General features: G+C 36.7%; 2 protein-coding genes across 5 annotated transcripts; one reads left to right on the forward strand and one right to left on the reverse strand.

Moving 5' to 3' along the window:
• Positions 1-25,717: 25,717 nt before the first annotated feature.
• On the forward strand, positions 25,718-70,685 carry PFKP (phosphofructokinase, platelet). Of its 4 annotated transcripts, none has more exons than XM_035316449.1 (23): positions 25,719-26,114; positions 33,956-34,029; positions 40,288-40,365; positions 41,431-41,620; positions 44,113-44,278; positions 45,013-45,057; positions 45,154-45,262; positions 45,552-45,647; positions 46,217-46,309; positions 46,686-46,811; positions 47,375-47,439; positions 48,964-49,033; positions 52,003-52,149; positions 53,010-53,080; positions 53,529-53,616; positions 60,165-60,317; positions 64,867-65,031; positions 66,186-66,247; positions 67,245-67,356; positions 68,761-68,860; positions 69,180-69,185; positions 69,487-69,592; positions 70,148-70,685. In XM_035316449.1, the coding sequence occupies exons 1-23, from the start codon at positions 26,030-26,032 to the stop codon at positions 70,299-70,301; spliced, it is 2,361 nt and encodes a 786-aa protein (XP_035172340.1). In that variant the 5' UTR covers positions 25,719-26,029; the 3' UTR covers positions 70,302-70,685. The 4 variants fall into 4 exon arrangements, with proteins under 4 accessions (XP_035172343.1, XP_035172340.1, XP_035172339.1 ...); XM_035316448.1 differs by lacking the exon at positions 60,165-60,317 and adding an exon at positions 54,468-54,620 and having other exon boundaries at positions 25,720-26,114; XM_035316452.1 differs by lacking the exon at positions 69,180-69,185 and having other exon boundaries at positions 25,718-26,114.
• A 553-nt stretch (positions 70,686-71,238) lies between these two features.
• Positions 71,239-100,069, reverse strand: PITRM1 (pitrilysin metallopeptidase 1). Its single transcript, XM_035316447.1, has 27 exons — positions 99,910-100,069; positions 99,624-99,726; positions 98,676-98,782; positions 95,095-95,246; positions 94,550-94,664; positions 94,335-94,431; positions 93,786-93,946; positions 92,350-92,476; positions 91,561-91,649; positions 90,836-90,964; positions 88,987-89,100; positions 88,444-88,540; positions 86,475-86,609; positions 84,528-84,666; positions 83,281-83,397; positions 81,635-81,767; positions 80,775-80,895; positions 79,923-79,999; positions 79,326-79,491; positions 79,105-79,205; positions 78,090-78,210; positions 77,240-77,311; positions 76,118-76,230; positions 75,461-75,586; positions 74,021-74,166; positions 72,270-72,372; positions 71,239-71,674 (listed from the first exon to the last, which is right to left on the reverse strand). The coding sequence occupies exons 1-27, from the start codon at positions 99,954-99,956 to the stop codon at positions 71,581-71,583; spliced, it is 3,102 nt and encodes a 1,033-aa protein (XP_035172338.1). The 5' UTR covers positions 99,957-100,069; the 3' UTR covers positions 71,239-71,580.
• Between the last annotated feature and the right edge of the window lie 44,110 nt (positions 100,070-144,179).

Raw genomic sequence — 144,179 nt, forward strand, 5'->3', positions numbered from 1 at the left:
CTTATACATTTTATAATATAGCTTTCAAATGGTATGCCATAGAAATTTAACTCATTAGACTTATCACAGAACAGCCGTAATCAGTGCTATCTTCCCATTGACTTCTGCCCTAGGAAACATTATGGTTGCCCTGGAGTGCTGGGCCAAATTCCTATTAGCTTAGAGTGGATACAATTGCACTGATTAAAGCTAAGTCCATGTACAGGTATAGTTATGGCCTTCATCTTTATTAGAAATATTACAGTGTAAAAGTGAACATGCAGGGGTAAATGAAATCAACTGTGCTTGTATGACTTTACAGAATTCTAAAACCATCTTAATTCTGTTAGCTTCCTGTCCACTTCATTGTTCCAGAACTAGACAATGTATTGCCCTGGGAGCTTCTTGATCCTCTTAACTGTCTGCCTTATTGCTACGTCCTTTGGTAATCACCAAAGTAACAGCCACCAATGCTTTGAAAGTGTGCAGTGGAGTGAGCTTTTAAAGGAGATTGAGAAACTGGTAAGTAAAGGTTTAAAATATCACCATAAACTATAGATGTTTTTTGCAATTTTTCCTTTCTTCTGTGTAGGTATAAGGAATTGTTAAATGCATAATAATTGCCCAATTTACTTTTTTTGTTTTTTTTTTTTAACATTTTCAAAATATGTTATGAAAGATATGCCCTTTTTCTACAAAGCCACAAATCTTATTTTTTATTTTTTCATTCAAACTTATCTGTCTGAATATATGACATTTGTGTGTCTCATGAAGAGCTCCACACCCTCCACAGAGGATTGACAGAAGTCATGTGTTTTAGAGTACCCAGTCACCAGGGATTTCTCCAAATTAGCATCAGCTGAAACCATAACACCATAATTTACCAGGATGTAATCCCACCCAAACAAAAGTGCTTCCACAGTTATGACATAATTGGCACAAATACTCCATGAAGGTGGGTTTTTTTTGGAAATCATCTGTATGGAAAGCATGTTTCCTTTCCCAATTTAGATTTTTTTTTTTTTTTCTCCTTGTGGCCTGCCTTTTCCTCACTAACATACAGATGAAGATACTTGGAACATTTGAGAAAATGTAATAGGCAAAGAGTCCTACTATAAAAGCATAGAAGTATCTATTTCTTCCATAGCTTGGAAGCTTCCCAGGCTTGGGAACATATAACCCAAATGAATGTTTTTCACACAACCTCATGAGATATGTAACATCCTCTGTGGATGTTACAAATGTTCATACATTTCATAGTTAAGAGACCAAATGATTATTTAGTGAACTATTCTATAAATTGTTTCTATAATAATCCTAGTTTTGTACATATTTAAAATAACTACACTGATATTTTCTTTAAGAACAAAAGAGGCTTTTCTTTGGAATGTGAAGAAGTGAGCAGCAAAGATTTGTGTTTCCCTGAGAAGATGCTAAAAGCAGTAAGTAGGAAAAGATATGATACTTGATACTATAAATACTATAAATACTTGATAGTATTTCGCTGTAACAGCTCTACTTCACACAGTTTATGCACCTTGTTATGAGACTTTCACATTGGAATTATGACATAATACTTTGCAGGTTTAAATGACAAATCTCACTTTTGGCTTTTCACTCCAAACTCTTTTCCCTGAAAGCTTACTGCAAGTAAAAACATACCTAGTCATATACACTGGAATCCATGGTAACCACAGCTACCTGCTAGCTGGCATCAGCCAAACCCATAAAACCAAAACTACAATTTACTTTGCAAGAACACAATCCTGCTGAAGGGAAAGTACTTCCACAGTCACAAAGAAGTTTTGTTTTGTTTTGTTTTGTTTTGTTTTGTTGTTGTTTTTTGGCACAAATAATCTCAGAACATATTTTTGGAAGTCAGCTACATGAAGAGCACATTTCCTTGTCCAATTTTTCTCCTTTTGTGGTTTGCCCTTTGCTCAAGTCTGAAGAGATCATATAGATAAGATAAGTAATAACTTAGCCAGTAACTGGTCAAATTCATCCTTACCATCCTTTTGAATATCAAACTCTGCAGTCCTATCACTATTGTTACAATGACTTCTTAACTGTTTTGATAAATCATTCCTGAAAATGTAAGGGGTATTGGGAAGTAAGAGGTGAACAAGAAGGAAGAGCAGGAAGTTCTTGGTGGTTTTGCTTTTGTTTGTATGTTTGTATGTTTGTTTTTCCTATTATTTATGTTGCTACATTTACCAAAAAAGGGTTAGATACTTTTTTGTTAGTCTTGCCTGCTGTTTAAACTAGAAAGTTAGTTGGAAATAGCCTGGTGTTCTGAAATCTACCAGAATGGCATGCCAGCTTTGGCTTCAGTCAGAAGGAGATCCTATAAAAGAAGTGCAGAAGTAATTTTACGTATTACTTAGCACATGCTTGTACTTTATATGCACAGTCCACATTCAGTCCACAAAATAAGAAGGTGCTTGGCTGAGGGTATGCCACTGCATGAAAGGAATTTATCCAGCCCATTTCCAACTCATCCTTAATGGAGTTTCTAAAACAACCAGGGAACAAAAAGGACAGAAGGCATTATCAGCCACTTTTGTATTTCCATCTTTTCCGAGAGAGAGCTCCCCTTAATCAGGTATGTCCTTGTGACGAAAGAGCTGCACATTAGCAGTGTATTGTCTTGGGTCTGAATCCAAGAGATCTATTTTTGACTCTTGCTCTCTCATTGACTACTGCTCATACATTGTATACATTCAAATATATCAATACAGTCAAAAAATGCAATATATGTATTTACATTCAAAAATATATCTTTCATTCAAAAATATATATTTCATTCAAAAATATATACTTCATTACAAAATGAAGCAAAATTTGCAACTAGAAATTGCACATACAATTCCTGTTTTCCAAGTAAACACTATATTTGCAATACATATTACTTTTTTTTTTTTTTTTTTTTGCACTTAAAATTTTAAAAGAGCACAAGAAAGTGATAAGAACTGTGCAAGAACTTATGATAAGTCGACTTAGACAGTTGGAGTAACTGAAACTTAACTTCTGAAACCAAGGTATTCTACATTTCTTTTTTTCTTTTTTCTTTTCTTTGTCCTTGCAGGTTAAATATGATAATGCTGCCATTGTTCATATAGTGCATGAAACTGCTGAATTTTTCAAGAGAGCAGACACGCCTTTTCAAAATAAGAACAGTTTTCTAAGAGGAATATATGAAGCTCATGCTCAGCTCAAGACTTGTGTAAGTATATTATATATATATATATATTTTCCCCCACAGCATGCTATCGAAGTCAGATTTGCTAAGAAACTTGCAGGAGAACAAACCCAGGCATACAAACATGCAGCTAACATACATGTCTTTTCCCAAAGAGGGAACCCCCAGTGCACTTTTCTGCATGAGAGGGTTCCATGACTGAGCAGTAGCATATAAACACTGAACTCCAAAATCACATTGCTGCTTCTGATCAGGTCAGATTCTTGGACAACTTCTGTATAACAACAGGTAATAATCAGTCCTTAATTAAGCACATTATGTATTTCATTATTTTTTTTTTATTTACTGAATAAACATAAAAAGCTATATCCATGACATAGTATGTCAAATGACCACCAGTTATTCTGAAGCTAATTTTCTTTAAAATATACATATAAACACAGTACTGTCACAAAAGAAGGAAAATCTGTAGGTCCTTACCTTGTTTTGAGCACTGATTAATTCATTTTCTGATCTCTTCATAGACTTAGGAAATGTGTGCAACATGCTGCCTTTAGCATTAACCCCTTCAGTAGGCTTGCATATGACAGAAGCACTAAAGTGCTTTCAGCCATGACAATTTCTATCAGTTTTACTGAGTCATGTTGAACTTCTATTTCCTTCTCACCATTCAGATTAATAGGTTCTTTTCTTTTCCATTAAAAATAACAGCTGAAGTCTGGAATTAACATTATCCATGAATCCATAGTGAAGGACTGCTTCAAAAAAATGGATAAGTTGGTGTCCAAGGTAAGCAGGTTGTTTCTCAACTTATATATAATTTTCTGTAATAATGGATGTTACCTTTTACAAAACAATTAATAAGCTTTTTAATATTTTCTCCACAGAAAAATGATCACTGTACTTGGCAAGAGATCCATGCACAATCCAGAGAGTTACTTCAAAGAATTGAAAATTATTCTTTCAAGAGAAGAACAACACAATAAGAATGTCAGTTTCAATCAAATAATTTGAGGACCACATCAAGATAAATTATCCTATTTTTCTAAAAATTAAAGGAAGTAGTATATACATAGTTCCTATTTAAGGTTTTAAATCACTTAACTTATTTTTGTCAATATATTTTTGTCAAAGTATTTTTCTAAACTACTTATAACAACATTAGCCTTAATAAAAAAGATGCAAAAGAACGTGTAAATATGTCAATATATATTTCTATTTTCCGTAAAATAGATGTCATAGATATGGCCCTCCAAACCTTGTGTTCAGGCTAAACAGTGAGCATATCAGTTACACTGCTTGATTTGATAGTTCATCTATTAAATGATGGAAATATGAACTTATGTCATCCTAATGTTTTTCCAATATTACAAATCTACACTGTTGCACTTTTACCACTGAAATTACAAGGCCACCTTCACACGTGAAAAAATATGCATGCTTCCACAGTGTCTTGCCTCCAGGTTTCCAGAACTGTTCATGGAGAATTCTTACATTTCAGTTTGATCATCCACATGTAAATTTTATATCTAAAAACAAACAAACAAAAAACAACAACAACAACAACAAAAACACATTCCATTATGTAGACAAGGTTCTAAATAGCAAAACACCTTTAAATGTATCATATCAGTATCTGATATGTGTTGGCAGCACTGTATATACATTTGTTCAAATAGCTCACTGATTATGTGAAAGCTCGTGGAAGTGAATGAACAATGAATGAACAGTTCAGACAATGTTCTTACCATCTTTTGGCAGTGAGGTAAGCCTTGGTAAACCAGTGAGGTAAGATTTCTGAGTACTGGATTAGCATTTACGTCTTTAGAGAAATATAGATGGTAAAACAGATCAGAAGAACACTTTGCAAAACTTTGTAATATTTATACCTAGTCTAGATTGCAGAAAGGACAAAAAGACTGAAAATATTTGTAATACCACATCTATCCCATTTCCTTATGACTCCTTAATTTTTTTATTTATTATTTTTTTAAATCTGGTTCAAGTCCTCTTGGGCAGCCTAGTACCTCACTTAAAAAATACTTTTCTAAATTACAGAGATCCCATCAATTCTTGTTTTCAAAAATAGTTTGGAAAAGCAACAACAGCAATAACTTATCTTTTACAAAGAAAAATGAGAGATCTCACATGATAAACATTTTCAAGATTATCTAAGTATCTACTATTTTGTCATCAGGTTCATCCTTTGGTCACCTTTTATAGTATATTCATATGCCACTTAATCTGGAAATTATTCCCTCAGATGAGACCTCTGTCACAGATCAGTGTGCAAAGAGAGTTCACGGTATTCCAGCAGAAAATTAATACCTTGAAATCACACAGTTACCAATATAAGAATCCAACTTTTTAAATGAATTAATTAAATTGAGAAAAATAATAAATTACAATAATAAGAAATAGAAAAAAATATCACACATTTTTGAACTCAGGAAGTGCTTTTGTCTCTAGCAACATTCTAAGAAAAATATGTTACAGTAGTTTGAATATGGATCCAAACTTTCTATGATGGAATGTGCATTGCCAGTGTAACCACATTATATATACTGATGGCATTAAATAGTTAAAAAATAAGTAAAATAATAAAAGTATTTTCATTACCTTCTCAATGAGTTTCTTGAAAAAAATATATAAATATATATAGTTTTATTATTTAAGCTTATCAATTTGTAAACTGAGGTCAGGTAGGATTATTATGCTAATACATCTGTCTGAGTATTTATTTTAATAACAGCCACAATCCATTTTAATCAGATTAGAAAGGACAACATTTACTTAAAACATGCAATTCAGAAAATGTAAGTACAGAAAAACAACTTCGAAAAAATAAAGGAGTTAATAGATGCACTGTACTTTATAGCCTTGGCTAACGAATCATTTGATGAATGCAACATTTTACAATATGTACCCAAATATCCTAGCACAGAGGAAGATTTACTATGATTAGGAAATCTTTAGGAATCCAGCAGCTCTAGTGTGAGTTCCAAGCAGCAGCCAAAGACACTTTAATTCCCGACAGAAAAAAATGGCAATTCTAGCCTTCTTAACTGTGAGAATGAATAGAACAACTTGTATTCTTTCCCCAGGAACATAATTTTCTTTGTATTCACAGATATGCTAGCAAATTAAAGCAACATATGAAATGAAGACATCTACTATTTACATTTCTATTCTTTACTGAGGCAGTGAAGAGCTGCTCAACAACAATCCCAATTTTATACAGTACAAATACAACACAAGTCAAAAAAAATATATATCAATGTATAATTCACTATTTTTTATTTTTTATTTTCCCCCAGAAAACAACATTAGAAATGTTAAAGCCTTTTATGTCTTGGCAAAAGAGAAAAATTACTCAGCATCTTCTAACACATTGTGTATTAACAGAAAAATAGGGAGAGGTAGGAGAAAGGTTTTTTAAAGGAAGATATACAAAAGTTTGAAAGAATGACTATGTTAAACGTTCTACAATTTTTATCAGGAAGTTACAGGATTAAATTTATGCTGTTTTATTTAGTGTATTTTTTCAAGATATTTAAATATTAATGCATTTCATGATGTAAATATAGAAAGCAGAATGTATACACTATGAAAAAAAATAAATAAAAAAAAAATCAGATAGCCAGACATTAAAGTGGTCCTCTCTTTATAGCCTGAACTAATTAATTTAATGAAGCACTTTATATCACTGGGTTTGTCAGTCAGATTCAGTGTATATACTACAGTATATCCAATATGCTAACAGCTTGTAGTTGTCCTTGACCCAGCTATTACACAAGAGAAAGGAACCTGGTGGTATATGGTAACGGCAAGATTAGCAGGCAAAAGTGACAATCGAGGCACTTATGTCATCATCAACATATAACAAACAAAATATACACTAGTTATTTAAAGTTTGAAGTTTTCAAACATTTGCTTTGCTCAGAGACATTTTAAGAGTGGCATGGAAGAACAGCATGAGACAAAGTCATGTAGGGGGTAATTTTTCCCTGCTGGTGACTTTATCAAGCTACAGCAATCGTTGTTCAGGCAACAATAGGAAAACAGTAGTGTACCAGTTTTGTATCATGAACTTACAGCTGAAAACACGGAGAAGTGAGCACTATACACCAGTTTCTATAATTTAATGAGAATGCACAGATTTTAAAGACCTGAGCGCTGTGAGCATTCTGAGCTAATCACAGCATAAGGAAGGAAGAAGGCTTGCACTGTCATTTTAATATTCACTCTAAGACATGCTCACAAGAGAAAAAAAAATGGTATAGTAAGGACTACCACATATGAAGGTGGTAGTCCTTACTACTACCTACTATCTGTAGTTAGTAGGGAAAAAAAAAAAAAAAAATAGCCTAATGGAGCTTAGGAGCTTAAGCATGAACCAGATTCCATATTATATATTAAAACTCTAATATTGTATCGTGCTTTGATGAGGGGCTAATTTTGTATTGTTTTATTGGAATTTAACTATATACACAAGTGACAACATTGTTACCATGACCATCCTAAATCAAAGTGTTTAGTTTAGAAAATTGTAAGACAAAGATCTTAAGGATTTTATGACAAATACATTGTTCTTGCCAATTTTGTTCTACTACTTAATTCACAACAATACTGCAACTTTTCTACATTTCTACTTCTTGAGAAAACACACAAGTTACAGTTAATAGCCCTGCTGTCACTGGTTTGGAATATTTTCATATTATTCATTATTTCATATTATTTTTCATTCTAATGGAAACTGTTTGTAGGTAATGATGTTTCTGACAAACTGAAAAGTAATCCTGCAACATTAAGGCTGCACTTCATGGTAAGCTCTTTCCTGTCTGGTTATGTCTGCCAACAACAACCAAACTGAGAGGTGGAGTAGACACACTGGAGGGAAGGGATGCCATCCAGAGGGATGGGCTTGAGAAATGGGCCTATGTGAACTTCAGGAGGTTCAATAAGGTCAAGTGCAAGGTTGTGTATCTGGGCCAGAGCAATCCCAAGATCCCTTGGGATCCCTTGGGATCCAAGAATCCCAAACCTGAAGATGAACCTACCTTGGAGTGATTCCAGAGGGTCAAGAACATGGATAGTGGTCCAGGTCATTGACACCAAAGTTAGGAAAAAGCAGTGGCCAATTGTACTAGAAATACTGCTTAAAATGTTTAAGTAGCCTTCAATGAAAGGAATATAGACTGAATACAGCAGAATCTTTTAGATGAACATAGTGTATTTTATAGATATAGATAAAAGAGGAAATAAAACAGTTACCAATAACATAGGGCCTAAATGTATGTATTTAGGTCACTGACAAAAACAGCCTTTCGCCTTTCTTACAAAAATAAAAAAATAAAAAAGGAGGGAAAAAAAAGGTATCCTTAACTTATCACTAGTAATAAATCTGTTACTATTCACACACAAAAAGAACAAAGTCAAATGAAAACAGAAGAGACAGGGTTTTTAGAAAAAAAAAAAAAAGAAAAAAAAAAAAACACATTTTCAATCAGATGCAATACTCACCATAATTACTTTAATGCTACTTGGTAGTGTTAAACTCTTCTGATGATTAACATGTTTTCCTCTGATGATTAATATGTTTTCAAGCTGAAACCAACTTCATACAATTCTTACCATTTTCTGGTCCATAACTAAGGCAGTTCACTTGTACCTATCAGAGGAACTTTACAAACTATTTAATTCTATGACAGTTCCATATAAATAGAGGTATATAAAGGCTATACATATGAAAGTTACACAGATTAATATATTTCATAGACATTTAACCCTTCTTCATCCTCTAGAATACAAATTTAATCTTTTCAGTAATCAGGAAGACAACCAATAGTTCCTTACTCGGGTAAAGCTCATTCTGATTTCATGCAAGTGCTATCTTATAGCTGGACTTCATCTAAGAACAAGAGAGCCCACACTCAATTGAAGGGCAATGAAGCTGGTGAAGTGTCTAGAGAACAAGTCTTAGGAGCAGTTGAGGGACATGGGGTTGTTGAGCTTGTAGAAAAGAAGACTCAGGGGAGACCTTATTGTACTTTACAATCACCTTAAAAGAGGTTGTAGCGAAGTGGGGGTCAGGCTCTTCTCCCAAGCATCAAGTGATAAGATGAAGGGAAATGGCCTCATGTTGTTCCAGGGAAGGGTTTTAGGTTGGATATTAAGAGAAATTTCTTAACTGATGCAGTGATTTTACTCAGCTGGGCAGCAGAGCACCACCATAACTGCTCTCACACACCCCCTCCTCAAAAGGAAAGGGGAAGAAAATGCAATGGAAAGTGCTCAAGGACTGAGATAAGGACAGGGAGATTGCTCAACAGTTATCATCATGGGCAAAAGACTCAACACAGGCAGATTAATAAAATTTATTACCTATTACTAACAAGCTAAAGCAGTGAGAAACAAAGAAAAACTAAAAACACCTTCCTCCCATCCATCTTCTTCCACCTCCTCTGGGGGCTTCTGTCAGTCCCTGATACTTCGTCTCCACTGCTCCTTCACGGTCCCTCTTTGCCCCTGCTCCATGTGGGGTCCCTCCCACGGGATGCCATCCTTCCCCAACTGAGCCTGCAGGGGCTGCCCACAGGCAACAGCTTTTCAAGAGCTGCTTCCACACGGCTAGGTACCACGGGGTCCATCCCCCAGGAGCAAACTGCTCCAGCATGGGTCCCCCACGGGCAGCAGCTCCCCCAGACCGCTGCTCCTGCGTGGGCTCCTCTCCATGGGCTGCAGCTCCGGCCCGGGGCCTGCTCCTGCGGGGGCTCTCCATGGGCCGCAGCCTCCTCCAGGCCACATCCACCTGCTCCACCAGGGGCTCTTCCAAAAGGTGCAGCGTGGAGATCTGCTCCATGTGGGACCATGGGTGCAGGGGGACAGCCTGCTCCACCAGCGGCCTCTCCACAGGCTGCAGGGGAACTGCTGCTGTGTGCCTGGAGCACCTCCTGCCCTCCTGCTGCACTGACCTTGGGGGCTGCAGGGCTGGCTCTCACACCTCTCTCCCAGCTGCTGTTGTGCAGCAGGTATTATTTTTTGTTTGTTTGTTTGTTTGTTTGTTTTCCCTTCTTAAATCTGCTGTCACAGAGGCACAAACACTACTTATTGGCTTGGCTCTGGCCAGCAGCAGGTACCTTTGGAGCTGGCTAGAGCTGCTGCTTATCTAACATGGGGCAGCTGCTGGATTCTTGTCATAGAGGCCACTCCTGCAGCCACCTGCTACCAAAACCTTGCCACATAAACCCAATTCAACTGAAAGTGTTGTGTGGCATTGGAATAGGAAAGTGGTTGAGTCACCGTCCCTGGAGGTCTTCAAGAAACATGTAAACTTAGAACTTAGCATGGTTTAGTGGTTGATGTAGATTTAGAATTTAGTAGCATGGTTTAGTGGTAGACTTTAGTATTGGGTACAAGGTTGGACTAGATGATCTTAGAGGTCTTTTACAACCTGAAAGATTATATGATTCAAATATAAAGAAGGAGAAATAAGACCATAGCAGCTATTAGATCTGATCAAGATGTATTCATAATTTACATATTGCTGTTCATAATACAGCAATAGAAAGAAAAAGTGTCATCCAAGACAATATCCCAGATAAGTGCATCACAGTGCCCTCATTCTATCTCAATACATTAGCACTTTGCAATGCTACCCATTTCTCCCAAGCATTAGGGTATTTTTCAAGTGATGTGTAAGGATTTCCCATCCTTATGAAAGCTGGCTGGTAGATGCTCTTTGAATATAAAAGTCTCTGTGCTTCCAATAATACATAACACCTGCTTTGTGATATATAGCTTGTTTGGTATTGGCTAAAAAAACAGTCCTAAATGTATGTCTGAAGTGCATCTTGATTTATTCTGGTGAATTATTCAGGTGTAACTGAAGGGAAAAAAAACTTATCTGATAAATTCAAGTTTAATTTAATTGGTAACTTGGAAATAAATAGATAAAGAATTAAGATGTTCTACATATTTCTGTATTTACAAATAAGATAGCAAAATGATTGTGGTGGTTTTACTGTGCTAGGCAGCTGAACACCACAACTGCTCTCTCACTCCCCCTCCTCAGATGAGGAGGGGAAGAAGTAAAGGAAAGAACAACTCACGGGTTGTGATAAGGATAATTTAATTAAAGAGAAAAAATATTATGAAGGAAATATTAATTAAACGATTCAACTAAAGGGAAAAAAGGGAAAGGGGAAGAGGGAGGGGGAAAGGAAATAACAAAGCAAAACAAGTAAAGGCTATGTGGAAGTGCAGAGGAAAGAGATTACTTTCTACTTCCCACAAATGAGCGATGCTTGACCATGTCCTTGAAGCAGGGCCTCAATGCACGTAGCCAGTGTTCAGGAGGAGGACAGACGTTTTCGCAACAAGAGCCCACCCCTCTCCTCTTCTTCCTTTTTCCACCTTTTATTGCTGAGTGTGACATCATATGGTATGGAATATCCCTTTGGCTGGTTCAGGTCAGCTGCCCTGGTGATGTTTCTTTCTCACTTTTTTGCCCACCCCCTAGGAGGGTCAGAGAGAGTCCTGATGCTGTGCCAGCACTGCTCAGCAGCAGACACAACACCGGTGTGATACCACTGCTGTTCTAGCTACAAGTGCAGAGCACAGCACTGTATGGGCTGCTGCAGGGAAAGTTAACATCCCAGCCAGACCCAGTACAATGATGCATATAGTGTATATGATAGAGAAGTTATCAGCTTTATACGCTAAAGTATTTTACACTAATTTGAAAAGCTCTTTCAAATTGCCTTTCCTATCCTTGCATTTCATTAAATCACAATTAATACCTTTTTCATGCCTATGTACTCTTAGATTTCGTTTTCAGCCATAAGTCCAGAAGCTTTTTATTTCACAATTTATGAATATTTCATATAAAATGCCTTAAAAGGCAAAATATAAGAATATTTGTTTCTCTTATTCACTGGCTTCGTTACATATCTGACCATACACTACCTTATTCTTTATGCTTGAGAGATATTTTTTTCAGTAGCTGTTAATGCTGTTACAAATATGGTGAACCAAATCACTGCATTTTTTGAACTCTGAGGGTCTAGCAAAATCACCTACCATTCAATGCAAAAAAGATACGAAGCACAGCAGCACTAACCAATAAACAGTATTTTGGTTGAATAACAATTCAAAGTAATAGTAAACATGGGGATGAATGATATCAGTCAGTTTTAATGGTTGTGCTTGCTAATGAAATAGCAAGTTACTAGAAGTTTGAAAAATAATTTGGTGTTGTGATATCAGATAGGTGGCTTATCCAACTATTTCTGCCTCCAACTACTATGATTGTATTGAATTGCACTTGTATTGCAGATGCCAAAGGAAAAAAGGAACAGTAAAAAATATTTTATAGCTTTCAGGTAAGTGCCTGTTATCATATGCAAATGACATTTCACTTGAAGTCCTAACCCGCATCAGAGCACTGCCTATACTGCAGACATTACAACGCTATCTCATTACAAGGGTGGAATGGTTGTAAAAGTGAATTGGCTCCATCGTAAATTAACAGAGGACAAATCTCTCCCATATGCTCTCTTACTGCTATCCTTGTGCTGAACACGTGCTTAGCTGTCTCTGACTCCAACAGATAATGTCCTTCCTGTTACGCTTTGTCCATATATTTGCTGACTCACTGGTGCCGTGCAATGCATCACTCCTCCAGACTTGGCTGCAGCACTGTCAGACCTACCCTTCAAGTTATCCTCAGTTTCATTTTCACTGCTGCCCTGACTGTAGCAAGATGATATCGCTTGTTCATCCACAGCAGCACAGATAGTGGCCTCTTGCATGGAAAGGGATAGTGTCAACTACAGGATGAGAGCCTCTGAAGGAGTTTACACACAAGCCCCACAGAAAGGGATCTGGGATTCTGTGGACCCTGGCAGCCAAGAGAGCTAACCAAACCCTGGCACCACATGGCCAAGGGAAGCAATGGTCCTGCTCTGCTCTGCACTGGTGCTGCCTGGAGTGCTGAATGTAGCTGTACCATTCCACTTATGAAAGTGATGTGAGATCTGTGCCATCAGGTATTCCTCATCCAAATGAATGAATAAAGAAACAGAGATTCACTACCCCTAATTTGTGATGTTGGTAGAGGTACAACCTCCTTCTGTTTGTTCTAGAGAAGGTTTCTCCATACTTCAAGAATGGTGGCACAGGATATTACTCTTAAGGAAAGCTACTAGAACTAGGTTTCCAAGCTCTGCAGACAAAGCAGTACTTAATTATCTTGTGCATAGGACTGGGGGCTGTATTTTTTTTCGGTGACAATTTTCTGTTTAAATTTTGCTGTGAAATCACTGGTGTCAGTGACTGAAGTGAAATGAAATAATAGAAAAAAATCTATTCTCAGAAGGAAATTACAAATCACAAGAAGTATAAAGAACAAGATTCTGAGCAATTATTTTTTAGTTGTCATGGGAATGATTTTCTGCACCACTGGTTTTTATTTGTTTGGTTTTTTTTTCCAGAACTATTTCTTCAGATACAATGAATTTTGGAAACAAGAAGAAAATACTTTCTTAATGCTTTTAGTAACTAAAGCTCATATCTTTTCCAAAACAGAACTGCTCATTTGCTTATTTGTAAATGCACTTAAAGATAAAGGAATTTTTACCTTGTTATCCAGACATTACATAGACTGATCCTCTCAGTACTTTAGAAAATTGAGTAAAATTTGGAATTATAGACTCATAGAATAATTTGGGTTGGAAGAGCCCTCACAAGATCTAAATTAAACCTCTTGCTCAAAGCAGAGTTAACTCTGAATTCCAGACTTTGTACAAACAGGTCTTGAAAACATCCAACGTATAAGTCAATGTTCCTCATAGCAGCTCTCATTCTAACGTGATTCTTGATTAATTATTTTTATTGGTGTCAATATGATAGACAAGAAGACATTAAAACATTTTTGCTAACAGATAGTATCTTTACTCTCTCCCTTCCTGTCTTATTTACCCTTATGTAATTAATTTTGTCCTCTGTTCTGCTTATTTAACTTTCAGTAACCCATCCTAGTCTGGCCTTAGGTACTATAAGGCATCAGGGCTTCATAAGGCAGACACCTGCTTGATTTTTTTAGTAAATTTGTGATCCACAAGCACTTGTGGATCCCAAGGACAATGGCATTACAGCAGAAGTGTTTCAGGGGTAGAATGGAAGTTTTTATCCCTCTCGGTCACCTAGCAAAATGGAATCACTTTTCCAGAAGTGTCTCATTAATGCTTGGTGAACATCACCATGTGCTACTGAAATGGAATGAAGCTTCAGAGGAGCAAATTCTGAACTCATGGAGAAATTACACTGGCTACAGGCACTCTTTCTGAGAAATACCTAAAATACTACTACTAAGTTTGTAGGGCACATCCTTCCCTGGGAGTCAGTTGATTCCCTTCTAGCCTGCCACTCATTAATTCTCAAAATCCCACTGATCTCTCTTGCTCCTGTTTACTCCTTTAGAAGCTATTCCAGTGTGTCACAAAACTGAGTTTTTTTGTTCTTCATGATTTGATAGTGAAATTTAATTTGATTAAGTTCTAAATTCATGAAAGCAGTAATGAAAACCAAATACCACAAAATATATCTTATATGGTGTTGATTAATAAGAGTTAATTTTGCATCTGTGTAGGAAATTCATTTTTCTGCTTGATAAGAAGGATATTCATTTGAAAAGAAAAATCTCTCCACCAGGCTGTTGTTATGGAACCTGTTTTTCAACAGTATACTTTAAAAAAAAAAAAAAAAAAAAGAAAAAAAAAAAGCTATTTGCTACACACCATTCATATTTTAAAGACAAGAGATTGTGGGAAGCATTCAATCTCAGCAGCAAATGCTGGCATTTGAAATCAAAGGAAATAGTGCTTTTCTGGAAGAGAAAATATGATCCTAGGATAATTTACTGTAAACATTAAATATGTGCCACGTCTCATCACAACAGTCACCATTTAATTTATTAACGATATATCAATTATTTTGATGTAATGTTCCTAATGGTATTACTCAAACATATCATAAAAGGACTTTGGTCACTTGCATTAACAGTCAAAGAGCACTTTACCACATTGGCATGACATTCCAAAGAATTATAACCAACTACAGGGGAAAAAAAAATATGTAAAAAGCCAGATATTAAAATGTACTTAGCATGAGCACATCTAACACATCGTTTTAAGTACTACATATCATGTAAGTTTACAACATTATAATAAAAGCAAATAGTTTTTTTTTTTTTAAAAAAAAAAAAACTTTCCCTCCACCCCCAAATCTTCTCCACAACTTAAACATGTTACTTAATTTCTCAAAGATGCCAAAATATTTCTATCTGTAGGTTCTGGCATATGACACTATATTTTTGGAATTGGTTTGTTTGTTTGTTTTGTTCTGTGCTGCAGAATGTGGGATAAAACTCCTGGTATTGCTTTGAGCAAAGGATGCACATAAATGCATTTTTACGAGGGATTCATATTAAATACATGTCATCTAACTATTTAAATTGTGCAGAAAAGGAGAAAAGAGATGTTACTAATCCTTTTTGTAAGAAGATAAAAGACCACATTGCACAATGCATCCAGATTGGCATCTGATAAATGAAATTACTCTGCTAGTCATTAAAGGCTATTTCTTTCTTCCACAAATGGAAATATTACATAGTTTTCATCATCAGTTATGATCTCAAATCAGTATCATAAACAATATTTAACATATGCTAATATTAGAAATATGCTATTTGTACCAGTTAACCTCTACATTAATACTATCCAGAGATTGAAAAAGCTGATTTTCTTCCCATCTGTAGTGTAAGGCTGAAAAGAAATAAAGAGGGTAACAAGAAAGGTGAAAAAGAAAAACAGATGGTAGGGAAGAAAAAAAAAAAGAAAAAAAAAAAAAAAAAAAAAAAAAAAAAAAAAAAAAAAAGAAAAAGTAAGCCGGAGCAAGGAGGAAAAGGAGTAAGAAAAAAGTGCACAGCTGAGAACAAGAAATATTGACTGATCAAGAAACAAAGAAATAGCATAAGTAAGAACTATGATGCTCTCTCGAAGAAAAAATCCTTGCTGTTATATATTATTCATTACACCATAAAAAAAAAAAAAATAAAAAAAAAAGACTGCTTCCTTCTTGAAGTGTAAATTTGGAGCAAATAGCTAACTTTATTGATTTCTTTAAGTACTTCCAATTTCTCTCTCAGAAACTGCTGGCTGCTAACACAAAGTGTAATGCAGATCCCCACTATCTGTTTTACTGCCAAAATTCCTTTTCTAGTCTCCTCAGTCCTGCAGAAAGACAACTTTGTAGTGCTCTACTCCACAGAGTGTTTGTGGAGGAGACAAAGATGGCCAGTAAACTCTGCAACACATCCTGTTGTGACCATTTATGCTCTCCCCCCGCCTCCCAAACCCCAGAATTAATGTTTCCATTAAGTTCAGACATTTTGAGTGTAGAATTCTCTTTCAATCTGGCAGTAAGAAACCACAACGAATAAGAAGAGCCTTTGAAGGATGAAGGTCACTGCAGCTACAATAAAAAGTGCAGTCATATCACTTTGTTTGAACAATCTATCACTAATGGCTGTCTGAAGTCAAGGCAAGGATGTCAAAACCTTACTTTGTCTGCTCAAGGAAGTCTTGGGCCAACAAAACCTGGTCCTCATGGGTGACTTCAAATGGACACTTGTTGGGAAAAAAACAAGGTACTGCACAAATTGTCCATCAGTTTTCTGGATTGCACTGAGGACTACTTCCTGCTACAGACACTGAACCTGCTGAATAGCAACAGCATATTGCCAGATTTACTGCTCACAAACTAAGACTTACTTGACAGCATGACTACCAACAGTAGCCTTGGAAACAGCAATCATATCATTGTGAAGTTTATAGTTCTGCTGAGCACACCAAAGGCCAGTACTTAGATGAGTCAGCTTCAATATGTTCAGAGTCCAGCAGTGAGGTATTCTGTGGGGAGCATCCACGGAGGGCAAAGGAGCTTACATGTGCTGGGAGTTATGGAAGAACAGCCTCCTGGAAGCAGGGGAGGGAAAGGAAGATAGCAGAACTAGAGACCATACTGGTTTAACAATGACTTTTTGGGTGTGCTTAACAGCAATATATATATTTATGTATATGAATGCTAAGGTTCATAGAATCAACCCTGCTCGGGTTGGCAGGGACCTTAAAGATCATCTAACTCCAACCCCCCTGCCATAGACAGGGATGCCACCCTCTAGATCAGGTTGGCCCGGCCTCCATCCAGCCAGGCCTTGAACACCTCCAAGGATGGGGCATCCACAACTTCTCTGGGCCTGTGCCTCACTATGCTTTCAATGAAGAATTTCCTCCTAATGTCTAATCTAAATCTATCCTTTTTTAGTTTAAGACCATGCCCCCTTGTCCTATTATTCTCTACCTGAGTGAAGAGTTCTTCTCCATCTTTTTTATAAGACCCCTTTAAGTACTGAAAGGCCACAATGAGGTGTCCTGGGACCTGTCTCCCCAACTCCCTCAGCTTTTCTTCATAGGAGGGGTGCTGTAGCCCTCTGATCAGCTTCATCTAGAACAATTGGCTAAAGATGTCAAAAACAACAAAAAAGGTTTTTCAAATATGTGAGCAGTAAGCAGAAGCAAGGGAAGAAATATGCCTACTGCTAAACAGGGCAGGGAAATTAGTTACAGTTGGTGCTGTCAAGGCCGAGGTTCTCAATACCTTCTTTACCTCTCTCATTACTGGCATAGCTGGACCCCAGGCAGCAGATAAAATAGCTATGGAAACTCATGTGCCAACCAACCAGTAGTGGAGAAAGGGCTGGTCTGCTGCCTTTTATAAGGGCTCAACCCATATAAATCTGTGGGCCCAAATGGAATCCACCCAAGGATGTTAAGAGAATTAGCTGGCATTATTGCAAAGCCACTGTCTAGAATCTCTGAAAAGTTGTGGAGATCAGGCAATATTCCTGATGACTTTAAGAGGCCAAATATCACATTCATCTACAATAAGTCACAAAAGTGGACCCAGGAAACTACAGGTACATTTGTCTTACTCCAGTCCCTGGGACAGTAATGGAGCGAGTCCTCCTAGAATTTATTCCCAACCAAATAAAGCAGGTGACTGGTAAATTGTTCAGGCTTTTCTCCAAGGCAAACCATGCATGACTAACTGGACCACCTGCTTAACAAAGTAACACTTCTTGTGGACTTTCTTGGGGAAAACTGTGGATACTATTTATCTGGACTTCAGCAGAGCATTTGACACAGCCGCCTTCTAGACAAACTAGCAAGACACAGACTGAATGGGTGGTCTGCAAGATGGGTAGGAAACTGGCCTGCAGGCTTTTCTCAGAGCGTGGTGATCAATGTTTTTTTACTCAGCCTGGCAGCTTGTTATAACCAGAATTCCCCAAGGATCAATACTGGGCCCTGCGCTGTTCAACATCTTCATAAATGACCCAGATGATAGGATTGAAAGAACCCTCACCAGGTTTGCTGATGACACTAAACTGTGCGGTGAGGTGGGCACGTCGGAAGGGAGAGCCACCTTTCAGAGAGACCTGGACCAGCTCAAAGAATGGGCAAGCAAGAACCAGATGAAGTTTAACAAAGACAAGTACAAGGTCCTGCACCAAAGACAAGTACAAGGTCCTGCACCTGGGATGATATAAACAAAGAGCTACAGGCTAGGTAGGATCTGTGGATCTGGGGAGTAGCCTTGCTGAAATGGACCTGGGATCCTTGTGGACATCAAGCTGAACATGAGTCAGCAGTGTGCTGCTGCAGCAACAAAAACAAATCAGCCCCTGGGCTGCATTTGCAAAGGCATTACCAGCAAAGGCAGAGAAATTATCATCCCACTCTATTCATCACTTGTCAGTCCACACGTGGAGTACTCTGTCCACTTCTGGTCCCCACAATCTAAAAAAGACATGGACAGAGTGGAGAGGGTCCAAAAGAGGGCCACTAAGATGACTGGAGGGCTGAAAAACCTACCTTATGAGGAAAGACTGAAGAAATTAGGTCTTTTCACCACAGAGAAAACAAAGCTCAGGGGGGACCTCAACACTGTTTTCAAGTACTTAAAGGGTGGCTATGAAGACGGAGGCTCTCTCATCACAAGGAGCCACATGGAAAGAACAAGGGGCAACAAGTAAAAGTGTTGCACCAATAAAGGTTTCATCTTGATAGAAGAAATAAATGTTTTACAGTGAGAACAATCAATCACTGCAACCATCTCCCAAGGGATATGGTGAAGTCCCCAGCACTGGAAGTTTTCAAGATTAAACTGGACAGAGCACTAGATAATCTCATCTAGGTATCCTTTTCCACAAAAGGTTGGACCAGATGATCTTGTCAAGGTACCTTCTAACCTGCATTATTCCATAAATCACAGTTTCAATTAGTTTAATTTCAGATAAACTGAAATTATCTAGTAACACGGAAACTGCTGCATGTAGTCTACAAATATTTGAGAGAAGTGCATTTTTTTAATTCATCTGATTAGTAATTGTATAATCAAACTTATGTTACACTAATTATATTGTCTTGTTAATTTAGAAGAATAAAATATAAAATTCAAGTCTTTGTGGAAGGTAACAACAATTTTGATGTTTGTAGGACATTAGATATTATATTAAGGAAGAAACGAAGTTACACGTACCAAATGAATTGAATTAAATCAGATCATTACTTATTGTAGTCCATTTCTTTAAGTATAAAAAATGGTACATAATTTTAAAGGAGCATAACATTGCTGGTTTTGTTTTTAATGATCCCCAATGTCATAAAATGGGGAAGTGGTTACTCTTTCCTTAAGCAACCCTTATTTATACCTAGTTTTCCAGATTTTTTTCCCCTTGCAGTTATTTCCATGAAGTCTGCTGAGGGAAAAAATCAGAAACAGCTTCAGGCTAAATTACCCATTTGGCTCCAATCCACATAAGCAGTTAGCTGATGTCTCCTGTATTAATGCCTTTTCAGAAACAAAAGCCAAAGCATTATTCCAGCCAAACTCGTCTGAGGAATATGATAGAACAAATTTTCATAGAACTCTTTAATATCATCTACTCTGAAGTGACCTCCACATAAAATTCCACAGTGCTCACCTCTCATATAACATAGCCTAACAATTACAGCACATGACCAGAAACTGAAACTCCTAAGATCAACTCCATCATTTGCCCAAGTACATTGAAGCCTTTCTCCACAATCTGAACTGCCAGTCAGGAGGACTCTTTTTTTTTTTTTTTTTTTTTTTGGATGAGGACACTAACTCTCCTGAAGCTGTTGCAAAGATTCCCTAATCCAGAAATACTGAGAAATACTGCAAAAAGGATAATACCATCTAATAATCAAGTAATTAGGACACTCATTTATAAGAAGTCCTGTGTACCAGACAATATTCTAAGGATTGTTTATATTTTGATATTGAGCAATAAAATACATAAGCATGTCATTCACATCACATAAACAGTAAGATTTCTCCTCAATATCTTGAGATAATCCATGCTGCTTGAAAGAAAACTGTAGACGCACCATATTCTGAGAATAGCATAATTAGTCTATATACTTTTCACGTGAACCATGAACATGTATACATGGCCCTAGTCATTTCCCAACCAGACACGTACCTTTTGTGGCTCATAGCTTACAAATTATCCTGTGGCACCAAATGATGTCTCAATGTGGAAGTTCTCTAGGTAAGAAAGACAAACTTACGTATTCTTCTTCCCCAAAAGACGAGAAATAATTTAGTCAATTGTATGATTCATCAGCCATTTAATTAGCACAGTGTTTTCTTTTAAAGAAGCTACTTAGGCAGTTTTTTCTGTTTCTGAGTTGTTGTTTTTTTTTTTTTTTAAACTGAGCAATTATGATACATGTATGACTAGCATGGCTCAATCATTCCAAGCCTTGTATATCTGACACAACACATCTTTCATAACACAAATCCTCTTTGATCTGCAATATTTTGGGTGGTGCTTAGCATAGTCTTGAATTTTCCTCCCCAGTAAAACAATAAAAACATATTTTTAGTTTAAGAAGTCGACTCCAGAGTTACATGGATCATGTTAAAATGCTGAAAAATATATTTCTAGGGTCTTAAAACATGCCTTTCAAGAATCAAAGTTTGAAGGTTAGATAACCTAGAAATATATATCACGTTAATAGTATTTGTTTGATGGTGGCACTGAACAGTAAATTTAGCAGCTGAAGCAGAAGGGAAAAAAAATACAAAAGAGTACCACATAATGAACCAACTGAGCATGGATTACAAACTCTAGCATGTGTAATTTAAGAAAACGTGATTTTACAACGGAAGAAATAACTCTCTGGTGTAAAGACCAAACTGACACATTTTCCACTTGAAAGCTAATAAGAGTTGAACAATACCTCTTGGTTTTGAAGTGATATAGCAACATTCCTATTAAAGATATTTCTTCTTGGAATTAACTTCCTATTGCTTTATTAGATTATTAGATTCTTGAAATAAGCTATTTTTTAATTAAGAACATTTATATTTAAGCAAATTTAGGGATTAGATTTGTATTTTCCTTTATACAGGGATTGATTCAAGTACCATCAAAATGCCTTGCTGCTTGATTTTACTAGGACTTTCATTAATGCTTTAGATTAGTACCAGAACTCTCAAGTGAACAGTCAGGTACAAGAAATTCAAAGCAACAGCCATTTGACATTAAAAGAAAAAAGAAAAAATAAAAGATGTAGCTGACATTCAGTAAGTGATTTTCCTTCATGATGAATACAGTGACTTTATATTATTATCACTCACTGAAAATAAGATAACATCCTTTTGTAGTTGACACTTGTTCCCACTCCCACTTCCTCAGCTGACTTGGTCAGTTTAAATAAATTACATTTAGTATGTTATAAGGGTTTTATTTGTCACTGTGTAAAAATGGCATATTTACAGACCAGAGATACCACTCTTTATCTCTGTTAAAAGCTGATATTACCGTGACTCAGGACATTATGTATCTTCAGAATGAAAATTATGTTGCTGCATTTTCCTGGGAAGTAACAGATTAATATTTTGATTACCTTTTCCATAACGTCTGTATACGTCAGAATTTTAAGTACATTCTTCTCCATGGCTCTGTCAATTGCTGCTCTCCACCTAGCAAAATTACTATCAGCTAGAGATGGAAAACACAAAAAATACATTAAAAAATCTTATGAATATTTACTAGAAGACTTAACTATTCTGGATACAATCACATCCTCTTCTCAAATCTGTGTTAGTTTCCATTGCCCTCATCTCCCTTTCATCCTCAGCTATTCCTAACAGCAAGATCCTTCTTCAGATTTCTTGAAGATTTTCTTATACCTCTTGCCCCATGCTAGTTCCAGATTTATTTTCATTTACACCTTTTATTTCTAGCATAAAGGAAGACTTATGGACATCAGCATCACTAGTACTGTCATTTTGAAAGAGAAAAATGAAAAACAAACAAAAAAATACCGGAATCCAGCTGCTGTGCTACATTTACATTGTTAGAATGATGCAATTGAAGGGTGAAAACAAATAGGAAAAAGACAAACTAAGAAGCACAATGTTTCGTATGCAAGATGTAGGTACAGGGAATACCACAATATTAAAGAAATAAAGTAATCTGTTCTATAACAGAAATCCCTGTCTCCTTCTTCCCAGAAATGACAAACCAATGATTTCTTTCTTTCTTTCTTTCTTTTTTTTTTTTTTTCACACCGATCTGTGCATTCTGTGACTATCCTGATTCATTTTTAAGTGCCATAACTTCTATAAATCTTTCCATTCCATCCTCCTTTTCCTGCCCGTTTTAAATAATATTATATGTTTTATAAACAATATTTTAATAATAATCAGTAATTGATTTTATGATCCATAAGTCTCATGGTAGCTGAGTAGAAGAGACAGCTTCTATAATATCAGTATTAAAAACTTGAAGTGTGGGCTAAAATACTACTAGATGGCAGAGAATCCCCCTATGAAAGAAAGATCTAGCAGTAGAAAATGATTTCAATTGGACCTTCAGTTTTCATGTACTAAAAGCTGGAAAATTATTAAAAATTAATTATAATCTGCTATGCTACTTATGCAATAATCTTTTTGGACATGCTTTTTCTTCTTAATTTAATTTCCATGGAAGTTAAATGAAGTACTGGATGCATCTATGATACTACATCCACAATATGAACGGCTTTGTAAATCAAAGGCACAATATTGTTTAACAATATTTGCACAGTAAGTTAAGGCAGGTAGCAACTGTAAGTATTTTCAAAGGATCTGTTTGGATTTCTTAGGTAGTGACGGGATTTAAAGAAGCCTTGATCTAGATGGCCTGGAGAACATATAGTCTAACCGCATTCTTCTCCACTTGCCTACCTGCAACAGTCAGTATCAGGGAATAGTCAAAACCCACCTGTGCTGTCCCTCTCCTGTGTAAACTGATTGTATTAAGTGTTACAGTAAGAGGACAATTAGAGCACCTAATGTAGTGTGTAGCTTAAGTGCTGAGATTTTACTCAGATATGCAGTTTCTTCACTATCAGTTTGCATATCTCACAAAAGCCTTTGCTCTCCATGTCAGTAAGATTTATGTGCCTGTACCTAACTGCATTGCAACTATACCCCACAAGGTTAAACGAGATTGTTTTCCCTAACAATCTTCAATATTCAAGCCAAGAATTCAGTCCTTTTAAGATTATTGGCAACTGTAGTACAGGAATATATTTAAGTACATCAAGACAGCCTCGAGAACAAACAGTTCCGCATCGTTTCCTCTCCTCCCACCTCTGTTATTAGACTTTACACAGACAACATACAACTCTCTCCTGAGAGATCTCCTAAAGAACAATGAGTAGCTATAATAAATGATGAAGTGAAATCACAGGCCCCTCCACAAGGGAGGGGAAAATTACACCACTACATCACTTAGAAAGACTGAATTCTTTATGTACCATAAGGCAGTTGGAGAAAAAAACGTTTTCAGAAAATCGTAACTCCACAGCATCAAGGGTATATCTGGAAGGGTATATCTTTCAAGACAAAGTGCAAATGCTTTAATTACAAAGAATAAAGAAAAATAAACCAATTCCAAAGATAGGCTAAGTATCTGCACGAAAGCAAACAGAATCAATGCAAAACTTCCTCAGCCTATCACTCAGATGACAAATTATCACTGGTCCATTATCCTGAAGTTGTTGCAATACTTCATATTAGCCTAAAACTTTCCTATTGATTTTACAGGTTTTGTATCAAGCCCTGAATTTTAAAGTGTTAACTTCGCTTTTGCAGAGCTACTCTTCAAGAAACTGATACAACTCCAGTTCAAAACAGAAATGATCACAGCAGGACTTTATAGGGCTTACATATTTCTATAATAAAAGTTTATCTTTGTTACAATGTATGACTCAGAACTCTCCTCAGATATAATAGAGTAAATTCACTATTGAAAAGATGTTCGTGGTATGCAAACTACTTGGAAATGTGTCTTTTCCATTGTCAAATTATGCACTCATTTTAGTCTCTGAGAAGATTTGCAAATACGTGTTGCCCATATAGTACGTGCAGATATCTCTTTGCAGGTACAATTTCTTGAAACATTTACCTATGAGTAATATTGACTGAAGTACTCAAATGACTGTGCTTCTGCCTCTAAGTGTGTGAAAGTTGACAGGATGAGAACGTGTATTTTTAGAATGAGCATTAAGTCTAAGATGTGATGTAGATGTTGAATAAAAACACTAATTATTACAGCTATTAAGGTATAAAACTTGAGTCAGCATTTTGCTTCTGCTCCTGACTCTCTCCCTGACTTGCTTTATAATTTTGGGCAAGGAACTTGATCCCTGATTCTGCAAATAGTTTAACTCATGTTAAGTTCCAGACAGAACTGTTTATGGGGTAACACATTAATATCTACTTAAATTAACAAAATCAGAGGCTTAAGCTGTTTCTGCTACAATCACGGGCATGTTACAGCAATGAACATAATCATACTGGTTTGGTCCAATGAGATATTCTAATAAAGGGAGTTTAAGAGAGCACTTCTTTATCAGTGCGGAACAGAAGACAGGGCAGAAAGACATGGGCTTCCTATTTAACTTCTGCCATCTGCTTGGCCTTCGCTGCTCCCTCAGCCTCAACACTTGTCTGCGATCTGTGCACGCGCACAGGCAACAACTCCACTTCCCTATGTGTGCCGGAGCGCCGGCAGTGCAGCAATAAATACCTGAGGGGGGGTGGGGAGGGCAAAAAAAAAGGACAAAGACCTGACAAAGCAGACACCGAGCAGGCCCTGGGACACAAGCCCTGCCACAGGTGCTCGGGAAGGGAAAGGAAGGGGCCTCCCGCCCCCACCTGCAACCCCTCCCCCGCCTCAGCCTCCACCCCAGCCCCCTCACGCCCCCGCTCTTCCCGGCCCCGCCCCGCCGCCGTAACGGCCTCCGCTCGCTGCCGCACCTCGGCCTCCCATTGGCTCCCCGGCCCGCCCGTCACCCGCCCCTGGCGGCGGGGCGTTGGGGGCGTTGCCGAGCCGCGCTGTCAGCCGGGGCCGGGGGAGGCAGCGCGGGGAGGCTGCGGTGTGCGCTGCGCCTCCTCTGGTCTCGCTCGCGCTCTCTTTGCCTATTTCTCTCTCCCCGCCCTCTGGCACGCAACTACCCCTTATTTTTTATACACCCATCTTTAAAGCCACACTAGCACCGCTTTATATTTTTATCCTGTTTTATTTTAAATCTGTTTTCCGCGGAGGCCGGGCGCTCGGCGGAGTCGAGGCGCCGGGCAGAGCCCCGAAGCCAAGGGGCTCCCTCAGCGACCTCGCCCGGTCCCCCCCTGGCCGGCGCCATGGATCACCAGCCCAAGTTCTTCGAGAACCTCTCGGGCACCGGGAAAGCCATCGGCGTGCTCACCAGCGGCGGCGATGCCCAGGGTGAGCCCGGAGGGAGGATGAGGAGGGTGGGAGGAAGGCTGCGGGGGCGAGGAGGGGGGAATTCCCCCCCCCCCCCCAACGGCGGGCGGATGGAGGGACGGTGTGGCTGGGGGAGGCTGCTCCGGCTGGGGCACGGCGGGGGAGAGGCTCTGCGACCGGCCTCGAGGGAGCCTGGAGGAGTTGTGGGGGTCCTGCGCCTCCTGTTGCTATGTCTTACTGAGATAATTTAAAAGATAAACCTTTTTTTTTTGTTGTTGTGGTTGTTTTTTGCTGTTGCTTTTCGCGGCCTGGCCGCAAACGGCCTCTCATCCTCCTTGCCTCCCTTTTCTCACCCTGGGTTCCTAACGCGTGGCCTCCCCTCAGCCTGCCCCGGGCGGGGAAGAGGAGAGAGAAACGCTGCGGCGTTAACAACTCCTGCCACCGAGACGGCTTCGCCCCCGGGGAAACGGAGGGGGGAAGGAGGTCGTGCTGCCTCACGGCGGGGGGAGGCTGCCCCGGCGACACGTTCGTGTGCCCGGCCGTGATGTAGGAAGCTCAGGCGGTGGTTTGCTCTCGGGAGGAGCGTGCTGGCAGCGTGTTCCACCTCCCCGAATGCCTTCAGTGCAGAGGGAGCCCGAGCCGCACGAGTAGGGGGAACAAAAGACCCACAGACATCAGGGGGAAAGAGAAAGGCTCGATCCCAACGTACTTAGTCGTGAAGTAGATTTTTTTTTCCCCCGCACTTTCGTTTCCCCCTCACACATGCTAACAGTTTGAAGTTTCAGTTAATTAAGATTTCAGACCTCCAGCTTTTCATGCTGCTTCACAGGACTCTCCATGCTTGCCGGGAGAGTTCCGTGATGAATGCTTTTAGTTCCTTTGCTTAATTTACTTTTTTTTTTCCTTCCCCGGAGAGTGCCTCGGAAATACTTTTAACTTCGAGAAGAAACGTTACTCGCGTTTGTGAATTGAAGAGAGAGGAGGAAGAAAAAAGCCTCCCTCTCTTTCCTTTATACTTGGCAGCTCAGTGACCACTGCTCGCAGCTTTGCACGTGGAAACGTGCAGGGACCGGTCTGCATCCATGGTGGAGCCTCTCCTGGCTCTCCCAATGTGCAAATGGGCAGAGCAGTGCCCGCCGCTCGCCCTCCCGGCAGCCCTCGCCCTCCTGGCAGCCCATCGCGTGGACCAGCGTCTGCCCGCTCCCCCCCTCCGGTGTGTACGTGATCCGCTGCGAGTCGCTGCAGATTCCGCCTCCCTGCGTCATCTGGGCTGGGAGAAGCATCCTCCCGCCCTCCCTCCGCAGGAATAACGGGGAGTCCCTAGTCTTACCTGGGATTCTCGGGAATCTTTCTGATTGCAGTTGATCTAGTGCCAGCTGGGGAGGAAAAGAGTTCCAGAGAAAAAGCAAGCTGATGACCTTAAATGGCTTCTCTTTTCCTCCCCAGTCAGGTTACATTTGTTCAAGTTTTTATCCACTGTTTGCTCTCATTACTTCCACTGACAAGTGATTCTTGAAGGGACTGTGAATCGAGGCTTTTCTGCTGTAGCGGTCAGGTCACCAAATCGCCATTTTAACTTCTAAGTGTGACAGGGCATTGCCTTGAGCAGCAGTAGCGTGTTCAGCAAGAGGCTGAACCCTGCTGCTCGCTTCTGCGTGTCTGGAGATTATATAATGCAGTGGCAGATGCATCTCCTTTTATAAAGTATTAATCTCCACTTGCCACTATGTGAATTAAGGCATTCTGCAAATCACAGAATGCGTGCATAGCATCTAGATGATATTATCTGGCAGATTGCTACTGCAGCGTATTTCCATGGAAAGGTGAAGATGAACAGCCAGTGAAAGTTGCTGTCTGAGGAGAGAGGTTGTCACAAAGACTAAACAAAGCAAGCTGGATGTCTTCCAAGACATTTTGTAGGCAGCTTTGTTGACCTAACTTAGAACAAGAAAAAAGCAATTTTAGGACCTGATCATTTGGACTAAATGACACGAGGCAGTTGAGGTTCATAAGCCTTATTATCTTGAATGACAGAGATGTGTAAGATATACAACCTGTAGTCTGTTTGCATGCTGGGTTAGGCGTAGAACAAGGGACAGAATGAGTCATGCCCTGTCAAGGTCATTTGCTCTGTGTAGGGCAAATGTTCTAGAGAAACTGTTAAGGATACGCAGAAGGAAATATGCTGCTATTGCTGCAGGACTTGTTGCAAATAAATGTTAAAGCAAAATGGTAGGGCAGGTAAAACTACAAACTCTGACGCAGACAAAAAAGTGGAAATATAAAAAAGTTCCAGTCTGTGGTTTTCTTTAAAATGTCTTAAGTAGACATAAGAAAATGTCAGATTATCTGTAATGCAAACCAGCCTCAGCAGGAAATGCAGTGGAAAAAGCACCCGTTAGTGTTGCAATAAACACATACCTTCATCCCAATAGGTGCCTTGATTTAGACAGGTGGGCTGTAAATCTTATCCTAGAACAAAATATGCTTGATACTGTTTTAGAATACAAGTTACTGCCTTTGCTACTGTTGTACTTGTGAATAATTTAGAAGTAGCATTATGTAAAACAAACAAGCCTTTCTATTTATAGGATGTGTTAAGGTGTAAATTACTTTCCCACTTTTGTGGTACTTCCTTGCAAAGTTTTTTGTTTGTCTTTTTTACCAACTGTGGAATATTAAGAACTATATAATGTGTACATGCCATACTGTGATAATTAGGATTTAGTCACCACACTTTAAACACAGAAGTATTGTTTTTGGTGGGGTTAAAGAATGTATCACTGGTTTATTTTACGTCAAAAAGGTGTAGTTTGTACGCTAATGTGTGTAAGCATTAAACTTGGCAGTCCATCACTTTAGCTAGCCAGCTAAATAGTAAACTACAGTAAGTACTTTCTACCTTAATCACAATTACCTTGAGAGACAAAATTTCTGACAAATTTTCTCAAAATGTAGGGGTTAGTTCAGTTCCTGGACTAATTACAAATGGTAGTGGCTGCAGCTCAGAAAAGTGGACTAAAAATGGGTTTTATTCATGCTTCCATCGTCACTCAGTGGGACTCACCATGATCTGCTTCAGGTATGTGGTTGTATTTTATGGTGGTTGGCAAAGGCTACCACAGAGGATTTGGGCAGCTGTAGGTCACTTTCACGTTTGTATAACCTCCAGTCAGGCTGCTTATTCTACTACCACAATAGGTGTGTCTCAGCAGCGGGAACAATATCATCTGAAAGCATTTGACAGAAGGCAATTGCGTGCTGTCGGAAAAGGATGAGCTTGTGGTTCCTTTGAGCTGTTCCATTTACTTGCTTAGGATTATTGTCCTTAAAGGTGATCATGTTTTTTCTGAGATTAACTCAAAGATTTAGTGTTGTGAAAGATAGCAAGTGAGGGAGATAGAAATATGGATTGCCTGGTAGTATTCTAGAATATTCTAGACCAAGGCTGCTGAAGTAAAGATTTACATTTCTCCATTTGAAGCATTACAGGCTTGCCAATGACATTTCAAGGCAAATTTAATATAGCAGTGTAGATGTACTCTTCTTGTCCTGGTCACTTCTTTTGGAAAAATGAATTTTGGCCACTGAACAAATAATAAAATATGCACTCTTTTATGACATCCAAAATGTAGAGTTTATTTATTAACGCTTACGTTATTTGAAGATAATCACATGGAATAAAGGCATCTTTTCCAGCAAATATGATTGTGTGTGTAGAGACATAGATGTGCAAAATACATGTCCACTTTTTAATATATATTAAAAAATAAGGCATGTAGTTACTAATGGGTGAGTGTAACTGTTTCAAGACATTTAATATTTTGGAGGAAGCTTATCTATAATTAGCAGAATCTCTGATTGAAAGTAGTCTGTTCAGATGTCTTTTAAATTGTGAAGAAGGAGATATGTTTGTAGTCTAGATGTTATGTAAATATTTGTGTAGTACAGGGCTCTGATCTGATACAGTTTTTCTAAGCACTTATGCTGTATAGTATTTCTCTTCAGGTAATTAGAATCATTAATGTGCAATAAAATGTTACATAATTAACAAAAACAATTTGATTTTTTCTCCATTTACCTTTAATGATTTGTTCAGTGTTTCTTATTTGACTACTGCTTCTTATATTTCCATCTGATGATTATAGCCTCCTACTTTATTACAGGTATACCCATTTACGTCCTTGAATAAATTCTTTCTGTTTGACAGTGTTAAGACATTTCCATAGTTCGTGTATTAAGGCATTAAGCATGCATTTAAGCCAATACCTGTAATGAAAATAGTTGGTACTTAAGGGTTTCTTGATATGTGAGCAAGATGCATAGTTTTGTGTTTTCTTTTACGAGGTTAGTATTATAGTTACTTATTTAAAGGCCTGTTTGAGCTTACTAAAGTGAAAAAAATGTCTAAGCACAAAACATTGTTTTAATTTTACTCAAACTCCATTGTTGTAATTGTGCATATGCACTTGAAACAGGATGTAGGCACAGGAGAGGAAATAATTTAAAGAGTTCTGCAGTACTGTTTGTAACTCTGCTATAAAAAATCAGTCTCTTCAAAGACAACTGTATAGAGAATACCAAGAAGAAGGACAGTAAAATCATCCACTCTGGAATTAATTTTAGACATTACGTAAAGCCATCTAAGTAGTTGCAGGTAGCTTATTCTGTGCTGGGTCCAAAAGAATAAAATAAATCTTTTTCTCCTTTAAAGGCTTCTGTGCAAAAGCGTTTGCATTAAACAAACAAACAAAAAAATAATGGTTTTATCTGTGGCTTACTTTTAAAGCTGCTATTCTAATCCTACATTTATCGGTGCTGTATTTATTATTCAGGACTAAATCCATGGCTAACCGTATAAATCTGTTTTTCAGTAATAAGTGTGTAATTACATTTCATAGATATTATGGTAAATCACAAATGCTATTGTAAGTCTCCACAGATAATGAAATAGAGCAGTACTTTGTTAGACAAGTTATGCAGAGACTTTGTGAAATCCTCTGTATTTACATACTTGAATCACTGCAAGCAATGCAGTCTATTCAGATTTAGAAAGCCAACATAAAATCTAAAGCTTCAGTGTTTTACCTGTATTTTGCAGATACCGAATTATAATACGCTTCAGCCCTTCTGAAATGCCAGCCACTTCTTTAGGAGTTTGCCAATAGAAGCCCAAATCCTCTTCCTGTATAAAGAAATAAAGTATACGTCGCCAAGCAATAATAATGCCTGTTACGTGAACTTACAGAGTTTTAGTGGTGGTACAGAGAAAATGCTTTTTGTCTGTAGTTTCTGCATTTTTCTTGAACTTTTACCGTCTTTTTGGACAGGTAAATTATGAGTCTCACCAGTTTTTCATGTCATACAGGGAAACTGGGAAGTATTCACTAAAAAAGTATGCAACTGTATTATGAATATATTCATGGCGAAAGAGTTAATGGATTTGCCATTTTTAGAAATTAATGCATGCTTAAATTCTCTGTTTTAGAAGTGGGAAAGGTAAGCCTAATCAACATTTGTAGGCTAATTTTTAAGTTTTTTAAAAAAACTTCTGGCAGATCTGGAGAATTTGGAATAGGAACAGAGTAACTGCTCTTCTTTAAAGTACACTGATTAAGAGATTTGTGCTAAAGATATAAAGATATGGTACAGGACCAATAAAGCAGAAACATAAGAAAAAGATAAAAGACAAGTTCATATCTTTAGTAGATGTGGATGTTTATATTTAACATCTTATTTTATTAAATACTCTTTTTTTTTGCTGACAAAACAATTCTGCCTCAGCTGGCTGGAATCACAGACACCTTTTTTAAAATTTTACTTTACTTAGATACATGGAGTACAGAGACAGCTAATGGGTGAGACACCAGAGTCTTTGAAGCTGAACATTTGTTAGATACCAAAGAGGTCTTACTGTGTTCCCTCAGGTGCCAGACAGGAGAGGTGACAGAGTTGAACCTCAAGAACCGAAGAATCTTAGAAGGGCAGTTCTGAGTAGTCTGCTCTGAGTGATGATGAACGTCTTCCCTTCAGAAAATGAGATTAGCAGCTCTCTTCTAGAACTGTGCGGTGATAGGGATAGTACAAAAAGTTGTCCTCATCTCTTAAACAAACAAACTGTTGTGCACAGAATGAGCTGAAGTATGCGATGGACTTTGATGAAAGGAGCAGCTTGTGCCTGTGTCTTCTTGTTTGCAGAAAATGGCAGTGCTGTGAAGAATAGTTGATTTTATGCAGTTAATGGGCTTTGTCTCTGCTTTCCAGAGGACTTTGGAAGGGGGGATGTTACTCTTTTATTTGTATTTTCTTTTTGAACTGTTTAATTGAGGAGATACCTTCACTCTGTGTAATAGATTAGTTTTAATCTGAAATTTAGCATGCTTTCTTTTCAGTACAGTGTGTCAAAAGAAATTCTCAGTTTTTCCTTGGCATTAGCCAGCTTTTGTTCCAGAGCTGCGCTCTCTTGGCATCTGAGAACATTTCCATGCTCTGCCACAAGACAGAGGCTCAATGAGAGAATTCTTGCTTTTATTTCCTAATACAGATTTTGGGGAAAAGCATGGGTTACTTAAGATTTTAGTCTCAAGGTGAAATTACATTATGCAAATAATACTATTATTTGTTAATTATACGTCAACAAAGCCATCTGCAAGATTTTGGCAGACTTTTTTTTTTTTGACTTTTTTTTTTAACATTAGCTGACTTCAGGAACCATCTGGTATGTTCCTCATTAGTCAATCTTTGAGAACACCTCAGCCTCATCCCCAATACTGGTAGGCATTGTAGGGATAGGTCTTTATGGCTTACTGTGTTGTGAGTTTACATATTCTAGCTATCATGTTCTCAAATCTCCAGATTGGTGAGCACGTAACACCTACGTTAACAGCAGAGCTGACCTACTGCTTTGCTATTTTGATATTGAATGCAGTAGATTTGGAGAATTTGTCATGTTTCTGGCATCCCTTTTCAGCTGATGTGCAGAGGCTAATCTTTCAGTGTAGCCTAACTGCTGCTTCTGTCCTCAGGCTTTGGATAATCTCATGTGCATTCTTCAGTGCTATAGAAGCAATTAGCATATTACATTTGTGAACTTCTTGATTAATGAGAAAGGTAACATGATGTCTGAAGGGTTATGATAGAAATTCATTTAACAAATGTAGGGGGGACCAGTGGAACTTCCACTGTTGCTGAGGAGATCAAGCGTTTTATCATTACACTTGCATGTAATGCTTAATATTACTATAGTTTGTCAGATGTGTGAGCAGAGAATTCCAGTGTGAATTGGCATTTCAGGAAAGAAAAGTGGTATATAGGCATTTTTCTTTTATGTGAAATGGGTCTAAAAACATTTCTTGTGTTAATTTCCTGCTATTTCTTTCTTTACTTTTAAGTGGCACCTGTCAATATCAGGAGCTTTGGCTGTGCTCCTGACAGAATACTCTCTATATACTCATGTTGTTTGGAGAGCTCAGGAAAAAGAGCCGTTGTAGCATAATTTCCCCTTTGAAGAACATAAATTGGTTGAATGTTCATCATGAAATGAATTTCCTTTCTCTTTCTGGTTTAGTAGCTGTTACTTTTACAATGCTGTTTTACAATAGGCAGCAATTTAATCATGGACCGATGTGCATACTAGCATATCATTATTATATTAAAGTAAATACTACTGCACCCTTCATGTTCATGGACTGATTGCACTATCATTAAGCAAATTCCTGGTTTGATAGATGCTGATCATTGTCTGTCTTCAGGAATGAACTAATCGTTGTCATTATTTTAATTTTTAAAGATGCTGAAAGTTTATAGTATACACACACAAAAAAGGTAACCTATAACAATGTGATTTTGCTTTTTCTTGCCAGGTATGAATGCTGCTGTGCGTGCAGTGGTACGCATGGGAATCTATGTAAAAGCCAAAGTTTATTTTGTTTATGAGGTTAGTGGTTTTTTATTCATTCTCTATTTATCTTTTGATTGTATTTGAGAGATTTTCTGACTGTTTGTGGAAACTTCATAGAGAGTGAGTAATATAAAATTAAAAAAAAATGCTGTACATATCGTTCCCTTTTAATCATATCAACTTTTTGTGGAAAGTGTTTTTGACATGATATATGATAAAGCTATTTCATTTAAATATATGGAATTTTAAATATATGGAGTTCTTTATATAACACCAGAAGCCTGAAAGCATTAAGAATACGGAGGTGGTTGACACTCAACAGTAAGATAGGTATTTGTGTACTTGTCAGATGTTTGTCCCCAATTATTAATATTGGATTTGGTCCCAATTACTGTAATGTATAAATAAGCCTAGCTAAACTACTAATTCTTATTTCCCCCAGGTATGATAAGAATGTGCCATTGTCACAAATAACACATTTTTATTATTATTATTATTTTTTATCAAGAGTTCTGTTAGGTTGGTTCCATCTTTCCTGGTTTAAAGATTGGATTTTATTTTATTTTATTTTTTTAAAAGTAACATATCCAGACATCAGAATTTTGTGGTTGAAGATTACGACTGCATGTGCATGAAGACTATTGTTAACTTACATAACAATCCTTTGACATGAAAAATGCAGAAGACAAGTTTAATGTAAATGACAAAAGAATACTACTATCTGAGCATGTCTTATCGGAAGACTTAAATTCAGGTTAGACTTCAGCTTGAAAGACACCTTCAGTTATAAAATGTGCAGATTGCACAATACAGTAAATGCTTTTTCAGCAAAAAGTCATTCTGTTTACACTTGAATTCCTTTACAACTACTTAGAAGTATGGGATGATTACAAATCGTAAAAAACTTTTGCTGTGGGGCAAAACTCAGTAGTCAGTACTCCTATCAAAATTGTTTTTTGTTTTTTAATGTTATTTACCAAAAGGAGTACTCGAATTTATAGAGGTGTTATGATAGTACTTTATTCTCTGTTTTGTGCATGCAAAATATACAATTTAGTTTTAAAAGGCAGCTATTTATCCATCTTCTTTCTTGGTCTGCTTATTCCTACAGCTCATTTACTAAAGAGAGGTGAAGTGCATTGAAATGCAAATAAGTGGAGCACTGTGCTCCAGATTTCTTTTGTGCTACACTGCTACAGCAAGGAGCCCTGAATAGTGCGTGTGTGCTAATTACATGACCTATCTCTAGAATTCTTTCAATGTTCAGTGGTTCTGTGGGATTGCTGAAATAGGTCAAATATTTTTGAGAAAGTAAGGAGTTTTTCTGGCTGTTCTTAAAGACCAGAACTTTTTAATGAGAATTATCATCCTTGTAATTTGTCTTAGAGTATGTTTACTTTTGTTGTTTTTTAAAAGCTGTTTTGTATCACGAAGTGTATCCAATGGTGAATTTCCAGATGTGCTTTTCTTTTTTTTTGAATTTACCAAGATCCTATTAAAAGCTATCATGCTTCTCTGTAAAATTGCTAAAGTTTGATAAGGTGTAAGGTGAAGTCACAGAATTCTTTGAATGAAAGTCAATTGTAGAAATCAAGTTACTGTTGGAGTTTCGCTTCTTGAACACCTACAGGCTTGGGGCTGTAACCACTTGTTCCAGTGCCTGACCACTCTCTCAGTGCAGGACTTTCTCCAGATACTCAGTCTGAACTTTCCCTGACACAACTTTAAGCCATTCCTTTTTGTCCTGTTACCAGAGAGAAGTGATCAACATCCCCCTTCCTCTTCCCCCCCTGAGGAAGCTGTAGAGAGAGCAGCAAAGTCACCACTCGGACTCCTCTAAGTTGAACAGACCAAGTATCCTCAACTGTTCCTCATAAGTCATGCCGTCTAGTCTTTTCAACATCTTTGTTGCCCTACTTTGGCAATGTTTTCTTATTTGGAGCCAAAAATGGAGTTAAATGTCTCAGCCTTCTGAAGCCTACTTTGTTGCAGTTGTACACTCTTTTTTTTCCTGTAACTATTTCCTTCCCTCATAAGAACTTTTGCACTGTAAAATCACTGTCTTCTACAACTGTGTCCAAAGCTAGGTCAATGTTCTACATAAAACAACAGCTCAATTTTTCTGTCCTTCTTTTAGAGGTAAGAGAGACTAACAAATAAGAAAAAAACAGCAGTGAAATAGGACTTATCTAATTTGGGCCCCTCACTGCAAGAAGGACATGGAGGTGCTTGAGCGAGTCCAGAGAAGGGCTACGAAGCTGGTGAGGGGCCTGGAGAACAAGTCTTACGAGGAGCGGCTGAGGGAGCTGGGCTTGTTCAGCCTGGAGAAAAGGAGGCTCAGGGGTGACCTTATCGCTCTCTACAGGTACCTCAAGGGAGGCTGTAGCGAGGTGGGGGTTGGTCTGTTCTCCCACGTGCCTGGTGACAGGACGAGGGGGAATGGGCTGAAGTTGCGCCAGGGGAGTTTTAGGTTGGATGTTAGGAAGAACTAACTTCTTTACCGAAAGGGTTGTTAGACATTGGAACGGGCTGCCCAGGGAAGTGGTGGAGTCACCATCCCTGGAGGTCTTTAAAAGACGTTTAGATGTAGAGCTTAGGGATATGGTTTAGTGGGGACTGTTAGTGTTAGGTCAGAGGTTGGACTTGATGATCTTGAGGTCTCTTCCAACCTAGAAATTCTGTGATTCTGTGATTTTATAGAGTTTAAGATGATCTTATCAAAGTCCAAAGAAAGAAAACATTAGATACTGGAATTCTTATGATATTTGGACATATTTTAATTCCCAAAAGGAGGAGGAAAACTGACAGGCAGACATGAAAATTAAAATTATTTATGAAATAAAAATGTAAAAAAAGAACAAACCCTAACACATGTATCTCATTTCATTGAAATAAGCACAATGAGAATTCCTCTGTTCTTTTGTGGAAATAATGCTTACTCTACACAGTTGCCCTGGTTCCACATTTTATTCATGTTAGCATCTTTTAGCACTTAATATTAGGATTTAAACAGTTTGTAGCTACTGTCATAAAAAAACATCATATGATTTCCCAAATCTACCCCAATCTGAATTAAAATTTTAATACCCATGGACCTACTTCAGTCATGCTGTGAAAATGTAGTAAGTATAGGAAGTATGTGTAAAAGTACCAGGCTGTTCTAGGAAGCTACTATATTTTTATTTATTTTTACTAATCAGAAGTGATTTTTTTCATATAGAAGTGTTATCTGTCATATATGCCTATCAATTTTAGAAACTGAGAAGGTAAATATTTATATAAATGACTTTCCTTTTTTCCTTAATTGAAGCAGGCCACGTGGTTCCCAGTGGCTGCGTGCTTTTACCACTAAGCTGTGGAACCATTTGGTTCTTCACCTTGCTTAAGAGACCTTGTCTCAAGAGGCCGGCATTGGAAATGCAGTGGTACAGCAGTCATGGATTTCTGTGAGGAAATCTTGATGTATTTTATGTGGTGGCTTGTACACGCGGTGATATTTGTATTTTATGTTATTGAGCAATAACCAGAAAAACTCAGTAATTAAACTTAAATAACTGTTGAAGCCTAGAATGTCTAACATGAATCATATCAGAAGATAGCTTGTTCTTTCCCCAAAGCTTTTGTTTGTAGACTTAAGATCAGAAGCAAGGTTTGCTGTCCCTGCCAATGTCTCCCAGAGTTATGTTATATGCACATGTGCACTGTGAACATGTGACCCACAAACTTCCTCTAGTTTGCTTTGAATTTTCAGTTGTTAGAAGAAGGAAGCATGAAAAGGGGTTGAGCTTTGAGTATGTATTTTTGTATTTTTGATGGTTTGCTTTTTTCCAGGCTTGCCTTATAATTCTAGTATGTTAGTACCAAAGCTGCTATTTTAGAAACGGTGTAAAAAAATTTTTTTGGGGGGGTAAATTGGCAAGTTCCTCTTTTTATTAAGGTCTATATACATGCCAGACAGAAATTTTCAGTAATAAGACAATTATGACAGTGTTAGATTTAACAGGTTTAGTTTGCAATATTTGATGAAATATTTAATGTTGAATTCCACTTTTAAAATGAATTGCCCAGTCCCCAAGGTTAACACCAGCATTGAAATAGGTAAAATGATAAATGGAAATCATTTTTATTATTAATATTTGAATTCTACTTGATCCTTTTTTTCCTCTGTAGCTTTTCTAGAAAGGCTTTTTTTTTTTTTTTTTAAGTCTTATGTTTTTTGTACCTGTTAATGGCAGGGAAGAACAGAGTTGAAATTATAGTTACGTTGTTCCGAGCCAGCTTACATGCATGACTTGGCAAGCAGAACTGAGTTAGTAAAAGCTAATGCAAACAAAGCTAATATGGACCTAGCCTGTTCCGAAAGCACCTTTCAGTGCGAGGAATTATTAATTGTTATTGCTTGTCAACACAGAGAAGCTCACAGTCCCACAGAATTGCAGAATGGTTGGTTGAGGCTGGACCTGGCTCTATGTGGCCCTGCTTGAGCAGGAGGTTGGACCAAATGACCTCCAGAGGCCCTGTCCAAACTCAATCATCCTGTGAGTCAGTCAGAGCTCATTTTAGCCTTGTTGTAAAGTGTTTCAATTCACAGAGCCAACTTCAAGTAGTAGTTTATTCCTTTGCTCTTTCTATGCTTTAGATCTGTTAATTAAAATATGAATTAGCAATTTTCATCCATGAGTCTCTCGATAAGCCTTTACTCTAATACTTAAAATACTTTCTTAGATCCAGATTGTTTATTTTTCTTTTCAAGTAAAAATGGGAGGTGAATGATTGGAGCAAATATGTGGACTGTGCGTTTTTGTCAGCTTGTAGCGCAGCTTGCTATAGTCTATGTTACAAGCGGAGTCTGGGTACAGCATCATGCTATTCGTTCAGCATTTATTGGCTATGTATTTTGGTGTTGTTGTAGCCAATAGGAATGTGGATAGGAGAAGCTGTCTATCCATTATTTATTGATATGAGGAACACTCTGGTTTCTTTTTCTGTTTTTCTTCTAATAATTCTCTGATAATTGAACTTAGTAATTTGTTCATCAAGCTCAGTTGGATATAGTGGTCTGCACTTTCTCAGAAAGAAAGATGTAGATCAATTAAGTAGATTAATGATTTTTTGTTTCCCAGCTTGATCTTTAATTTTGAAAGAATTAGGCAAATAATATCTGAGCCTTAAGATGTCTTACTTTGTGTGTGTGTATGTTGCATATTAAAGGTATCTAGAGAGTATACAAAATAATGTAAAGATCTGTTTAAGGACAGAAATTAGAAACAGGTTATCTTATACCTAACTGTTTCTTTACGATTACTTGATTATCTTACATGTAAGTCATACTTTTGTTGAGTCCAGGTTTTCTTTATATTCACATTCTATCATGTTAGTGAGTGACTCAAGTTTTATAGAATATTGCTATCATATCCTATTATGTAGTATTCCAATGTTACCTTTTTAAGCCAGTATGAACTTGTAACATTGAAATGAACTTTCTTACTGGCTAAAACCTTTGCTTCCTCTGGATCATCCCAAAGTGTTTCCAGTTTTGCTGTTTTATAAGCTTTCTGTTGCAGCTTCCAATTGGCTTATTACAGAGAACCCTAAAAATAAATATGTACTGCTTTGCAGTAACTGGATATGGAAGAATGGTTAATTAGTTCCTCATATACACTTTCTTTTAAATTTGGTGTATTGTTTCCCTTTGGATTTAGAGAAACGTCAAAAAATTGAATAGTAACTCCAGTTTCATTCTTCTCTATGTCTATATTAATTAGGTTTTTCCAGGTTAGAAATTTGCTGTATTTTCTTTTTCTCACCAGTGTTCACAGCATCACCTAATAGAAAACAGTCTATAATTATCATCTTTCTGGTAATATTTATGCAGGGAATTAATAAAACCAAGCATAACAATTTTTCTGTAGCTGCTAACTACGTAATTTTCTTTCTTTCAGCTCAGTGTAGTTCTTTCTGTATTAGAGTATGCACTGGTTTTTGAAGACAATTTGAGTTAAGGCATTAAAATTGAATAACCTGATTTCTTCTTCCTTTATGAAATCTTTTTGCTTGTTGCTGTTCATTTTGTTTTGCTTATCCATACCTTGGGGGAAAAGTATACAAAGTGTTACAGAGGTAACAGAGGTAATTTTTCTGCTTGAACATTATTTCATTTCAGTTAAGTATCTTTGAATTAAATGTTTTCCATTACTTAGAGTTGCATTTAATGTATACATGGTGAATATTACTACGGTGGAAATGCTACAGCTTTTCAAATCAGCCTTCTTGAAATACTTTTCTTTTTTTTAGGGTTACCAAGGAATGGTTGATGGAGGTGATAATATTGTTGAAGTTTCTTGGGAAAGCGTTTCAAGTATCCTGCAAGTAGTAAGTGTTAGGGGGTAGGGGTGGGACCCAAAGCATCTCTCTTTGAACAACAAACCAAAATCTTGGCTTCGAAATCAAACCAAAATCAGATCCAGGCTAACAACTGCAATTATGAAATCTTATTTCTATGATTACTGGAGTGATCACATACCACTTCTAGCAGAGCCTAATTTCTGTGATACAGTTGCTTGACGTTTTCTAAAGATGATCTCTGTGGGACCTCATTTTTGGTGCACAAAAATAATATTGAAAACTTGTGTTCTAGATTTTCAATATCACATGTCATTAGCTTCCTGAAGATATATTGGCAAAGACATTATAGGGCCTAAATATGGAATAACTGTATTTCGTAAGGCAAGTGCTTTCTTACAACACCCTGTTGGCTTCCTGTCGAAGTGAATTTAGAATTACAGTAATGGGTGTAATTACAGTACAGTTCTCCAGAGCTCAGATAATACCAGTGATTTTGTGCATTTGTATTAAAATGTCCTGCAAGGTGGCCATTTGGATCTCCTTATGCTTTTCCTTGGCATGGTAATACTGTTACTTCTTCCAGAACAGATGCTATGTTTGGCAAAGAGGCCTTGCTGCTTGCTAGGCTTTCTGAAAACTCCCTCCAGGTGAACCGAGTGTTTCTTTGGAATTATCTGTAATGCAAATATAATAAACATAAATCAGCATAGAAAAACAGTTGTTTTTTTGACAAAACAACAACAAAAACCTGATATGAGATACCTTATCCATGTATGTACATTTATTTTATCCACTTGTCTTTGTTTTATCCATTGTCTATCTTGTAGCATCTATAACCAAGAGAAAATTGAGGTGTTATGGCTGAGGACAGAGAAGTCAAATTTTTGAGTGTAACGCTTTTTTCTGTTGTATGTATTGACTCCTGAGAACATAATTTTCCACAAGTTTGATAATTGTTTTCATTACTTTTTACTCACTGTAGAATTAAAGGTGGAGGTTATACTACAAAATAACCATTCATCATTAATCCATCTTAAAAATACAGTAATATACTAGATTATAAATTAAAACCATTATATTTCCCTTTTCTAGGGAGGTACAGTTATTGGTAGTGCACGGTGCAAATCCTTTCGTACTCGGGAGGGCCGCCTGCAGGCAGCCTACAACTTGGTTCAGAGAGGAATCACTAATCTGTGTGTGATCGGTGGAGATGGTAGTTTAACTGGTGCCAATCTGTTCCGTGAAGAATGGAGTGGACTTCTAGAAGAACTAGCACAGAAAGGTAAGTTTGGGTTTAGACCCTCTAGACTTTTATTCCAATCTTCAGAGTGATTGTATACCTTAACTATACATTTACAAACTATATTCGGAGAATATTAATTTTAAAAATCAAACACATTCTGGGAAATTATGCATCTCTTCATAAAGTATTAGTTCTTGATTTCTGTACATCCTTTCTTATATACCATAGATGTTCAAAAAGACCCCAGAAAACTTAGTGGGCAACTGTCTGTGTGGCTTTTTTCTCATTATGGACAGTTAGTTGTCAGTGTCTGAACTTTGAGCCTTCTGCTTGAAAAGCCTCTTTCACTCAAATGCAAGCTGAGATGGCAATTCCCTTCCTACAATAAGCTAAAAACTTGGTTGTTAATAATTTATTATTTTCCTACCTGCTTGTTTAAGATCAGAACATTATAAAAATGCATCAGTTGATAGCATCTAAGAGAATGTTTAAGAAAGAGTAAAAGAACAGAGCAAGCCTACACAATGCTATGTAGATGCTCTATGTTATTCAGAATATATAAGTACTCACATAGGTTTCATCCATTTCTGTCTTCAAGACGTCCTGAATCAGATGCTGTTAGCAGTCCTTAATGAATTTCTCCTGTATGAATGTATACAGTTTCCTTGAACACATACAAATTTTTGCTGAAAACATTGTAGCAAGCAGTTCTACAACTTCAATGAATTATGAAGATTGTGAAGAATCTTTTCCTCCTGATTATTTTGATCCTATTAATTTCTAGTTTCACTTGTTGTCCTCTGATTTTTTTTTTTTTGTTAGAACAAACAGTGAATGATTGATTGATTGATTTCTGTGTGCCACTTATGATTTTACAGCTGCTGTATTTTTTTCCTTCATCATCTCTTTTCTAGATGGAGGAGTCCTAGTTTGCTTAGTAGTTCCTTATATGTATAAGTTCTGTACCTATGATCATCTTTGTTGCCCTTCTCTGAACCTTTTCCAGTTCTACCATATCCTTTTTGAGGTGGGGAGGACCCGAACTGCACGCAGTATTCAAGATGAGGGCAAACCATGGATCTGCACAGTAGTATAATGATCTTTGTTTTGTTCTCTGATATTTTCCTAATATTTTCTAATATTTTTATTTTATTTTTGACTGCTGCTGGGCACTGAAGCTGATTCATTAATGAAAACAGCATTATTATATAATTATGTAGAAAATAGTATTTTATTTTTGATGTTAGGATATGTTTTCATGTGGATTAGGTTATATTTCTCTACAGTGAATTCAATTTGATACTTTACTGGTGCTCATTGTGTCTTGCTAGTCTTCTTTTTCTTCACAGATGTTCCATACATTTAGAACCCAAGTAAATCAGTATGAACAATAAAACTTTGGCACCTTACTGCTTATTTCCTGTTCTAGGTTATCGCTGAATATGTTGAACAGTGCAGATCCCTTTAAAACCACTTTGGTTATCTTTCTGAGATATAAAAATCTGCATTTACTACAGCCCTGTTCTGTATTTTTCATTCTCTGTTTCCTATCACTTATTCCATGCAAAGGCCTTCTCTCTTATGCTGTGGATGCTTAGTTTCCTCAAAATCCTTTGGGGACTGACAATCTTTGTCAATTTTTTGAAATCTAAGTAGAATATATCAACCAGATATCCCTTATTTGCATGATTATTATGTCACTTTAGGAACACTAGAAACGGTTTGTAAAGCATTATGTATATGTATATTCATAGAAAACACTTTGACTCTTCTTCAGAATGCTGTAATTATCTGTACAAACATTAGTTATATTTTTCATTATGGTTTATAATATTTTCTTTAATATAGCCATTAAACAAACAGATACATAGTTTCTTGAATCTTGCATGAAAAAATTGTTATATTTGCTACAGTCCTCTCCACAGCTACTAAAGTAGTTTTAAGCACTTAAGCAGCTGACATATTTCATCCTTGAGATCCTTTAGAACTGCTGGGTGACTCAGCATTTTCACAGATGTCTTTGGAGACATATACGAAAACTAGAGTAGGAGCTTTTCTATTCTATTTACTTATTAATCATGAAATCAGAGCCTTTCAGTGATGCAGAAGAGAAGTCTTCAGAAGTTTAAATGTGGGGTTTGATTGCTTGCATATACCCCCTCACATCCAGTTTGCATCCTTTTGCTTCTACATTGTGTGTCATACACTGAGCCTACAATTTGGATGCTATTATGTCCCAGCCATCAATTTTAAGGTTGGTTACAAACATGATAATCTGTTGACACTTTGAAATGGACTGAAAAGCTCTTGTTTCCTTCCTTAGTGTAAGGAGTTCTATGCAGGATTCTTTTGTTTGGTTGTTTGATTGGCCTTTCTTTGTACTTCTGACTAACCCTGTTATCTAAAATACCTAAACATTATTTAACGTTTGAATATGTTTAATTTACAAAAGTAGAGCATGTAAGCAATATTTCTAAATGCATTTTTTAAAGTTTAAACTTACAGGTCTTTCTCTGGATATTTCTTTACAGGAAAGATTGATGAGGAGGCTGTTAAGAAATATGCTTATCTTAACATAGTGGGAATGGTTGGATCCATAGACAATGACTTCTGTGGCACTGATATGACCATAGGTACTGACTCAGCCTTGCACAGAATCATTGAAGTCGTGGATGCCATCATGACCACTGCTCAAAGGTAATTGTGCATGTTATAGACGACTGTAACAAATGTATAGTTTTTTCACATCTTATTTCCTATTGTCATGCAGTAATGGAGAATATACATTCATCTTAAATAGAAGTTAGGTAAATGACACATAGTATTACTTGAGTGTGAATATAAGCTATTTTTAACCACATCATTCATGTGTCTTGGCTTCTTTTTTTTCTTTGCAACAGATTTTCTTTCATTCCTGTCATGGCATCATTTCAAACATCTGACTGTAGAGATTTAGGGGCAGAGCTTTTATCAGCTTTAGGGGCAGGCTTCATTTCCTTAATACGTTCCTAGTCTTTCCTAGACGTGCTGTTCTAGAGAAGATGCATTGAATAGTACAAAATAACATCTGTATGTAAGCTTTCCCCAGGTAAAGTTGTAGTAATTAAATTATAGTTTTATGCACTTCAGCAATAACTACAAAACCTACAGCTGTATCATTACAATTCTTAACTATGAGTCTGCATCATTTACATTGCTAGTGAGTGTTCATCTCTTCTCTTGTAAGTGCTTTTATAAATCTAAAATTTATCAATAGTAGGGAAAATGAATTAAATTTTGGAAGATACGTAGTTTAATATGGCCTTTTATTTTGCTAACTAATGCTGTGTTTGGTAACGTGACCACAGGCTATTTCCTGATATCAGCTGCTGATTTCAAGAATTTGGATGGGATTTTTGAGCTGCAGTTAATTTGTTTTCTCATTTTTACAGCCATCAGAGGACATTTGTTCTGGAGGTTATGGGGAGACACTGTGGGTATGTATTGACTTCAGTAGTTTGTGTTTCATACAAATATAATTATGAAATATCAAGAAATCTGAACCATAAATAACTATTTGTTATATTTATTAGGTATTTGGCTCTTGTCAGTGCCTTAGCTTGTGGTGCGGATTGGGTATTTATTCCTGAATACCCACCAGAAGAAGGATGGGAGGATTCAATGTGTGTTAAGCTTTCAGAGGTAATAAATTACTCTGTTTTGGATTTCCTGACCTTTTGCAGATGCTTGTTTGAAAACAGTGATTTAGCAATAAAATCAGACTTTTTAGCACCTTTCCTCATTAATTTGATAAGATGTTTTGGTTCATCAATGAAAAGACCTGTATGAAAATAAAATGTCTGAGAACTCTGAAGTGATCGAGTATAAACAGCAAAGAGAGGGAATATTTATTTAATGCATAACAATTGCTTTTGAAATTGTGTGGTGATTTTCTATATAACTATATGAATATACTGTTATTTTACTATAGAATCGTGCACGAAAGAAAAGGCTGAATATTATTATTGTAGCTGAAGGAGCTATTGATTGCCACAACAAACCTATAACATCAGAGAAGGTTAAGGATGTAAGTGTCGATACCCTTACGATGCAGTTTCTATTTTGTCTGTACCAGAGATCTTTCTACTAACATTTCTGTTAAGTAAATCTGTTCAAAAGTAGATTCTAACACACTTTGCTGGTTGTATTTTATATTTGTGCTTTATTTATCCAGAGTGCACTTAAAGAGAAGTCATTTAAATAGCTGTTAATTTGGACCTTTTCTATTCACAAAATAAGACAACAGTCTGAAACTCTTACTTCATTGGTACCTTCGTTGATACAAAGTCTGAAATTTGCTTAAATCAGTAATTACAGGCATATTATACTTTGTTTCTTGTAAAACTTAAATCCTGATCTGTCCCACTTAAAGTGAAATAATGTTTACTTTGGATAAAGACTTGTCTTTTTTTTAAATGTATCTTTATCAAAAATTTTCATTGTTGTCTAAGATTAAAAAAAAAAAACTTTGAGCTGAAATTGCTCTGATTATTTGTAAAGTGTCCCTTGGAAAAGAATTTCAAAAATACTCATTGGCAGAGATATATATAAACTAGTGATGCTAATAAAACCACTACATTTTGAAATTGTTTGCAGCTTGTAGTTCAGCGGCTTGGGTTTGACACTCGGGTGACTATCTTGGGTCACGTGCAAAGAGGTGGAACCCCTTCGGCTTTTGATAGAATTCTGGTGAGTTACTTAGAATAACTTTGTATGGCATTGCTTGGTACAAATGCACAGTTTGCTTTTACTTCCTTCACAGTTTATCATTTGTGGTGGTTTCACACTGATAACAAGCTGAATTACACCTTGCATAGAGATTTCTGATTATTTACTGGAGAGAGCGAGATCTCAACTGTCAAATTCAGAATAGTGAAGCATTTTATGTAAAATAATCTGTAGTAGGGTTAAAAAGCAAAGCTGCAAGAACAATTTGTTACAATTTCACCTGAAAAATAAGAATTCATTTCAGCTTGATTTTCAGAGAAATCTTGACCGTTTCTATGATTTCAGGCTTTCAGATTTTAAATGCTTGCTTGAACACTTGAATGTTTCATATTTTCAGGCAAGCCGTATGGGTGTAGAAGCTGTGCTTGCCCTTTTAGAAGGCACTCCAGATACTCCTGCCTGTGTTGTGTCGCTGTCTGGAAACCAGGCTGTCCGTCTGCCTTTGATGGAGTGTGTGCAGATGGTGAGTTTCTGGCAAAAAGCCAGTTCATCGTTATTCATTAACTACAACGGACCACTGTGTACTATAATCAGTGGTCTGTCGTTAAAATGCTGATGGGAATGTGTACAACACTTACCCGCATCTGGGAAAAAAGAGCTTCGTGTGTGTTCTCTGATACTAAGTAGTATCTCCGAACCACCAATAAATAATATATAAATAAATATATTCATCCATGCAATGGAAGCATCTGAAGAATGCTTGCATCCATTTGCACATTGTATACAACACTCTGGTTTTTCCACCAAAACTGATCAGTGCTACTTGATCTTAAAATAAAAAGGGAAAATGCAAAATAGATATGCTGATTTTCCAGGGAGAATTGAGGTGTCAGTTTCTACTTTGTTCTTCTCCTGTCTACTATAAATTATGCTATGATAAAATGTAGGTCATAAAATGAAAAATTGATATTTCATTTTTCACGTTGGAAAGCTATTTCATAGTGCCTGTTTACAGAAATACATTGATAATCAACTCCCTGGGTTGTTTTTTTAAAACTTACTGAATAATCAACTTGTTCTTTCAAGACTCAAGAAGTACAGAAAGCCATGGATGAAGGAAGATTTGTTGAGGCTGTGAGGCTTCGTGGAAGGTATGGCAAATAACACTTTAACTTATTTGCTCTAGAAGAAGGGATGAATTGCTTTGCTTTTCTGCTGGCACTTTACATTTAATTCAGTTTATGTATGTTTTTGTGTATTTAGAAAATAGTAGAGAAGATGGAAGAAGAATTGCTTAAAAATAATAATTGAAACATTTATCTGTGTAAAACAAACAAACAAAAAACACCACACAAAACAAAGAAAACTAGTTTGGTACCATGTCAGACTCTAGGGACTGATGTTAGCATAACTAGCCACAGAGAAAAGAGCTGCTGTCACATATGAACTGGCTGCTAGCAACCACATGTTCGTTTATTCAAGATTTTGAAACCAATCCTGTGTAAGATTAATTTATTTGTAAGCAGCCATTAGTTTTCCAATGTTAATGTTGGGGAAAGACATTCTTCACTCTTGTGTCAAAATGGCATGCTCTGTTTCAAGTCACTTACTAGTAAAATGCTTTATCACCCATCTAATAAAACTCTCTTGCCCAATATATGGTTATTTTATGTTTTCTTGTTATCTTACAGGACTGAGTGTTATTTCTGTGTTCCTTCATTTTCAGATATTATCTTAATTCAGTTGTTATTATAACTTTAGTCCTAATATTGGATAGCTGTTTTTAAAAGTTATTTTGATTTGCTAGAGTGAGGATTGGTTGTTCATACTTATAATTAAAGCAATATTTTTCAATTCTGTATTTAGAAATTACAGAATGCGTTCATTCTTAAAAAAAAACAAAAACGTTTTACTCAGTAAGATTGTATTACTTACACAACGTAACATGATTGCTACTAGCTGCACAAAAACACTTTTTGAATCTAGTACTGTAGCTGAAGTTGTCGCGTTTGCTATTGCTTACTGTCAAATTCAGTGCCTTGTATTTAAGGGCATGTTTCCTCTAAAATCTTCTATTTTTTTTCATTATATGCAGTTATTTCAAATAAGTACCATGTCTTGAGATTAGCAGTAGAGTTTGAAATCCTTATCCTGATAAGGATCCTGATGTGTGCTTTATTTTTTTTTGTTTGTTTGTTTGAGATAGGCAAACCTTGCATATTCATATTATGAACTGGCAAGTATGCCCTTGAAAATGGGGTCATATTTTATTCTTTTTCTGCTGTAGTGTTGCTTTGCATTCAACCAAGGTCAAGGCTAAACAAAATGTGGAAGAAAAAAAGGAAACCTTCTTACAAAAGCTTTTTTTTTTTTTTTATATTAGAAGACCTATGATCCTTCCAATACACTTTGTCATAACAGAGTTTAATGGAAACAATGTTGTCTCACTTTCTAAAGTCTTTTTGTGAAGCCATTACACTGTATTTAAAGCTTTCTTACTAGCGAGTTGATTTAGTTTTAACATTTGTAAGATTTCACATATGAACTTTAAAAACATGTTCTGTAAACTTCTCATGCTTTCTATCAGCTTATGAAGAAGTTCACTCTTTTTAAAGTAACTGTGTTCAAAAAATTAGTGCTTCATTGTGTTTTTGTTTATTTTATTTATTCTTTAGGAGCTTTGAAAACAACCTTAACACCTACAAATTATTGTCACACAAAAAACCAGATGCTGAGCTTCCAAAGGTGAGAGTTCTCTTACGAGTGTGCAATGTGTGTCTGTCCCTAGGGTATATTTTTTCTTTTTTTAACTTTTTTTTCCTCATACCCTTAAATATTGTCTTCAATTCTATATCGTATGTTATTTTATAAAATTAGTCAAATATTATAATGTCAGAAAGATGACTGTAACACACAATCTGATTATAATAATAGCTAATATTTTTTAAAATGATACAAGTCTAACTAAAAATTTTTCTCCTAGACAATTTCTTTCTTTTATGAATACGTATTGGATATATCTCTTTTCCCAATTGCTACAGTATCTGGTCCTAATGGTTACTGTCATCCCTTCTGTTAGGTGACATGGAGAGAAGGAAAGGTGATGTAATTGCAATTAAGAGACTAAAAATCTTGGTAGAAAGAAGGGTGCAGTATGAAAGAATTCTAGCCCTTCCTTTCAAAGGGGAAAACTACTAAAGAATGGAGGCAAGTCCTGGAATTCATGGAACAGAATAGATAAAACACATGTAATTCTTATCTGATCTAGTAAGTCACTGTGCACAAGGCAATAGTGGCTATTTACCTCTTATTTCCCTCTTTACACAACTTAAAAACTGAGAAAAGCTGAATTTATTAGGTTGTTGTCAATAAATGGTGTCTGAAATGTTTCTTTTTTATTATTTTTTCCCTATGAATGATTTATTGAGTAATTCTGTTTTTCACCAGTTTGCAACTGTCACCTCACTGGTTAATTCCTTGTTAATGGTGGTTTGTGACTATTTGTTACCTTATTTACATGATTATATTACTATTATGTTTTGGGGATTTTTTTCCAATGAAATATTTAAGTAATGATTAATACTACCTTCTCCATATTACTAAGCAGCAATTTGCATTGAAAATAGGAAAAGCTCATTTGAATAGCTGACATCTGTTCAGAAATTCTGTGGATAGGTAATAGCAGCATCACAATAGCCATTTTGGTTGACAAAAATTAATGTGTAATCTATCAGGAAAAACTTTGCACAATAAAGAAAACTTGATTACAAAGTAAAAGTTATAGTAGAAGCTTCTAGAGAGGATAAAATAATTCTAGCTTAAATTAAATTATATTTTTACTTTTAGTTAAGTTATATTTTTACTCTAAATACAAGTAAAAGTAAGTATATAGATTGAAGTTATTTCAAATATACCTGCCAAAACAGTAGTTTAATTTAAAAATGTGTGCGTATGTATTGTGTATGTACGTGTATACGCACACACATGCACACAGACCTAAATTAGTGATTTTCAAGAGACCAAAGAGTTCAGGATTATTTTTGGTGGATATTCAGCATTTGCTTTGCTGGATCAGGCTATTTGTTTACATTGCAGTACAATTTTAGAATTGTTAGCATTGGTCTTCCCTATTTTGTTTTACGGTAGTTCTACTATATCTTTTTGTGATGGATGACAAAAGGAGTTGTAGGTCACTTCCAAAAAAATAACACAAGTACTTGGTTAAGACCATGCTAGCCAAGTCTGTACTTCAATAAAAGGGGCTACAGGGGAATTAAAAAGCAGATAAAATGAGCCTGTCACAAGAATTGAGGAAGAGGCTAAGCTGATCAGATCACTAGAGCCTACTCAGTGCTCTGCCTCAGAAGCGCTGCTGCATGCAGATATTTTGCTCTCTTACGTTTCCTTTGTCTTTTTTTACAACTCCTTGATTGTGCTGAAGTTTAAAAATAAATAAATGAAAAAAAACTTCTGTATTTTTTTTTAGTTTGAAAAGATTAGATGATTGTTGCTTAACAACTGCTCTGTATTTTTTTGTTGTTTTGGTTTTCTTTTTGTTTGTTTTGTATTCCCATTTTCCAGGGTAAAGCAATTTTCTCCAGTACTAAATTGTTACAATTTTGTCATGTTAATGATTGTAAACAATTTAAGATCATTCAGCTGACCTAAAGTGTGACAAATTTTAGTGTATAAGCTCAGGCTGTTAAATTTTGTTGCATTTTTCTTACATAGTTTGCTATTGCTTAAAGCCTGTTCTGCTAAATGCATACATGTATGATTTGCATTTTATGCTTTGCAGTTAAATTGGAAGATGCTGGCTAGCATTTACTCATAGCAGTACTGTTGCTTTGTTTACCCATACACGTTTTTTGTTTGTTTAATTCAAGTACAGCTTTAACTCAGAAAAGGAATCTCTGGTCTGAAAGGTTTTGGATTTATCAGTGTGAAGATGTAGTTTCATTGAGGATAGTGTTTTTAATTTGAAAATTATTTTGTCTTGTGTTTTAGTTTACAAATATATATCTCAGACTTTTCCATTTGAATAGATGAGATGTTCACCTGGAGCGCATATTAAACTTACAGGAGGAGGTAGCATTATATATAAACAGTTACTCTGAGTCACTAAAATGCCATAATCTGCCATAATCTGAAAACCTATGGTAATGTGAAAGACGCTAAATGATCCTGTTTACTGCTGCCAGCTGCTCTAAAAGTCTGGCAGATACATTTAAATTAATGTTGTAATCTGTTCCACTTTGTGTGTCTACTGATGACACTAACTGCTACAGTGATGGAATGAAATACATCAACTCATTCTTTTCTAGGATATTCTGAGTATATTTTGCAAAATCCAGCTTTTGGGATAATATGAAAATGGTTGAATAACTTAGTCTGTTTTGTTTGTTTTCTTTTTTTTTCTTGAACGTAACTGAGCTAGATTATAAAAAACTGCATAACAAATTGCAAAGCAAATTGAAAGTCTTTTTAAAAAACTTGTAAAAAACAGATTGTTTTTTATGTCTCTGTGTGGCATTCAGAAAATGGGAAAAATAGATGAAAATAGATTTATGTATGTTCTAGTTAGTTTTGAATGGTTTTTGAATGGCTTTGTGAGTTCCCTTCCTACATTTACAATATTTATCATCTGTGCACGATGGAAAAATTAAGCGTGATATAGAAAGTGCTTATTAAAGATTGTTATTTTTCTCTTGCAGACTAATTTTAATGTGGCAGTCTTAAATGTTGGTGCTCCTGCAGCTGGAATGAATGCTGCAGTGAGGGCTGCAGTGAGAGTTGGCATAACTGAAGGCCATAAAATGTTTGCTGTCATTGATGGATTTGAAGGTTTTTCTAGAGGGAAGGTCAGTATTTTGTGTGGATAGTATAGTAGTAGGTACCTCATCCCACTCTACTGACTGTTATACTCTTAGAAGACGTGTTCTGTGATACTATCATGGAAAGTAATTCAGTAAGTTATTTCATGAAGACATATAAAACCCAAATTGTAACTATTTCTCAACTATACAAACCTATAGATTAATTTATGCTTAAATATTATTGATCTAACTACATGTAGCTAGATGTAGCTACAGAGCTACAGAATTAGTTCAGGTGAATCCTTTCACATTTTGGTCAATGTTTAGCATATGGTAGATTTTCCACATAATAACAGAAGAATTGCTGTTGCATTTTTGTACTTTTGCAATAAGAAACTTTGCAGGGATGCTTTTTAAGGAAGCATTTTTTTTCCAGTTGAGTTAGATTCTTCTGTTCCTCTGTTCTAAATGTTATGCCTCAGTTAATGGCCTAAGGAGAAAATGGATATAAGATTATTAATTTCTACCTATTAGCTGGAGCCATAGGTCCCAAAACTAGCCTCAGAGGCCTAGTTTTGGACTTTTATGTTTATTATTCAGTAAGAGAGGATATGAAAACAGGACCATGATATGAATCAAGGAGGCAAAGTTTATTATGATATGGAGAAAGAAAGGACAAATAGAACGGGAAGGGACTGGTAAGAATTAAAGAGAACTTAAGTTAGTTAACCTCTTAGTACTGGTATTTTTGCCAATTTCATTTTTGCTGCTGTTAAAATGCCCAAGAACTTTGTTAAAAGTAGTACCTGGTGTTTACTTTGTTAAAAGTAGTACCTGGTGTTTGTTCTATGTCAAGACAAGTAATTGGATAATTATGTAACAAAATCTCCTTCTTTAATTCAAAGATAAAGGAAATCAGCTGGGGAGATGTTGGAGGCTGGACTGGTCAAGGAGGATCGATTCTTGGTACCAAACGGTAACATCAATATTTTTCCAATTGCTATGGTGAATTCCAGTATGTAATTCTAGTATGTTATACAACCTGTGTATAATTCAGTTCTCTTTTCCTTTCATCGAATGTTTTAAATCTTTAATTTTATTTTTTTTTTAAATGTTATGTTCCAACCTGGGTATCTTGATGGTGCTGTACCAGCTCTGAGGAGAGAATAAGAATGGGAGCTGGGACTTCAGCTGAAAAATATCCTAGGGTACTTAACACTTAAAAGTATTGCTAGCCTGTACTTTTCTCATAGTTGATGTGATTCCTTAGTGGCAGCCAGAAATAAATATTTTTATTAATAGATATTTAAAATGAAAAATATTTTATTGCCTGCTGGGTTTACTGTTATAGCTTAGTAATTAGTTCTTATTGCTGCAGAATCTGTAAATTGTTTTTATTTTTCTTTTGGTTTAATAACTTTCAGTACTCTTCCTGCTAAGTATTTGGAGAAGATCGCTGACCAGATGCGCACTAACAACATTAACGCTCTTATGGTTATTGGTGGATTTGAGGTACAATGAAGTTTCAACTTATGTCTAAGTAGAATAGAATTCCTAACAAAAGAAATATACCATTTTAATTTTCACCCAATCTTCATGTAAAGTGCATTTGATCTGCTGTATTTTATACGCAATATGAATAGCATTTAGGATCAGTTCTTACTAATTACTGATTTCTGTGGAAAGTTGGCATTCGAGGCAATGACTAATAACTGAAAAACAAGGTAAGCTAAATGGATATATAAGATGAGGTGGTGCGATCCTGTTTTTGTATTAAAAAAAAAAAAATAACTTAAGCAATACAAAGTAAGTTCCAGTCTATATACCATATCAATACTCAGAACACACATCAAAATTTCTTAAGCTTTAGTCATAATTGTACGGTGGTCCCTTATTTAAGCCACTCTTCTCACATAATGCATTTCAAAATCTGTAATAAATGAAGATAAGTGTTCTTTTCTGTTTTCTATCCATATTTAAAATTCATTTTATTTTAGCAAAGTGATTTTTTTAAGGGTGTCTTGATTCAGGAATACTATGATTTGAAACAACAGGTAATATAGTACCTGAAGATTGGGGAATTATTTTGTAGTATATTTGTGTTGTACAAAGCAACTTCATGTCTAAATTACACATTTCCTTGAAATGAATGAGAGTTCTATTTATGGTTTCTTTTCAAATGCGTACATGTTTTTAATCCTTTGTTTTTTGTGTATCTGTCATTTTAGTGCATTCTTAATGCTTTGACTTGCTGAAGTGTCGTGGTAGAAATGGCTCCCCCTGTGGCCCGTTCCATTTTATCATTCCAACCTTGTCTTCATTTTATTTGTCCTAATTTTTCACCCAATGCCTGTGCCCAACAGGCGTACCTCGGACTTTTGGAATTGTCAGCTGCCCGAGAGAAATATGATGAATTCTGTGTTCCAATGGTTATGGTTCCTGCAACAGTATCCAACAATGTACCGGGTTCAGATTTCAGCATTGGTGCAGATACTGCTCTGAACACTATAACTGATGTAAGTCTATTCTGGTGTGTGCGCTTACTAATACAGCAGTTCTGGTTAAAACTGACTGAATTGGCTAGAACTGGATATTTTTATAGACCAGAACTTTGGAAATATAATCTGGAAAACAATATAATTACTCAATGTAGACACATTTGTGATACTTCTTTAAAAGAGAGAAGTTTTGTGATCTCAAAAGTAGATCCAAAACTACAAGGACCTTTTGAATTTGTAAACTGCAAAATAGGATGGCATGTATTTATTGTATAGGAAAGAAAGAAACCTAAAGCTAGGACGTGATGATTATTTGCACTGTCGAAGAAGAAGGAAAAAAAATCTGTTATATGTAAAGTGTCAGTATACCCAGCTGTGACAAATCCCAAGTGAATATTGTTCTGTTCAGAAATGAATCCTTATTTACGTAACCATTTCTGTATTTAGAGGAATAGAGGAATTGTATACACTACTAATAAAAGAAACAGATTTAACATAAAGAGCCGAGACATGATATATTAAAAAAAAACAAAAAAAAAAACAAACAAACAACAGTAACTTAATGTAAATTAAGAATGGATCAATTAAAAGTAAATTCAGTTGGATAGAATGAGAATTATCAGGTGCCACACAAACAACACATCAAGCATGTGTGTTTACAATTCACCTAAATCACTTAGGAAGCATTAATAATACACCTACTAAGAAAAGCAATACTGTTTCTATATATTTTGAGATAATTTTATCCAAGCAACAACAATGGGAACATTACACTTCCTTCAGTTTTTATTTTCACTATAATGTGTGGGTGCACATCCAGTAGTGTTGGAGCCAATATGTTTTCACTTATTATACATATTGAGTGATGTTTAAAAACAAAAAAAATAAAAACAATAACCATGATGCTTGTGTAAAGTTGGAAAAGAATCTCAGGTTGCTTTTGAAATGTAACGTCAATTCTTCTGTCATATAGATTTGTTTGAAGATTTTAATCATGATACTATTTTGAAAAATTTCAAGGATTCCTCAAAAGCTATCAACCTCAAGAGCATTAATGTAATTTTCACCTATTTGTTTCTGTTTACCATACCAACGTCAAGTTTTATTTTTCTCAAGATAATTCTCATTTGAGTTAAGAAATTTCAGTTTTCCAAACTATTGCCTAGAACAAGACTGTAGGTTTATAAAGGTTGACTTTTTCCCAGTTCTGGTAAATAAAAATATCTCTCCAAAATGATTGATCACAAATTGAGGTGAGTAAAATGACTGTGCATGACACCTACTTTTCTTTTCTCCTTTTTTTCATAACCTGTGTTATGTTTACCTAACTACCTTCTTTTTATAGGTTATTTCATGTAGAGTAGGGTCTCCCTCTCTCTCCCTTTCCCTATACTGTTGTTGTGTTTTGCTTTATACTTAAGTTTCTAGATACTGTTAGACTTCGTTAGGTAACAAATTGTCAGTGTCTCCATATTTTCAATGCAGTAGTTGGAAACTTTTTTTTTTGTATTTGACTGATAGTCTTTGTTTTGTTCTTGGATTTTATTTTCTCTAGATTTTTCTCTGAAATATATATGAAATGTAATGATGTTGCAGGGTTTAGTTTCAAGCCAATAGAAGGTTAAGGTTTGTTCTTTTTTTTTTTTTTTTTTTTCCTTGGAAAGGAGCAGACTTTTGTGTTGAGGAAAGATTTCTGCTTAATATTTTTTTCAATTTTCTGCTCTGATTGTTTGAATATGATCCACCAAGACTGATAATGAAAAATGTTTCCTTTCATTCCTGTGTCACATGTTCAGATCAGGTTCGATAGTGATGCTGTCCCCTGTTAAGTGTGACTGATAAGCTCAGTGCAAGTCATATAACTTTCATTCCTACTGCCATTGTTAGATGAGTAAATGTGTCAGTCTTCAGTGCTTTCAGATTAGTGTCTCTTAGCTTTCAGATTAGCACACCAAAATGTTACCACACTTAGTTTTTCTGTGGTACTCTTACAGTTCTATGTTCTCAACAACTTTCAGTAAGGTAAGTAGATCCTTCTCTTCTGGGTAACGAGGCCCCATTGTTTTTTTTTCATTACTAGATGTTTGTCAGTGTTAGGTTGTTTGAGACTTGTCAAAGCATGTAAATGGTACCCTGAGACATTTTCAAATGTGGTGATGTTGCATTTAAAACAGAAAATAAATGAACAAAAATCAGACTACTTTGTTTTATACTTACCTAAGCTTGGCATTAAAGATGGTATATGATCTGTAAATACTTGCACAGTTAGAGATCTTCTGGATGAGTTATGAGGCAAGAGCATGCTGTGTCCTAAGTCACGATAGTGGATGGTACGTTTCTCAATAACTAGAATTTGGATTCTGTGACAGATTCTTTGACGCTCTTGATTTTTTTTTTTCCCCAGTTGTATTTTACAATGTTAAACTTTTCATCAGTAGAATGGTAGAATTTGGGTTGTCTTTTGAGTAGCATTTTAAATTTGCCTATATACTCCATTTTCACTTCAGTATAAAATATCAGTGAGAACAATTGTCAGAGAAATTGTCAGTATTCCACAGTACTGGAATACCTGGGGACAGGTGGAAGTTTCAATATGTGAATAGGGTATACTTTAGGCTTTTTGTATCTAGGTAGACATAATAAATTATTTAGAATTACAGGATGGGAACGTTAACTTGAATTTTTTTTCTGAAAAGAAGCAGCAGTAAATTAAGTACTGTAATAAAAACACCTATGTTCTCAACTTCATATTGCTAACTCAGTGAAATGAGTAGAGTGCTGTTTTGGATATCAGGCTTCTGAAATATGGCAAGAAAGAAGTGTTAGCCTTCATATTTACATAGAAATAACCTATATATTGCTGGGTTATTTAATAACTATCAGAAAGAGAGGTTATCAATACATTTTATGGGTGAAATTAAAAAAGTTGAAATCTATTCTGTAAGTAGAAGAATGAATAAAAATTAGACTTCCAGTGAAGGACCATGAAAAAGTATGGAAAAAATGAAAGTTTAATTTGAAAACAAAGCCTACAGATAGGCTAGAGGACAGTGACGGAAAGAGCACAATAATCCAGAACAATGTATGGAAGAATATGCATTTTGATTTAGGACATGTAGAACTAAATGGGGAAATGAAAAGTAAAGATGGAGAATGAAGGAACTTGAAAAAAGAGGAGGCTAAAATTTTCTGATATGCTCAGAGAATTGACAGTCTGTGTTTTCCTTCCTTCCTTCTAAGGGGAAGGTGTGCAAGCTGATCAACTGGTCATGACAAAAAGAATAGCAAACAGCCACCAGAAGACATTTGCTCACTGAGTAGTGAAGAAAGTTTGTTAGATTGTCCATGCAGTTTCCTTGAATAAAAATAGACCACTCTCCTGTATCATCCCTATGCTGGTACTAGCATATGTGATTATACATTAATCTGAATCAGGCAGCTGAACAGGCTGAATATTAACTTGGCGAAGCTAATTATCCAATTCAGTTTTCATCCAGTTTGGTCCTAGCAATGTGGATGTGGAGCTGGGGCAGTAAGTCCATCCCTTTTAATGGACACAAGTCAACAGAATAGTCTGTGCTTGACTGCTTGTATTTTTATCAAACGCATTTGATTCTGCCAATACACTTCTAAATAATAATATAATTAATGGATATGAAATGATTAAAACGTTATTGATGTGGTGCAGTAATCCCTCTATGATCTTACTGTTGTCCTCATTAAAAAATAAAAAAAAGTAAAGCAATTATTACAACCACCCATTATTTACGTTCCAGAATTGTTAAAGTACCCTTTATTGAAAGTATTTTTTTATTTTCTGCAGTGATGCTAAGATGCTGCGTGTAATTATCTGATGCTTATGCTTGGTGGAGGTACAAGCTTTGGATATGTTTGCTAAAAACACTTGCATCAAATGAAATGGCAATATTTAATGCAAGTAAAACATATCTTAACATATCATAACTAACCAGTTGTGTTAGTTACTGCTCTAAATTTCCCTTCAACATGGTTTCCCAAAAGTCTCATTGTAAAACTTTTCAGAGAAATTCATCAGTGTTTCTTTGCAGATCTCTAAGAAGCCTTAAGGTTTTGATGTCACTTTCTTTCCTTAAAAACAAAAATTCCAACTGACTGACTTGAGCTGGGCTAAGCAATTAGTGCTTAATGAAATTTTCTCAGTGAAAATTCATTCTCATCCACACACACAAAAAATAATCATAGAATGTTTTTAATAAATAATGTCTCTGTTTTGGCTATAGTACTTCTCAGAGCTGCAGATCTGAAAGAGCAGCTTTTTAGACTGAGATATTAAATTGGAAGTGCATCCTAGTACTGATCGTAGTTTAAAGCTGCACTTCCAAAACTTATTCAACTTATTCAACGTAGACCTTAGAAACTTAATTTACACTACATTCACCTGATGGCATAAGACCTGTCATCTCACAGAATGGGATCTGCTTCACCTGGGGAAAAGAGCCTTTAAGCAGAGCTCTCATGGGTGAATTTTTTCAAATCACTTTCTCCCAAGTCATTGCGTAAATTAATAGCTGTGGAGATAGCTACCTAATAATTTGATTTGCCATAGTTTGCTTCTCTGAACTCAATTTGAGAAATTGAAAAAAAAAAAGAATGAGACTTCTGTGAACGTCATTCTTTTCTGGGAAAAAGATTAACAAAACGGGATCATACTACGTAATTAGGCTTTATTGTGGAGAGTCATTACATAGGTAGTTTGGAAAATTGTCACACATCATGAGAGATGCTGAGTTTGGATTAGGTAGAATTGGAATAGTGTAAGTAAAAAAAACAAACAATGTTCACTGACTTAAAACAGCTTGAATTTCAAGTGTTATTTTTACATCTATTAGGAACACCTAATCCTTTTCACATGGAGATTTATTTTGTAGTTTTGAATTTTCCCAAAAACCTAGAGGTGCTTCAGAAAACAATTTTGAAATGTACTTGCAAACTTTAGCTCATCCATGTGCGTGTGTTCTTGGAATTTCTGGACCTCTGTGTGATCTGAGTGAATAGAAGCAGATGTGTGATGTCGATAGAACCTTGGAAGGCAAAGGAATTTTTTTTCTTCTTTTTTTCATCAGTGGAAATAGATGTGTCTTGACATTGTAGGATAACATAGTGTTAAAAAACAGATTTCTTTTAAGCATTTTCTTCATGTTGCAGGTGTTTTCCTACTTAACTTTCTGAACTTCTTAACATGTATCAAACTTTGTTCTTCAAGTGGCCTTTTGTTTAATGATTTCCAATCTATCTTTGTGCTCTCTTCTTTCTGCTAAACTGCTTCAGACCTCTAATGCTGTGCACACTTCATATTCACTCTGTAATAACCTGCACTAATCTTCTGCATTTCTTCAAAGAGCATTGTGCCAATGCAACCTCAGTGCACTGTTGTGGTCTGTACAGGATGCACCCCCAATAATCTCACCAATTGTACTCACTTGGGCCAATGGACAGCCAAATTTACCATCACATGCAAGGAGTCATTAGCAGAGCAATCCAAAGACAAGGAATGTATCACTCATACTTGTACCACTGCTTCAGGCGTATGAAAGTTGTCTGCAGCTACATGAGGCACGTTCCCGCTTTGAGGAGTTTTGCGTACCTATCTGTGTGTTGCCTGCTACTATTAGCAACAATGTGCCAGGCACAGACTTTAGCATTGGTGCTGACACTGCTTTGAATGCTATTGTGGAGGTAAGACCATGTATCTTTTAAAAGTTAAGATGATAACATGCATAACATCAGGATAACTAAAGACCTTGAAATGTCTAGTGGTCTAAAATAATTTGGTCACTGTAATTTTTATGTCTTACAGTTAAGAACTTTACCAAGACTGATTAAATATTAACCTAATTAAAGTTGATTATAGTCAGTGTTTACCTTTTGGGGATTCTTTTTTTTTTTTAATTTTTTTTTTTATCCAAGACTACTGCATTAGTCCTTAGGGCATTTGCTTTTACTGAAAATAAAAGATTTTGCTAATTTCTTTTTTTTTTAAAAAAAAAAAAAAATCTTAAGTAGCTTTTCAGCATTATTTAGATGAAAGAAGAAAACACATGTTTTAGAAACAAATACCATGTTTATTGCATGGGCCAATGACTGAACTTAGTGTAACAGAACATTTGTGTACATTGTTAACACGTGAATAATCCTATGGACTACAATAGGTTTAATGTTAAGTGCATATAAATACAAGCATAGTATAAACAGGTAAGTCAGTCACTGATGCTGATTTGAGGTCAGATCTTGCTGTAGCTGAAGCTTTCCATTCAACAATCAGTTTTCTAGTTCTAGTCTGCTGTAGCTTTTTTCCTCAGGTACAATTGCTATATGAACTCCTTAATTCTTGACCATTTCATCTAGTAACAAAAAAAAAAAAAAGGACTAATGCAATGAGTGGGCCTCTGAATGGCTTTTTGTTTTATTAAACCTCCTATTATGAGTCTATAGAAATAACGATGAAGCAATTGACCAAAGTCTGCATGGAGATCCTGGGGTTTGAGAAATGATCTCAAAAAAAAGATCTGTTTTCCTGCTCCGGTACACAATTACTTATTTATTAGAGTAAAAATGCTCTTGTGGCTAAATGAAAGAGGTGCATCAAAATATAGTATGACCTGGTCAGTAGGAGATGCAATACTACATCCCTGGAATGAAGTCGACCTACGATGCGGAATGGGTAAACAGTACCAATACATTCACAGGTAGGACACAAGTCCTCCCGTCACTCCATTAGCTGCTTCTGCCTTACCAACTCTTATAAATGTCAGCCTCTAAGTATGGCTGATATGCACATGTACAAGTAAAAACACGACACAATGGAAAAGAAAATGTACATACTACTGCTTCCTCTTTGTTCACTGCTGTAAGTACTTTTAATTGCAATTTGTACAGCATTCAGTAATGCTCTCATTAAAAAAAAAAAAATCTATTTCAGAAAGTTTTGTTTATTTTAAAGGATGGAAGATTGTTGATTTGGAGGTTTGATTTTTCATGAATCTAGCTTAGTCCATATGACAACATAACTAGCAGTGGAATCCTAAGAACTGCTCCAGAAAGAATCACCATACCTCTGTGTTTAAAACTTCTGAAACCTGCATCAGACTCTTGAGCATTGGGCTTTATTGCATATGGAGTAGGATGTGAATTTAAAATACAGGGCCAGGATTAAAGTCCAAGGCAGAATTTGGTAAATATAATTTCTACAAATGTTATTTTTCAGATTTTGTATATGGTTCATTTCTTCTACTTTTTCCAAGACCATCAGGAAAAATGACTAGAGCATTTTTTTATGCTGGAGTTAGAAGGAGGGGAAGCTCATTTAAGAGATGGGGCAATGGGGGTGGGGGGGGAATGAAAGGTGACTTAAAATCCTGATCAGTTACTTGACCAAGCTCACTGTAAGGTTTCACAAAAGCTGGTGTCAAGGCAGTGGAATATGGACAAGCTAAAAAGCGCTGCTACTGCAGCCAGTAGTCTTTGCTATTATAGCCTCAATTTCTTTGAAGCTGTTCCCATAACCATGCATTAAGAATTCCTGGATTTATACCAGCTACAAATATCTCTCACTGAAAGTAGCAAATAAAGATCTGTGTTAATATCTTATGTCAAAATCCATTGTTATGTAGACAAGTACACACACAGTTCTTGCTGGCAGTTCTCCTAAAGCAGGAAATGTAACATCGATGTAAAAAGCTATGCTTTTTTCTTTTTTTTTTTTTTCCTCATCACAGTCAATGAAAGTAAGGATTTGCAATTCTACCATGAAAAAGCTAAGATACAAGGAGCTAGAAGGGTGACAAGATAAAAGTAATAGTATGATAATCCATATAGCATCACAATAAAAAACACAAGATGTTCACAAACCGGAATTGCCTTCTGGTTTTAGGACCTAACAGCACCACTTCCCATTATGGTGATTGGTATTGTATCACTTAGAAAACAACACAGCAACAGTTTTTAAAGAGGGTCTGTCTGTGTAGAGCAGACATATAGATGGACCCAAATGTATGACTGCTAGATTGCAGAAGACTACTGCTAACCATATTAAATAAATAGATCTGTACATACAGAGAGACTTATGTATCTTAAGGCTAGGAAAGACCACATTTCATCTAGTCTGATTTCATGCATATTGGGTCCTAGAACTTAATCCTCTTAAGTCTTGAGTCAGGCTGCTAACTGAATAAGAAACCTTATATCTGCTATAAAGCTGCCTAAGTTTCTTTAAAATCCATCAATGCCATTTGAGTACTTCTGTCACAGTCATTCTGAGAAAGCAAGAAGAGCAGACAGTTTCTACTGCATGTCTCTTGTAATAGTCCTTCTAAATACATCTAAAATGGGTAATCCCCAAAGCAGAAAATTTCATTCCTGTAACAGCAGCAGGAAAACCTTTTTAGAAAGCTTGGAGTTTCCAAATGTTTTAGGTCTCTCAAACAGAAGGAAGTCAATGTAGTATCAATCCAATTCTAGGCAGGTGGGGGTCGAGAGGGTGGTTTTTTTTTTCTTTTTCTTTTTTTTTTTTCTTTTTGAATTAAAATCAATGTGCCTGCCATTGTTACAAGTAATAGGGACTTTTATAAATTTGTTGTTTACCATATACCAAGTGCCAGCATTCTGCAACAAAACCACATCTGGAACAGGAAAGCAAAGTGCTTGAGGACACTGTAAAATCCAAGATGGGTAAAAGAAAATGTCACCTTGGAAAAACAATGCAATTCTGTCTAAACTTGTTTAGTTTATCATAAACAGAAGTGTTCAGAAAAAATCTCCATAACACAGTGTTGATCAGTATTCTAAATACATCGGTGTGAATTCTGCATTTGAGTGTGTGTATGGGATTGTGGGGGATGAAAGTATACAGATAGATTTACGTATGTGTGAAAATATATAAAGATACATAGATTAAGTTACACGCATCTTTTGGTAGCTGAACCTAAATAAATGCATACTGGTTTTAGTTTTTGAATGCATTAAACATTATGATGTTAAAAGTTTTAGTCTTTTAAGTTTCCTCACTTGTCAGTTCAGTATTTATTGTGGTCTGGTATGTTTTTAAAGCCCCTATAGCTCACAATTTCTTCTTGAAATCCTGTTGTTATCTGAATGAAGGCTTTGGTTGTAAAAATCTGTGAAACGAATAGCTCAAATGTTAACAGGATATGTAATTGGTCATTCAGAAAATTAGTGAGGCATGGGAAGTTTTTAAAACTATAATTCAAGTTTCAAGATTATGCAGTTGCTAGGTACTTTCATTTCTTAGTTTTACCAAATGGAACTGACGTATGGACTATACATCAATTTTGCAAAATTATTCTTGTTACCAAGTCTAGCATAACTTTTATTTATTTTGAAGGAAAGGGAGGAAATAATGTTTCTTTTCTTAATCTCTTCATGAAAGGAAGTACTTTTGTCTAGCGACTTAAAAACAACTTTGAACAGTTGCTGTAGAAATATTTTCATTCCAGGAAATGAGAGTTTGTGAACTGGCTTCTTGTGTTGTTATAGCCTGGAGATGCATAGTAATGTCAGTTTCCTAAGTCCTATGACCCTGGAGATTTTCTCTGCTACTCTTTCCTAAGTCTCTTAAGCAACTGTAGTAAATATTGGTAGTGTTGGTGCTATGTGAACATCAGATCTCTTACTAGAGAATGTTTCTTAGGCTGTTCAGAGCATGATGCAAATAAATAAAAACAAAAAAGGAGCAATAGCTCCAGTACTGCTTGAGAGAATGGTATTTTGGTGGATAACTTTGTTGGAAAGTAATCCACAGAGCAGAACATACTCAAGAGTATTAAGTTACATTTTCTTTTTAAACTTGAGCATAGTAAGGAGTGCGGTAAATTTTAAAATCAATAGTAAGATGATATAAACTTTTCAGTAATGAATGGAGTCAAAGTAAAGCAGAGAAACTTACACCCAAACTGATTTAAAAGCTCTGTTATATGTAGTAGTATCTCTGTTAGAAAACTATCACAATTTATGTTCATGCACAAGACAAATTTATTTCTTGTGTTAATATTTGCATGAAACAAGTGTTGACCGTCAAAATAAAATGTTTTGCTAGTGTGGTGTTCAATGTATGGCTTATGAAAATGACTAATTGCAGTTAAATGTTATGTTGGAGCCTTTTAAAATACATTTCTTAATAATTTTTTTTAAATCAATATGTGACACAAAAATGTGTGACATAAAATAAAAATTCAGAAATTAAAATTTCTAATATCTTGTCTTTGAGTAGACGTGTGATCGCATCAAACAGTCAGCCAGTGGTACCAAACGTCGTGTATTCATCATTGAGACCATGGGCGGCTATTGCGGGTACCTGGCCAATATGGGGGCCCTTGCGGCAGGAGCTGATGCTGCTTATATTTTTGAAGAACAGTTTGATATTCGAGAGCTCCAGGTATGCAACATGAGAAATGTTTTCCTCATTTTTTAGTAGATCCTAAAATTTTTGACAATTTTGAGAATACATGTATATATTTGAAGTAGATAGCTAAGGTGGTTTTTGTTGTAGTTTATTTATTATTATTATACTATAGCTAAAAGCTGTGCTTGTCAGTAGCATTGTCAAATAGTTCCAGTTCTTATGCCATATTACCTAAAGGAACATACACCCAGTTGTTCTTGGTGTTAGGGTCAATTCACTGTTTTGTATTAACCACTAAACTTTATTAGGGGAATCATTTCATTTTTATTCTTGTGATTGAAATTCAAGCTACATGTAAATGAAAAAAGTTCAGCAGTTTGAAATGACAGACAAATATAGGATAAAAAGAAATACCTTTTCCATTATGATTATGCCTCAGCTTGTTGTGTCAGAAGGCTGCTCTGGTCAGGGATTGAACAGGATGTAAAGTGGATTAGATATTGACTTTGATAATCAAACTATTAAGAGCATTTTTTGAGATGTTATTGAAATAAAGATTTTAGGATTTAAGGACTACAGATTAGGATATGACTTTGCAGGGGGTAAGCTCATGTGAAACTTGTCTACTATGAGGCTTTTCTACTTCTGAGGTAGTTGGTGCTAGCTGCTGTCATGGACAAAGCTGAGTAGATTCAGATTTCCTAAAAGATACAAAGTGAAGTTCCTTCCCACTCATTTCTCAGTGGCATGCACTCTTCATGTCATGCATGGGAGTACTGACGTAATAATACATTGCTGTATCCATAATAGCACTGTTACAAGGATTGGGAGTAAGGGCAGGATCAGATCTTTTATGACAATGTTTCTGTATTTTTATGTATATCAAGGTAATCCAACTTGGTGCTCTATCAGTATAGCATTATAAAAAACAAACAAACAAACAAAAAAAACTTTGTGTGGCTACTAAAATCAGTTATTTGTGATGTGGAGGAAGAAGTTCATTTTAACCCAAGATGAATAGCCACAGTCAATATGTTTTCCTGGATCTCTAAATTTGATTATTTGAATTTGCACATGCTACTTGATGTGGGATCTTTACATAAGCTCTCAGGAAATGCTTGTAGGTTCATTCAAGTTCTTGTGAAGAGTTGTGCTTATCCCTTTAAAAATACGTTTGTTGTTCCTAGGCTAATGTGGAACACTTAACTGAAAAGATGAAAACCAGTATCCAGCGTGGTCTAGTGCTGAGGTAAGTAAAAATAGTTGTAGTAAGTGAAATCTGTGATGCTGAGCACTCGCAGCCAAGGCTATTTGGCCACTTGTGAAGACACTCCAAATCTATATTCCTTGATTATTCCTTTAGCATGAGATTATTAGCAAAACTGTTGCTCCAGAAGGCAAGTCTGGGAGCTGTCTGGAAGCTGAAGCCCAAAACTTTCTTCTTTCTATGTAAATATAATTGTTCTATAATCTAATACTTGATTATTTTTTTCAGCCTATTTTCTCAATAATTTTTAACTGTAGATTGTTAATAAAGGCAGTGTGAAAACTAGCATACACATATAGCCTTTACTATAAAAATTCTACTTAAATTTTACAAGATAACACAGGATAAACCATTTTTCAAAGACCAAAACCTTTAAAATGTTACTTAACATGTTTTAAAATTATCCATTCTAAGGCATCCTGAATCAGTCTGCAGCTTCTCTCTCTCTTTCATTACCATTTACTTTCACTGTGCTGAGTAGCAAAGGGCTGAAAAATGAGGACTATAATAAATTATATGAGGAAACTATTGCACTTGTTTACATTGTTCTGCTTATGGTGATTAGGGTGAAGAAATACTTGACATTTAAAGTACTGATAAGGAGCAGACTAGGTGTTATTCATCATCCATGCTTTTATAAATGGTGAGATACTGGCATTAGATGTGCATAACCTCTGTTTGTGCAGTTTTTCCACTGCATAGTTAATTTGTCAGACATAAATTTTATTTTTCACTACCTTATTCAATAATGGATTCCACATGACCTGCCAGTAATGTTGGTATAGTTAGAAGTAATGCAGACTTTAAAGCAAAGAATGTGTTACGTGAAATACGTTCATGAAACGTGATTAGATGAAATTATCCAAGCAGTGACTGCTGCTGTCAAGAAACTGGGAAAATGTTTGTCATTCAGTAGTTGTAAAGACGTTGACTACTTAATAGTTCAGTTGCTATGAGTATTTGGCCTGAATTGTTACAGAAATGAGAACTGCAATGAGAACTACACAACTGACTTCATCTATCAGCTGTATTCTGAAGAAGGAAAAGGAGTGTTTGACTGTCGAAAAAATGTATTGGGCCACATGCAGCAGGTAAAAATAACTTTACAGTTTACAGACAAGCTTAACTATATGCACAAAGGGCATACACTATTCAGGCATTTCAAGTAAGTCTGACTCAGAATTAAAGAGAAAAAGTGTGTGGATTTTTGCTCATAGGTAGCTCTGAAGCAAAATTTAGGAAAAAAGAAAACACCCTTTAGCTTCTTAATGATTATTTTTATTTTTTCTCCCTCCGTCTATGTTAACAACAACAAAAAAATAGACATTACAGCTATTGTTATTACTGTAATACATATATAGAACATACCTCTCTACCCTTCCATAATGTATCGGGCTTTACAACTCTGGAAGAGAAGAAATTTGGTTAAGGAATTTTATGTGCAGATGGATTATTCTGGTAGAAGAGACAGCATTCAGCTACTCTTTGTGGTCTCTGTAGCTTCCCTCTCTTTATCTCACCATGTTGATTGTTAGTGGGCAGATGATAACTTTCTAATTTGGCTACGTTAATTACGAAGACTGAGGTAGAGTCAAAAACACATGCAGAGCTAAATTTCTCAAGTGCTAGCAGTGAAATAACTTGTTCACATTAAGTCAGTTAAAGTTTTATTTATAGTCATTTTACCATTATGTATTTTTAAATTCTTCAACACTGACATTGGCACTTTCTGCATAAAATTTAACAAAATTTACTATGAAGGTCAAGACCAGCATTGATAAAATGATCTGCTGTTTGTGCAGTCCTTCTCAATAATTCCATGATTTCAGCACCATCTGTTGCATTGAAAATGAACACAAAAATCAGACTCCATATATAGAGGCAGCTTAAAAAAATAATTTTGTTCCCGGAGCCATATAAAGCTTGTTTTAATACTTTGAATGAAAGCAGCCATAAAAATAATAGTAATAAAATATCACTAGTTTAGAAAGTCCCAACTTAGTTGTTTCATCCTAGTATTACGTGCACAGCATTCTAGCCTTCCTTGTTCTAGCTGCAATGAAGAGAGCTGTGCTTCCTTGACTTCCTAGATTACAGTCTGCAGTTACATTTCTTACACTCAGTCTGACACCTTCTTCTTCAATGGTTTCCAGTTCTGTATTACGCTGAAACTCATTTGCCCGGTGCAGTGTGAGCTAGGTGGTGCTTTATGATCAGAACTGAGGGAAAATGGAGAGAAGGGAAATCAGTGGCCTTTGTTTATCTTAAGTGAAAAGTAGTATTGATTCCGTGAGAATTCTATACTGGTTTAACACAAATTTTAAGTGTTTTAGCTTGGTTTGTGTGGTAGGTTTGTGTTTTTTTTTTTTGTTTGTTTGTTTATTTAAAGCGGGGGAGATGAAAATGAGAGTGAGCAGGCCATTAAACTAGTGAAATAAAAAGACACAAATACTGACTTGATAACTGAATTAACCAACAGTTGAATTTCCACACAGGGTGGTGCACCTTCACCATTTGATAGAAACTTTGGGACAAAAATTTCTGCAAAAGCTATGCAGTGGATCTCCAAAAAGCTGAAAGAAACCTACCGGAAAGGTGCAGAAACACTTGGTCCTATCTCTTGTTTTACTGCCTTCAGTTAGCTATCAGTATGTGACTACTGTGATACACAAACACATGAATGCATGCTAAGTTGTTAGTCAACATACTTCTTCCTATCTTATTCAGTAATGTCTTGCTGTGCTTCCTGATGTATTTCCCCTCAAGTGAGGTCAGTATTTTAGATAGCTATTTTTTTTATCTGCCTTTAAAAAATGTTAGTGTGACTGCACTTTATTATGCATGAAGGAATTGATGACTACCTAAGTTACATCTGTTCTTCCTTTTTGTTTCATGATGGCTACATGGGAGACAGAAGAAGGTAATATGTCTTGTTTTACAAAAAATCCCAAAGATTGTTTACTAAAATCTAATTTAAAACTGGATGTTAAAATTCAGTCTCACTGTTGATTAATTGCATTGTGTTTTCACGGCTAATCACCAAAGCTAAATGTAAAAAGTGAAGATCTCCTAACCCTATTAAAGTACTAATTGATGTTTTAATGTTATGTTAAATGTTCAGTAACTGAAATTAAGCTCCCCATTCACTTTAATAACAGAACAAGGGTATTTGGCCATGAAAATGTGAATTAAAAAGTCTTGAATCATTTTATTCTTTTTAGGAAAAGTATTTGCCAATACTGATGACTCAGTCTGTTTGCTGGGAATGCGTAGACGCAACCTTGTTTTCCAACCAGTGGCTGAGCTGAAGAATGAAACAGACTTTGTGTATGTATACGCTGCTTACATTTTAAACATCTCCATACAGGCTTTCTTTCACCACATCAAATGAACATCATCTTCATGGTGCTGACACACAGCATTTGCCAACTGTTTTATTGTGCTTCTGTCTCTGGCCTACATTCAGCCAGTGATTCACTTTGATTGTTCACTTTTCTTTTTGAACAACTCCCTTTATGCTTTCTATTCATCCTCCTTACATTTTATGAAGTTCTCTTGTTATGAATTCTGGGAGCCCACTTTTTTCAATTTAGCTCTAATGTCTGGAATTGGTTTACTTCTAATAAAACTTAGTAGAATAGTAGAGCAGCATTTTTGTGCCTTAGACGGCATTTTACCTATGAAAAACTATCCAGTAAAATCAATTTTTTCCTTCAGTGCTCTGTTATTTCTTCCCTTTTGGGGTTGGTGCTTATATTCCACCATAAACAGCAGTATTTGATCATATTTGTAAGAGTATTGCTGTTAGTGTTCTCAAAGGAGCTACAACTTGCTTGCCATGGCTACTAAGTAATCTCTTTTTTTCCCTCCACCATACCACAGACATAGGATTCCCATGGAGCAATGGTGGCTGAAGCTGCGACCACTGATGAAAATCCTGGCCAAATATAAGACCAGCTATGATGTTTCAGATTCAGGCCAGCTGGAGCATGTTGCTATGCACAGCCCAAAGGAAGCAGAAACCGGAGCCATCTAAAGAGATCATTTTTAGAGTGTTGTCATAGATGCACATTGTGAGTAACAATGCTTTAGAATCGTTACAGCTTTGTTTTGTAACATTTAAGTTATTGTACCAGCACTTTATGTGAAACAAGACAGTCACGTCACACAGATTTTGTCCTATATTTGTGTTATGTTTGAAACAAACCCCAGCATCTAAGGAATAAGCACCATTTTACTCATGCTACCGTTTAACAAAAGAAGTGCAACACTGTTCTATGCACTCTGTAAGTTACTCACCTACTGCACTTTGTTTCAGAGTACTTACACCCCAAAATAAGTGTAGATGGCTAGTTTTATGTTGAGTTACAGGATGTGCTTAATGTATCCAAAGTGAAATAAAGTACTGTTGCAAACATCATAAATGTGATGTGTCAAAATGTATTCACCTGTTTCTAACCAAACAGTAAAAATGCTTTGTGAAGGATTCTCTACGGACTAATGAAGGAAAGAAAGCACCAGTCTTAATTCCCTATCTAGTGAAGGGGACAAAAAAAAAAGCAACTGTCCTACTTTTCCTTGTTTCATGTTTCTTTTCTCTTAGCTTTGTTAAGGCTATAGAAACTCTTCACAATAAGGGTAAAGGGTAAAAATAATTTTAAAATCAGATTAACAAATATAGCCAAACTCTTTTCTTATGCTGATTTGTTAACTAGATGATGATCCAAAAAAAAGTACCAGACCATTTCATACCAAAAATAGACTGAAGGTTGCCCAAATAAACAAGATAAAATCTGCATTTAAAATCTGCACTGCACACAAATTCATTAGTGATTTGCCCACTGCACTGCCATTCACTACAAACTTGCTGTGAGGTGGAAGGCACTGTCACAAAGCTCTTCTATCTGTAGGTGGTTTATGCAGAGGAAGCTGGAATTAGCATACCAAAGAATGGAAGCTGTACTATAAGAGACATAGTTCTTTATATATCCAACAGCAGACATGATTTCAAACAAATACCATTTAAATCTCTGGAGTTCTACATATACAAAAATATTTAATTTATATAGTATCCATACGAGTCTTAAGTAAAATATTATGGTCTTTGTCCTAACAGAGCAAATAATTCTTGCTCTCAAATACTGTGTGGTTAGAAGATTTGACAACATGGTTTTAACTGGTTTGTTGCACGTTGTTAGAAGCAGCAATGAACATTTAAGTTGAACCATGGGCCAGTTAAAAGTTAATATAAAAAATAATTAATGTAGTCACAAAGATTGGCTTGTTTTATATGAGCTTGGATGTTCAGCAGCAATTCATCGTTTGACCCATGAGGGATCTTTGGTAATATCCGTGTTTTCTGGGCCAAGTAGCGCCAGACCACGTGTGCTCTTCCCAACTGCAAGATACCTGCAAAAAGAAACAAATGAGAAGTTAATGAATGTGATTATCTATAACTATGTTATAGAAGTTAAAAAGACACTAATCTCAGGAAAAAGTGCTGTCTGATATGCCCTCCTTGTTTACTTTTATAACATCTTTTGGATTTATAGTTGTTTTTTTTTAATGCTGATACAACAGTCAATACCACCTGGCCATAACTAGCCTAATCTGCTTAAACAGATACTCTTCTGTGTGGAATTCTTAACTCCAAAGCGCAAGTCAGAAGTCCAAAGAAGCACAAAATGTTAGGAGTCCAGAAGAATCAGCTCATTCAGTCAGGAGCTTGAAGTCTGAGTGTATTCTTTCTTCAGACTGTTTCTGGACTTTTGAAAAGTCAAACAATCACCTACAACTTCAGAATGTAGGAGGGAATTACATCTGCTAAAATTCAATAAGCAGTATATAATTAACATCTCTAAGGTTATAAAAATGAATAGTGGAAGTAGTACAAAAGACCAGGGAAAGAAATTCAAGAACTTAATTATGGTTTTACCACCTTTTCTGATTTGTTCAGTTTTTCAAGCAAGCATTTTTTTTTCTATAAAGTTGAGCATAGACTTACTTGTTTGATACATCAACCAGGTTATCATTGGTGACAGCAAAAAGCTGCTCTCTGTGTGACTGCTTCATTTCATCTGAAATCCCATATAAAAAATGATCCATACCTAAAACAAAACAAAGCCACATACTGTAGTGGTGAAAACTGGAAGGGAAGAATAGAGTTTGACCAGGGTTCTGAGACGAATTAATTGTCAATCAAATGTCAAAGGTTAGAACTGAGTAAATACATTTAATTTAAGGTAGTAAGAGTTTGCTATTTAGAATTTTTATTATAGTCTGGCAAGTAATATAGTTTGCCAAAAAATCTAAATGTAATTGGGATCCAGAAAACCTAAAGAAATGAATCAATGAAAAACAAAACACGCTAACATGATTCATTCTAAAAAGCATCAATACTTTCTAAAATGTTTTAGCCAAACTGGGTTTCATGCAGCTTTATTTCTATTGTGCTGTATAACAACACCCTCTTAAAATTTTCAATCAGCTGTAATATACGTGGCAAGACAGCAGTTTAATCGCCTTCTTTTGATCAAGCTACATACAGAAGTCTGCATACAAATACTTTCTTGCTTTTAGTGGAATACTTACCAAAGTATTTTAGCATCAATATTAACATGGATGTTATAGCTTTGTGTATAACCAAAGAACTCCAAAATAACCACAGGAAAGCTTTTTAACATAAAAATAATTACAGAAAAAAAAATAGTAGGTGGGGAAGACATCTGGAGACAACTAACTTGTCCAAACTTCTGCCAAAAGCAGGATTAAGTGAGATAAGGTTGTTGAAGGCCCTGTGCAGGACCTAATAAATAACGGTAGTATTAAGGGATAGGTATTTGTCTCTGTAACAGATTCTAGGCCCATGTTCTTCACTGAATTTGTCATAGCTGCTACAGCACATGTTCAAATCTAAATTGTAGCTCTCACAAATGAGAACATTCAATATAACTAGCCTAGAACATTCAATATGTTCCTTTCACTCATATCTGCACTTAAAATTGATTAGTTTTTTTCCTTTAAAATTAAATTGCCCAGGCCAAAACCGAATTCAGTTAAAAGAATGTGAAATCAGCTTCATTTTCAAGTCTTATTTAATAAACTAGTGTTAATACAAATACATATTAAAATAACATTAATTTTATTTTTATAATCCCTTTATTTAAAGGAAAGGAATGTATTTTAAATTAGCAAGTTTTGGATTGAATTTAAACTGAGACTTGGGGAGGGAAGGGAAAAGTGAGGAAAGCAAAGCAACACGTAGTCAAACTAAAAAGAAGATGTGAAGATACCACCAGCTGTGATATGCATGCAGATATGTAAAGAAGGTAACACCCTCCACTGCAGCAGTACTATGCTCTAATTTCTTAAAAAAAAGCATGCACAAAAGGTACACATTTGTAGTCAAAATGTACACTTGTGTCAGGATACTAATTCTTCAATTTTATTTATTTTTAATCAAAATAAAATATTTAATTTTTTGCTTGCTAGCATCTGACTCCCTTTCCACTTCCCAAGCCTAAATTTGTTTCTGTTATATACCTCCATCTTCCAACTGTATTCCCCTGACATCAAGGAGCAACACGAATACTTCAGTGGAGAGACTGAATATGTGTTATTTCTGAAAAGGGAATAACAGGAACTGACTGTTTTGTTGAAACCGCAGTTGTCTTACATCTGCCAAGTACAAATTTTAACATATGATTCAGTTCAGCAAATTAACTGTTTTCTCTCCTTTAAAACTCAAGAATGTACCTTTATCTGAAGGAGCTATTGGTGCATCTACAGCAGCAAATACTGCTAACTTCGCTTCATCGGTATCTTGTTGTGTGAATTGTCCAGATTTGGCCCATTCAACTGCTTTTTCAAATGTTTTCAGGGTGGCTAATGAATTTGGGTCTCTTAAAGAGAAAAAAAAAAAAAAAAAGCAAAAGGCAAAATTAAGGACTTCAGTCTTACAAAATGAAATACTATAATTATTTTGTTCTTAATTTAGTTTGCTATTCATTACACAAACAGATACATGTGGATTACATCAAATGAGAAACCTTTTTGTTTATGAGAATTTTTCTTTTATAAGAAGCAAGTATCACAATAAACCAGGCATATTTTGAATTTTCAAATACACAAGTGCAGTAACTTCACTTGCCTACAAGTAGTTTCAAGGCAGTGTGCAGAGAAGTGGTTTCAAAAGATGGTAATCCAACAGTGTTTATAATGCACTATCAATTCACTGCTGCAGCTTAATAAGCATTAACTTCCATTAATATCAACAACAGTAATATTTATGGTATACCACCTTATCTTCTCTAAGCTGCTTTTCCTGCTACACCTCTTTGTGCTCTCTGTAAAACAAGTGCAACAGGTTGACAACTACTGAAATACTAACCAGGACAAGTCCTACCACGCTGAAACTTTGCAGAGAGGCAACACTGCTCAGATTTTAGGCAGGAATACTGTCCAAGTACTGCGCTAGTCTATCTTTGGTCTAGGAAAATTATTTAAGCCAGGACTCTAGACACACGACATTTCTAGTGGGGATTATAACTAGTCTTTAATACTTCAAATTTCATCTGAAAGTGGTTTGGGAAGACCAAAGCAGGTTAACTGTTCCAGACTTTACAAAAAAAAAAAAAAAAAAAAGCCAAAAAAAAAGGGGGTGGGGGACTTCCTCCATTCTAGCTCATCACCAGCAATGCTTTCTGCTGAATCTCTGATGATTCCAGACACACTCAGCAAAGGAAGCTGGGTATTTTCAAAACCAGGGCAATGGGAAACAGCATCATTCTACTCCATGGTCTCAAACATAACAGAATCTCAACTTCTTTTTTTCCCCCTTGTATTTGCTTATTTATTTATATATAAAAAAAAAGGTGGAGGGCCTCCTCAACCCATGAGAAAATAAATGAAAACCAGTCTTACATAAACCTGGTACACAGACACAACAATGGTTACTACCAGCAGAGATAAGTTAGACTTTCCCAGGGACAGAAACCAGAGGAGGGGTTTATTAACAAAACTGATATATATTAAGCAATTTATCTCAACATCATCAGTGCTGAATCACTTTCTTGTGATTCAACATGGTTGTATCTCTGTTTCAAGATTAAGTAAAATAAAAACAAAGTCAAACAAAGATACACACAAGCGCAGTCAGTGGTCCTCTCAGACATGAACATGAACAAATGCTGTTACCTGTAGGAGTAGAAAGTAAATATGCCGTTGTGACTAAGTTTAGCACCTCCACCGTAAGCCCCTCCTTTCTCTCTAATTTCTCTATGTAGGAATTTAGATGTCATCAACCGTGCAAGAATTCGAAGACTGTAATGAGAGAAATATTAATAGCAAAGATGTTAAATGAACTGGCTAACAATAATATTCTCAACTGTCTCTGAAGTTCAAAAAGATCTCCATTTACAATGCATTGCTTCTTCCAATCTACAACAGTAACAATACTCAATATTTAATAACAGCTGAGCAATGTCCCATCATTGTAAGAGTTGTTGCTACTTTGGAACACTGCTTGATTATTCCACTTATGTCACTGTAATCGAATACAAAAGCAGCCTCCTATCTGTAACTTTGTTAGTGCAATAGGACTGTCACCTCAGACACATCCAGGAAAGCAGGGCTGTTATTTGGAAGCCAGGGGTTAGTAACCCCTAGTTTCTTAATGTCAGCACTTGGTAAAACAGTGCATTTATGGACCTAGCAATGTGAAGATGGGTCTGTAAAGAATCTGTCACAAACACACCACAAAGCGTTTTTCATTGACACTCCATTTTCAGTGGTCCTGTTTTGTTTTGCATTATTCAACACACATACAAGCTCCCTGATGATTCTGTTTCCTACCTTGCATAGTCTGTAGCTGTGTACGGAACTGTTCGAATGCATTCCCCAATATAGTTCACTGGGAAGGGAAGTACAAAATGGGTCTTCATCTGGCATGGTTTGAAAGTAGGATCCTAAGAGAAAAACACATTACTGCCATAGTAAGCAGTTGACTCCATCTACTCAATTTTAGATACTGAAACTGGATCCAGAAAATGCCTCCACACACACTGTTTTGTGAACAACAGCAGCTATATGAAGTTCTGCTCACACATCCCTTGCAATAAACCTGACTTTTACTTAGAATCATAGAATCATTTAGATTGGTAAAGACCTTCAAGATTATCAAGTCCAACCATCAACCTAACATACCAAGTCGTAAGCCATGTCCACACACCTCTTAAATACCTCCAGGGATGGGGACTCCCCCACTTCAAAACTTCAAAACAGTCCTTCCTCATGTCTCCAGGCCTCTGCAACACTCGCTTCTTTGGCTCTTTCACACATACACCTGCTTGTGTGCTTACTTACACATAAGCAGAGCCTTAAGCACCTCCAGAATCTTTTAAAATTTCATTTCAATGCTCCCAAATGTTTCTTAACTCCCCAGACCTGCTCCCCAACCCCTCACACATCTCTGGCTGGTTGGGTCCAGCACAGTATCACATACTGGACTTGTCAGCAAGGAGAACCTTTGCCTGAGCAATCCCTGCTTTTCTCCTCAATGCTCAGGGTACACCAAGTTGTGTTTCTTCCATATGGTCAAATAAAAATTTTCATTTTTACTTAATTGTCACAGATACTCTTTTGTCAGGTGCCATTCACGTTCAAAATAATGTAGGGAGTAGAGGAAGGAAAAGAAAGGGCTAACTGGGAGTGATGCCACATGGATCTGATTCTCAAAGAAACCAGGGTAAAAATAAAATCTCAGATGTTACTTGCAAGAAACAGCATAAGCGGGAATTTCCTGCATGCACAGATGTGAAATTAGCTAAATGATCTTCAAAACAGAACCAAAGGGAAAACAACAAAAAGGATGACATAGGAACATGAAGTTTGATGAATGGTTTAGAGAAGCAATATAGTACGAGAGTGTAGAAGTGAAGGGCACGTAGCACTATCCTCACCCAATAATGTACTTACATTAATTAGTTTCCTTGTGATCTGCAAACAATTAAGCATTTTGTTTCCCACAGGTTTGACTTCTGAAGATTTCTACAAGAGACATAGCCCTCATATTAAAAGATGATTTAACAATTGAGACTGAGATTACAATAAATGCAATCCCTACTCCCTTGAACTTCCTGTGTAAGCTTTTGAAACCACCATCAGCCCATGTGTCTTCAAACACAAAAGCAACCTACTCGATCATTTGTATATCAAAGCAAACACTAAATAAATTTCCTTTCAAGAGTAATTTGGTACTGAAAGACACCAAGAGAGAGATTAGAGAGCCCCCCAAAAATTCAGACAATCATTTCCTTCATGGGTAGGGAACTGGGAGCCTATTCAAGTCTCAGAAGTTAATACAGATGTACATTCACAGAGCAGGTCCTTTGTCAACTGCATTGAGCCAAGTACCCTCTGTGCCAAATGTCCATCCAGAAAATGAAACAGATTCCTGAACAACTAAGGAACTGCACAATTCCCTATTTTCCTTTGGCTAACATGCCAAGTAAAGCTAAAAAAGAAATTACAGTTTTATGTGACAGAGAACACAAGAATTTATTTTCCTTCATCCCACTCAAAAGCAACCACCTCAGGGTAACATTTGACAGCTGATCTACAGGATTATTGTCTATTTTACAGGGTGAAGACAGTACTGTGGGGAAACATATAGCAGCTTATCGAGCTGACTTGAAAATTTCTTCAGACATCTATGTATGGATACAGTATTTGAGTTTGAATGATCTTCTGATTGCACAATTGTCTTTACACAGCATCAAATCCAATGGTGTTCGATGCACTAGTCACAAATGAAGTAATTTCCTACCTCAATCACATGGGGTCGAACAGGTTTTCTCTCTTTTTTACTTCTAGTTATGCCCTTTATAAATTTCTCTACTTCTTTAGATGCCTCTGATATCTGTTGAGGTGCTGCATTCACTGAACATCTGTTAAAAGAGCATATTGAGTTTTTTAACGTTTTTGTGGTTTTGTATAGTCCAATACAATTTCCATCTCTATGTCTTCCTAAATACTTTGTTAAATCATCAGAATGTGAGATCTGCGATCACTGCTAATCATTATCACAGGAAGAAAGCAAAATACTCATAAGGTATTATGAGTATTTGGCATAAAAAAATAAAAAAGTATTCAAATTACTCTCTGCTTTTGCTTGCCCCAAATCAACTTCAGCAGTAGCTATGACTCGCTTCTCCACAGAGGACAAGACTACACAGATTTTACAAAATAGAAAAAGTCTCATAAAGAAACTAATGTCCTCCTTTGTATTTTCTCTTACAAGCACACCTACCATGGTTTTGAACAGCACAGGTATTTCAATAACTTTACTCATCATTTTATTCTTTGCAAATAATATGTTGCAATTTAACGTCACCTCAAATGGAAATATTTTTGAAACTAATGAATCTGATACTAAGCACTTAAACATGCCTTCTTACTTTTCCCAATATATACATAAAGCAGATTTTGAAATGCCACTATAATAGTATTTCTATCTTGAGGACTTTTCAAGAAAAAAAGCAGAATGTTCGTTGAATCCAATTGTAAAATCCAACAAGCTGTTTAAACGCTTTTGATACAAAAGTTACATCTGAAATTTGCCAGAACTTTTACAAACCTTTTAAAAATCAAACAAAACAAACCGTAACTACCATCAAGTTCTTAAGGTAGGAGAATGTGGACTAAAAACAATTTTAGTAATTCCTCAGGTTTTCTGTTTCACAAAACACCAACATCCCAGAAAGCATATTAAGAAATGCCCATTCATAAGCCATGGCCTCTCTCTAACTAAATGGTGCCTTTTTGTTTTAGCTGGAACTCACCTGATGTTGTCACTATTTAATAGATACTTCTTAATGCGTGGTAGTTTGCGTAGTACTGGTTTAATATCAGGCATTTCTGCTATTCTCTTCATCAACTTCACCTGCGCAGGAAGGCAAAAGGCAGAAAGATGAAGCCAATAGAAAGAACTAGCGAAAATTTAGCACTCTAATTCCAAAGTGGAGGATTTGGGCCCCCCTAAAAGATGACATCAACTTTTCACCTGATCCATGCCACTAAACATTTCTTGCAGTTCTCCAGAAGGTGTAAGGTTTTTGCTGGCTCTAATAGAGGCATACAAATGCCCACAATCTGGAATTCCATTTGACAGTTCCTGGGCAGTCTTCTTAACCAGCACTCTGAAGTGCTCTTCCTCCTCAAACCGTGGGCTGAAAAAGAGTAAAAGCAGTTCTTTACATCTCAGTAAAAATCATGCCAAGGGGTTTTTACAATACTGACTCATCCATTCATTATCCCAAGTTCAACAAAGAGCTTTCAGACCATCAGTTTTCCATTTAATCCATTACATAGTCATGCAAGGGATGAAATGCTTAGATTTGCTGTCTGGATGTGGTTCTGGGCAACCTGCTCTAGGTGGCCCTACTTAATCAGGGGTGTTAGAACAGATCGTCTGTAGAGGTCCCTTCCAACATAAACTATTCTGTGAATCTGTAATTTAGAAAGTAGGAGCCACTCAAAAGATAGTTATGATAGCAAATCTCTGAGTAGGATCTCTAAGAAGTTGGGAATGGTTGGGGGAAGGGGGGGAAAGAAAAACCCAGAACATGAGGGGAAAAAAAGGAAGCCCAATGTACAGTACTTGTTAAATATTTCACTCCATAAATTCATCATGTCTGGCAGATTTCTGTCCAAGCATAGAGATGAAAAGAGCACACCCTGAAGGAAAAAAAAAAAAAGAAATACATACAGAAAAAAAACTCCTTCAGCAATGGAACAAGAAAAGCACAAGAACTTTTTAATGGAAGTGATGCGGTGGTACCAACCTAATGCTTCACAACATAAAACCACGTTAATACAGGCTGTGCTACTAAAATCATGAAATACGATTGATCTTCACATAAAACAAACCTGACAATTACTCTTTCTCAACAGTAAGCATCAGTTCAGAAACAGATTTTCTTATTTTTTCTACAAAGTAGAGGTAAAACTGTTCTGGGGATGAATCTTTCTGCAAAGGATTCCCCCTACCTCAACTTCACAATCCATGGGGAGCAAGCTACAGGAAATAGACCCCAGCTAGTCTGAAAAATCTAATAGACATTGCTAAAACTGTTATGCCCAATACTAAGATCTAACGATCCTGAAAACATTCAAGACCGTGACATATACACATTGTCAGCAATCTCTATGTGTAGCACTATGCCATTCTCTCCTCTGCCCTTTGTTTATGAAGTTTTTTGCAGCACTCAAAAACATGTTGACAAAAGCTAGTGAAACACTACCTTAAAAAAAAGATAACTGCAAACACTTCCGTTAACACAAAACATTGATACTGTATTTCTCAAGTGTATATTTTACACAAAAAGGCACAAGGCCTTTTACACACTGCTTTCAATGCACATTAGCTGACCCTCTACTAGAAACCATGACTGACCCTTAACTACAGAGCCGTTACTGTAATTTAACATCGTGATGTTTATGATTAATTTACCTGTTCATACACATCCAGGTGTGAATCATCTGGAATGATATGTGGGCTGACAGACATTCCACCTGTTTTTAGCTCTATTTTCTGGGCCTGCTCCCTGTAATCAAGGGCTCCACAACCCATCCTGTGAAAGATAACCAGAGATACTGATTACTTTTATTTACCTCTATTTTCATTGTATGGCAAAACCACAACTCATATACCAAATGCAAAGGACACTGTTTAGGCGAATACTAATTTAGCAAATAAATAATTGGGGCATTATCAAACAAGCATAATACTTCACAACTTATATTAAAAAATAAGAAGTAATACAACAAGCTCTTCAACTAAAACCCACTGCTATTTCAAAATGGTGTATTAAGTATGCTTTATGTACAGACTTCACAACACCCCAACATTGTTCACCCCACATCCACGTTGAACCAGAGTAGCAATATCACATAAGCTGGTATCACCACCAAAAAGAACAGATTTCTTCTGGTCCATGTCACTTCATCTACCCTGTGTCACTCTTGCCCCTGTGATAGGGTCAGTGTTTCTGTGACCACATTATGAAACTACATCAAAAAAAAGTGAAAACTTAAATTTCTGCTGGGCTATCTTTCATTTAGATCAAGTTTCCAATCTATTTGGGGAATGTTTGTGTTGACGCTGGGGAACAAGGCAATGCAGATATTGAAGGAAAAGGGCAAAGGAGTTGGCAACTCAATGGAGAGAGTGAAGAACCATTGTTTCATCAGCACACTAACTTATCAGCACCTCCTTCTTAAAAGGACATCTATAGAAATTAGTAAAAGTATTACTTCAGTAAGTTGTTTTACATCTTACTGCTTTAGCTTCTAGCAAAGTAAACCTCTCACTTTGTAATGACATTGCAGAACAGCGGCACATATGGTTTGAGCTCCTCAGGAAGCGTGTTCAAGCTGGAAACAGCTCTGAAATATACCACGCCGTTGGTTGGCTGAGCACAGTACTGGACAGGAACTTCATCAGCTAGGGATCAAAAAACAAGAAAAGAACAACCAACAGTTTACTTCTGAAATGCAAAAGCATTCTTGTAAGATCTTATTCAGAGTTACTTTTTGTAATTACTTCAGAGTCCCTTCTTATTTAAATTTAATATATCGTACTGAATGCTGGACTGAAAGTTGTTGGTTTTGTTTGTTTCTGTCCATGGTAAAGTAAAGGATATCTGGACAATTTGATGAGAATTCTGTTGACAGAGCATGCATTTTAGAGGTAACATTCAAACAATGGAGTGGTAATTTGTTTCTGAACAACTCAGTAAGTTTTTTCTCCCTTATTTTCACCTTCATCACCTCAAAAGTCGAGGAAAAAGAGTTCCTCCACTGCACATTCTATTCTAACATTGGGTATTGGGAATATACACATTAGGATTTCCACAAAACAGGTAATTTCAGCGTCAAAATTATACAGCACTTAACACTTGCTGAAATTTTAGCAGAGAAGTGTCTGTTAAAAATATAACACAGAGCAGTATTACCTGCATGGTTTTGACAGAACTGTAACAAAATTGAGATCTATAATTTCTTGTTTCCTATCAACCCATAGGACAGCCTTGGCAAAGCTGGAACAAACTGTCAGTGATGTTATGATGGATGGCTTTTTTTTTCCGTCATGGTTCCTGCACACCATATTCTGTAAAAATAGGGAGGGAGGGAAGGCAGACACTACCAAAGGCTTGATGCACACATTGCAAGGAGTGCTGCACCCTGTAAAAACCTGAAGTTTTCAGAAAGCAAGGGGATTGCTCAAGAGTAATTGAGCATACCACCTAGTGACTTTTCTAACTGCAGGGCAGGGCAGGCAGTGAGAAAGCAGGAGGCGGGGAGTTTACATCAGAAGTGCTACTGCCAGACTCATACTGAAGAGCAGGCAGCTGAACTGCAGCTGGAAGCAACCTCACATCACCCCTCAGAGGCAATGGCAAGAGTTTTCTGCAGATCACTGCAAACTGTGTACTGCACAGGTGGTGGACTAGATGATAAGGAGATGGACTAGATGAAAAGCTATGGACAGTAAAGTGGGATTCACTTTCAGATTTTATTTATTTTTTATTAATCTCACTCAAAGGATTCTAGGTGCTCTGTGTTTAAAACTTTACTCCAGTCTACAGCTCTGAAGCTTAATAAAAAAGACAGCCTTAGAGTCTGGAAGCTTGGCTTTGGCAAGCTAACACTGAGAACAAAGCCAGGAGCTAGGTGGTCAGGGCTTTTACTTGACTCAAAATGCTATCACAGCTTGTTTTGGGTATCATATTTAGCTTGTCATAACACCCTTGACTTTGTCAAACTGACAAAAACAAACAATTCAGGCCAAAATGACTGCCTTTTCCTTCTCCACAAACTACTCCTGTTTAGTGTTTGTTTACAGCTTAGCAGGTACACGCACTTCTTAAAGAGAAAAGAAGAGAAACAGCTTGGCAAGTAGCTAGGTAACAATCCAAGTGTCATTCTCTTCAGGACAAAATACTGGTTATACCAACCTGTGAGTGTTGTCTCCAGCACAGTGAATGGGATTTTGGGCTCAATGTCAGACACTTTTAGAGCTGGGAGACAAGAGGTATCCTGAGGTTTACTTTGAAGATCAATTAATTCCAAACCTAATAAAGAAAACAGAATACTAGTGTTTGTAATTTTTACCTTCCAGTGAAAATGCTATCAAAACCTACTGAGATGATGCAGATCAGAAAAACATGAGTCTGAAGTTTAGCGTTTTCTATAAACTGTTCTTTCAAATATTGTATTGAAAAATTATGGACATCATCATACCATATCAGCGAACAGAACAGTAACAGTAATTTTACTTTGTAAATCCTCTTTCCAGCCCCTCCCTCTCCTTTTGCATCCTGTTTACATGTAATTAAAACCCTGAAGAAGTGATATCTGCCAGCCTGCCCTGTTGTCCAGCTCAGTAGACACCACCCAAGCAACACAGACCTTGCAGTAAAAATCTAACCAATTAAAGATCTTTCTCAAGTGCTCAGTCCGTACACCAATGCAGCTAAGTTGTGTTTTCTCTGCTTTCATCCTCTTTCAGATTCTAGTTGGCTGCCTCTAACTACTCTCAAACTTATCTTCATAAGAAGAAAACGTCTTCTGAAAGATGTTATGCTCCCTTATTCCCCCTTCCAGTAACACTGCTTTTCCACCTTTCTTCTACACAATCTCTGTGACTAGATCACTGTCTTTACAAAATGACATAACTGCTCCGTGTTTCCAAGTTTAAGTTATTCCTCAGAATAAGTCAAAAACTATTGTTATAGTTAGCTCTCTACATAGAAAAGTACAATTATAAAAATTTAAATTTTATAGGAGCATGGAACAAACATCATATGCTCAAAAATAAAGAGCTTTAAGATAAATGGTGCCATTCATCTTGTACTTAGTGCAGTTAACATAGGAAAGAACCAGGTTAGTATTTTAAAATTCCCTTTCTTCTGCCCTACTGGAGACTTGATCGTTATATTTTTTGAGTGTTAAAACTAATGGAGTATAGCGATCATACAATTTAGTATGAACAGTAAACTGTATAGCCCCAAATACACATACACAAGCTTTCAACCACCAACAAAAAAAAACACACATCCCTTTCAGAACAAACGCTGGGTCATGCCCAATATACCTAAGAATTTAAGACGTTTTACAGGACAACAGTAAAAAAAAAAAAAAAAAAAAAAAGCTTGTGTTCTTAAACAGTTACCCAAACAAAAATATGAAAAAGCATGGTAACCTTTTTCAAAGATTTGTTTTTTTTCTTCTTCAGAAAGAGCATTGACCTTCTTTTTCAGTTTTTCTGCTTCCAGTTTTGCTTGTTTATCATAGTACTCTTCTTCTGGACTCATTGACAGAGTCAATCTATGTGGATTATCCTGCAGAAATGTATCCCAAAACAAAGCATTATTAATTCTGAGGGCTACTTTCACCTGTTTTGCCTCAGATTATTGCTTCATCAAAAGTAGAAAAGATCATACATAATTTGGTTTACGTATTATCAAAAGTATCACAAATAGGCAATTTAAACTCTTCAATTAATGAAGAGCAGTCTGCTGCTAGGGTGGGGAAGGGAGGCAGTTTACCACATGAACAAGCATGAACAACCTTCTGTGAAATTTCAGTATGGAGTCAGATTCCCTTAACAACACACAGTACTTATTAATTAAATCAAGGTTAAACAGCTGCACATAACGCTACAAAGCAGTATGCCAGAAGTTATATCTGGAGAATGTTCTAAGATTGGGAATCTGGTTAAATACAGGAGGGTTTCATTAAACACCTCATTCAACCTGCCCAAGCTTGAGTGCACAGAAATCCCATATGATGTAAAAGGGGCATGCCTTATCCTGCTCAGAAATGGTTTACATCAGTCTTGCTGCCAGAGAACTCCATGCATTATGCAAGCGTTGGAACTGCTGGTGCATTTCTTTGTTTATACTGTATTGTGGAATTTTAATCACAAAATTACTCAATCACCTTCCATTTTAGATAATAATTGGAGGCTGGTCAAAAGACAGTGACCTCAAAAATGCCCATTTCAAAGTAGGAATCAAATAGCAACATCTGTCACTGAGATTCACTGCCAATAATTTGGGACAACGTAATCGGATTCTCTACTTTATGAGCTTATCACTCCCTGTGCTTATATGGAAAGACTAAGGAAACATTACTGACTACAGAGTTAGAGAGTGAAATACAAAATCAACCAAGCACAGATGAATGGATAGGATGAACAGCAACTCTTTTGCTCACAGCCTTCCTGCTTTATTAATCTCCAGGCAGTGTGTAATAGAAGGTACATAATCTTTGGATATCAGAACATCCAACTATTCTCATTACTTCCTGTTGAGTGGTGCTTTTGTCTTAGGCCCCTCAGCAGAACTGCATAGTAAATTCTTAAAAATACCGTGCCTGCATTTCTTAATACAAAAGCCAAAAGCTTAACAGCTTCCTACTACTTCTAGACACTAATTATGCCTTTAGGAAATCAGATTTCAACTTAGGCCGTGTCCTGTTGCCTCTGAGTATATGCAAACCAGCATTTACTCACTAGTAAATCAAGCTGTCAGTTACATATAATAGATGTGTCCTTCAAAACAACCTGAAGAATTAAAGAAAACAACAAAACAAAAACACTAACAAAAACAACAGAAGACATGTTTACACTATCACTGGATTTTTTTGTTGTTCTGCCATTAGCTCATGCAGGAATTCAGACCTATTCAATGTCATAATGCCTTTACTGTTCTTAAATCTAAAAGCACTCTAGTAAAACATATAGAGAGGAAAATAAGAAAGAGAGCAAAAAGCAATTAGTGCTAACAGCAAAATTCAGACAGCAGTTCAATGAACATTTCTGGGTGCATGTTGCTGTCCACATCTTAGGAAATATACAAATGCCTTTCTATAGCATCAGGCATCACAGTATTTTAAACATCAGTATTTTCTCAATGTTCTCATATGAGTGTTTCCAATTGTCCAATGGCCAATTTTTCCAGTTTTTAAAAGTTTTCACTTCAACCATTTAAAATGAACATGCTTTATTCAAAAGGGCTGCTGTTCATCTATATCTAAAAATAGACAGCATGGATATGAACAACTCAGTTCCCTTGAATTTAATTTTAAATACAAAACTGTGATTCAAAAATCAATACTGCAGATATTTTCCTGCAAGTTTTCCTACCTTAAAATACTTTTTAACTTTTTCCTGAAGAAACATGGGATTTTCTTTGAGGCACTGCCTGAACTGAGAGACTTTATCTGCAATCTTCATAAGCTCCACTGGATCCCCATCCTGATTCCAGCAGGAAGCTATATACTGAAGGGCAAGAGTAATTAATCAAACAGGACAATTCATATATATTTCTGTAACTGGCAGCATCTGTGTTCCAAAACCACCTTATCTAGTATTCATATATAGATGATAAGTAATAGCTATTGCATACTTCTAATAGATTGAGGAGGGGGATGCTGCTCAAGTGTTTGTTCAAACTAAAGGACTATGTCATCATTACCTGTCCCTTTGTCACCTCCACTCTCTCCTCCAATTTTACCATACCAAACTACTTCCCCCCCCCCTTTTTGCTTAGGTGTGTATGTCTGTATTCTGGAAATCTATTGGAATATTATTTCCTCTCTCACATCCCAAGTAACTTCACTTTCAGCCAGGGAAAGAAGGAAAAGAGGAACAGGAGGTGTATGCAAAACAGTACATAACAGTCTCCTCATTTACCTTATCAGTCAGATGAAACGATCTGTTCACTAGCAGTGTTCCTCGGGTTTCAATTCTAGGGCTGATTCTGTGTAATATTTTTATCAATGATTTGGACACAAGAGTTGAATGCATCCTTCGCAGGTTTGCAAGTTAATGCTAAACTGAAAGGTGCTGTTAACTTTCTGGAGGGCTGAGGACCTCACAGAGGAATCTAGACAGACTGGAGCATTGGGCAATCAGCAACGACATGAAATTCAATACGGGAAAATGCCAGGTGATGCACCTGTGACGGAGAAATGCTGGACAAAGTACAGATGGGAGAGGAGTGGCTGGAGAACAGCTCAGCAGAAAGGGACCTGGGGGTGCTGGCTGACAGTAAGCTCATGTAGATCCAGCAACGTGTCCTGGCAGCCAAGGGGGCAAATCACATTTGGGGTGCATCAAACCCCATAGCCAACTGCTCAAAAGAGGGGATTCTCTTGCTGTATTTAGCTTTGGTGCAGCCTCACCTCAAACATCATAGACAGTTCTGGTCTCCACAATATAAAAATGATATTAAGATATTTGAATGCATCCAGAGGAGGGCAACAAAGCTGGTAAAAGGCCTGGAACACATTCTATTTGGGGAGGCTGAGGACACTTGGTTTGTCTAGCTTGGAGAAAAGGAGGCTAAGAGGAGAATTCATTTCTCTTTACAACTTTCTGAGGAAAGAAAATGGAGAGGGAGGTTCTGATCTCTTCAACCTGGTTACCTAAGTCTCCATAAGCTTTTCTTGTGGAACCTATCTAAGGACAAAAGGATATCGGGAGACTGATTGTTTTTAAACAGTTGCACAGATAAAAAGCAAGCCAGAACAGGCCACCATCCAAGAACACAATTTCCACTGTTCTGATCAATTTAGAAACAAATGGAAACCTCCAGGCTTACTGAATTCTCCTACTGATGTTTTAAATAAATAAATCACAGAGAGGAAGGTCCTTCTAATGGTAGGGCTAGCTACCATTAATTACCATTAGCTAATATTAAATTATAGTGGCACAACCCTAAATTCCAAAGAAAAATACAGTCCTTTGATTTGATTTCTACAAATACATGGGCAAATGGCCAAAATGTACTAAGAGCCAGCATGACATTCCTCTCTTACAGAAGTAATCAGTCCTACTGCAATCAAAGCTACTATTCAGGCAAAGACAACAGGCTAGCTGCCTGATTGAGTCCTACAGAATAGAGTCTAGCAATGGTTTGAAGACTACTGAAAAGAACGGAGAGATGTACAAGAGATGACGAAGAAGCCATAAAGTGAAAACTTTTAGGTATCAAGAGCCTACAAAATTACCCCATATTTTGTTAATGCATAGAATGCAGATTCCATGCCTATTTCTGGAACAAACTAAAAGAAACCACGCACAACGTAAACAAGCATGCACACAAACTTACTGATGTCAGGGCAAGTCCAAAACTTGTAGACTGATGTTTCAGCTGGATTTCAATTTTGTGAAGTAGAGCTTCAATCCTGTCTTCCTCAAATCCCTTCCTTTGGGAAGGGGTAAAGAGAAAAGGAAATCACATCCATTAGCACTAATCACTCTAAGTGTAATTATGAAAATGAATTATAACATCAATAAAGGAAGCATTACAACATGATGACTTCCACACTGAATTAAAATCGATATGACATAATCTTATCATGCTGTGTCATTTAGTAAAACAGCACTAATATCATTAAACTCTTGAAGGTTATGCTGATGAATGTGCTACAACAGAGGAAGTAGCAGATAAAAATGTTCGAGTATTGAGCAATATAACTTCCTTCACTGCATTTTTTTTTTAAAAAACATAACTAAAATTTTAAGGTATATCAATATGCATGCCCGTATTATTATATATACATTAATATATTATTACATTACTATAAATATATAATTGGAAAGGACTGTCTGATAGAACTAACAGTATTCTTATAAATTTAATATTACTCACGCAATAACTTCATCAACTGTTTTAGCAATAATCTGTTTCACAGTATCAATGTCTGTCTCAGCAATACCCTGTAGACCCACACTGAAATAGGCTTCTCTTGTTGAGCTATTAAACCTGCAACAAAACATTCAACTCAGTTACAAGTACTAGAACTTCAGCATTAAACTTCATAGGAAAGGTAGAAAGGGAAACACACTCATTCATCATTTTCACATAGAAAGGCTTTAAAAGCCAGAAAGAAAGAAAAATAATTACCAAAGAGACAAGAAATTGAACTTAAAGTGCTTTTTGTTCATTTTAAGTAGTAGCAGCTCACTGTTAGGAAAACATATGGCATATGATATTAGAGAAAGAAAAACAGTTACAGAAGAAAAGCTATTATTTTCTGTTCATCTTCCAGTTCATCAGTACGTACTTTCAGGTAACAAAGTCTCTTTTGTTAAGCAAAAATTGTAGCTACCTGTAAAACTAAACATACATTCTACTTAAGCAGGCGAGTGAAACATAACTTTTAAATTAGTACATTTAAAGCATTATTTGCAGAGCTAGCGGTGAAGGTGAAGTGTTCTGTGTTTACTGCAATTATTTTCAATACTACCAAACAACAACAACACGTTGTAAACCTGTCAGACATAGTTAACTATAAGAACTCCAATATAGAGAGACAAACTGATACTTGCAGAATATGCAGCATGTAGCTGTTCAGACCAAGGATAACAAACAAAAAGCAATAGGTGTTCAACTCTAAACATTCACTATTCCACATCTAAAAACTACAGAAGGGGTTCAATGACAGACTCAGATGTCAAATTGAGGAACTGTGGACTCAAAATTTGTCTTTATATTGATTCATCTGCAGAGTTATTAATGCATATTAGACAATTCACTGCATAGATCAACACCAAATTAGTACAGTTAGCCCAAAAAAGGCTTAACTGAGGAACTACGGAACAGCTGAATCACTACGTCAGTGGTTGAAGACAGATATAATGCCCTGTGGTATTAAGATGTCTACATAGCACTGGAAATTCATGACACAGGTTTTGCAGCACTCCCAAAAAGGGCGTTTTTCAGCTATGTAGAGTACCCCAAGGCATTACAATCATACTAGATTAATAAGTTTAGGTTTCCCACTCAAACATCTGAGGCAGTGGAGACAAAGCATGATTATTGTCATCCTCAACTTTAAAATTAGTCAGATGAATCATGCCCTGAAAGTGATTCTTTCTGCTGACACTGAAGTCTAACTAGGATGAGCAACCGAGCCTGTAGTTAGTTAGGTTAAGAGAATCCACCCATCTAGTTTGCAGTGCAGAGCTAGCTCAGAAGACTGTTTGCAAAAGCTACAGTTTGAACAAATAAATACTAGCAGACATATCCTTCATATTCTGGCAATGGCAAATTAGCAGCACCTAATTGCACAAAAAGCACATTTGTACCAAGCCTACCTACTACTAAATCACAGGATTAAAGCAAAAAAGCAAATGTAACAGTACGTAGAAAGAGCAAAAATTAATTTTAATAGTTTTCTGAGTAATACTAAAGGCACAAGATCAAAACTCTCCAAGCAACTAGCACACTAAAACCGTAGCGTGTTCTTATCTATGCATTTTTCTTGTTCATAAACAAGAAACAAAGCTGTACTACTGTTTTCACTAATACAGCTTCTACTGAAGTATTTTGACAAGCCAAAAATTACACTTGACAGTAGTTCACTGGGAGAAACCTTTAAGATTCTTCTGATGTGGTCTACCTTGCCTGCATGAGAAATGACTTTTCCCAATTTGATATTCATTTGTAACTCTTCTAATACTGCTTATCGGGATGAAATGCAACTTGTAACACTTACCCAACATCAGGAGAAAAATCTGTACCAACACCAGACTCGATTAAGGCTTTGTAAAAAGGAGAATTTGGTCCATCAACCAACAGTGAAGACAGCAGGCTCAGCGTGAAAGTTTCAAAGGTGTCTGTAATGCTGATGAAAAATTATTAATTTTTAAAAGCCATCAAGCTCCAAATATGTCACATCAAACACCACTGAGTTAATTTCAGAATAAATACTTCTACTAAAAAATGTAGGGGAGACAAGGGAGAAATAACTGCCTCTTATGAATACCACACTAAAATTTAGGAAACCAAGAGAGTTCTGGGCTTATGCTGAGTTACTTGTTCAAAAACTTGAATTATTAATCATAATAAGCACTAAAGCTCTGCAGATTCAATTAGGCTGTAAGGCTGGATGAAGTTAGCATTTGGATCATACAGAAAAGCCTGCACATCAAAGGCAGTTCAAAGACAAAAAGCCAGTGTTCCCAAAGCCTAATCCACTGAATAGTTTTGTAAGATAATGGATGATTCTCCTTACCTCTACCTGCTAAAGAAAACGACAAGACAAATTTTACTTAGTATGTAAACTTTCATTTACTAAAAGAGGATTTGTCTAGTACTACCACATAGCATTATTTAACTTAAAGGTGGCATTTGCAAAGAGGGGTGGGGGCAAAACTCCTGAATCTTCCTTAAAGTTCTAAAACAAGTTTTTGATTGAGAATTTCATTTTGATAGACTTACTCTGTCAACAAGTAGCTGACACTGACAGTCGTCTGCTTGGAAGGATCGGCAGCAAATGAGTCTAAGCCACATGTTACATGGTGTTCTCGCTGTAAAATATAATAAGTACATATGATGCAGACTAAACTCATATCAGACTTACAAATAAAAAAATGACTGCATCTTTATAGCATCTTCTTTCCAAAGATTTAAAATAATTTCACAGATTCTCCTAGATAAATACATAAATACAGGATATTTACTCAGTATACCTTGAAAAATTAAGAGTGGTACTTCCACCTTTTATGAGTACAGAAATAGAGAAGAGGATCAAGAAAATCCGGTCATAATTAACACTCTAAGCTTGATTCCAAAGAAAAACTTAAGCTCCTGCACAACCCAGAGAGGAAAAGAATATAAATAAATAAAGTGGAAAAAAGTTATTTTAACAGCAATGTTTGGAATCTCAGGTAAAATTTGCTGGGTAAGTTTGCTGACAATATAAGCATCAATATTCTTTAAATACCTAGCTCCAGATGCTTCAAATAGATAAACGCTTGTTCTCCAAATGCTGAGGACATTTGAATAGTGAAAATAAACAACTGTATAGAGTTATTACTGAAATTGAAAAGTATACAGTGATGCAGAGTACTTTTTTTTTGTTATTCTATTTTTTTTTAAACACAAACACACTTTTAAACAAACAAAATAACCCCAGCAAGTTGGGCTCAGTTATACTCAGTTTCTGCAACTCCAAGATTGGACGGGCATTTCTTTAAAAATTATTCTTTACTTGTTTTAAATACTTACAGGCTTTTCCCAGAGTTTCTGTTTTGGGATGTCGGTCTTTGATTCAATTCTTTCAAATTTTACCAATGCTTCCTCATGAATTTGTTTCAAATGTTGCTCCAGTGGAAAATTACCGTAAGTGAAGAATCTGCATTTGAAATGGAAGTTTGAAATTAAACATCAGATTTTACAGGAAACCTGTAGGAACAGCTTTTATATGTATTTATTTATTTATGATGTTTTTTTTTTCTTCTGAATTTCACGTGACTTCCAGTGATTCAGTTACATCTAGAAGAGAACATGCTTTGTAAGGTCTATAGTTTTAAGACCCACCACATTTTGCCACATACATAAACCCCACAGATCTGCTGGTAAAATTTCAAAATGCTTTTCAGCATGTTTTATTCTTTGGAGTCCACAAACTAGAATTCAGTTAGTTGCAGCAATATACAAACTTATAAGAGAAAAATACTTGTAATCGAAACCAGAATCTCAACGCTCTAATGTTTCAGAGGACAAGATTCTTATGGTCCTCACATAATATATAAAATACTATGATACATTTCTTAACTTATCTATTAAACAGGGTTGGGTTTTGCAGGTCACTGTGCTAAGTATGCTCTTCTACCTACAAGAAACATTGCTAACTTCCGTTGGATTAAATATGAGCATGGGGTATGTCTCGGGTAAATATTATTACTTGATTAAAATCTAAGCTCAGGTACAATGAATACTTGGGACGATGAGAAAATAAAGCATGGTAAATTCACAATCATGTCACAAGCTGATGTTCCATAAATGAATTAATCAGACTAACAGATTGACCACAAAATTAGTACAGAAGAAAGAATACTATAGATTTCCCTCCACATCACCCTCATATTTTCAAGTAAGTTGACTTTTAGCTTAATGACCTTATCAGTACCAACAGAATTAGTGTCTGACTCAAATGGATATCCGTTATTTAGAGCCCAATACAGTAATGTGATTCAGGAGCAAATAAATAGCAATGCATTTGTAACTTCTTTTAACTTTTAATCTGTTGATTTGAAGGGGATTAGGAACCCCTAAACTCATCTGTGCTACTTGTATGGTAACTCTCTACCGTTACTTACAAATACTTACTATTTTGTATTTGTTCCATTTTCCCCCAACCCATATAAGTTCATGGTAAATTATCTGTAAATAAAAAACTTTCAAACAAATCCTTATAACCCAACAGGCACACGTAGTCTAGAAAATGCCCATCAGCCACCTCTTTTCAGAAGCCCCTACTTCCAATTCACCCTTTACCTTTCTCCCTAAAGCAACTTCCTTGCTTTGAAGCTATGATAGCTGCTGGAGGGTCTAAGTTATATTGATGATGATGAGCACAGAAATACTGTTCCCTCACAATGATATAAATACAGTGCTAAGTCAGTATATAACCTAGTAAATTAGTCACAAATTTCAGATACCTGGAATTGCTTGGATGATAGTGTGTGGCATGAAACTGTTTAAGCTGCTCCCATGTAAGATCAGGAATACTTAACGGATCTCCACCAGATACTACACCATAAGTGTGATCAGGAAGGAGTTTATTTTGCAGGTGCTGTGCAAATATCCTCTCATTATCTGTCTTAAGAGGAAAACACCACATTTTAGTAAAAGTCATCAAAACATTTTTAAAATAAAAGGTGCTCAATATGAGCTCTGAGTTCTAACTTACACAAGAACTCCCCACATAAGCATTTCGTTAAGCAGTATTCTGATACCCATGTAATTTCATAAAATTAGCTATGTTACACCAACATAAAATTCTACAATAAAATCCATTAGCAAGGCTCTTTTCTCTATATAAAGAAACTTTTAATGGGCTAACTTCAAGAATAAACATGTAACAGTATTGTCTTTACTGAGGACTTAAATTTCATAAAGCAAGAACAAATCTCTGGTGCAGTAATGCTGTTGATAACCTGCGACTGACACCGTGTAGAAGAGCTAAAGCAAAAATCCACAAAACTTACAAATGCCCCTTTCATTTCATTAAAAACAACTCCTTTGAAGACCAGAGGTGTCTGAGGATCCGTTGGGTTCTCGTGTTCTAACCTCCAGCCTTCTTGCCTGAAAAACATTAATAACAGGAAGTGTTGCTTGGGAGTTCAAGAGTTGGTGTTTGTTTTTTTTTTTTGTCTTAAAATCTTTTTTAGATCTAAAGTTTGCATACATCTCCACAACTTACCAGAAATCTAGTTGTCGCAAACATGGGAAAAAAGCTGCATCCAAGTACACTGACAGGAGATTCTGGAAATCCTTGGGATTTTGTGTTGAAAATGGATAGAGTGTGTAATCACTAGCTGTGTACAAATAAAGGTAAAAGAAGAGAACTTCAGAACTTCAACATCTGAGATGCATTTTGCTCTCATTTATATTTAATCCCTCATCAATATAAATAACTGGAAGAGAAGAAATTTACTAATTGACATATACTAATGCAGTAATTATTTGTAAAGAAAACCTCATGTTAGCCAAACATACAAAAAAATAAATGTCTTTTAGTATACTATAAAAATCCAGCTCTACTGGGCCTTTGTAACTCTCAAACAAAAAAGATTTATTTTATTGCCTTGCCTTGTTAGTTTCTTAATCCATCACTCACAATTTTGAGTCTCTTATTCACACTTAATAATAATGGCTCTCCAAAGAGAAAATAAAGAGAACCAACTGAAAGTTCTACTGCAGTAAAACCTTTTTGATTTGAAGCACTATTATTTACTGCAGGCTCACCTGTGAATGCATTCATGAAAGTTGACAACGATCTGTTTAACATTTTAAAGAATGGATCTCTGCAAGGATACTTTTGAGAACCACATAACACTGTGTGCTCAAGGATATGTGGGACCCCAGTGCTGTCCATTGGAGTGGTTCGGAACTGTATACTGGAAGACAGACAGAACAATGAGGAACACATTTATTTGCGATAAGTGCACCCACCTCCCATCTGCAGCTTAGATTCATGGAAATATTATTACTGCCTAGTAATTAATGTGACTTACAGTGAGATGCAGTTACTGAGCTTTTATGAAAGACTGTGTTGAGTGCTCAGCCATCTCTGCTAGAAGGGGTAACACTTCTGCAATTCTATTTCTATTGAAAGTTGCACAGAATTTTTCAGCACATAACTAAACACTAGAACTAGAGGTGGCTCAGCAGACAAACTATATAACTAAAGTAATTCATAAACCAACAGCCAATATCAACATCTAAATTTACATCCTATTGGGAAAAAAAATATTTTCCCCCTATTATTTAGTTTAGTAGCTGAATAACACAATTTTTTTTTCCTCTCTTCTGTACTGGGTTTATATAGCAAGGGTTTGGTACCAGGGGGCTGCAAGGGTGGCCTCTGTGAACACAGCTCAGCAGCTGCTCCTTGTCGGATCATTTCCAGCTCCAGACGGATCAAAAAAAGAGACCAGCCACTAGTCATAGCCGAGCCATGGACAACATTGGTTGGACTGCTGTGAGAGCAGATTTAAGAAAGGGAAAAAGAACTGCTGTGCTACAGCAGCTGGGAGAGGGGAGTGAGAACTAGCCCTGCAGGCCCCAAGGTCAGTGCAGCAGGAGGGCAGGAGGTGCTCCAGGCACACAGCAGCAGTTCCCCTGGGGCCCGTGGAGGAGCCCCCGGTGGAGCAGGTGGATGTGGCCTGGAGGAGGCTGCGGCCCCCCCAGGAGCAGGCCCCGGGCCAGAGCTGCAGCCCATGGAGAGGAGCCCACGCAGGAGCAGGGGGCCTGGGGGAGCTGCTGCCTGGGGGGACCCATGCTGGAGCAGTTTGCTCCTAGGGGATGGACCCTGTGGTACAGAGCCGTGTGGGAGCAGTTCTTGATGAACATCCCCCGCAGACTCAGTTCAGAAGGACAAAGGATGGCATCCTGTGGGAGGGACCCCACAGGGAGCAGGGGCAGAGAGGGACAGTGAGGGAATGGTGGAAACGAAGCATCAGGGACTGACCGCAGCCCCCATTCCTCGTTCCCCTGCACAGCTAGCAGGAAGGACATAGAACAAGGTGGATGGGCATAAAAAGGTGTTTTTAGTTTGCTTTTTGTTTCTCACTGTTCTAGTTTGCTAGTGATAGGCAGTAAGTTACATTAATCTTCCTATGTTGAGTCTGTTTTGCCCGTGACAATAATTGTTGAGTGATCTATCTGTCCTTAGCTCAACCCTTGAGCTCTTTCTGTTGTACTGTCTCCTCCTTTTTCTTTGAGGGGGATTGAGAGAATGGTTGTGGTAGAGTTCATTGCACAGTTGGAAAACTATGATCTAATCACTATTGCTAAAACTTGGTGGGACAAACCACAACTGGAGGAATACAATCAATGACTATAAACTATTCAAAAGTGTCAGGCAAGGAAGAAGATGCGTGGGGGTTGCCCTTTATGCAAAAAAAAAAAAAAAAAAAAAAAAAAAAAAAAAGAATTGAATGCATGGAGATGTCTTTGAAAAAAAGCATTGAAAAATAGATTGTCAGCTTACGGGTAAAAATCAATGGCCAAACTAACAAAGGAAACCTCATGGCTGGTGTTTAGTACAGGCCATCTATCTGATCAAGGGGAGGATGCTGATGAAGCATTCTTACTTCAAGTACAGGAAGCATCCTGCTCTTAGGATCCTGCTGAGGGACTTCAATCAGCCTGATATCTGGAAAAGCAGCACAGCAAGCTGTAAGCAGCTCAGGAAATTCTTGGAGTGCACTGAGGATAATTTCTTAATCCGGGTGACAGACAGCACAACCACAGGGGCAGCACTATTGGACCCGCTGCTTACCAACACAGATGAACTAATTGGAGAGGTCAAGAATAGTGACAGCCTGGGCTACAGTGATTACGTCTGGTGGAATTTATGATCTTGAGGGATATGGGCCAGGCCAGTAACAACAAGACCCTGAATTTTAAGAGAGCAAATTTTCAATTGTTTAAGGAATTAATGGATGGGACTACCTGGGAAAATTTCCTCAGGGATAAAGAGAGGAGAAAAAAATGGCAGCTCCTAAAGGAGATCTTTCTTGAAATGCAAGAGCTCTCAGTTTCCACGTGTTGGAAATCAGGAAGAAAAGGCAGGAGACCAGCATGGCTGAGGAAGGACCTCCTGATCAAACTGAAGATAGAAATGCATAGGAAGTGGAAGCAGGGACACATACCCTGGGAATAATATAGTGATGCTGCTCAGGAATGTAGCGGTGGGATAAAGAAAACTAAGGCACAGCTAGAGCTGAATTTGGCAAGGAACACAAAGAATACAAGCCCATTGATCAGAACAAGGAGACTAAAGAAAATGCACCCCACTGATAAGTAAGACAGGAGAACTAGTGACAACTGATAGAGAGAAGGCTGAGATACTCAATTTTTTTTTTTGCCTCGGTTTTCAAGGGCAAGCACTCTTCCCACACCTCTTATGTTCCCGCACCTCAAGGCAGGGAATTTTAAGAGAAGATCAAGTTCAGAGGAACCTAAACATCCATGACTCCAAGGAATATGATGAGTTGCATCCCAGTGTCCTGAGGGAAACTGGCAGGCTCCATCATATTTGAAAAGTCAGAGCAGACAGGCAAAATCCATCAGGATTCAAAAGTATCACATCCATTTTTAAAAAGAGAAATAAGGAGAAGTATTACTCTTTGAAAAGAGTAATAGGGAACTATCCAGCAGCTGCTGACCAGTCAATCTCACCTCAGTGCCCGGAAAGATCATGAAAGAGATTCTCCCAGAAGTTATGTGGATTCATACCAAAGAGAAGAAGGTGATTAGAGACAGCCAACCAAGGTTGTCTCTAATCATAGCTTCAACAAGGGCCAGCTGTGCCCAACTAATCTGGTAGATTGACCGTACAAGCAGACTTGAGAATCTTGTCTAATTGCTGCCTTCCAATACCTACAAGGAGGTTATGACGGAGACAGGTTCTTCGCATAGGTACACACAATGGAAGGCCAAGTGATGGTGTTCATAAATTAAAACAAAGAAGGTTCCAACTTGGTATTGAAGAAAAAAATAATAATCCACATACGATCAGTCAAACACTGGTAAGAAGTTACCCAGAGAGGTTCTCTGCCTTTGGAAGTTTTCAAGGCCTACCTGAATCAATTTCAGAAGAACTTCACTTGAGTTAAGTGCTGACCCTGTTTTGAGCAGCACACTTTAACAACAGCTCTCATAACATCTGTTCCAACCCGAATAATTCTAAGGAAGTCCAACACAGTAATTACTAGTATCTTTGTTATCACAGGCAAATCCAGTTACAAAACTGAATTACAGTTTATATACCTCAAGTCGAAGCCGAGATGGAACATGCCATATATATATTAATGTTTTACCTGAATAGATTATTGGAGTCCTCTCGAGCCACATGTAAATATTTGGCTCCTGTACTGTCATGACTAAGCTTGACTGCAGTCAGGAACAACTCAGGAACAGCTGTCACCTGTATTAGAAGAAAACATCTACATTAGAATGTGTCTGCCATGAGATCAAATAAATTAAGAAAAATATAGCAATGATCAGTTTGCTGATCCTGTACATAACGACACCATATGCAGTATTTCATAAGGTCTTTGTTTCTACATTTTATGAAAAAAAATATGTACTTAAATAAAAAAAATAAACTACACTAAAATCAGAGAACTCTGCTCTTCCAGTATAGATATTAAGACCAAAACAATCTGATCACAAGTTAAAAGAGAAGACATATATTCAAATACCAGTGGTTAGGGCAGCAGAAGGAAAACCAAGGAATCAAGGAACTCAATTCTACTACTAGTTCTGTGACTACCAATAACTGCTTGCAGATTACCTTCATTCTCTGCTTCTGCTTTTTTTCTTTAAAAGAAGTAAAAAGTAATTCCACATATTATTGCTATTGCAAGTTGTTAACAAAGCAATCAAAAGCAACTCTGGGGATAAATTTTACTTTAGTGTCTTCTATAAAACAACACACGGTGAAGCATCAATTATCTGCCCATACTTTTAGAAGACCACACAATGTTCAACATTTATAACAGACACGCACACTCCCATGGCATTTACATTATTTACTCTGGAATAGCACAGTCCCTACAGGATCATGTGTTAATGATATCCAGAGAACTTAGTTGCAGACGGATAAATATAAGCAACTACTATATCAGTTTTTAAAGACCAACCAAAGCATCTATGCAAATATTTGCACTGTGTGCAGGCACTTGGCCTCATTTTGACACTTCCCCACCAAGAGAAAACGTATCTGCACAAACGCACAAGTAATGCCAGCAAAAGGCAATGCCTACCTGACGTACAGTGAAGCCATGGATTTGCTCTCCTACCCTGTACTGCAGCGCTCTTTCGTTGGCAGAAACGCTCTTCCACCTCCACGACTTCTGATTCAGAGACCTGAAACAACACTCCTCTTTAAAGCAAACACGGTCTGATGGCAGCGCCGCGCCAGTGAGTGAGGCCTTTCCCCCCCTGCCCGTGCTGGGTGAGGGCAGCTGAGGGGCAGCCGCCGAAAACGCGACCGCTGCCGGAGCCTCCCTGCCTCCCTCCCGCTCCCCCCCACTCCTTGCCCACCCTCACCGGCCGCGGCTCAGCAGCCCCCCGGCCGCCCGGTAGCGGCTCCACATGGCTCGGCAGGACGGGAACCGAGAGGAGAGCAGAGGACGGGCCGGGGACGGGCCTCGCAGCTGGAGCGGCGCAGGCGCCGCGGCCCCGTGGCCTGCAGTGGCGGCGGGAGGCTCCGCCCGCCCCGGGGGGAGCACAGGGACGGGGCCCGGGGGGGGGCTTTGGCGGCGGTGGGGCTGGGGGCTGCTGACCTCGAGCTGTGGTGGTGGTGTTTGGGGGAACATGGCCCGAAAACGTTTGATGTTGGGAGAGGTAGGAGAGACTTTGAGGTGGGGAGGGGATAGGGGGGAAAGGACACGACAAGAAATAAAAAGATAAAGCCGACTCTATGTAATGTCTTTGCACGTTATGGAAGTTCTCAGGAAAATCAAAAGCTGTGTTGGCTGTAAAGGGAATATTTGAGAAAAGCCTTTTTTTTTTTTTTTTTTTTTTTTTAATAAATAGTTACATGCCTTTCAAGGACTGTCTGCAGCTGTCCCTGGCCATGAATATCAAAATATGAATTTCATATTCCACCACTGTGAAATGATTTTGAGAGGGAAAAAACAAAACAAAAGAAAAAAACAAAAACAAACAAACAAAAAAGAAAACCAACAAGGGGGAAACTAAACCAGGGCTGAATCCTTCAATTGTATCTGTGTGTGCAGAGGCATTATCTCCTGCACAAGACCTTTCTTACAGGAATGGTACACATTAGATAAAGAGGCAAGCAGAAATGTACTCCAGTCAGTGTGGTAACAGGGGCATCAGTGAAGATTCAGCAGACACCATTATACCCACCAGTAAAGTGCTGGTACATTGGATGTCCGTGCTTAGGTTTTTATTCCTTCCATTTTGCACGTTATTATGGTTTGTAGGCCATAGCTTCATAATGGATTACATATCTCACTTTTCATGAGGTTTCAAAGGAGGACAGGATCTGCAAAGTTTGACCACCAAATTACCAAGCCCTCCTTCCTAAACATGAGTCTGGTTAGCTATTTAGACATCATAAGCCTGATTCTGAAAGCAGAGAGTACGTGGGATTTTAAATAAATTCAGCGTGAGCAACGGATGCTTGGCACATTCCAAGCTGCTTGTCTTCACATCTTTGCTTCAATATAGACTGAAATAAAAAATAAAATAGGAATTTAGAGCACCCAGGGAATTTTTGTCTCTATCATCCCTGACCTTTTCCTCCCCTTTGCTGTCTGCCTCCCGCTGCTGCCTGTGCTCAGTCTCTGCGGTTTCAGCATCATTGCACGATTCTCACTGACTGCCCTTCACTCGCCCTGCCCCTGCTGCTGGTTGTGCTGCCCTAATGCACACCGTCCATCTCCCTTCTAGCTATGTGGCTCCTGGTATTTCATTTCCTGTTTTTCTCTTCTGTGTTTTCCGTATAATTTTCCCATTTCATTAATTTTTAAATTAAATAACACAGCCAATAACTTGCTCTAGTTAAAGTTTGGATGCTGTTCATTAACCTATATAACCTATCATCTATCTTAATTACATTTTTTTTTTCCTATTCATTTTTAAGTCTAGTGGAAAGATTCAGTAACACTCTTGCAAAGCTTACGAACTGTGTACTAGTGAGTGTAATTTGTTTGCTGCCTGTTTCCTTTATACCTGATTTCCTCTCATTTAACTTATTGTGTTTCTATTTTTCTTTCCTGTGTTCCTTTTTTTCTCTGTATTTTGTTTCAGACTGGACTAAAGTCACACCAGTTTGATGGGAGCTGCTTTCAGTATATACGTTTCTATTGATTGAACAAGTACTGATGAGAACTTATACATTTTTTCAAGCTAATGAAACGTTGTCAAAAGAATAAATGAAAAGAAGTACTTTGAGGATTCACATTGAGTGAATTCAGAGTGAGTTCAGTGCAATTTTCAAATATTTCTAAATATTTTGATATATTTATAGTTTATTTTCTTATAGTCAGAAAAAAATGTTAACTTGCATCAATTTTTATTATAAAGGACATTTCTTTTGTCTTTTATTTATTTATTTATTTATTTATTTTATTGTTGACTATTCAGTTCCCTAGTTTTACTAACACTTTCCTAATTTGGCCATGAACGACTGTCTCTTTTTACAGATTTCTTGTCAACATTATTGAGTTTGCTTCATAGTTTAAGATCCATCTTAATGGAGCATCAACTGACATTCTGCTGCAGACATTTATTTATTTTTAGTTGATGTTTATATTGGAAGGATGATTTACTGGCTGTCTGTTTTCGTATCACTGACATAGCATTTGACAAGCAACCTTTCACAAACTTAACCAGTCTGATTGGGCAGAGTTTCAAAATCTATCAAACGTCACTTTTAAACTTAAATTTAATCACAAAATGGAGGACTTTTATACTACCCCTTGGACAACTTTAAAATATTTTTATTTCTCCTGTTATTGTTGATGATGTATTTTGCACATCAAAGCATTTCTTCTGGGAAATGGAATAGAAATTGATTTTTTTTTAATTATTATTATTACTAAATGTCTTTTTTCCCCATATTATTACTGTCTAGGATTATTTGTTGCACTAGTAATATAAGAGTGGAACATTATATTATTTGTGAATGTACAGGCACACAAACACATATGTATATATTAATTTCATAAACATGACTTTTGCATCTTAAGAATTAACTAAGAAAAATCTCACTGCTATGTAAAAGTATAAGAGATAAAATGATCTTCATTGGTTCATCTTGACAAATCACTTAAAACTGTTTGAATTATGTTGATCAGATTTTGCTTTCAGTTATCTAGTGTCAAATCTAACTAACTGCACTTACATCAGCTTTTAATTGGTGAAAATAAGGTGACAATTTTATCTTCAATGTTTGAGTAGAGAGATACCTTTACTTGGTGCTATTTCACCTCAAAAAATTTTGTTTTCAATGATTTACAAGTATAGCTAAATTAAATAGTTGAGTTAAAGATTCCTGTGCTTGCACTAGCTGTTTATTTCAAAAGATTCAACCAAAACTATTCAAGATTTAAAGTACTAGTCTGGGTTTAACTAAGTAATCTCATTCTATATTTTCCAGAGCAGAGTTTGGTCCCTCCCACTTGAGAGTGTTTTCTTCTTAGCTTTTTGGCCAATAAGGCCCAAATTTTACCAAGTTAAAATCTCTGAAAAACACGTAGTAGATGCTTGCTGTAACTGAATAACTGTATTTTTTATGGTATCCTGTACCAAGCATGCTTGGATCTCAAAATTTCTGCCTGCACAGAACACAGACTGCATCTACACGTTTCTTCTAGTGTTTTCCCAGGGCTAAAGTTAATAAAAATTATTTCCCTTGTGACTGCTTGTTGTGGTTTAACCCAGCAGGCAGCTGAGCACCACACAGCTGCTTGCTCACTCCCCCACAACGGGATGAGGAAGAGAATCGAAGAAGGTAAAAGTGTGAGAACTCACAGGTTGAGAGAAGGACAGTTTAATAAGAAAGGAAAAAAAAAAAAAAAAAAAAAGCACACAAAGAAAAGAACAAATACAGCAGCCACGCCCTGGCCAATTCACCTCAGCTTTTACTGCTGATCATGATGTCCAATGGTAGGGAATAGCCCGTTGGTCAGTCTGGGCCAGCTGTCCTGGCTGTGTCTCCTTCTAGCTCCTGGCACACCCCCAGCCTCCTCACTGGCAGGGCACCGTGAGAAGCTGAAAAGTCCTTGACTGAGTTGTTTAGCAACATTGGTGTGTTATCCACATTATTTTCATCCTAAATCCAAAACACAGCACAGTACCAGCTTCCATTGAGAGAATTAACTCTGTCCCAACCAAACCCAGGACACTGCTTCACACTCCCAGGGAAGAGACAAGATTTTCTGTATAGCCCTCAACTGTGTGTATAAGCAACACAGAACTCCTTATAAAGGTCAGAAAAAGTTAAAGTAAAAAAAGCTAAGCTCAAGGTCAACTGAAAGATAGAAATTTAAAGGGGATACAGTTGGCATGTCAGAAATTTTGCTTTGCCAGTGGAAAGAATAATGAGGAGACTATCTGTCTGTCAAACCTTTTCCGAAGGCCATGAATAAAGACGCTGTGAAGGGAATTCATGACAATTGCAGGGCATCTGCTGAGCTGAAAAGAATAAACTTCAGCATCCCAAATGCCCTTGTTCCCTTCACACACCACCCATCATGTTTCTGAGAAAGGATCTGGTGACTATAGTTCTTTGAGAGGATGTTAGCATGACTGCAACTTCAACTTTATCTTGAACTTCACTGTACACTTAGCTCATGTATCAATTTCATTTCCAAAATTATTCATATTCATATTTTTGCAAGTATTCACTTCAATAAAAAATATAAATAATAAAAAAAATACCCAGCCAAGGTTTCTGCACCACAGGTCTCATCCAATATTCAGCAAGTCACTAAAATCAGTATTTTACAAAGCAAGTTTGCTAGGCCTCAGCATGCCTCCTAATTTGCTCTGTTTCTTTCTGGACAAGATTGTAAGTAAAAGACAGAGAAGGAGGCAGAAACCGATGCCTGTGCTGCTGCTGCTGTTTTCCTGCTTCTTTCCTACCTTCAGAAATGCCTGTTTAGCCTGAAGCTAAGCTTTGGGGGTACCCAAAGAATGCCTGCCTGTTAGCAGGAAGCCTGTCAGAGGCAGGTGGAAGGTTATTAAATGTGTACATGGTAGTGTGAAGGGAGTGTATTCACCACAAAGACCTTACAGTAGGAAAGGGAATAAAAACCACAGGTAATGTTCAGTGCGATGTTTTTTTGACACTTTCACTTAAAGACGTCCTACAAGGTAGAAATACACCCTGCACTGGGCTATGTGACCCTGTGCAGGATTGATGCTGGAGCTTGCAGACCCTTCTTTGAGGATACCTCCCATTGCTGTAGTGCTAGGAGCAGGTTTTATTTACAACCAATGATATGAGAGAAGGAAAAGAGGAAAATCTTGTGTCTTCCTAAAATCTTGCAGTAATGTAGTATATCACAAGTACTTCTTGAGTTTTACCTTAACTAAACCAGAAAACCTGGTGACAGTCAAGATGAACACCTTACTTAACAGTTTACACTTCGATTGATTTTACCATCCTCCTTCACATCTTTTTCTGCATTTTTATTAAAAAATTTAAATATTTGAATTGCTTACCCTGCTAACAAATACTGTGACGGTAAAGAATTCAGGTAGAATAAGGAGAGAGAAAGGTAGAGGAAAGGTAGGGGTCAAGGCAGACAAAAAATTTCTTGTTTCTATAAAATGTCTTCGTTCTTATGCATGTACATAAGTGAAGCTAGCGTCACATCAATATTATTTGTAGGAAAAAGGATATTGCAAAGGATTATCATTAAGTGAAAGACTTTGTTATAGATAATCACAAATACAGGAATGGAAAGCTGGTATACACTTCCGTGTCTCTGGGGGTAAGGAGAACTTTGTACACATCTTGTTGTGTGCTGCCCCCAAATTGTAATTTAATGCTATATCCAAATTCTGTATGAGGAAGTTGTTAACAATGGCAGCTGAAGGAGAATCAGTCTCAGGGTTAACAAAGAAAAACAATGAATTATCAAGTGGCAGAGTTTTATTCCATTGAATTGCTGTAGGAAGATAACAGTAACACAGGTAATCATGGATCATCAGAGTCCATCTTCGCCATCAGAAAACAAACAAACAAACAAACAAAATACTCCCTAATAAGAAATTCCACTGTTGTCCTCTTAGACACGTTTAAAAAACTATAATCCACAAAACCAAGAAGAGGATAAATAAGTAGAAAACTCTGTCACCTGCTTCATTCTTGACACTTACTGTGGAGTGTCCCCACTTTATAAATTTTCTTTTAGCCCTAGTTGGGTTTTATTTCATTTCTTAACTTCTTTGTTGCATTAGGGTCAGACAAGCCAGAAGAGAGATTAATGCTGTGCAGATATGGTCTTTCACATAGCTCTAATAAGGTACCTCAGTCCTGCTCCTGTCACACTGCTGACAAAAAGACTTTATTAAGACCTTAAGAATGCAGGTACACATTCAGGCCAAAGTGTATTCTCCTACATAAAGGAGTTACAGAGTTTATGCAGAGTTAAAAATTTAATTTAAGGCAGCTATCTGCCTGTACCTACAAAACCACATTCTAGATCCTGTGGAGCCACAGTAATGGAAAAGAATGAAATTTATGTCTTGCTTTAGTAAAGTTTAGTTTAGTAAAACATATTCTGGGGAGAGGTGGGACCTAGTCCATGTCTGATTCTGTTCAGAGTAATTTGAAAACTGCTCTGCATCTCTTTACATTTCAGCTGTCACATGCAGGAAATAATGGTTTCTTGTTATCTCTTACCTTTCATTTTGGGAGGAGGAGGGAAGAAAGGTAAAAAATATTTAACCCTCAAATTTCTTACATTTTTTTTTACGTAATTGTCAGGGTAGCAGGGCACCCCTATGATAAAAAGCATCTTCTAAATATAAAGCCAGAGAAGATTCATAAAAAAGTAAGGTCCACACTTGGCCCTTGGTCTCTTCAGATCCCTATAAGGCCCTAAAACATAGTTAAGGTGAGAGGAAATTTAGTTTCAATTACCTGAAGTAGTGAGAGCTGTATTACAGCTTACTGGGGCAGTGATTTTATAATATGAAGCTGTGCTGCATGCCCCTGTGCATGGGAGAAGGGCCTTGAAGAAATATAAGGGCGCAACACCCCATGAGTAAGCTGTAGAGTTGTGGAAGTTGATGGCAGGCTAACCATCTTAAGTCTTGTTCCAGTTGCCTTTTGGAAGAGGTCTTTGAGCAAACCATATCTATAATCTAACCAAGATTTTGTTTCAAGACAAATTTGTACACTCCAAAAGAGATTCTGAGAGTGAATTAATATTTATGTGATGTTAACGACAAATATGGTGTAGCCAGCTCTGAACTCCAAACGCCAGAGAATCAATTATTTGCTAATCTTCAGCTTTTCTTATTAGAATGCTTATTTGAACACTTAGTGTACTCAGCTGGATGTATGCTGTCAGGCTTAGAGTAAAAATGCCATATTTGCATCTCTGGCTGCTTCAGCTATCAGAAGTTTGTTATGGGAAGAGGAGGAATGTAGACAAGTTGTTCCATGAGCAGCAGAACAACCAAATATCATTTTTTTTTGGCCACATCTTGTACACTGAAGTGAACCAATTCCTGTTATATGTCCCTGTAATGTGATGGTCTCAGAAGCCTCTCATCCTGACTATGGTTTTCCATTGCCCATACCAGCAGTGTAAAATCACAGAATGGATGAGGTTGGAAGGGACAAAATCATATACTGTACTTGATCTGGAGTGATGATGCATGGACAGCTTGCTCAAAAAACTGAGTATAAAATGGATGAGCTCTTCCTGCTTTTCTATCATCTTAACATTTAAGTTGTTCTGCTGCTCATCTGTCTCTTTTAACAAAATATGGCATTTAATATCCAAGACTTCTGCTCTCACCATGTTCCATTGCAAGTAGTCAGTTGGTGGATGAGAGGGGAACTCAATGACAGGCAAGAAAAGCATGAGCTGCAAAACCTAACTGTCCTAGAAAACCAAGTTAAAAACAAGTGTATAAGTGACATAAAGTTAAAGTAATCAAAACATTCTCCACTTCACTGGCTGTTTCTGAAAAAAGCAAAGCAATGTTATAATTTAAATCATACTTGGTTTTAGATTTCTTACTGGCTCTTACGCAGCTGTTTAGCATGCAGCACAAAATGCAACTTCACTTACACTTCATTATTATAAACAAGTGCTAAACAGAAACCATCTGTATCTTCCCCTGTTAATGTCTACATCATGCTGCAGTTGGCCAACTCTTATAATCATGTTCTAGACATGAGACACAATTGTAAGACTTATTAAATATCTGTATTTTGTGCTATCATCTTGTGCTATTGAAGTAAAACTTTAAAATGTGTAATTTTTGTGAAGATTCAGAGTCAAAACACTTCAGAAATGTTGAAGATGGTGCATTTTTTTCCCCGATTTGCTCAATAAGCTTGTTTTCAGTTAATCTGTTAAGTCTCATGGGCGAAAAATGTCTTCTAACTTACATATGGTGTAGTCAATCATACTGAAGTAAATAGTATTTTATGAAGCACACATCACTGAATAATTGCCCTATAGTTTTGTTTTTTATGGTGCTTTCAACTTATTCATAGATGTACAAATAGCCATCTGGAAAGGGAGGCGCACAAGTACTGTTACCACCACTGTACTCACAGAAAGGCAGAAGAGCATACCTGCCTAAGGACAGCTGTAGCCTGTGCAATCCTTGCATTTTGGCGAGGGTACAAGTAGCTTTCATTCCTGTAGCAGTGGCTTTCTGCTAAGTGTTACTGGCAGATTTACCTAAGTAAGGTTGCAGAACTGAGCCAGGGTTTTTATCATGCACGTTTTACTTTTACTTATATTTTCAGGACATGTAAGACTCTCTCCTTTGAATAATCTATAAAAGCTTCAAATAGGCAATGTGACCTAATCTGCTAAACGATCCTATGCTTTGTCAGATGTAAAATATTATCCAAAGTGAATGAAATGAGGTGGTTTGAAGTTTTGAAAAGATGTCTCTGGAATGTATGAACATATTTGTTTCATCTTCCACATGTAACCCAAATAAAGAGCCCATTATGATGTACTCCACATAGTATACAGTTCATTATGTTCAGCAACATGTCTTTCCCATCTTGTAGTAAAGCAAAGTATTCTCTTTCATCTCTGTTCCTGATAAAGACCTGCCACCTCTTACTGCTTAATAATTGAAGGCAACCTACTACCGAAGCTTAGTGTTGGATGGCAGCCTGCACCGATATGAAAAAGAACCAAGTTATTATTTTTGATGGCTTTAGTAGTTATTAAAACTGAAGACTCTATACCACAACTCCATGAATCTTTTAAATGTGCCACTGACTTACAAAAAGAAACTCTGGCCTTGCTAAGATGAAGGGTGACTTGTACATCACTATAATCTCTACTTCAGTCACCAGGTCTCACTTTTGCAGTTGGACAAAGAATTAAGATTGCTATTATTATTTTACAGATAAGTTAATGGAATTCCATTAATTAGTCAATTGGACTCAGGAAAAAGATTCATTTCTTTCTCATAATCACGCAGCACCTATGTAATGAATCCCTCCCTGACATGCGTGAGTGAAACTTCCTCTGAAGTTCCTATAGGATTGGGACACTTTCTACAGATACACAAATCCATTTGTATGTATTTGAAATTCAAATATGTCTTTATCTTAACCCTACACGATGAATTTCAAAACAAGACAATTTCACAAGTATCTGTTTTGCATAAATGGATTTTCCAAACAAATAAGTATAGTTTGAACAAAGACTTCTCAGTCACCTGTGTGGTTTTGTATATTTTGACAATTTGTTTAAAGTTACTTTTCTTGGGAACATGAAAGATAACTCAGGAGTGAATCTTTCACTGGACCAGCAAATTCTCTGAAGACTGTGTTTGCTTATTTTGACCAAAATCTTAGCAACCTATGTAAGAGGAACTCATTAAGTTAACATGATATTTTCAATCTCCCACATTTTTAAAAAACAAACAAAAAATTCTACTTCACTCTGGCTTGTGTCCATATGTATGTGGAATGTATATGTCACAGCTTTTTATCTGTTTGGATAACAGAATGATAGAATGGTTTGGGTTGAAAAGGGACCTTAAAGATCATCTAATTCCCTCCCCCCCCCCCACCCTCCCCCCACCTCCGCCACGGGCAGGGACACATCCCACTAAAAATCTTGGATACTGTTTAGCAGAACCCCCTCCTAGAACTTCATCAGGAGTTCAGGTTGTCCCCTATACTGAGGATAAACTGTCACATCATATCTTTCACAAACAAACAGAAAATGAAGGGGATGTGAAAACTGCTGATCAAATCAAGGACCACTGCAAATAGGATCAGCACATCAAGGTTTTGCATGCTGTTTTTTTTTTTTTTTCTGTCATTTTATCAGGAGAAATGGTACCCAGAACTAGACTGCACTATAACTACAAGTTATATAGTCACAAATAAAATAAAATAAAATAAAGAAAAAATCCTGCATGTAGTTGTGAGACTTTGGCAAAAGGGAATTAAAAAGGAAATGGAAGACTTTAATTGAAAATGTGTAGCTATGAACATTGAATACTTGAACCCTCAGGTGAGCTTCAATACTTAGTGTCAGTAAAATACGTATAATAATTTTCATTTTACCCATACTATGTATTTCACCTTCCTGTACTTCGCATGTCTGAAACCTTACAAAATGAATGCCTAATAAAAAAACTGCAGCTGGGCAGCACATAAGTGGCAGACGACTATATCCTACAGCAACAGCTGAGCATAAAAGTGAACATGATAATAACTTTGACTTATTCAACTCTTAAATATGTCTTAGGGTACAATTGCACTCAGATGAGGCAATGTCTAACCCTGGCATACAGAAGTGCTCCTCTAGGCTGGAGCCTTTGCCCTCTCGCAGTTTGTGTCCTGTTATTATGCTCAGCTTTACCATTGTGATAGCTCAAGCATGTGCAGTTTGCCATTCAAAAGAGAGCCAACAAGGCTTTCAATAGACAGAATAATGTATGCTCTGAATGTGAAATATGACATTTATCATTAGAAAAATCACTGTACATGTAAAAATCCCTAAATGTACGTGCCCCAGGCCTGCTTACAGATATCTTTCTTTTAATAGCTCACCAAGCACGCATTTTGCCTTCAGCTAGCTGTGTTTGGCTAAGATAAAATATTTACCTGTGTTATGTACTGTATCAAGCATCCCTGTATAGATCATACACATGTAAACACTTTAAATAAAATACCAAACACACAGTTTTAATCTATAGATTCTGCTGTCTTAATGTTGGCCCCAGACCTTCTTATGGCACTTCAACACTTTCAGAGGGAGGCTTGATGTAATCACAAGAAGGGCTGTATTTAATTGCAGAACTGGACAATCATCTTTTCTAACTTAATTTCTGCTTAATACATCCTTCAGTACAGAAGAGGTTAACTCCAGATAGGAAATCAAATATATTTTCATTTTCAAAAATACCAATTTTACACAAACTGGCTTTGGAATGTATCTCATGGGTAAGCTTGTTTTGAGAGAAGATTAATAAGAGAATTACATAATGTTGTTAGTAAGCAATTAAAATTCAACTCAGCTTTAAAATTTAGGCCTTTGGGAACCTTAGTTGAATTTGCACATATTTCAAAAATAAAAATAGTAGCTAATTCCAAAGTGCCATTACATGCTGTACATTTTTAAGTGTTTTCTCTTAAATGATCAGTTTAGTCTTGCTTCTGGATCTTGGGAATACTGTTTCAGGTTATTGATTTTGGAACTTGAAAAAAAAAAAAAAAAAGGAAAAAAAAAAAAAAGCCTGACCTGCCTGACCAGACTTAAGTTTTATGATACACAGTGCTTGCTGAGATAAAACTGGGAAATGCTGGTTGACCTACCCTCAGGTGGCAAATTTTGCTTTCTCCACAGGTATGAGTGGCTCAGTCTTCAGGGAACTGATATTGGCAGTGGAGAATTTTAGGTCTGCACGATGGTAGATGTTGAATTAGAGAAAGGGTCATAAACTCCCCTACCTTCCAGGCCTTCTGAGACTGAGGAGGAGGTAGAAGGAATATTGTAGAATGCAACAGGAAGCAGATGGAGGCTTGTGCCACCTGTGGGAAGGACATTGAGGATGCATTTCTGGCAGCAAAGCAGCCCTTCTGTGCTACCACACAAGGAAAAACTTCTCCACCCAGAACCTGCTGTGCCCGTCGGAGGAGAACCTTCCCTGGGCCATGGGCAGCAGTGACCAGTGGTGCTTACACTTGTGCTAAGGAAGTTAACTCTGGTCAGGGAAGGGACAAGAGAACAAGAGGTAAGTTGAGGCAGTGCCAGGGGAAAGGGTGATAACACCATCTTTAAATGGAACTGAGGAGACTGGCAGAATTGTTATTCAAGCAACTGTGTTAAAAAGTGACATCTGTTCTGCTTTGTTCCAGGAAAGTCACAATTTGCTAGTTTATAGCTCCAGAAATGTCTGAATCATTTTCCAGATAGCTTCAGCGGTTAGACCTATAGTAGTTTTTTTTTTTTTTTTTTTTTTTTTTTTTCTGTGACAGCTTCTGGGAAAGCACCTACTGCCGAGCCGCCTCCTCTCTGACTTCTCCACAGTCATGGGAGCACAGCAGGACCGAAGCCAGGAGGAGGAAGGGAATGTCAGTAACTTGAACCATTTTGCACCATTCGCAAGCTGCAACAAAAGGATTTGTGAGTTTGAAAGAGCAAGTGCTGGTTGTTGGTCGCTAATCCTCTAGAGGGCGAATGCTCCCTGTTTTATCATAAAGCCTCACAGAAGCAGGATTTTGTCCTGTATTACAGTACTGCCTCTACCCTTGTCTCATTTAAGACTGATGTTATCGCCCCGTCTTATGGCAAAGCCTCAGCTTAACCCTTGCTTTCTTGTTGGTCACACTGCTGGTTTGAGCTTCCTTCCTTTTACCGCTCACATCGCCTTATTGATCATGCTGCTGGCCAAAAGGAGCTTGCTGTTGACATAGTTGGCAGTGAGAAAAGTCATGAACTTATATCTCATTAGGTAGGTAGGATTACATTAGAAAGCTAGAATTTGACACTGTTGCAAAATGATAAAATGCCTCCAGCATTATTCACTGTCTTCTCTGAAAACCAAGTGCAGTTACTGTGTGTGCAATTTATAACTTGCTTTTTTAAAGGATCTGGGCTGACACATGGATTTCCACTGAAACCATACAAAATTCATAATATGTGGTTGAAGCTGGGTTTTCCTTGTTTACCTTTCCACAAAACTAGCCATGGCATAACAGAGCTTTGAGGTGAGATCATTTTAACTTGAAATTTAAAGCAAAATCTGGTGGGTTTGCAAACGGAGCCAAAGGGAACTGTGCTTTAAAATGCCATAAAACTGCTGACAATCCTGAAAAATCAGTCTGCAGGCATTTCAAGATAGAAGAAAAAATGGATAGTCTTTTTTTTTTTTTTTTTTTTTCCATAAATACAAAGAACAATACCTACCTTTTCCCAACATAATGAAGATAAGGCCATGGTTGTGTGGTATAAGACAACACCATGTTCCAAATAGGAATCGCTAGCTTTAGGTAATTTGGTACAGCTAAACAGCAAACTACATTACCATTCAGAGACACTTGTCTGAGTTCCAGAAAGTGTGATTCTCATGCCATAACAAAAACCTCTCCCTAGGACTAGATGCAACAAGACACTGATGCATTTATGACGGTGCTGGTTTTGTGATTAGTCCAGCACTCCACTGTTTGGTGCAGGTACTCCTAGAATTAATGAATATTTGTGAAAAACTAAGCAATAGCTATGAAGAATAGCACACAAAAGCCCATGAAGAGATGGGAATCCTGTACACCCTCAAGGCTTTAAATGGCATGCAGTAAATAAAATCACAGTACTGAGTAGCCTGAGGATTACAGCAATATGAGTTCCCTGAGTACTGTCCATTCTCAGCACTGAAGAATGCTGGAAAAAATAATAGTGATCAAAGACAGTACTCATTAATTAACAATTATCTAATAAACAATTAACAATCTCATATTTTCTGTGTGCTTGGTTTTGTATACCACTCAACAACCTCTAAACATAGTTTTGTGACATATAACGCAATATAGGTATCTAGTCAGCATTTCTTTAAAGCAGAGAGGACCCATGAGAAATGTCCTGTTCTGCAGTCTGGGAAAGAGGCAATTCAGAGAGAAAATGACTGAGCTTTGAACAAACAACCTGAAGAGTCAGAGACAAAGCTGCAGAGGCTCTGCAAAGCTGCCTGCTTTGGCCATTGCAGATCTGAAGTGAAGGACAAACTAGAAGTGATCACAGAGCTCTCAGCTTCAGATGCAAGCAAAGTATAGACACTCAGTGGCCAGTGAATATTGCCGAGTGCAAAAATCATGCTTTAATTAGAAGTATTCCTATCTGCCAATGGGGAAGGCACTATGGAGTTCAGCTGGCAGCTAATTTTAACAGATAGATTGTAGGCTTCTTTATATACAATATTTTATCAAAGAAGTGGAATGTTGTGATTGAAAGGAATGACTGTTACTGCCCTTTGCACCCTTCAGCTTTTCAACAGAGCTTTTCACTGACTGTCCTATAAGACAGCAGTCAGGTAGGTTTTCCCATGTCCACTCAAACTTTTTCACATCTGTAATGAATTAAAAGTTATAATTTACAGTAAAATTTATATGTATATGTAAATTATGTGTTTATTAGTTGTAGTTGTATTTAAAGGCCATGATTAAAGATCAGAATCTTCTTGCCCGAAGGCCTTCATATGAAAATGAAAGGACAGTCTTTTTCCCCAGACTAGCCCAGTGAAATCCAATTAAAATTTTTCCCCATCATGAACTATAAGTATGATTAAGCAATGCCTTGCAATAAACATAATGAAAACATTATCCATCATTTTCAGTTGTGGTTTTCCTATTAAATCAGGGCATAACCTATTTGACAATTATCATGTGACAATGTCCCTAGCGGTAAATAAATATCAGTTTGACTTTGGTACGATTAAATCTTTTTATTTATTTGTTTCTTATTTAACTATTAATGCACGTGTATGTTTTGAACCAAACTGATGTCAAATACTTCCATCTGGAATATAAATCCCACTGACTGAATGGAAATTAAGTGTGGGATGTTTGCTGAGGGAGAAGTTCAATGCCAAAGAAAGGGAAAAAGAGACGGTACTGTAAGTGATTTTGAGCTGCATGGAAAATGCTCCATTAGCAATTGCAATCACGAGGCAGGCAGAGTGCTCCATGACACAGGGTGGCAGCACAGATCAGCAATACTGGCTTCTGCCCACTGGAAGTATAATAAAAACCCCGTGCAGAAATTTGTGCTTTTTATTGGGGTTGTTTTATTCAGGTCTTATTGTCACCATGTGATCGTTCCCCTTAAAGGTCATTCACCTTAAACTGGATTGAAGTCAAGCTAATCTCCTATGGCTTGATCTGGCTCTAAATAAAATCATTAATGGGAGTGGAAACAGTTCTCATCTAGAGAATGCTCATTCCGGAGTGGGGAAAATTAGGCGGCCCAGATGCAATCCTGGCATTGTTGAAATCAAATGGGTGGCTTGTAGATGACTTCAGTGGGACCAGGATTTCAGCACTAGGCTGGGATATTTGATAAGTCAAATGAGAAAACAATAAAAATTGGGTATTTAAATCATGTAGTAACTTAGCTATGAAGAGAGCGTGGCAGAGGAATGGTCTAACTCCTTCAGCTTTGTTTGAAAATCCTAATCCCAAATCCACATTCAGTCACTTAACTAACTGACCTGGTTCACAAGGATACTGTATATTTGCACTCCCTGTTGATTCAATGCAAATACCTTGAGGAAGTGTGTTATATTACCTTTAGGCAGCATTATGCAGCATAGAATTTCTATGATTTAAAGGGTTTGTGTTAGCCAATTTAATATATTACTTTAATCTCCTTGTATTCCTGTCGTGTGATGATATCCATAAAGGGAAATTAAGCTGCTATTTCCAGTAGACGTAAACTTGATATTTATTTCTGCATGACTAATATACGGAAATTCAGATTAATTTCTGTGTTCATATTAGCTGCCATGTGTCTGGGTTTCCATCCCACAAAAGTTTATGCAGCTGCTTAATTTGAGCATGTCAGTTTTTCTATTATGGTTACATGGAATGACTTCCGTGTTTAAAGTGCATGCTAGCAGGATCAAGGACCTTAGGTAATATGCTGTGAGATTGTGCACATTTCCGTAACTTCTATGACTCAGTAGGGTATAATAAATGAATAATGACCTTGTATTTTCATGTCACAATGTCAGCATTGCTTTAATTTAATCCATTGCATTTATTTTTGCAGGAACAAAGATATCATTTAATAGTGATCTTGAAAAAAATATAAAAAAAGTCATTTTTTTTTCTTTTATTCGTTTAATCATTTGTTCTTTTATGTGCATTCATCTCTTGTCCATCCTGAAAGACTCTATGGTAACTGGAGATACAATGAAATTATGACATCTCAAGAGAAAAGAGGCTGAAATCTGAACAAATGAGAGAAGAAGGGGTTTTTAGTCACTGTTCACAACTCTTTTCACTCCTTTTGACTGACATCTACTGAGCAGCAGTGCCTACTAAACATTGTATGAGAAAATAGGTTTTACTCTCTTGATACAGTTAGCAATGAAAATGTGTTTCTTTACACATTTCATTTCTTGTCTTTTGAATACAATAAAATAAAAACCACAAAACAAAACAAAACATTTCACCTATCCTTTAAATGCTGCAGTGAAGATAAAGGTCAAATGCTTTATCTTCATATAAAGGTTATTGCAATAATCTTGCACATTCCCTTCAAAAAGCTGACTTTTCTGTGCCCTCTATATCTTTCTTGCAGTTCTTCTTTGCTTCTGGACATCCTTGTTTCATTCCCTGACACCATTTACTGGGAATGCATATAAGCACACTGCTTTGGTCCAAATGACTGCACATTTTACCTGCTATCATTAGATTCAGTGAAGATAAATGAAAATGAAGTTAGCTATAAGCAGGAAACGTTCTGCAATGGGTTGAGACAATCGGTGTCAATGTCAAAAGGAGGAAGGACATTTGCACAGCATCATTATGCAGTTCTAAACACCTTCTTGAATATACATTCTCAGCACATAGTCCTTATGATAGAGGTCATAAGGGGATTTTTAACTTTTATTCCTCATGGCTCCAACCTGTAACGTGGTGCTGAAAGACCTCAACGTCTGAAATTTTGAGAACAGGGGCAAAACATTAGCTGGTTTAAATTATCCTAGATCCATTTAAGTCTTCCTTCTTATTTCAGCAAGAGTTTACACCTATAAAAAAGTCTCGTCCTTAAAAGAAAGAACTTGACAGTTCCAGAAGTTGTTCAGCCCTTTACAGGATCTGATTGGTAGACATCTAAACCACCATGAAACCTATTCCTAGTGCACAGCTGGGAATACAGCTGGATGCATCCTGAGTATATATGTATGAGCACTGTAAGAAAGCAAGCTTTGTAATTAGAAGACCTTTGATAGTAATAGTAAACAAGCATGTGATATTTGAATGTCTAATCCTGCCATATTCTATTGTTCTCAGATTAGATGGTAAAAGAATTTTTAAAACAGCCAAAATGTTTAAGGATAATTATGACCAAATTGTCCTCAGCATTTTTTTTTTTTTTTTTAACAATGGTTGATTCTGAAATCATTAAAATATCACCAAAATAGGTCTAACTATATCATCTCACCTCCAAGCAAAAGTACTTTAGATGATTTCAACAGCATATCTGAGCACTGAGAATTTTTATGGAGATGTGAGGTATAATGGATAATCTGACAAATATAACTATTATGGTTTGAGTACACCACCAAAATAGCTCACTGCCTTCTGGAAAGTAACAGTACATTTTAGAATAGCCCAGACTCGATTCATATTGATCCATGTAAAGAATAATGACCAACCACACTGTTTCAGGAGAATTAATCCAATCTTTTTCCCTACTTCCCTTGTTGAACCCTCAAGAGAGAATTATAGATTTCTTATACTGTTATGCTCATTCACTTACTATGTGGCAACCTACTTTCTGTTTAACACAATGAACATGGGAATCTGAATGTAAGAACCTACAGCAATAGGCTTATGCATACAGTGTTCTGATTGTCAGAGATAAAATCTGACATCTAATAAATCTTTGATCTTGAAAGGAAATTGGTGCTTATTTGCATCTAAGTACTTGCAAGCAATTGCAGGTAATCCAAGTGGAGAATCAAAGCCAGAGAATCTTTCTGTGGGTAATTCACATTTAAAAATCCTAGGCAAAAGCAGTTTGGGTTTGATTTGCTCAGAAAAGCATGGGTACTGAATTTGCACAAGTATAGAAAAATGGCTTCATTCAAACTCCCTGTGACCTGGCCTATGGTCATTGCAAAATAAATGCTAGTTTAAGTAGCATTTATTTGTTCCTTGCAAGTCTTACTTGGGAAGGATGCAACTTGGAGGGGGATGTTGATATTGGTTATTATAAAAAGCAAATAACATGTCACTTTGATTGCTAAAATCTTGCACATGTACTGAACAGAATGGAAAGCCAGGTAATGAATAACAGAAAGGTTTGGCTCAAAGGCCTATGAACTGCAATGTAAACATCATATCTCAGAATTACGGGCACATAAGCAATATGGTTGACACATATGCTGGGCTTTATGTCACAAATATTTTGTTACAGGGCAAAGCTGTGATGAATCCTGCATGTTCTTATGCCTTGAAGAAAACTGATTTGCTTGTAATGTGGAAAATTAGGAGATCACAATCTCAATGAGTGATGGTCTTCATGTGAAGGCAGGGAGGATCCAAAATCTAAATAGAATTTGAAAACTTTTTTTCAATAAAAAAAAAACATCAACTGCAAAAATTATTGAATCAGAAGTTTGGCTGGATCATATATATATATATATATTAATGATAGTCTGAATTTTATAGAAGGGTCATTTTAAAATAAAAATCAGGATTTTGCCCTGAAGCACAGGGCAATGTCTTTTGACACAGATAGGACTTTCAGTTTTCTTTAAATTTAGATTCCTCCAAAAAAAAAGCAGACTGGTACATATGGATTTTGACTGAATTCATGTTGCAAGAGACATTCTTATGTTTTTGATTTTGGTTAACATTCCTCCAGTATCTTCATAAGATTTCTGGTGAAGCTGGGTGTTGCTCACTATGGATAAAATATCAGTCTGGCTCTTGAGGAGTAATTAGGGCTTATCTACATGATAATTTTTAGCCAAATACAGAGTTACATAGCTCCTTGTCCTAGTGTGGATGTCCTTATTTTCTACTATGGTAAGCTTGTGACTCATGGCTGCTCAACTGTGGATATGTATTAAAAATGTGCAAGTCAGAAGTTTCTTTGTTTTTTTTGCTGTAGCCGTTTGAGAAATTTAATTTACTTTCAACTACACAGAAAAAAGGAACTATGCATATGGGATTATTTATTTATTTATTTAATTATTTAATATGTTTTCGATAAGCTGAAAGTATTCATACAAAATTTTGCAACTTCTGGTGTCTTTTAAAAAATATTATTATTTTTTCTTTAAATTGCTCCCTTTCTCCTATTTAATAAAAATCTTTTTTTTTTCTCTTGAAAACCAAAAAAATTCATAATAAATGAAAGACCATGCTGCCAACCTTAATTTTTATTGACAGATCCTTAGATTTATTTTTAAAGTGAATATATGACAACACATTTTTTAAAAAGTTCAGACCTATGGTTCTGTAACTGCTACTCACCCTACATTATTTGACAAACAGGTCTGTTACAGTGCATCGAAGAACATGACCACTAATCATTACTGACATGCCAAGTTTCAGATACAGGTTTATCCGGGGAAAAGTGCCCATATGACTATTTTTCACAGCTCAGATGAAATACTGTTTTTCACCTTCTCCTAATTCAAAATACATAACCAACTTTGCTCATGCCTGTAAAAGTTAATTAGCAGCTATTATGACATTCCTTTTACTTTCTGACAAGCCATATGTATATAATTATAGTTTTACAGTCTTTAATTCAGCACATTGCATCATCTGAACCTGTATGGTAAATGAGAATTATTGTCTCTGTGTTTTCTAGTGATATTAATGTTCAAAGTCACAGCAAAATGTCCTTCATATAAAGAAGTTTAATCCTACAGTAATTACGTTCTTCTTTCATCTTCACTCACAAGAAGGAAAAGGAAATAAAAAACACTAAAAATATGTAGTTGTTGAATAAGTCTTTCCATGATGACTGCAAGCAAACAGACCACAAACTTTTTGAAAGAGTCAAAAGAAATCTTTTCATGTGGTCTGGGTCTCAGAAACCATGTCTGAAAATATGTCATGTATGAAATGAATAATGCTGTAAGTAAGACTGCTACACTTGAGCAGTTTTTGTTCATAGTGCTTTCTAGGCTGATTGAAAACAATCAGCTGGAAAGACCTGTGTGTAGGGGAAATGACACAAGTGGCCCTTAGTAAGATATGTAATTTTCCTCTTATTATGCTAATTAAAGAAAATTGCCTTCTATAATACAAAATAATATATCTATATTCGTTCAATTTAACTAATGTTCCATAGCTGCACAGGCAGCCCACAAAAACAAACAAAAAATATTCAGCTACAATTTATGGAGGGTGTTCAAGCAACTCCCCAAAAGGAGGGCTGAAGTTTACAGTTTCCCCACTGCAGGTCCTGCATAATGTTATTCAGCAGATTTTCTGCACTCTTTTTTCTAGTTCTAAAATATAACATTTATTGACTCTCCTGATAAATGTGGTCCAATGGAGACAGTACTGCAAAGTGACAATGCTAAGAACAATAATAAATAAAATAAAATCTCTTTTAGGTCTGTCCCAAGCCACTCAAGTCAATATGAATCTTTTAAGTTAACATTAATAAGATTTCAATATAAGCTGCCTTAACCCTGATTTTATATGAGTAATTGAAGTTATGCAGCAACATTATGCAATGTGGAAAATATAATGCTATGGTCAGAACTATAGTTTTATGTTTCCTGATTCATTTCCAAGCTCTTATTATATATTTCTGATATATTTTCATGTCATTTCCATTAGTTTTAGAAGACTAGAAAACAGAGAAATGTAGCATTACTGAAGTGTTCTCATTTGTTATGAGCAGACTTATTCTTTAAATCAAATTTAACTTTATTGATTGCAATAATCACAGTTCATGTTCCAGTGTTAACTCTGAGAAATCTACATTTTCCAAGTACTGCTGCAGAATATTACTTTTTTTTTTTTTTTTTTTTTTTTTTTTTCTCTCTTTACAAGTGGTGAAACACTGACATATAAAAAAGAGTGCAGTTCTTTAAGTTTGCTATATGGTGACCTGGTAACTACTGAAGCATAATCAAACTATCTATACATGTTTGGCAACCATAAAACTTATACCATTTGAGGGAGGGTCCCTGTCTTTACTACTTCAGTAGTTTCCTAGTACTACGTGCAGAAGTCTTTAACATACCTACAGCCAGCTAACGAACCGCAGCAATAAAGAAATGACATTACTTTTGCTAGCTTTCCCAGACCAACTGCTGTGAGAAGCTGAAGTTCAGCTTTTACTTGTGAACCCAAGCTCATGTGGGAAGTGGAAGGACTCCCAGTGACTCCAGCCTGGGAGCTGAGCCCGTCATCTGAGCAGCAGTGGGACCTTCTGCGCTCTTCGACACTTGGAAAAGATTCAGTTTCCAAACCTCTTAAATCTTGACTTGCTCTGCTTATACTGCCAGCATGTCTGCCAGTAAGTGCCAGTTACAAAGTGGTTTCCTGTTCAAGGAATGAGGTGCAGGGTGTCAATGAATGTCATAACCAGTCTGTAAGAGGTTATGGTATGATCAGGTTTGAACCAGTAATCCAAGTTGAAAGATTCTGCCTAGTTACTAGTTTCCTATATCATTAAAGCTTCCACCTCTGAGCTAAACTTATCATCATCAGCTTGTATTTTAAGTTAAATGAATATTTGGAAACTTAATTTAAATCAAAGTGGCAGCATGAGAAATGAATTAATTTATTTTGTAGCCTTGGCAGAAAAATGGAAACTGGACAAAGTAAAATATTTCAGCTTTGCTGGCAGGAGTTTTGTAAAGGAAGGCTGTGTTTTTAAGTAGTCTGGCTTTTAAATAATACATGTAAATTGTACATTGGGTTCCAGTTCATTCGTCTGGTTTTTCAAGTTACAAGTTTTTTGCAAAGTGGTATTCTTCTCACAGATAGTCAGAATTTACACTTTTATTTCTGTCTTTGTATATATTTTTTATTTCTTTTTTTTTTTCTCTCTTTTTTTGGGGGGGGGGAGGGGGGCAGGGGGAGAGAGGGTTCAGAGAACGGATACCATAAATCTTACAAGGTTGAATTTTACACTTACAACAATCCTATTAGGAAATATTTTTTGAATTTTGCAAATATATTATTGGAATGCAGATCAAAAATCTCTAAGGTCGCCCATGTTGTGAAACCAAAAAATTAAAAGAGATTATATCATTGCCACTCACTGCCTGTATCATATGTCATTCCAATATCATATCAATTGATTGTAATTCTTTTTTTTTCTTTCTCAGGCACAACATTAAAATCCTTTTAGAAATTAGTGATGGACCAAAAGCTTCTCTTTCCTGATGTTTTTCTTATAACCAGAAGAGAGAAGAGCCAAGAAGAGTGCTGGCAGATTTTGTAAACCCAGAGCAGTGGAAGATCAAGGCAGGTTTCAGATGCACATTATAAAGGGAAGGACTAGAAGGCAGAAAAAGGGGAACCAAGCTCATGTCCAGATGTTTGGCAGAGCTTCCAAGGTCAGCCTGCACAGCAGTGTGGTTTTGGTATACAGGATAAGAATGGCTGAAGGGTTATACCTGGGATCCCAAGAGTGGGTCCACACTTACTATGAACATACATCCCATGCAGTCCACTATACTTCCTGGTAATAGATGCTGTTCTCTTTTGGAAATAAATCACTGTACTATGGAAACAAAACAAAACAAAACAAAACAAAACAAAATGAGAGAGAGAGAGAGAATAAATTCTGCAACATGTTTAGCCCCATCCCTTCCTTCCCCATCAATCAGACTGCCTAGAGGACACGTTTTGCACCATGTGTTTCATGCTCTCTCCTTTCACAGCACACTGGACATCCAGTTAATCTCATGCATTGGTATGCAGTGAACAGGCAAATCTGGATCTGATGCTGAATGACTGTACGCTTGTCAGACTATGAACAGTTCTGCAAAAGCCACAAAAGGAAATGGACTTACACTTGTGTTTGTCTGGGGCAGATCTTGGTCTTTGCACATGGTCACACCTGAAAGTCACAAACAGACCTAAGGACTGATTTGACCAGGGCCGTGAACATGAGGTATTCCCCCACTGCAAATCTGTGAAATTCCCACCATCTTGAGATATATAGTAATACCATTTATCTGCAATCTATGAAGTTGACTCTGCTCCCTCTATTGTAAATTATGCCAAAAACAAACTGATTATCTCTAAGAAAAAAAAATAAAAACAAGACAGCAAATATTTGTTGGAGTTCATTTTCTGCTAAGTAAATGATCTTAACGTGACTTTTAAGACAAATTTTGCAAATTTACTAATGTTTCCCTCAGAAGAGATTCACCTAAGCTCTTCCAAAATGTATTTTAAATGTTTCTTAGATGGTTCTTTAATTTCATTTTGTGTAAAAACTAGTTCTGATAGATACCATGAAGACAAAGAGATATCAAGAGAGAAAAACCTGTGCTCTTTAGCAAGATGTTAGAAATTCATTATTCACAGCTGCATACACACATGATTTTGAGTTCTAACAGCCAGCAATTAGTTTAAACAGTAATACCACCAAGGGAAGCATAACTTAGTTAAAATTTACATTTAAATGAGATCATTTGGAGAAATCAAATGCAGAACAATCTGTTATTTTTATATAACATTTCATAGTAGATTTTCTTAGTAAGGTATTTCTCACAATATAGTTTTATTACTTGCTGGTCTGAAATTATCATGATACATTTGTACTTGTAGCAAGGAAAAAATGTATCACTTACCATTTGCTCATTAACAACCTGATGCGGAAAATTATCTGTGTTCAGAAAAGCATATTAACTAAATTTAACTTAAAGCTTGTGCTTTGTCCCACTGAAAGCTAAGCATATACTTAAATGCTTTTTTTTTTTTTTTCCCTGAACATCAATTGAAATTCTAAATACATTTACTCATTTACTTGCTTTCTTCAATCATGTTCTGAACCTGCAGTGATATAAAATGTTTTTGTTATGAAGCTGTTTTAATTTGTCAGCTATTTTTAATTCTTATAGACAGTAAAAAAAAACATCAGTATATGATCCTGCAGTAAGACACTGTGGAGACTTTTATGGCAGATAGAAATCTCTTGAGATTTAGTTGTAAGCTTTGAGATTAGAACAAAATGAAATTTAGATTTTCATTCATTTGGGAAGCTCCTGCATATCAACCTTTTAAAAAAATATTTTTTTTTTTAATCCAAAAATTTAACTATCATTATAGTTATTTTTTTCCACAGATTATTTCTATATAGACTAATATATAAATCTTGACATTCACAAGTAAAAATGAGTCCATTTGGTTTTGTTTTGATGTTAAACATCAAACTACATGTGCCAATACAGGGGTAGTATTTTGTAGGGTTTCTGGGATACTTTTTTCCTATTTTCTTCCATAGCTGGGCTTCCTGTCTGGGTTTTATAACACAGCATGGACATTTTTTAAGGACTATGGAAAAAAAAATGGATCTATTCTGTGAGAAGACAAAATTTCCATATAAAATAGGGTCCAGACTAGGACTGTGGGAAAGCATTAGGAACACATCTCTGTAAAAATACCTTTGAAAAAGATTGACATAATAGGACCCTAAACTCTGAACTGACCGGTGAGCACTGCCATCTAGCCTGGGGACATGAACAGGTATCTTTGTTGGATACTGTTTATTGGAGTGTCTGCATAATTATTTGCCTAGGTAGATAGCATGTGCAGCCTATACGCAGCATACAGAGGCACCAACAGGAATGTGGCTTGTGCACTTCATTGTCAAAACTACAGGCAGTCAGGAAGGGTTGCAAGAATGTGGCACCTATATCCACAAGCCACTTTTCTGCTAAATAAACTGAGTAACTCTACAACAGAGTGGACCAGAAACTGCAATAGATGACTTCATTATCTGTTCAGCACCTAGAATGGGCAAGTGTTTCATATAGAACACGGAGTAAGATAGGTCTGTGACAGAAAACATTTCTATAAAGACATGACAGAACAGCTAATAGTGAAAAAATGTTGTATGCGTAGAATAAATATGTCTAGAACACAGAGGTATTTGAACTAGATTTAGATTAGTAGTGAGTCCTGTATTCTATTAATTGTGGAAGAATCTCCTCTTTCATTTCTTATTTTTATCACCTTTATTTCTTATTTTCCTCTGTTTTTGTTTAATGGACTTACTATGGTTGTTTTTAATACATCAGCGGCATGGCATTCTCTGACTAAAAACTAAATTGGGCTCTGAGCTTTCCTCTCACTACTAGACAATGCTAATAAAACCTCTCTTGAAAAGTATGAGGTAAACACATTTTGAGATGGGTAGTTGGATGGGGACCAATCAGAATTGTGCCAGCAAAAAAACTTAAAAAACATAACAGTGAATGGTCAAGGCCAAAAATGATGTAAATTAATGAAAACTTGGCCATCCTCAAACCCGAAACCCAGACTCATCACTCATTCCAGATCACTGCTGCAAGCTCCAGTGTAATAAAACAGAGTTTTAAACAGTCTAGTTTTGACATGTTTATGCATTAGTGATGCACCCTTGTCTCTATCTGAAAATGACCCTCTGGCAATGTCAGCAGACAGAGAGACCAAGAGCGGGATAGGCATGGAGGCTCTCATCTCTAAAGGTCCTCTGTCTGCCCTGGTCAAGAGAGAGCAGGGCTTGAGAGGGGCCAGCTCTGATACAGCTTGTGCTGGTCTTGTACTTTGGTCTCCTGTGTAGCCAGCCTTGCCGCTTACTAAAAGCACTAAAATTTCCTATTAAAAATGTCCCTCTGAGGAATTTTAACAGCTGACATCGAAGCTCAAAGTGGTATCATTTGTTGAATTGAGAAAGTTATTTTAATTACCAAGTCAGTCCTTGTTGCAACCTCTTAAATGTGTGGTTTCAATGTTTGTTGTCATTGTTTTAAACAGGTCCTTATGTAGAACCTCAGGTTTTCTCTCTTCATTGTCAAGAGTGACGTGTTTTCAGGTTCTATAATGACAGATGCCAAACATTTTAGCTAAGAGTTACCAGAAGCCTGAATTCAAATAACTTCTCAGGCTTTAGTGTTTTTGTTATACAGCACAGACATATTATTGAACCAGGCATCAAGGCTGGGTAGAGCAATGTGTGATAAATATTTGGCTACTTGTCTTGATCAGTTAATATCAATTAAGCAAACTTGTAAGTGTGAAAATGCTGCAGGGTGTATGATTCACTCTCATTTAGGGGCCCAAAGGACTGATGGTTTAATGGGCTTTGGATCAGACTCTGAACTTCCAGCAGACCTTCAGATAATCCTTCTGCTGAGCATCTGTGGATGGGAATGAGTGAGTCAAACTAGAATTAGCTTCTTGCTATGAGTTAATTTTGCTGCAGATCCTCTGTGTGAAAAATTGCTCTGAAATGGCAACACAAATACTGGCTTTTTAGATTCAAGCTTTCTTCATTATATCATATATACAAAATAATGGTCTTTCCGTCATGCTATTGCAGCTGGCAAGCACCTTGCTAGTGGAGCTGAACATACCTTGAATGTGCAGTCCCCAAATCTGCAAGCAAGGATGTATCAATCTTCAACTTCTGTGATACTAAGTGTATTGACTTCATGTGAAAACTGACCTTGGAAGGGTATGCATACACTGTTTCCTTACACACAGCCAAAAACCTGCTGACCTTGCACAAATAGAAATATTTGGCTATATAAGAACAGTGAATAAGGTAAATATAAATATAAGCTAGACCTGTAGATTCTAGAGTTCATACCCACCAAAGCTGAAACATTGAATTGGGTTTCCATAATTCATCCATTTGCTCTATAAGGGATAAATCAACATTATCATCTCCACAGCTGAACTTGAATTTTTCAACTTTTTTTTTTTTTTTTTTTTTTTTTTAAATAAAATTGAAATTGCTAAAGGAGTCACTTTTAGTGTATTTTCCATTTGAAGAAATATGAACTTTCAAAAATGTAATTATATCACGTTACATTTTAAAAACAAAATTAAACTATCTTCAGTTTTTTTTTTTTTTTTTTTTTTTTTAAATGGATAATTTAATTTGTGCATCTGTTTGACTCCTAAAAATTGCCAGTTTGTTTACTTTCTCTTCTGTAATGGAAACGAAAATCTCCAGGTGTCAATAGGAAATATTCAGAATTCATACAGAACTAACATTTTTTTAGCACTCTTTATCACCCTTTAGCACTCTTATTTTTTAGATCTTGTATAATCCTGGACAGGGCTCAGTATAAATTACACTATATTTTGGAAAATGAGCTTATCTGTCAAAGAAATGTCATTGCAATGCAGAACATTACCAATTTTGCATCATTCTTCACGAGCAGCTTTAAGAAATTGGCCTTATTTTCACTGGGCTTGAAAAGATCACATCTTTTTCCAGTTAAAGCTGTTGTATAGCATTATTGCCTGGACAGACAGTGGACAGATGCTGCTGACTAACCAAACCATGCTGATTCTGGTGCTAGTGAGCAGAGAAACAGTTGGGGTTTAACCTGGCAGGCAGCTAAGTACTATGCAGCTGTTCACTGGGGGAGAGAATCAGGAAAAAACAAAAAGAGCAAAACCTCATGGGATGAGATAAATACAATTTAATAGGATGGAAAAGGAAGGGCAAATAATAACAACAATAATAACAATAACAACAATAATAATGGTGATAAAACAAGTAATGCGCAATGCAATTGCTCACCACCTGTTGCCCAGCCCCTTCCAGAGCTGTGGCTGTTCCCCCCACCCCTGGCTAACTCCCCCCAGTTTTATTGTTCAGCATGACCCCACATGGTATGGGACATCCCTTTGGCCAGTCTGGGTCAGCTGTCCTTGCTGTATCCCCTCACAGCTCCTGGTGCACCACCAGCACCTTTGCTGGCAGGGCAGCACAAGAAGCTGAAAAGACCTTGGCTTGTGTGAACACTGCTCTGCAACAACTAAAATATCAGTGTGCTATCAGCATTATTCTTATCCTAAGTCCCAAACACAGTGCCATACCAGCTACTGGGAAGAAAATTAGCTCCATCCCAGCCAAAAGCAGGAGAACAGGAGATAAAAGATTTTTTCCTTCTCTGGAAAAGGATGCCCTGACTTCAGCAGAGTACAAGAATATTAATGCCCTGGTCAAGAGGACAATGCCCAAATGACTCAGAAGTGAGCAGAATCCATTGACCTGTCCTTTGGTTTAGACAAGATGGTAAATAAATGAAAACATAGGCTTCCCTTTTCTTTACAGGAGCTTTGTTCTTCCTGAGCTCTCCCAGGGCTGTGTAGAGATGTCACGATCAGTGCCAGCCTGGGCACTCACTGCAGTTCCCCAGCTCCTTTCTGCTTCAGCAATTAAGAACTTGGTGCAACGCAGCGGATGCTCTGACACCAAGTGTTTTGCTGAGTGGTAACTGAAGATGAGATTAAATCATGTGAGATTATGTCATTCACTGCTGGGTTTGCTTTTATCTATTTTTTTAAGTGGGCATGTTCACAAAAAGTTTTGGCAAATGCTTGTTATGTCTGCTTTCTTTCTTTTTATTTATGATTTATGATTTATTCATTTATGTGTTGGTCAAATATAGACAAAATATAGACAGGTTGGAAGATACTGTTGAATTAAGGCATTAATGCTTCCTAGGATTGTGCTGTCACTGTAAACTATGTTATAATCCATGGCTTGTACAGAAGCTAGGATTTTGGACTGAATTACAGTTTTACTGTTCAAATACAGTGCATTCACTAGCATTTATAATGTAAAAGAACAAATCCAGAGTAGGAAAATAGATAAATATATGGCGTTACTTGTAGAAAACTAGAATATTTATCTACTTCAGCTCAGAAAGGTGTCTCAGGCTGTGATTTAGGGGGGAAATGGTTGTAATAAATCAAATGAAGCAGGGACCCTGACTAAAGATGAGGAAACTAACATGGCCAAAATAAATGTGTTTGAGTGAAGTTACTTATTTGTGTATATTTGCAAGGCTGGTTTTCAGCAGCTGGTGTAAGATCCATCTTTAATTTCCTTGGTAACAGAACACGCTTATAGGCACCATGTTGTTTGCTCTGTAATACCACAAACATTTTATTTTAAATAGAATTCAATCATATTAATATCCATTCTACATAAATGTGAAATCAATTTCAGTTGCCAGACCACTTTGAGATATATCATGAACTGGAAAATCTTTGTAGTCACAATTCTGACTTAACTATTTCGTTGACCTAGGACTTGTAATTCCCCCATCTAAGTCAAATGTATTGTAAGTGCTTATCTACCTTTAAATATTTAGGGCTGTATATGAAAGTGGTTTTGTATGCTTATATTTATATGTATATGCATAATAAAAATAATATTCTTGGTTAATCTACTCATTTTCTTTACTGCTGGGGCCTTTCTCAAATAATGTATTTTTTCACTAATATTTTCTGTCCTTGGTCTCGCTAAAGAGTTTTTTTTTTTTTTTTTTTGTAAGCTTCAGCCATTTTATCTGATTTAACTATTTTAAAATTATTTCATTTTTCATCTTCAGGTATACAATGAATAGAGCAGTGCAAAAACTCATATAAGAGAAATTGAAATCACTGAGAGAAAAAAAGATGAGTAAGTGAATGTGATAAAAATATGCAAAATAATAAACAGTATAGAAAAGGTAGATCAGGAGCATCTGTTCTCCCTGTCTCATAACACAAGAATATGGGGACTTTTATGAAATTAGAAGGTGGTAAAGTCAAAATAGATAAAAAGAAATATATTGTCAAGTAGAGTGGGTAAATATTAAAACTTCTTGCAAAAGATGCTGTTAAGGATGAAGACTTACTGAGATGAAGAGGTAGCTGGATGCTTATATAATACCTAAGAATATCCTCATTTACAGTAGTGAATGCTAATAAATTCTGAAAGATTTAATAAGCTTCATGCCAATGGTTCATAACAATCTTTATCTGTCATGACTCTAGATGTGTCTGACAGGAATTATGATGTTTCTTATGTGTTATGTGAAGCACCTACTTTTGGTGGTTCCCTGGGAAAGGGCTGCAAGTGAGACTGACATTCCTATGAGAAGAAATGCTTTTTCCTTAAAGCATTGACATTAAAAGTGTTTGTGCTTCTCAGAGGAGCTTAGAATGGAAATGTGAAGTGCTCATTTTTATAGAACTCAAGGGCTGAGACTAGAGGCGGGTGCAGAGTTGGAGAGGAGCCCTTGCTCCTACACCTCCTCTTGTTCCTCCCCACCCAGGACCTGGGTGGGTGGCAAACTAGAAAGGGCTGAACCTTCATTTGTTCCTATCCTGGAGAGGTGATTACAGCTGATATAACCTGACTCATGATCATGAGTCTTGTGGTGCAGCTGAGATCATGGGGACTTGTAGTGCAGCAGGATAGATTTTCTTAAGCTCTTTTGAAGAAGGGAGAAATGCAGAGCCTAAACAGAATACCTCACAGAAATATTTCAGAATATCTCACAGAAGTATTATGAAATACATTGATCATGAATGACATATTTTCCAGGATATGACTAGACCAAAAAATCTAGACTCTATGGATTAAAACAAAACAAACAAACAAACAAAAAACTAAACTAAATTTCAAGGAAGATGGCACATAGATGAAAAAAACTATAAGCATTTAATGGTGGAAGGAAAGGTAGATTTGGATCTGCAAAGTAGCGCAGAGGGATTAGCCGCTTCCTATTCACTTTAATTAAAACAGATGAATTATTTTATTTTCTTATCAGCAATGAGACATTTCAAATGGGCAGTCTATACTTTTCCAGCCCTGGCAGGGTTCCCCTTGCCTCTGAGTATTTGACTGGATGCTGTGCTTTCCTAGACTTCACAAACTTGGCTTAAATTCATTCAGTACCTTGGATCAGATTCATCTGAATAAGTATAAACAACTACCTTGGATGTAAATAGTATGGATATTGACAATTAGAGGACATAAAGCCTAGCTTTTGAGGATGAGTCTGCTCCTGTACTAAATGGTCTTTTTGACACACATCTTTGGGAAGTCTTCATTTTCTGTTATTTATTTTCACTAGGATTAAGTGCATTAATTACACAATTTACAAGCTGGTCATTCATAACTTTTGCCTACAGCAGTAAAACGCTTTAAGCATTTTCTTGCCTTAATGCCTGGGAATTTCTTCTAGGCATTTGAACAATAGGCAAAGACGTCCAGGAGCTCATGAATCAGTTTTAAATGACATCATGGTCTCTCTCCCTCTCTCTTTACTAAATACTGAAATATGTCCTCTCCTCTCCTCTCCTCTCCTCTCCTCTCCTCTCCTCTCCTCTCCTCTCCTCTCCTCTCCTCTCCTCTCCTCTCCTCTCCTCTCCTCTCCTCTCCACATTTTTTTCTGCTCAGCCTTACTTTAAAATGGCTTACCACTCACTTGGCACAGTGATAGACTGAACAGTAGACATAACCACTTGTTAATCCAAGACAGATCTTCAGACTTGAAATATTGGCACATCCTGGACTATAGGCACAGCTTTGTCCAAAAGTGTTTATTGTAAACAGATGATGATTAAGGTTCAGGTGATAATTAAAGTTTGATGACCATTCATTATTATCCATGTACGAGATGCAAATTTACTTCCAGTGAAGTGAAGTCAATATAGATCAAAGGCAGCAGGGAAGGCAAATAAGCACCACATTTATCATGACATAGTGAAAAATGCCCAGTATAAAGTTGTACGTAGTGAGGTTCTTCAAACACACAGTTGGTCATGATTCACATTATAGTTATGGACTAGTCATCATTTATTACTTCTTTGTTTGACTAACCTTCAAGCAAACAAGTGTAGATCTGACATTATACCTAGACCAATTATTATTTAAAAGCTTCCATCAGTTCTCTGTGTTCATGATTTTTCTCAATTGTTCTTGGTTTTGAAAAGTCGTTTGTATCTGCCAAATAGACCCAACTCAGCAGTTTAACTTGAGAACTTAGCAAAAAATATTTGACTTTTAAAGGAATAGTAATTCTACAGAAGGACTTCTTACAAGAAAGAAAATGTCTTCAAACCTTTCATTCCTACCACACTAATGTATTCCTAAACATATGCAGGATCCTTGCTGAGCCTGCCCATTCAGTACCTGAGATTTACCCAGAGATCATACTTCAATTATGCAAATAGATTACCTTTTTTTTTTTTTTTTTTAACTGAAATTCTTCAGATAGAGTTTGTTAATGTATCACTTTAGCAGATTGTGCCCTTTAAGAATGAGTGAAATCTTGTTCCAGAGACAATAAATTAAGCCTAGTTCTGTTTATATTTTGTGAATTCTAAATCCAGGAATGATACCCCAAACATTAACAGCATTGACCCCACAAATGAAATGAACTGCTGGCTACAAATAATAATAATAATAATAATAATAATAATAATAATAATAATAATTGACTGCAGCATCAGGAAAAATGGGAAAGATCAAATGGGATTGAATAACCTAGCACCAAAGAAAATAAAAGAGAGTGCTAAAATTGCTGCAAGAATTCCTTTCCCACAGCATCTAGAATCAACAACCTGAATTAAAAGGAAGAATTAAAAGGGGCACTTGGTTTCAGAAACATATATTTCCTGGGAAAACATACCATGTCTACAAATACAGCAATATATTTCAAGTAAAATGGTAATAAGCATAAATATAGTCCTGTTCCAGTGAAGAACATCTTCATGGTTAACCCTACATGTACTCCCAGTTTTAACTGGAGTTTACTACTTTACAGATGTCTGCACTAGAAGCCCAGATGTACTTAGCAGCAAATTAGTTAAAAGATGTTTATGGGCTTTCTAACATGAAAAAAATTCCTACCATAACAAGGTCAAGGGGCTTCAGAGTGGAATAAATCACTCTGTTTTCTCTGAATGAGGTGTTAAGAACATAATGGTGACTTTAATAGAATATAAATCTTCAAGAAGGAAATCTTCAAGAAGGGATTTTTTTTTTTTTCCTTAACCATCAAATGCGTTCTGTTTTATTTCCAGTCTGTCTTATGCGTCTTCATTGAAATGAGTCAGTTCCAAGTTACTGTAGTTGTCCTCAGGTACTTTATAGCAGTGATGATATTTCTTGTTCATTAGCATGCAATACTCATAAGTTATGATAAAAGTGCTAAAATGATTATTCCATTTTACAAGCTTAGGTTCGCCCTAATTAATATTTTAAAGTAGTCAGAGAATGAGATAACATTTTGGTTACTGTCCAGACAACCTCTCTTGCCCTTCAGAACATGGCCAAATATTGTATATTGGTCATTAGAGAGAAAAAATATGTATTTTTATAGCTTCTAAATGAATATGAAAGGCCATAATCTTCCGATAGTCTTTCTCTTTTTAAAAGCGATTTTTAAATGTTTTTGGTTTGAGTTTAAAGGCAAGAATATATCTGAGTAATGATTATAATAAATTCAGAAAGACAGTCCCTTTCTTCTTTATAAATGGAAGGTGAATGAAGGTTTAGTCAGTGTCTCAGACGAGTTAACCTAGGAAATGGTGACTTACTGGGCTGTGCAATTACACTTAGTGGAAAAGTTCCAAGTTTGAGGAAATCTGGCTATAGGAGTCAGACAGAGTTTTATGTTGATGATCAAACATGGCAAAGGTTCTGGTAGTTGTAAATTCCAGTCCCATTATCTCTCCCTGAAAAAAACGATGACTTGTTTTGATGGTATGTCACTAAATGCGTTCCTCCCAAATTAGGAGACTCAGCTTTAGAAGGGCGAATACGGGAAGGGGATTTGAGAAATGCTGAAGTCTAAACCCAGCTCCACTACTGACCTATTCTGTGGCCAGAGGAAAGACCGTCAGCTCTCAGACTCTGTTTATTCCCCTTCTAAAAGTCTAAAGTTTAAAACTAAACATTTATTATGGGTGGTGAGAATTGCCTCATAGCAGGGCATTGTAAAAATGGTTCCAGAGTTCCTTCACTGGGCAAATAGAAACATGTAGTACCAAAGAGTCATTTACTCCTGGCTTCTTTGAAATTCCTAATTGTCAGTTTGTGTTTGTTTGTGTATTTACATCTGAATAAAGAAGCAATCCTGTGTATTTGCATACCAAATACTTGACTTCGGTTCAATAAACAGCTTGTTGAATGTATAAAGTGCCCAAATATGATTTATGATCTACCAGCCATTCCTGTTACATGAACTTATAGCTTCTTCTCTGTTTTCAAAGGTGTTTTGAAATTTCTGGGTCAGATCCTCAGCTGGTTTCAACTGTCATAGCTCCAATGAAGTCAGTGACAATGTCTTTTAAATTAGACCTGCAGGGCCTAAGGATGACTGCAGCCAACTGCATCAAACTGTCATATTTCACATCATTCTATATCAAAGCTAAATGCAAATGCTGCTCTTGCACACGATACAGTGCACAGAAGTCAATCAAACCCAGCCAATTTACATCAGCATATTAGCCTGTCTGCTATGTATAACCAACTCACAAAAAACCTTCAGGAAAAGGAATAAAAATGCATGGAATAGTGAGATCACGGAGCAGAGGCACATGCTGGTCCTGCATTTGGTTGCAGTGTTTTGAACAGTGGGGCAAGGGAGGCTCCTAGGGTTTGGCTCTGTTGCTGTCGCTGATTTATTGAGTGTCCTTGGAAATGTCTTTGTGCCTTAGTGACCATTTGTGGCAGCACTTAAATACCTTGCAAGCTTAATTATTGTTTATAAAGCATTGTAGGACCCTCCAGTAAAAGACATCATGTCTGCTTAATGTCATATTATTTTATTTGAGACCTGGAAATGTTCAGAATATGAAACGTTGAATGTAAAGCTGTTCAAAACCATATGTCTTATTTCAATAATTCACTATAAGTTCCTAGGGGAAATACTACACAATAAAATCTTGTGTTACCCTTCCTCATATGCTGTAGTTTTAAGTTATCCTACACATCTGTAGATTTCAATCTGAGGGTTTGTCTCAAATTCCAGCTGTTTTTGTAATTTTTGAATTAAGGATATAATCCAACTCCCACTGAAATCAAAGGAAAGACTTCCACTGACATTACAGGATGCTGGAACAGGCTTAAAAAGAATATTTGTGAACAGCAGTCTTTGAGAGTCATTCATGCAGCACTGTCATGTTTCACGACAGAGCAGAGAGACATGATCTGTCCTGAGTCAGTGATATTCAATTTTAATTACAATTAACAGGTGCTCTGTGTATGTAGAAGGGCTAAGGGAGAGTGAAATAAAAAAAAAATAAAAAAAAATCTATGCTATATGCATATGCTATATCTCATAGATTTGCATTGCTCATATAGAGCAATGCAAAATATGATGGTGATATCCAGCAGGTTACAATGGGAAGCCTTCATGTCCCAGTGGCTAATTTGTTACAGTGAGTCAGTATTCAACAGCATGGATCTGATTCATTTTTTAGTTTAAGTACAAAGAATCCTAATTGGGATCTCACAAAGTGCCCCTGTCAAATGTTGGAGTGAAAGTCTTTTTTTTTTTTTTTTTTTTTCTTTCTATTGTGTGTTTTATTTATACTTAAAGGCATGTTCCTAATTACAGTTGAGGCAGTAATTTGTAGAGGGCGTGTGATTTGAAAAATAGAGCTTTCTTTCTTTCTATTGACAGCAATATTTGCAATGTGATGATGATGTCCTCCAGTGTCTGTTACAAAGCTTGCTTGGTGAGTCTCTCTTCCAGGCATTCACACTGCATTCTGAGGGTTATCTGAATGGAAATGGTAATGGTAAAAGATAACTCAGTTTTTGTCCATCAAACAAATGCTCAGGGATACATAAACTGTGACTTAACCTAGTACAACCCCTGCATGGTTGTGATGTTACAAGGAGCAATGAAAGCCACTGTTCATGTCATTATGTCTTTTGAATTTAGTGTTTTGGTACTTAAGATCCAGAAATTATTTTGGATTCCAGGATAAAAGTCACCATTCCAGGGTCTTGCTGGGTACTGAAAGAATGAGAAGAATGTGGCACACGCCAAGGCAAAGCTTATGCATAATGGCACAATTTGAAGATTTGCAAATTTATGGCAGTTGGCCCTCTGTCTTCTGTAATTTTGTCTAACCTCCGACTTCCAGGAAAAAAATATGTTCAGCTTCTCCATGCTGTGGCTGATCTGTTGCTAAGTGCCTAGTACTGTCACATTTGCCTAAACAATTGCAATAAACAGTAATTATTAAACTCTACCTTATGAAGCACTTCTAACATATGAAAAACTGACTATAAAATTCTGCTTTCTTCTATTTGCAATATAGTTCTCAGTGACTGAATTTCTTTCCTGCTGCACAGGAATTGCACCCAGCAGACTCCAGAAGACACAGGGCACCCAGCACTCTGCAGTTCAGGATATGTCCAGCATAGACAGGTAAAGGAGAGATGATCTGCTATAACAACACTTCTCTGTGCCATCTTGATAGTGTAGAAGGTCTTTAAAGAAGACAAAAGTAGCCCCAGAGAATATTTTATGAGAGGCTGAACCTGGCTGACCATTTTAAAGGGATTTTAGGGTGTTTAGGGGACATTACTGACACTGAACATTGCAACTCTTCTGTGTTTTGGGGAGATCAGTGAAAGCAAGTCTATTTTTACTAAGAGCTGTGCAGACTCAGGTACAGCCCCTGTATTTGGGCAGCAAAAATAAAGCTGCAGCATTCTACTCTTTCCAAAATTAGCCAGGATCCAACTTAAGAAATACACAACCAGATGCTTAGACAAAAGCACCACATATCTCTATTGACTGCAGTGGAACTAGACAAATATTGGAAGGTCTGGTCCAAAGTACAGTATGTGTCCTATTCTTGCTGCTGATTATTCCTGTTGCTGATTTATTAAATTAGAGGTTATTTTAGGCAAATCCATCTTGAAATCCCAGATCTGTCAGAAGGCTCCTGTCTGGAAGAAGCAGAGGCTAAAAGTAAGTGCTACTTAAGACTAAGGGCAGGAGTAATTTCCCTTTTAATATCAGATTATAAATCAGGTGCCTGCTAAGCGTCAATAATATAAAAGCTAGTGTAATCAAATTTAGAAGAGGATAAGAGCAGAATATGTTACTTTGCTCTGTCACAAGCTGTCTCTATCCTATATACAATGGAAGGAAGCATCTAAAGCAATAGTATGCTGCATTACATTATATATAACATTTGCCAGCAGAGGATTTTCGTTTAGAGGTCTAGAGATAGTCTTGTATCCATTCATGCATATAGCTCTTATTTATAGTGCTGCGAATGACACAAGACCATGTCTCAGAGAACATATTTCTAAACAGACAACTGTAGAAGTGATGCTTTCAGTTGCCTAGAGATAACAACAGCAACAGACTGCCCCAGACTTTGCCTACTGGCTTTCTTCAGCTTGTCTGCGGTTTATTTATTTATTTGTTTATTATTATTATTATTATTATTATTGTCGTGTACAGAAGCAAAGGCACAGCAGCAAGGGATGAAGCACCCGGGTAGCTGCGCTAACAGAGGTTGCAGACTCGGCGGCGCGCGCGGGGGCCGAGGCGCGTTCCCGGGCGCGCCGCTGGGTGTCAGTGTGTTCCTCGCAATCGGCGGCGCGCCCTGGGAAACGGGCGCAAGGAGCGAGCCTTGGTGGGACCGTGGTCATCGGTTGAAGAAAAAACCGCCCCCGGAATGATAACTAGAAAAACTGTATGTAAATTACTTAGTCTTTTCAGGAAAAAATAAAACACACACACACACAAATACAAATCAGCAACAACAACAAAACCCTGGGAGTTTTAAATGTGCTAAAAATAGAACTTGAATATATCTAAGAAATGTGCTGGTAATTATGTCTGCACCTCAGGAGATCCATGCAGTGAACTTAGCCTAGCAACTGAATTCGGATTAGGAAAGCATACTGTAATAAAACAAGATTTCACTATATTTTTTTTAAAAAAGATAAACTTATTTAAGTGAAGGGGGGGATGGGGGGTGGGGATGCAAACTGAGGGCAGGGAAAAGCCCTCCCAACCCACTCTTCCTAGTAGAAGAAGCAGAAAATCAAAAAAAAGTAAATGCATCTGTGTGATATCAGAATATCAGAATATGGCAACAAGGAGATGCACCTGACTGCTGTCCTGCAAAATGGGTCATCCATACCGGAGAGTTAGGAAACAATATTGGGGACTTTCAGGTTCTCAGATGTTTTCCTTCCATCCAAATAAACTAGTTATGAATTTAGCCTGTCATTCAGCCCAATTCTGCTAGCCTTCTGCAAATAAGAGGCCAAGATTTAAAATAAACAAGCAGATCGTGCAAAGCTGCATAGAAAGAAGCAGTGTGATGTGCTTCACTATCAAGGTATAGAAACATAAAACAACATGACTCCAAATCCAGAAGGTGTTTTCACAGGGGAACATTAATAGAGATAAGTTGTGCTTTTGCTTCCAGCAAGACCATGTGGTGTGTTTCCATTGCATGCACTGGAGTACCTGACTGAATGAGACCGAGTGACAGAAGTCAAGACTGGGAGCAGCCTGTGGATCTAGCAGATCCTCTGGAATCTATGCATCACCTGAATGAAACACTCAATGTCATAAAAAATAGCCTTTCTTTATATTAGTCTCCAGGGCAATTTCTCCTAGGGTGACTTAATAGCATTACTAACACTTCAAATCATCCTGTAGATTCATCAACATCAGTGTTTTCTCATCAGTAAATTTACTCATAGCTTTTATGCAGCTTTTCCCCCCATTTTTTGGCTGCTGCTATGAGTACTCTGGGTATGGATGTGATATTCGGGAAGTTGCGTGTGTGCAGTGTGATTGCTGATATCAAGTGTGCTTCCCAAAAGCACCAGATGCGGTTCTAAATCAAGCTGAGCCTCTGAGCTTTGGGAAGTGGCTGATATCACGGAGCCTCAGGAAGACTGCAAAGGTGTTGCCAAATGGCACATGTCCAATTAGCTTCCTCAGTGGCATATTTAGGACAATTAGGGGAGACTGGTGGATGTGGGAGACTTATGGATGTGTATTCATTTTTTTATTTTTTTTTTTTTTTTTTTTTTCCCTCCCCATGAAATTGTATCACAAGCTCTATGTTCTGGTAGTTATGGGTTCAGAGAGCCATTGCACCACACATTTCACACTGTTGGCTCCAGGTAATTGTGACATTACATTCTTAAGAATCGGAGGCACAATATAATTAGGAGAGGTATTATTTTTTGTTTAGCAGAGCACTAAATTAATGATATATGAGCATGATTCCACTGGTGCACATCCCTGTTACCATGGCAACAATATTATGTCATGTGAGTTTGTCCTTGGTGTTACTTAGAGCAGCAAGGTCTCAGCAAGCTCCTCATTTATTTTAGAGACCTAAATAGGCACTTTCTGTGTGTGTGGAATGAAATCAGCTTTATTATAGCTACAAATGTTATATATTCCATTAATTGCTTCTCTTATGTTATGGTGTTAATTTACTTTACTTACATGGAGCATTAGCATGAACATAAAACAGATAATTAGTGAACTGCAAATGACTAATGCACTCATATTGCGCAAATTCCTCTTTTTATATTCAAAGCACTGCCATGTGCTCCAACTTCTCCAACCCCAACCATTAACCTCAAGGGTTTGCGGACCAAAAAAGGAGATGGAGTCAGTCCAAGAGGAAACATTCCCATCTCCAGAAGCACTATCTGCTGATTCACAAAGAAAGAATTTCAGAAATCCAGCCTCTCTCCTTCCCCCATCACTTCTCCTTTGAGCTTGTAAAGAAGAAGAAACAGTTTTGAGGACTCCTGCTAGGGGCACATGGTGTCAGGTTCAGTCCTCTGTTTTCCAGCAGGCAAACCAAAGTTCTTTGATCAGGATCGCTGAGACTACTGTAAGTCTGCCATCAAATTGCAGTGTGAATAGAAGCATATCCTAAAGACTGTATCCAGATTAGATTTTGATCATTTTGATTTATTGTTCTGTTTTTCCAAACGTACTTTGATTTGCAATAGTAACCTCTGAAATGTCTGAATCAATGTCAACATACAGCACACTTCTCTCAGGTTAATGCAATTGCCTCAGCTAATGAGATTATTTTGCAGAGCAGCAGCCAGCAGATGGCAGCCTGCCTGTTACTGTTTCAGCTAATGCATTTTTTATAAAATATGGGAAAGTAAACCAAAGGTACATCTACTCTGTGCGTGTTGGGGGGAGGAGGAGAGGAAATGTTTTGCAAGTCAGAATCTACAATTAAAGGAAAATGCCTTTTTTTTTTTTTTTTCTTAACCTAGATTAATTAATCAGATTTGTTCTGTTATCAGTCCTTTTTGTACTAGGCAACACTGAATCTTGGTTAAAACAAAAATATTTTCCTTTCCCCTCCCCCACTTCAAGCTTTGCATACTTTAGAGAAAACTGTATCTCCAAAGTACCAGGTGGCCAATCAATTTATCTTGACATTTACAGCTGGGAAGTTCATCTATTAATAAGAGATGCATCATGTACCAAAAGACGATTAATGATAACCATATATCAATACATACATAAAGCCATACGGGGGGGGGGGGGGGGGGGGGCCCAAGAAAATAAAATAGAACTACACCATAAGAGCTATCGTGAAAATTTGAATCATCCACTGTGTTTTAATTCCTGGAAACACGAGACAAAATCCTCAACCTGTATAAATCATGGTTTCTCTGATGAAGACAACTGGGAAGACAGTGATTTAGAACAACAGAAAATGTGACTCACAGGCTTATCTGCAGTTTTTCTTACTGTTACATTTGTCTCCCTGGAGTCTTCTGCTTTCCAAAAATTTCAGTATTACCCACTGCTAAAATGGATCATGAAGAGCAAAACAAGGTAAAGAAAGGCACTGTTTATACACATTGAAGAGTGATATTTACAATTTCTGAGAAGACCATTGCCTTGCACAGTTGCTTCCCCATTTTGCATAGCAGCAGCAGGTTAGCACCTTCTGCACAAGGAAGCTTTCTGAATATAACCAGAAGATCAGTGAAGACAGAGATTTGGTAGAGAATCACTGTTTCACCTATAGCCTTTCACTATTACTGACTCAGGTACTATAAAGGCCAAAATATGCATGCACAGAATTACATTATTCTGAGAAAGAGGCCCACTTACCCCTCCCCCATCTTTCCTCATCCTTCAGTCATAGAATCACAAAATCATCCTTCAGCCTGATTTACTGCTTGTGAAGGTCAATGGCAAAATACTGTTGACTTTTATGGCTGAAAATCAGGATTTAACACAATGTTTTGTTCCCACTTTTTTTTTTTTCTTTTTTCTTTTTTCTTTTTTTCCATTTCCTTCTTTTCTACCATTGTACACTCTAATATTATATGATCGTGTTCACTGAGATTTTCTCCATTTTACTGTTGATCAAGTGTCTCTTATTCCGCAAACATTAGGCAGAATTTGTGTCACTGTATACTGCAGAAGCAAATTACTTAAATAACTCCATGAAGAACATACAGCAGTGTACAGTACCTGTGCCACATAATGTAAGCTTAATTCATACAAATGGTCCCATTGATTTTATTTGGGTTGCTTAAGCTTCAGCAGTCCAGGTTTTCTAGTACTAATACAATAAGTGCTGCATGGCCAATAAACCTTTGTGTTTCTTTTAAAACCTCATTATTTCTTTCAAATCTCTCCTTAAAACTTTTTGTAGTCTGATGTCCATTAAATGCTCCCTGACAGAAACTAATGTTGTCACATAGGTTCCATCTTTCCATTTCAATTTGTCTGATAAAAAGTGAAATATCTGTTCTGGCTGTGTACATAGAATGAAAGGACCATGATCTTCGTAAAAAAAAAAAAAAAAAAAAAAAGGGGGGGGGGCAGAAAAATATGGAGGTCTATATTTCTATCCCACCTTTGTTTGTTGCCTCCTCCTCCTTCACCTTTTTTCCTACTCCAAATGAAATAGCTTAATGCTTGATTTGGTGAAATTGTTAAAGGGTAAATTACTAGTCCCATAGGTAATACTAAGAATAAAGAATAAATAGCAATAACAAACAATCATGTTCCCTTGAGCATTCTAAAATTAAACCCTTAGCATGTCTGCCTTTGTGCTTTCCTTTTCTGACTGAGAGAAGTTAAACATGGTATTATTTAGTTAAATCATTTTAGTTAGGTCATTACTGCAGGCTACACAGGTTAGATGAATATTAGTTTTCTTTTGCAGATTTGCTGTTCCTTTTTAGTTACTACTGACAGTTCCCCTGTCACCACAGGGTACATTCTCATTGGAAGGTTGGTTGTGCAGTGAATTTTATTAATGGCCATAATGTGCTGTCGTGTCAGTTAATGCATTCTCCTAGTGGTGTGACAAGGGTTGACTGAATCTTACAGTGAATATGAGAGTTAGAAATACGTGTGTGAGGTAACTTTCCCTCATAAGGACTGTTTGTTTGTTTGTTTGCTTTTTTTCTGGGTGTGAGGGGTGGTAGAGAAATATTAAGAAAAAAACACAAAGGACTGAGAGCAGTGGGTGCCTATATTAATTCCCTTTAACTCGTTACATTTATCAGTGTTGAGAGCCTCTTTTGGTTAACATTGATGTTGTTAAGCTGTTTCCCATAAATTTTATTATTCTTGTTTAAATGTAACTTAAGATAGAAAAGGTCTAATCCACCAGAGCATGCACTTTGCTTAATGTAAAGTTAAAAGGAGAGAGAATTTTAAAAAATAAGATGCTTAACTTGGTATTGACAAATACCTCCTTAAATGCTCCCTTTTTATACAACTTCCCAGACAAAATCTATGAATTAGCAAGATTTGGACTTCAAATTCCTAAGGGTAAAGTTAGCTCTTCAGCTTTGGGAAGCTAAATCGTCCTATAATGATTATTTTTTTTTTTTTTTTTTTTTTTTTTTTCTAATAAAGCATAATTCCTGACCATTAAGAGGGAAAGTTCTGGTCAGATTATTGTGTTGTATGCAACCCAATCTTCTCAATATATATTTCTATTGACTTCAAGATTTTAAAGCCAAGCAGAATTGCATGTTTATAAAAGGTAGGATGTAGGATAAGCAATTCTAGGGCAGGCCCATCTGATTTTTTTGCATGAAGAATGCTTGAGACTGTAAATCAAATTCTGAACTGGAAGTTGGCTACCCATAAATAACTGTGCTTGGCTAGGAAGTTCCTAACATGCATCCCCATAAAGTTTTGTTGCAAAAGATTGGTTGGCCTCATTTTCCTCAAAGGAATCATATTTTATCCAAAATATTTTGTCAATTTCTTTGTTAAGAAATACTCCTCATGTAGCTCCAAACTAAGCAATCTGTCATGAACAAATCATGGGATTTTAGACTAAAAGTGGGACCTATTCATGTGCCTTTCAGCAGGGGAGATTTACATGAGAAGTAACTAGACATAAGCCAAAAAGATATTTGGAACTTGGGTAGGGAATAATATCCATCACCTTATTGTGAAAACCAAGTTCATCTCTGCATGGCCACAGAAACATCCTGACAGTAACAAAATACTTTCTTTGTCAGCAAGCACTAAATTCTCACTGCTGGATACAGCAGAGTCTTCAGGAAATTTTAAAAGCAATCTGGTCACTTAGCATTTTATTATTCTTCATAAACATTCAAATTCCATTGGTTTTGAGTCCTTATTATTCCTTTGCCAGAGAGTCTCCCACACTGCTTTTGCCAGAGACTCGAGGTTTCTGGACTGTTGTACAGCAGGCATGACAGAAGGTTAATAATAAAAATAACCAACCTTGGCAAAACTTCAAATTGGATGAAAGGAACCGCCTAAATGCATGCATTTGCCAAGTAAGCTGACACAGAACCAGGATGAATGATTACAAGTTGTATTAGTGTTTCTTGAAGAAAATAGCTCAGCTGACGATTCAGAGCTGTTTTGAGCCTTGGAAAGATATGTTCAGGATTTACAATCCCATTTCAAAAGGGAAATGGAGTAGATTTCACTGACAATGAATAGAATTAAAACAGCAAATATGGGACACCACTGGTTTTACCAAGTCCTGTTTCCTTTGACCAAAGACACTGCAAATTGTCATAGCTTCTCAAGTAGATGTTCCTTCACCATCCTTTAAAATCCTAGGACAGAAAGCAAGATTCATTTTCCTCCCGTTTGTACCAGTGTTAGTTGTCACATACTAGTATCAGAGAGGTCTAAACCAGAGCATGAGGCTTTAATATGTCTCATTCTTGACACTATTCATATTTGGATCCTGCTTTTCATTAAGAAACAGTAAATGATCACTCACACTGAGGAACTCACTGAAGCACATGCTAAATAACAGCTTGCTTGAAGAACTATTTTGTGAACACCTAGGAAAAGCTATGGAGACCCTCACACAGAATAAATACCCAGCATCAACTGCTGGATATTCTTCTAAATTCATACTTTTATACTTAAAAACA

This window comes from Oxyura jamaicensis, chromosome 2 (assembly GCF_011077185.1).
Source record: "Oxyura jamaicensis isolate SHBP4307 breed ruddy duck chromosome 2, BPBGC_Ojam_1.0, whole genome shotgun sequence".
Taxonomy (NCBI): domain Eukaryota; kingdom Metazoa; phylum Chordata; class Aves; order Anseriformes; family Anatidae; genus Oxyura; species Oxyura jamaicensis.

What these genes read in the sequence shown, in the direction of transcription:
- PFKP (XM_035316449.1), top strand. Translation starts at nt 26,030, where the DNA reads ATGGATCACCAGCCCAAGTTCTTCGAGAACCTCTCGGGCACCGGGAAA. An exon ending in GTTATGGGGAGACACTGTGG is followed by an intron (nt 45,058 to 45,153) that starts GTATGTATTGAC and finishes TATATTTATTAG; the next exon opens with GTATTTGGCTCTTGTCAGTG. An exon ending in TGATGGAGTGTGTGCAGATG is followed by an intron (nt 46,812 to 47,374) that starts GTGAGTTTCTGG and finishes TGTTCTTTCAAG; the next exon opens with ACTCAAGAAGTACAGAAAGC.
- PITRM1 (XM_035316447.1), bottom strand. Translation starts at nt 99,956, where the DNA reads ATGTGGAGCCGCTACCGGGCGGCCGGGGGGCTGCTGAGCCGCGGCCG. An exon ending in TTTACTTTCTACTCCTACAG is followed by an intron (nt 74,167 to 75,460) that starts GTAACAGCATTT and finishes TTTCTCTTTAAG; the next exon opens with AGACCCAAATTCATTAGCCA. An exon ending in CTGGTTGATGTATCAAACAA is followed by an intron (nt 71,675 to 72,269) that starts GTAAGTCTATGC and finishes TTCTTTTTGCAG; the next exon opens with GTATCTTGCAGTTGGGAAGA.